Source organism: Phyllopteryx taeniolatus, chromosome 2, assembly GCF_024500385.1.
Source record: "Phyllopteryx taeniolatus isolate TA_2022b chromosome 2, UOR_Ptae_1.2, whole genome shotgun sequence".
Lineage (NCBI taxonomy): Eukaryota > Metazoa > Chordata > Actinopteri > Syngnathiformes > Syngnathidae > Phyllopteryx > Phyllopteryx taeniolatus.
Window position 1 is genome coordinate 10,880,488 of NC_084503.1, and position 144,179 is coordinate 11,024,666.

At 41.8% G+C, this 144,179-nt stretch overlaps 2 protein-coding genes across 14 annotated transcripts in view; both read left to right on the plus strand.

Moving 5' to 3' along the window:
• The window catches only part of LOC133471078 (E3 SUMO-protein ligase PIAS1-like), a 120,329-nt gene extending 111,733 nt beyond the window's left edge, over positions 1-8,596 (plus strand). For both annotated transcript variants that reach the window (XM_061760273.1, XM_061760265.1), the window contains exons 10-13: positions 2,120-2,360; positions 2,996-3,135; positions 3,953-3,993; positions 5,915-8,596. In XM_061760273.1, the coding sequence (XP_061616257.1) occupies positions 2,120-2,360; positions 2,996-3,135; positions 3,953-3,993; positions 5,915-6,262 (770 nt within the window). In that variant the 3' untranslated portion in view covers positions 6,263-8,596. The remainder of the gene's footprint in view (positions 1-2,119; positions 2,361-2,995; positions 3,136-3,952; positions 3,994-5,914) is intronic.
• A 10,569-nt stretch (positions 8,597-19,165) lies between these two features.
• uacab (uveal autoantigen with coiled-coil domains and ankyrin repeats b) lies at positions 19,166-87,563 on the plus strand. Of its 12 annotated transcripts, none has more exons than XM_061760158.1 (19): positions 19,166-19,353; positions 48,080-48,210; positions 54,538-54,626; positions 56,124-56,188; positions 62,433-62,490; positions 62,705-62,775; positions 69,354-69,460; positions 71,491-71,663; positions 74,421-74,458; positions 77,000-77,056; positions 77,216-77,323; positions 78,400-78,432; positions 79,014-79,103; positions 79,284-79,314; positions 79,426-79,475; positions 79,707-82,385; positions 82,569-82,721; positions 83,474-83,539; positions 85,541-87,563. In XM_061760158.1, exons 1-19 carry the CDS (start codon positions 19,306-19,308, stop codon positions 85,610-85,612), a joined length of 4,119 nt encoding a protein of 1,372 aa, XP_061616142.1. In that variant the 5' UTR covers positions 19,166-19,305; the 3' UTR covers positions 85,613-87,563. The 12 variants fall into 12 exon arrangements, with proteins under 12 accessions (XP_061616142.1, XP_061616148.1, XP_061616166.1 ...); XM_061760164.1 differs by having other exon boundaries at positions 77,003-77,056; XM_061760172.1 differs by lacking the exon at positions 19,166-19,353 and adding an exon at positions 46,246-47,801.
• The last annotated feature ends 56,616 nt before the right edge of the window (positions 87,564-144,179 follow it).

Genomic DNA, 144,179 nt, shown 5'->3' on the forward strand with positions numbered 1-144,179 from the left:
AAAAGAAACCTTCAGAAGGGACCGCATATGGGGGGGGGGGAATCCCCCTTCCAGGATAACTCCGCTGCAATGGATGTTGAGTGGGAAACATTCATCACATAGTCTGGTGCTGTGCAATGTTCATTACGATGCCAAGATGCTCTACAATGTTCATAAAGAGAAAAGGTGCCCCACGTAGATGTATAGGTAGGACAAGGGGCAGTAAAACAGGTTTACATGTAGGCCTGTTTTGACTAAATGCCAAAGAGTAGAAATAAGTCTTTAGTTGGGATTTAAAATTTTCTTCTTTGGTAGTTGCCCTAATATTTGCAGGTAGAGCATTCCAGAATACTAGAGCCCAAATCAAAAATGCTACAGAGCCTGCGGACTTCATTCTGGCTCTCTGAGTCACCAAAAGACCGACGTTTTGTAAGTGTAGGTTTTGGGACAGAACAAACAGTCCAACTAATTGAGTGGGATAAGAGGGTGTTAACCCATTGTAATAGTTATGAGTAAGTAACAGGACCTTAAAATCGCATCTCAAGTAGACCGGGAGCCAATGCAAGTTGAATGAAGAATAGAGATAATCGAACTTTCTCGACCTCATCAAAGGTCGGATGAGAGCAAAATTTAACAATGCACACCACGTTTGAAGGACAAATAGCCCTGTACATCCCCCTAAAAACACCATATCAACTGTGATGTTTGGAGGTGGGAACATGATGGTGTGGGGCTAGTTTTCAGCAAATGGTACTGGTAAACTTAACATTATTGAAGGAAGGATGAATGGGCAAATGTACCGAGACGTTCTTGACAAAAATCTGCTCCCATCTACGAGGATGATGGAAATGAATCGAGGGTGGACATTTCAGTAGGATAATGATCCAAAACATACTGCAAAGAAAACTCTCAATTGGTTTCAAAGAAAAAAAAATAAAGCTGCTAGAATGGCCCAGCCAATCACCTGTCTTGAATCCAATCAAAGATCTATGGAAAGAACTGAAACTCAAGGTCCATAAAAGAAGCCCATGGAACCTTCAAGATTTGAAGACTGCTTGTGTGGAGGAATGGGCCAAAATCACACCAGAGCACTGCATGTTACTAGTTCCTCCATACAGGAGGCGTCTTGAAACTGTCTTTGAAAACAAAGGCTTTTGTACAAAGTATTAAATAAATACCAGTTGCCGCGTTCAATACTTTTTCCCTGTGTCATTTCACATTATTACACACAACTTAATTTCTGATCTTATTTGTTCTACTTTCTTTGTATGCATGAATTAATTGGTGAAATGTTCATGTCAATAACACCTTTGGAAATATATTTAATGAGAAAAATAGTGACGTGTTAAATACTTATTTTAGCCGCTTTAAATGGGACTGGCCTACAGTTTGCACTAGCTTGTGCCCCCCATAGGGCTGCATTAGGGTGACACCCCCATCCTACCTAATAGGATGCGCAACATGGGGGGTTGGGGGAGACACCTCATTAAGTGGTAAAAACTCATTTGGTTTTAACCAAGTCTCACAAAGACGTATCATATTAAGATTATGGTCTCTGATAAGATTATTGACTAGAACAGCTTTTGAGGAAAGTGATCTAATATTCATAAGACCGATACTCATTAAAGTGGGGTGATCGGTGGTATTTGCATCCAGGGTATTCATAGTAGTAATATGAATAAGATTGCATTGTCTAGAACCCATATTATATTTCGGGTTGCTTTGGGCACGGCGAGAGATCAATACTGCAGGAATCTGGTAGTTGTTTCTCGACTTTCTCAACTCATCGGTTGAATGAGTGCTTAAATTCATCACACAGTACTACCACAATAGAAAGCGTAACAGTCTGCAATGCATTAGTGGGTAGTGGATCAGAATGTGTAGTATGTCGCGCTGATGTACATACATTGTATAGGATTAGTTGTGTTGTTACAGTCTATCATAGTACTAGTTAGCCTTAATTTACAGACTCCACACCTGTTCTAACAGGCTTGCTAATCACCGGTGTCCCGGCTTGCTCTATTTGAACTGTCATGGAAAGCTCAAACAGTAATCTACAGTATGTTGTGCCATTGTGTTTTGTGTCTTGGTTTTAAAGATAAACAAGTCACAGCATATATCTGTCAATGTCGCTCTCCAGGTCAGTGTCCAACATCTTTGAGCTCAGATGAGCAAAGCTCGTTGTCAGCCAACCACAGCAGCGACAGCAGCAACGGCAAGAAAATGGCCGTGATCGACTTGACATTAGACAGCTCCTCAGAAGACGAAGAACAGGAATCGCCGCCGCCACTGCCGCCACCACCCCTGCCTCCATTGCCTCCTCCCACCAAACGATCCTGTCCGTCCATTTCCCCGACATCGCCGCCAGTCCTCAACAAAGGGTCAGTTGGACATGGAGCGCCGGTTGTGATTTTGTCTGCTGTCATAGCTTAGAAATCATCAATTGTGGACAAGGCTCACATGGGAAGTGAAGTATCGACATATTAAATGATTCATGAGGTTTTCACTTGAGTGCACGAATAGGTTTCTAACATTATGCTTGAACAGCCACACAGTTGGTAACATAAAATGTTGCGTGTGTAACATTTGTTCTTTAAATACCTTGTGACAATTAGGTAGACTGCTTACTAGAGGCTTTCCTGAAGGAATAGACAAGACAAACAGTCATTTAGTCTAATGCAGTAATATATATATATATATATATATATATATATATATATATATATATATATATATATATATATAGAGCCAGTGTTGAATGGGATTTTTCATGTTCCAAGTTTACCTGTGCAGTCAGGATCAGATCTGTAAAAACCTTTTCTGTTAACCATGTCATGCTTCTCGCAAAAATGTGATAGGAATCATAAAGTGGATAAATGTACCCTGTATGTTCTTAAATTACTACGCTTCAATTGTGTTACACTTAAAAACACCTTCATTCCATCCTGATAAATATGACATCAAACATGACTGTCAACATGTGACAATTTGTCCCCTCTTCCCTATCTGCCATCAGGGTGTTGAACCTGCACCACCAGGCCTCCCCGGTGAGTCGTGCGCCCAGCATGACAGCTGTGGACACTAGCTACATGCCCCCTGTCCCCCCACTGATCCAGGACTATAGACCCTACTACCACACCCCCAATGACCTTCCAGGTAATGATCAACACACACAGATTAACACAACAAGAGCAAGTTCAGGTCCAAATGTTAGATGCAGTGGTAAAACCAAGGGTTTCCAAGACCAGTAGGTGTTTGTACCTTAAATTGTTAGTGTAAATCAGGGTACATGACTACCGATTTTCAATATATATATATATTTTTTTTTTTTTTTAAATATGAAAGCCCACATATGACAAAGAAAAAAAAATCCCCGTGTGTGCCTTCTGCTCATATACAGTATTGTGTGATGTACTCAAGCACACCAACCACACACAATGATGTCTTTCATAGTACTAAGACTGACCTGTAAGAGGCAGCATGGCATCAGGACTGCCGGAAAGAAGAGAAAAAAGTAGAAACAATAGAAGAAGCTATGCTAACTGATAGCTTGTCTGGCAACTGCATTGAAGTTGTAAACTCTTTTCCTTATCATATGATTGTGGTCCATGACTTGAGAGAGATGTTATACAAACACTTGTCCAAATCAGTCGCACCTCTATTTGTGTTTGGCAACAGCATGAGTTTCAGGTCACTTCCTAATTAACTATTGTTCCAATTCATGACACAATCAGTCTGTAGCTCGACCGGACTCAGTATTAGTATTTACCACACAAATAATAATTTGCGACTGTAAATACTGGACAGAATTGTCGGCGCCGAACATTTTTTTCTGAAGAGAAAGCACTCTTAACACACACCCCACCACAGGATAATCAGAGACATCTTATAATCAAATCAAATTTGGCCCAATTGTCAGTACGGTGTGTGTGCCCTGCTTTAATCAACTTCTCTCCTTCAACTTAATTTGCAGATTTGAACTTCTTCTCTTTCCTGCAAGGTGACAATCATCAGGTATGCTTCACAGTACACCACAGTTTTACTGATTGATTATTATTATTATTTGTAATTCTTTATGAGATCATGAAGTTAGAGTTATATTGTGAAACTTGTTATTCAAACTTTGAAAACCCACTTCCTCAATATACTCTTAAACCAGTGCTTGGTGCACGCTGGAACGAAAAACAATTGCGACTGACTGACGTTGACATCGCACATGAGACTGCTTATACTGATCCCTTCATCTTCCTTATCAGAGGCAGACTTGTCATCCACCAGGACCTTCTTGGCAATAATGTTCACACAACCGACAATACGGAACTCACTGCAACAAAAACATGCGACACCTGGTGTGCTTATCATCAGGCGACCTTTTGAAGCGCCACCTATATAATTATATAGAACCACAAATAGCGTGGTGGGATTGACAAAGAAATCACAGATTGGCTTCGCAGCTGTAGTTATATTTCCAAAGAATTTCCAAGCGGTGATGACGCCGCCTCTGCAAATTTCCCCTGGATGCATCTGGAGATATTTTAGAGGCAACTGCCAATAAAAGCCCCAGTCATTTACTGCATGACCAGAAGCCTTTTCTGCCACCATTTTGGCAGTAGAAAGACTCCATAACACTTCAGTTTTCAGCCACATGTACATATGATATAATAAACATAGGTACGTTTATTTTTATTTTATTTTTTTTAACACAATATACAGTACATGGTGTGTCAGAAAGGTCCTAGGAGGAAAACAAATCACACAGAGCCAGCTTGGGTGAGTAGGGAGCTTGATCCAGCACGACAATGTTCTTCTTGGCCAGGAACTGTCGGATGCTCAGAGCATTGTGAGCAGGTGCGTTTTCATTGTGACGCAGCAAAACTGTCACCTCTTCTCACACACTGAATGAAGCATACACAAACAGGATCTCTTTGTAGACACGCCGATTGAACTGGTCCACATTCAAGGGGGAAACTTGTCATTTGTAGTTTTGGTTTGAAATACAGTAAACCCTTGTTTATTGCGGGGGTTTCGTTCTAGAAATACCGCAATAAATGGAAGTAGGGACCAAATATTTATTGTATAATTATTCAGAATTATATTGTCATATAATTCCAAATTACACCTCTCTGTGTATACATTAGTACTCGTGACATCAAGCTGTATCTCGCTTGGTGCACACAAACTTAATTTCTGTCGTGACAGATCATGCGATATCATATAACCTTTGACATTTGGTATCGCGGCCAAACTCGTTGCAGAACCATGCATACTGTGTGACACGACTGAATAGTTCAGTTGCGTTGGGTTGCGTCGCTCGGCGTGCAGCTGGCTTTAGGGTTCTGGTTCTATCATACCATTTTTTGGCATGATGACCCCTCCCTCCCCTGTCCTCTGCCGGTCCACATCCATGCCGTCGAGTTTTTAAATTAGGCGTTTTCAAGCATACTGTAAATGATGGGCTTTTCTTTTTTTTTTTTTTTTGCCAGCCGGCCAAACATTGGTTTCTGTCAACACGGTTGCATCTCAATAAATGAGAATATCTTGTTCTTATCCATCATAAGAGAGTGCATTTATTTCTGTAGTTCAATTTTTTTTTTTAAATGCAACCCTTATACAGTACATTTTCCACATATTATTCAGAAGCCTTACTTAATTTGTATATTAAAGATCATCCTAATAGGACAAAAATTTCGTGAGATGAGGAACTTTGGGTTTTTGTTAGCTGTAAACTGCAATCATCAAAATGATCAAAAAATAAAATCATTAAATCTTTTTTAACACTGTATGCAGTATATATAATACAGCATTTGAGTTTGTAATTTTGAATTGAAAAACCTAAAATAGTTTTCTAGACGCAGCTGTAAAGCCTGGTAGCAAAGTATTGCTCGCTATATGGTGTTAAATGTGCGAGGGGATTGACCCAGCATCTTCTCTCCAGCATTACAACATGGTGATGGCAGCGGCGGCGGCCGCCTCGGCCTCAGAGGACCACGAGCTTCTGCTCAACCGCTTCCTGCCCTATAGCACCTCCAGCTCCTCAGCCTCCTCCCAGCTGTTCCTCGACCAATCGGTAGCCAATTCGGCATCTTTACTGACTCTGCCGACCAACGGGGCCAGCAGCTCAGGCAGCAGCAGTAGCAGCAGCCTGGTGTCGTCCAGCAGCCTCCGGGACGCTCACTCCTTGTCCTCACACTCGCATGCCGGGGTGCTGGGTGGCCGGGGCAGCGCAGAAGCAGCGGTGGCAGCTATTTACGGAGGAATTCCTGACGTTATATCGTTGGACTGACTCACAAAGAGCCAGGCTCCATCCAACAATTAATTGAACTGCAGGGTAGAGAACTGACTCACAGACTAGACTAGAATCATTCGACTCCTCGTGGGGTTGGAGTGGAAGAGGCGCGCCAGGAGGACTTGACAGAGGTGTTGGTTCAAAGAGTCGTGAAGGTCAGCTGAGCACATGGGTTTTGACTTTTTCAGTGGCTCACGTTCGGGCTACATGGCACAAAACAGCAAAAACACAAAGGAGGACAGCTCTTTTTTATTGAACACAAGGTGGGGCAGCATGTACAGAGAACAAAATCTATTTTCTTCTTTTACTTTTGTATGTTCAACTGGGATACGTCCAGAGTAGCGAGCTGCTTCAACTGCTGTTTTTGACCACGTTATAGTTTGTGGTTCATATGTAATGTATGGCTCCTGCCCTGTTTAGCGATATCGTGGTTTCAAAGTCATCACTACATCTTTCCCCCTAAAGTCTGCTCCAGTCATTTCTCACTTTTACCCAATATATATTCCTTTACATGTTCAGGTTACACTGATCTTGTGATAGGGAATGTGCAGGTGGAGCGGCCATATCTCAGGGTTCCTACGTTAAGTATGGCAAGTATGGAAAAGTATGGAATTTGATTTCATAGATTTCCAGGTAAAAAGTATGGGAAAATTGAAACTATTGTATGGAAAAATATTCCTGTTTCCAAGACTGTTACAGCAGCTCTATTTTCCAAAACAAAACATTATGACTACCCAAAAAAAATGTCGAGATCGATCTGTGGCTTTTTTAAGGTGCTTGGAAGTGCAGTTACAATATTTGTGTGAGAGCACACAGTGTTATACCATGGTCTTGGTAAATACTCGATTCTGATTGGCTCAGAACAATTCCATTGGTGTACATTATCAGCTGATGTTGTACACCTTGGAACGTCTCGAGTAGTTCCTGTCCAAAAAATCTTCACATTGTTTCAAATGAATGCGCCGTTCAATTATACGAGCAAACCTGGCAACCAGACACAATCGGATTTAATGATAAGTAATGTGAAGTACTCTGAGGACAGATATGAGCAAATGTAAAACAACAATGAGTGATTTAATCATTTAGTTTATTTGGTCATTTTGGTGTTTACTGCACCTTTGATGACTGGAAAGGCTGCTGAGAAATTGAGGGGCAAATGAAGAGACAGAAGCAGTACAGCTGTACTCGCTGTCGGTCTTTTGTTGACTGGCCGGTGGAGTCAAATAGTCGCAGGGTATCATTCAAAACATCAACGGTGAAGTGTTCGGTGCATATTTGCCAATTTTTATGCAAGGGAGCGTCTCAGCATTTGAATGGTCTAGTTTGTTGTTTTTCTTCGCATTGATTTCATCCATTGATTTCAATCTACAGTTAACGTGTTCCCAGCATAAATGTATTCCATATATGTGTAATACTCAAAACTGATTTTTTTCCTCATACCTGTGGTTGTTATTTAAGATGAGCAAACTAGAAAATCTATTTGCTGGAGTACTGAAGAGCGTTTACATTCCTCTCGAACGTTATGGGGTTGGAATGACTCTTCGTAGTCAAGCCATCAGGCGTTGCAAGGGAAAAGAAATTGTTTTCGTAAAACTTTCCATTTTGACCACAAAACGTATGAAATTAGGATTTGGTAGTTTCATTAGTTAGTTTTGTTGGCAAGTGACCATGGTATAAATAAGCAGTAGTTAATATCGTTCAAGGTGTACAATGATCAGGGATCTATGGACTTCGCGGAGGCCACCGTCCTCCGCTGCACGTCGGTTCACGCCTCGACGTCGTCCATTAATCCCTGATCATCGTACACCTTGTCGGGCATTAACCCTAAATTCTGAAGATAAAGACCGGTTGGCGAAGGATCCCCTATTATCCCCCCCTATAATCTTCTGGAAATTATTTGTCGACATAATGGCATGTAAAGAATCAGAATGATGTACACCTATTTACTCCAATGTCACAAATTATTTGAATGTTTTTTTTGCCGAGAAGTCTGGAAATTAGGGTCTAGAAAAAGTATGGAATTTTGGAAATCTCAAATGTGTAGGAACCCTGATATCTACTTCTGGTTTATCATTTGCACTCCTTTTGAAGACTCCGTCCACATACAGCATTAAGACTGTTTTGGGAGCTTTGCATAATTTATATATGTAAATCATGGGATGGAAGAATATTTTCTTTTTTCTTTTGCTTAATGCCAAAAATAACAAGGTACCCTGAGTGCACTCAAAAAGTGAGTCCTCTTGTGTCTTCCTTTGGACACTTAAACCACATTCTTGGAGACATTCTTGTTCAACCCTTCAGAATAAAAGAACAATGCAGTTGAAATTCAAAGCGCAGCCCTTCTGTAGTAGTTGTGCCGAGGCGGTGACCGAGATTCAACGAGTACCTGTTTGTGTAAATGCTTCACTGCATGTTAGGGATGAAGGTTTCTCCTGAGTCAAAAAGGAAGGTCTTAATATGTCCCCCGTTTTTGGGAAACGTTGACGCATTTATGAGGAGTTGACAAAAAGGTTGTTTGACTTCAGGAATAGAGTGGATGCTTGGAGCTTGAACGCTGGTCACCTGGGGATGGGCATTGGACCATGTTACCTTGGACCACATGGAAAATTTTGCGATCAATTGTGTCAAAATTGTGCCCTATATACAATAATTATCTGTCAATTTTACGTGTTCTAAAATACTTTCTACAACTATTTTTAACACTGAATTGCTTTGTAACCAATGGGGGGGGGGGGGGGGGGGGGGAACAGGAAAAAAGTCAATTTGTGACTGAACCTCATTAAAAGTACATGCCCCATGAAACAAAATAAAGAACAGGAACTCAGTCCAGTGACAGCCATTCAAGCAAATGTAGACACAGTAATGCAGAGATACTCATTTCAAGCAAATAAGGGACTAGTTCAGTGTCCAAATAAATTTGGGCCATTTTGCAGGTTTTTGTGCGGACGTACACGTGCTCTTCTTTTTCAGGCCTCAAATTGGTTGAAACTGAATCAACGGTGCCTCAGCTGGCTGCAGCCAAGTAGTGCACTGCATTTGACCTCCAAACGTAGTTAAACACTAAACTCCACATAATCGTCAATTAATCGACAAATTGGTTATTATGCCCATCCCTACGTTCAAACTTGAATTTGTAAATTCCATCCATCCATTTACTGTACCTCTTGCCCCCGTTAGAGCCACGGGTGAGCTGGAGCCCGTTCCAGCATACTTTTGGCGAGAGCCAATCGCCAGCCTGTCGCAGAAATGTGTGACCTCATGACCATATTTCTATTGCATCTTTAGTTGGATGTTCTTCAGAAGTTCCACTGTGCAATGCACATGTTCAACTGATAAGTCTGCAAGCTAGTCCGTGTGTGAAGTTGAAGCGTCCTCACCAGGTGGCCATTGAACTGGAAACATCAGTTTCCCTCATGGATGTACAGTATGATACATTTGTCGGGTGTTAGACACATTGCAGTCTCCGTGTCCCGAACCAGAGCAAAGCCTCACAATCAGCTCACATTTGCCTCGGCTATAGTCAAGCTCACCAATGTTTGACCCTACACGTCTTGAAACTTCTTTCTTAGTCGTCTCCTTTCCAAGATTCCACTCCCAGACGTCTGCAGTCAGTCAAAACATTCCCGAGCGTCACTGTGTCTCTAATCACTGCTGACAACAAGTGCCATTTTTTGGGGGCGTGCACGGTCCTGTAGCCAGGTGACCCGCTATTTAATTCACTCTCGCCCCTCATTGAGCAGTCCAAATGAAGTCTGAGCCATGAGTTAGCATTTTTTGTACTTATGTGAACGGACCAAAACAAGGATGGCCTCTGGCGATGGTCCCAGTTCGCTTCGCTTCAAGTCCATAGAAGAGCTTTCAGAACAAATGATTCACTTTGCCTTCTCTCCATTGTACAGGATGTCCCACTAAGTGTATCGTAACTTTTGGGACACCCTGTATTGACTGAGGTCCCATTAGATCTGAAGAGAGCCAGAATAAGAAGTGGGTCCTTTTTCCAAATGCATTAACCCAAAAAAACAAAACACTTCAAACTGATTTCATCTTCTCACAAGAAACAACCCAGTCTATAAAACATAAATCATTTTTGAGAGTTAGCTCTCTTGTCTTTCCTGTGTTGTGCACTATTGTATTTATTTGGTATTATTTCTATGTATATGTGCGTATCTATTTTTATTTCTGTGGGAGAATGTGTATGTCACAGTCATTCCAGATCTGTTTTGTTACATTATGTATTTAACTTGGTTTGACAGCAGCGTTCTTTCTCACAAAAGGTACAGTTAAGTTATTAACGAAACATACTCATTCAGTTTCTTGAGAGCTTTAATAGAGTAAGAATGCTAGCCAGCCCATGCAAAAGTCATAATGACTGAATGCATGTAGCATCCCTTCCTGTCACTATATCGTTATGAGTCGTCATAATGGATCCGTTCATAATTACATAATGGCAAGTCATTGGAGGATTGATTTGACTTTAACCTGCACAGGTGAACTTATTGGACCTTCTCTAAACACATGGTTAGCGTTTCAGTACATTTTGCACAGCTTGCTGAATGCCAAAATTCACAACAGGCCACAAATGGACCAGTACATTTCCTGGTTCTGAGTCCTTTTTGTCATGCTGTGAACATCATGGGTCCAAGAGGACACCTAACAACGGAGCACCTGTACCTCGCCACTGCCAGGCTTCAAACGGGATGTTCAGTGAGCCAGTGGCCGCTGAGCTTCGACTGTCATTAGCAGGTTGCAACAGAGCGACTGGAAGGCGTTTTACTGTTCAGCTCCTTGTTTGAGAATAGCTAGTTGTGCAAAACATTCTAAAACATTGAATAGTTGGACATATGGGGCTCTATTTTTGGAGACGCAGACGGCACATCTGCGGTAGCGTGCAAAAACTGGCGTATCCAGTTTTAGCCACACTGGCCAAGAGGCGATGCTCCAGTCATGCATGGATCGCTGCGATTACGACCTCTTCCGCACAGAGATTTTGCCATGCGAGACTGTCTGTCATATTGTGCCATATTTAAAGGGAATGAGAGGAGTCGCTTTGATTGGACCTGGTTGAAGTTGGATGTGTTCATACACACAGCGGTGCAGGCCTCCCTCTTTTAAATACACCGGCTTGGTCTCATCTGCGAAATTACCAAAACCTGTTCTAAACCGCCTCTGCGCAGCATGCCGGATTTACACTGGTCATGAAAATCGAGCCCATGGAATTCAAAAATTTCGAGGTCCATTTATGTTCTCCTGTGAAGGTTATAGTGCAATTTAGGTTCATCCTGCAGTTTCACCCGAAAACAGAATTTCCCTAACTTTTGGTCAGTAGTGTTTATTGAACCTTTTTTTTCTACTCTTAAAGCACTGACAAAAAAAAAACAGTGCAATATTTCAAGGAAGTAGCAATCCTGCTGTTGCTCACTCAGTGATTTTGACTTGTGGATTAGAAAGTGTTTTCTAATGATGCCTTTCACATGCAACCCAGGTTGAAGGTGTTCAACATTGAGTTTCCAGTTGGATTATGTTCTGTAGTGACATGGACAGTTGTGTAAACACTCCTAAATATTTGAACCAATTCAATATATTGTAACTTGGATCCTGGCTGTGTATCAGACTACGATATGTGGGTGAAGTATGGGGGTGTTGCAGGCCGTTTTGAATGTGTTTCTGCTCAAGTGCCCTGCGATGGATGGATGGATGGATGGATGGATGGATGGATGGATGGACGGACAGTGCGAGCGGGCCAGAGCCCAACCCAGCCCACCCTGCACTGAAACCGACGGATTAAATGCGGCCACACTCCTCAAAAATGGTCATGATGCGTCCAACTGAAAGGGAAAATTGAATAATGTATATTATGCCTGTATGGAATCCTGAATATTACGATCCAAACGTGTTTGATGTTCGTTTGTATGCTTTTTGTGTCGATTCGGAGCCGCCCGAGGAAAGTAATTTATATTTTATAAAGAAAATGGAAGCTGTATCTAACTATGGACGAAAGGACTGTGGCCAACGAAGAGTGTCATCGAGCCGTTAAGAGTCACCACCTGCACTCACTGCCTTAAAACATGCACAGGTTTGGTTTCGTGGCTCCAACTCCAAAACCACACGAGGCTTTTAAAGAAAAGGACTGTGGAGACTACAGTAGACCCTTGTCAGTTTGTACAAATGTACCAAGTGGAAGAAAATATTTATTACATGCGTTGGAAGAAATTGTTTACTTCTTGAATGTTAACTGTTTATGTAGAAAAGGTTTAGATGTATTAAAAGTGCATTCTCCTAGTTCACTGTGTTTGTGTGCGTTTCCTTATTTCATGTAACGGAGTTCATCTTTGCTGTCAGGGTCCACAAGCATTTGGCCAGTCACTTGTAGACATTCAGCTTATTTTAGGAGGTTTTATCCAATTATGAATTTTACACTTTAATAATTGCAGCCATTTGAGTTCACATACTCAAATGCTATTATAAATACAGCCGCAATTTGTAAAAGTATACTTCCATGCTTTCCACATTATTATTATTATTTGATCTCATTTTAAAATTCTATGATTTAATATTTATAATTCATGGAGTAATAATAAATGACACGATAACATCATTTTGGAAATGTTATTTTAGTCATAGTTTATATTGCGTACGATAAATCAACCGATTATTGAATGAGGTGAAGTTCACGAACCGTCCTTGAAACTGAACTCTGGATGGCAGCAGAGAGTCGTTGGGAGGAACTTCAAACCTCCATTTCAAGACAACGTTAGCCGAATAGCAGAATTGCTCAAATCATGTTTAACTTACTGTCACAATATCGGTTTTTAAAAAATACCAATGTGCTTGCTAAAAATTCTGTGTTTTTCTTAATGTGTGTGTGCTTGCTAAAATGTTTGTTTTCTTTCTTCACGTGTGTGTCGATTGTCAGTCATCCTGGTCATGGTCATGGTAATCTGCAAAGGTTGAGGAGAGGCAACTGGACTCTTCTTTGTTGAATTTTTTTTGCGCTTTTTATTGTTTTCTGGCAACACTCAAAAAAATGACTTGGGCAATTATGCTTAGCAGTTAGGCCTTAGTCAACGTGGAGGGCCATTTGAGCAGTTCCAAATAGCAATCAGTGTTGGCACAAAACCATCAGGCTTCTCCTAGTAAAGCATACACATTTGGGGAAAAGCCTACTAGAACATCTGACTCCCATTTAACTTGTTTGAATGTGACTGACTGCTTTATAAGCGGGTGTGTACACATCTCATCTAAATTGAGTTTGAAGTCAAGCTTATCACTCTCTCTGAGTGAGTACTTTGGCCGCCTCTCCCTGTGAGAGCAGTGATGATGGTGATGTATTTGGTGGAGAGGAGTGGGCCTGCATATGTGATGCTGAGGAGAGGGGAGGGATGACGGCTTTTACCATCAGAGGAGCTCCTGCACGTGTGCGGAGGAGCCCAGCCACGACTGAAGACAACAATAACAGCGTTTGGTCCAACAGCGCCATCTTTATGAACCTGGAGGACATCGACGTCTCTGCAGACGGCAGCCCGGTTCTCCAAGTCCTCCTCTGCTTCTGCCGCGGGTCTCGTGGGCAACCTTCTGGTCTTCTTCCTCCTGCAGGGAGCCAAACCTGAGCGCAAGATGTCCCGGGTGAACTTTTTTGTGGATGGTAGCCTATCGAGCCAGTCTCACAAATCCTCAATCGTCACTGAAAACACTGAAGATGAGGAAATACAAATCTTGTATTGACATGGCTAAGGGATTCTTATTCACAGGCATCACAGGGGGAAATGGCGTTTACTCACAAAGGTAAAGCTTATGTATGGCAAAGACTTGAAAGCAAAGCAATAATAACAGTCCAGATAACAGATATTATTATTATTATTGCAGTTATAATTCTTACTCTTCCGATGTGTCTCTAATCCGTACATCATGGCTGGCCTCGCCACTGTTTTATAAACTTTGCCCTTCTTCCGAGCAGAGACTCTTCTGTCACATAACACACCTGACACCTTCCTCCACCCGTTCCAACCTGCTTGGACCCGTTTCTTCACTTCCTGACCACCCTCACCATTGCCCCAAGTATTTCAAGTCCTCCACCCTTGCTATCTCTTCTCCCTGTAGCCTCACTCAAACTCAAATCGAGACTCTTCACTTGCCTGCGGGTTATTATGAAGATATTGTAAAAATCGGAAACGATGTACTTATTGTAGCCAAAATCGTCGACTCCCATCTCAAGGGGATATTTTTGGGGGGGGGGGGGGGGGCGGGAGTGGATGTTTTTGCCATTATAATATATCTGCCATATTTGGTATGCTGCTTTCGCTCTGGACCTAATTGGACCATTCCCCCCCCCCCCCCCCCCCCCCCCCCCCCCCCCCACCCGGCTAATATAAAAGCAGGTCTGCATCTGTATCATCTATATGTCTACACAGACGTGATTCAGCATCAAGCAGTAGGTGATGCATTTGCACCACTATTAAGAACAGTACCAATAGAGGGGGTACACAGGAACATTGTATTTAAAGCGTTCAATCCCCATTCTTATCTGCCTGTCTGTAGAAGACATATTGAGGATATAGGAATCGAAATCAAGACGGATCAAAACCACCTTGCATTTCAGACCTAGATAAAAAGATGGTGGCGTTGGAGACTCACCCGACGTCTATTGTTTCGTAAATTATCACGAGAGCCGTGGAAACTGGGTAGTAACCCACCTGTTACTGCCCGGTTTCCACGGGTTACTGGTTCAATATGGATGAGGACTGGGTTTCATCTTTGCCAAGTTATTCCGTTTTGTAGCCCCGTTAGTCAGAAAAAAACGTTTGAACATAGCAAGACCGCATCTGCAAACGGCGGCTGAAAATGTCACAGAGTGTGTGATGGACAGAATACACCGCAAAACTGACTCCCATGGTCAAATGGTTTTGGCGCAAAGACCTGTTAAAAGACCAAGCGGGCAACGTCTGTGGCTGAATAAAAAGCAACGACACATCCCTAAAGACAAAATCAGTCGCGAAAAAGGAGATGCTGGAGAAGCGACGCGGACATCTTCTCTTGAAAAGCGTTTGGGAAAAAAAAGGATCTTTTGCATCACAAGTCTCCGGAATGTTCCCTGACAGAGCTGGATCTATTTGCTCCGCCCATGACACAATTCTCAATAGATCAGAGTCAATATGTTGAAATCTTACCTATAGCATCCCTCACCAACGGAGGTCCTATCGAGTTTTTTATTCCCAGGGACGGAACTAAATATTTGGATCTCCCCCCTTAACACAATTTTCCCTGAAGTCTCGACAGGTTGATCTCACAGTCAAGCGTGACCCATCCTTACGGAGCTACGATAGAAACTTTTCTGCAGACTCTCTAAAAGGTCGATGCGCAACCGGCATGTTTTACAAAGAGACAGCCGGACGAATGGACTCACAGGCGATGCTGATGTTAAAGGTCTGGTGCGCACATCTCACTTATTTCAAGGTTCCCACCTATTCCACGTTATACGACCTCTGACATGTTTTAAAATAATGTGGATCTGAGAGTTAAACTCAATGATGGCTTCTGTTTTATGAGCCCTCCAGATCCAAACTATCATCTGAAAATATTGTTTCTCTCTTTGTGAAAAGAGTAACCGTCTCTTTAGCTCTATGTCAAGAGGGGACACAGATCCCACCCAAAGCATTCCAACCACAATTTACCGCCGGCAAATGCTGTTCTCGAGTATCATAACCTTTTTACAGCTACAGGGAGGTCTCTGAAAGATCACTTTCTACAAGGATATGCTCTTTGTGTTTCATTTGAACCCTAATGATGGCACAGGGGGGTCTAGCCCCCGTTTCCAACTGTAGTTTAAGGTTAAAGAGATTCAGAAGTCCCCTGCCCCACGCGAACCACTTTCATCCTATTCTGGATATAAATTCTAAAAGACAGGTTGTTGGTGGATTATTACTGGTTCAGTCCCCCCGCTGGACGGGTTCGCTGTCCTGGGCCCCTCTTGCGGGTGGAGGGGGCCGGGCCCATCCTTCCTCAGTGTGCCGGTTCAGCAACTCTGTACACCAGTTGAGTAACATGCATCTGATATGGTGTTCATTCACGAACTTCAATAGACACGCTATAGGCTTGAATTGCTTGTGCTGGCGAGCGCTAATAACAACACAGGTTGTAAACATATCAACTCACAGGTTCTTACAGGTCTTTAGAAAAAGAATCCCACCGCACCACTCGTCAGTAGCACTGCCTTGCTCATTTCCCGCAGTCTGTCGTGCCCTTTCCTGTCCTCTTTCATCTTGTTCTCTTGGTTAGTTGTTGCATGTCCTCGCCGGGTGTCCTGTGCTTTCATGTGCCAAGATTTGTGTTCTTATGTGCACCGTGGGAAAAAAAAGAAGAAGAGAATGCTGCTGTCATTAAACTCTTGACAGGTCACGTTGTGACAGATTTATGGCTTTGACCTTTGACCTTCAAGGGATTTGGTTCGATCACGTGGCATCATTACTAGGCATGTAACAACAGTCATGATATCGTGATATTGCGAAATTCAAAGTGCCTCGATATTGTCGTGGTCTTGTCTTGATATAAAATAATAAGCCGTTGTGTTTTGAAATGTAGTTTGAGTCCCTCCCCCCCCCCCCACAGGTATCTAGTGAAGAATTCACCAACACGAATGCCAGTGACTATGAAGTGCCAGCCCCAGAGTACGACTGCAAGGCCCAGTGAGCGCTCGCTGGACGCGTTTTCCCGTCTCCCAGACCACCCGCATTATTACCAATACCACCCTCCTGAGTGCACACTTGGATGACATTTTCATTTGGACAAAGGCCTGAAGTGCTTATCACAGTCGAGAGACCAATTTTGAGGGCTCCTTTTAAAGCTAAAAGGTTATCCTTCATTCTGGTTGTCCTTTTTCTGAGCCCAAGAAGAAGGAGAATGATGCTGTTTCTAAAAGCATTTAACGAATGTCACTTTTTGTTGTACAGTTTAGGCTTTTGCATGTGTGTGTTTATCCATCTTATTAATGCTACACGAATGCAATTCATGAGCACTCACTCTTTTTCAAACTTGTGTATTTATAAAAAGAAAACCCATTTCTACAGAATGCCGTTTGATGTCTCGGTGTTGCTCTTTCGAAACTTAAAACTGAATTCATTTTGACATCCAGTCTTGAGCACATGAAGTTACCGCTGTCAGATTCCCTTTTCTGCACACTGCATGGGACAACACAATATAGTCGGTGTGGCTATAATAAGAACAGCAATGTTGGGCTGTTGAGTCTGTGACACAGACAGACCCAACACTATGGCCAGGTTAATGTTACTCTGTATCTCAAGTCCTGTGCCTCTAGCTACGTTCCTATGGTAACACTCTTGCCATGGAGTCACCGACAAACACATTTCACAGCTGGGAGCTTGCGGTTGCACACTCGATCCCAATTCAACTACTGCGTGATGTCAATATGCATACACTGCATGCATTTTACATTGGACATGCTTGTTTTGGTTAAATAGTGTGTCTAGCAACAGACCCATTAGTTACCAGCATAAAATAATCATGGATTTTGTTTACAAAGGCAGCACAATGGACGACCAGTTAACATGGATGGCAAGTCAGGCAATCTGGGTTCTAATCACCATTGGAACATCTCTCGCTCTATTCACAGGTATTTATTATTGCTTGCGTGATCTATTTTGGGACTTGGATCACATGACTTTCACTGATCCGCCGTACTGTACTAGTGCCGTTTAACTCCATTCGGCCAATCAAATTGAGCCAGGGAGTCGCATGACTCCCACACAGCCAAAGTTATGAAAGTGACTTGTTTACATGGAACATGGTAGAAATCTATATTTACCTTAGAGATAGTCTACAGCTCACCCGTGACCCGAGTGAAGATAAGACAGAAAAAGGATGGACGGACAATGAAAAAGAACAGCTAATGTCGGCATTTCAGCTTAGAAGAACTCCACTTTGAACGCAGAGAAACTTTAAAGATGCTGTCTCAACCTGTGTTCGCAAAATGTAATGCTCTGCGGAAAAAAAACCCTGCAGGTCAACCACAACACATGAATGCAAGTTTCATTTTTTGTGTGTTCTAAATGAGCAGGGAAAGGAGGAAATCTAAAATTGATGGACAGCACTGACGATAAAGCTGTAAATTGGCAGAGCTCACGTTGTTGTTTTTTTTTTAAATAATGAAACATGTCAGCATTGCTAATAAATGTGGGTGAATCCAAGTTTAACGAAATTATAATTATGTAACAGCTTGCCTGGTGACCATATTGTGCTCTTTCACGTGTAAAAAAAAAAAAAAAAAAAAAAAAGAAGCTCAAAATCATTTATGATGGCTAAAATTGCCTTAGTTCATGATGTTAAAATTTGTTTTGATTTAAAGTTATATTTTTGGCCAGTATTTGAATTAGCCTATTCACATTTTATATTTTTGTTTATTTGACATTTATGCGGTGTTTAAGAAATAAATCGGAATTTACCCACCAGTTAGTGCTTTAGCAATTTTCACTGAATACTTACTAGTAATTATTTGTAGGATTCCCTTTATTACTATTACATGAGTCATATGATTCTCAAGTAATTTATTTGAGGAAGGTTTTGGGCTGTACTCTACCCAACTCTGCAGGTGACAGGAGTGACACCATAAAAGTAGCAAAGTAACAATTTAAGTCATTACATTCACCTCGTGCTGAGATATCCATATTAAACGTGTTTAAAAACGTTTTCGGGTGGTTTTTTTCAGGTGTTTCGGTTTCAGGTAAGGCTGACTGACGTCACACCGTCACGCTTGTCCCAGGACGTCTTCGACTTCTCCCATTGATACTAAACAAGGAAGTCCCGCCCTTTAGCGCAACCGATTGGGTGAAAAGTAAACTAGACCGCTAATGCTCGCCTGTGATTGGCTGCAGGGGCTGCTATCTAATGTGATCAGGCTTTGCGGTTAGGCGTCAGGTGGAACTCGCCCCGTGGGAGAACGGGATAAAACTTGGTTTGAGTCCACGGGAAGTTGTTGTTTTTGTGTACTGTTGATGTTTTTATCTTAGAAAGAAAGAATTTGACAATTCGACATGAAGAGTCTCAAGTACAGGCTGAAGAAGCACGAAGTTAACATCACTGTAAGTGGATTTTTTTATTTAATTTATTTATTTAGTTATTTTTTTAAAGTTTCTGACGATTGTGGCTCCGTTGTGATAGCTGAATTAGCTTTAGCTGTGTGCTCGTGAATGACATTCCACATTTTGTGTTCAGGGTTAGCACCGCAAGTGTAGTTTGACCTCTCCTCCGCCGTCACGACGTCTTGTTCCCACTGTGGAAACTAGCAAGCCTGTGGGGCACCTGCAGTTCTTTCGAGCCACTTGTTGTGTATAGTTGCCTGCACAAAATATACAAGTAACCTTTTTTGACCAGTGACAGTGCAGTGCTATCTAAATGGGTCCAATCTTGGTTTCGATTCAGCGGGGACATGCTAGCCCGACTTGTATGCGTGTTCTGAAGCTTCCATTCTCACAATGTCCGAACAGATTCAATTCAGTGTTCTGCCAGACAGTACGGTGCGTCTGTCCAAAACTAATAGATCACAAATGATGACAGATGACCTGCATTAGATCTTTTGATGTTTGATGATGATGATGATGATGATGATGACTCAAGCCTAACCTGAATGTTGTTTATAAATGTGGCCATGCGAGATGATTATACAATTATTTGTTGATCTAGTTCATAACCCAAAGACATCAGTGTCTTTCATGTGTCTACGCTCTATACATGCTAGAGCATAAGCTTGCATTTTTTGGGTTGATAGATTGAAAAAAAAAAAAAGTTTGACAAAAGAGTTATTTTATTTATTATTTTAATTAAATGAACTGCCCTACATTGAACCTTCATAAGTCAAAGTCAGTTGCCCCAAAAGTAGTTGGTACAAAACAAAACAAAACCATTATTGGGATGCCATGCAGTTTTTCAGCAAATCTCGTGAGACTTCATGTCACTGCAGCATCTACACAAGGGGTGTCGAACTTGTTTTCATCATGGGCCACATTGTAGTTATGGTCGACCTCAGCAGGTACACCAAAAATCCCGGTTTGGTACATACTTTGCTTTTAAACTGACAGTTCAGTTTACATAAGGATACAGTAAGGGAACAAAATGCAAAACAAGCTGCTTATGTTTTGTGTACACAGGGTCACATTTACTAACATTTAAAATAAAACATCAACAGATTAAATATTTTCTTTTTAGGAAAGTGCAACATCAACAACTTGTCTTCTTTTTAGTATAGAGAGAATGCTGACCAGTCCAACAGTAACAGTTTGCGTTTGTGATTGCTTTGGCTCCACCTGATGAGCCCGGCAGAGGCTATTTGAATGCCACTGCAAGTTGACGTTCTGCCATAAGTGTATTGCGAACAATGACATAGGCTAGCCAGGAGCTGAGCTGCACGGTGTTTGTTTACGGACTAGGTGTGTGGCTAGTGCACAAGGCAGTTACAGTCCCTTATAACAGTGGTTGTCAAACTTTGTACACTAAGTACCACCTAAAACAATACTTGGCTTCTGTTCAGTCTGTATATGCTGCTACCTTTGGGTCAAATTCTCAAGAACTTTAATGTTTACTATCATAGTTATGCAGCAGACTCACAGTTATATCTAGCAGTGTCTTCAGATGACATTTCAATTGAGGCGTTGTGTTAATGTCTGAAACACAGGTGTCAAACTTAAGGCCCGGGAGCCAGATCCAGCCTGCCACATTATTTTATGCGTCCCGCTTAAACGAATCACGTGCCTCAATTTCCATGATTCTTGCTAAAATCTGTGCCAAAATTTCAAATTATCATATGTAATAATTCATGCTACCAACCCCCCCCACCACCCCACGACTTTTTTTTTGTTTTTTTTTATTTATTTTTTTATTGCTGCTGCTCAGTTACTGTAAAAAAAATAAATAAAAAAAAAAAAAAAGGGTGGGGGAGGGATGTGAATATCCCATACTGATTTCACGGTAGCATCTCGGAGATAAACTGGTTTGTGAGCTTTCTATTTCCAGGAAGAGCGCTTCGTGGTGTATTTCAGGCTGATCGGCGAACTTTGAAAGGGAGTTTGAAAGCCAAGCAGAGACGTCTTGGTATATTGTTTTTCTATTGACCCAAAGTTCGGGCTAGTGGGACAATTATTATGCCTTGCTCCATTTCCCCCTTGCCGTTCACAGTACAAGTTCGCCAAAATAGCACTCAGAAATCACTCCGCCAGCCCCGCTCCCATTGGAGAACCTCTAGAATAGAAAAACTTTCTATCTGCTGACACGACTGTGCGTCAGACACCCTCTGCATTGACGCTTAACAATATGATGCCCTCTCCATTCCAGACTTTCTTTTATACTGTTGTGACCGTAATTGGCCTGCTTACCATGAGTGTGACAGCTGTGAGCTAAGTGCATTTGTCTTTGCCTTTTTTTTTATGATGCTACCACAGAAAGATACAAGTGATGGCAACAAGGAAAAATCATAACCATATAACCAGAAATGTAGCTTTCCAGTAACCCCACAAAGCACCCCAATGCTCAGAACAAGAAATAGTTAATTACGATTATAACGTAATTTTTTTTTTTTATCAAGCAGATGCTAACATCAATAGCATCACTCTGCAATCATCTTTCTGTCCTAACCTAATGTGTAAGTCTGTAAATGGTATGCTGTGGTAGGTCCAGTGGTAGGTGTTTTAGTTATAGTTTATTCTACTTATACTTTTGTATGACAGAACAAGAGTGTTGATTAAAACATTGTACAGCTAATAAAACTTTTCTGAAGGTGAAAGTGGCTTACTTTTACTCTCATTTCTATTGGGGGGAAAACGCTATTTATTAGTCAGCTAGTCACGATTTAGTTCATCTTTGGAAGTTTGACTTGACTTAACACTAATATTACTGTAGTCATTAATGAGAAGTTGTATATATATATATTGCAATGTATCCATTCTTATATTCTTCTGCGACGAGCACATGCAATTTTATATGTTCAATAAAGATGTTTTAAAAAAAATCTAACAGTGTTGTAGATGAACAGGATATTATAATTGCTTTGTAAATTTGGATTTTTGTATTCGTATTGTATTACTATCCTACACCGCTCAAGATGGAGAGGTAGTTATCAGCTCCCACCAATTACCATGACAAAAGACACAAAGCCAACTGGTCTGTGTGGGAAGCTTAAAAACGCCTTTCAGAAGTCAAGCACAGTTGTTTTCACACTGGAAGTTGCTTCTCCTTTTCTGCAGAGATTTCTCTGTGAAGGGTTCAAGCAAAATCCCTCTTCCTTTCTTCCTTGTCGCCTTTTTATTCCATTACTTTAAAGTCTGTCGTGCTTGAGGAAGTGTCTGTTGAAGAAACGTGACATTAACAAAGGTCTGAGCAAGCATGTCATTTGATTTGATCTGTATAGGCACACAGCAAAATACATATATTTCAGATAGTAGAGCCATTATAGTTGTTGTAATTATGATAAGGTGAAAACGCAGCAAACGTTCATTATAGGCTGTTGTGGTTTGATGCCAGGCTGTAGCTGAAAACACAGCAAAGATTGATGGTTTCTCTTTTTGATGATAATGATAGGTAGTCTGTTAATTGCGGGCCTTCCTAATGAAGTGACCCTGGAGAAAAAAGCTTTTTCCAAAGGTTGATGCTTCCTTTTATTTTAAGTCCAAATAGGACAGAAATTGAATGCTAAAGAAAATAAATTATTTAAAGAAACCATTCACATTATACGCCTACCTGAGGGAAGGAGCTGGAAGAGCTGGTGACCGCGATGTGGAGGGTCCGAGAGGATTTTGCACGCTCTTGTCTTAGTTCTGGCAGCGTGCAAGTCCTCAAGGGTGGGTAGGGGGGGTACCGACAATCCTTTCAGCAGTTTTGATTGTCCGTTGCAGTCGGAGTTTGTCCTTTTTTGTGGCAGCACCAAACCAGACTAGGATGGATGAACACAGGACTGATTCGATGACTGGTGTGTAGAACTGCCTCAACAGTTCCCGTGGCAGGCCGTGCTTCCTCAGAAGCCACAGGAAGTAAATCTTCTGCTGGGCCTTTTTGAGGATGGAGTTGATGTTGGTCTCCCACTTCAGATCCTGAGAGACTGTAATTCCCAGGAACTTGAAGGTCTCGATCTTGCACATTGTAGCAATATCAGTCCGTTCTGAGAGAAGCTTATCCAAAACAGGAGACTGCAAATAATTTCCAACAGAAGAAACCAGATCAGCTGTTTGAGGAGCTGATCTGGTTTCTCAGACACTTGCTTTCTTAAGTATCGATAAGTTGTATGAATGCAGATTTTAAAATGTTTGTTTTACATATTTTAATGTATATTTTGTTGTGTTGTGTGTTTTGCAGTGATTCTGTGTTGTTTCACTTAAGTTTTGTTTAATAGAAAAAGTTAAAAGCTTAAAATATTTATTAGTTCAATTGTAAATTTCATTTTATTGTAGCACAGAGTAGAGTGAATAAATAAAGGCATGTTTTTATAATGGCAACAATATTGCATGTTTTTTTTTGTTAACAGTATGCGTAATTTTACATTATTTTTTGGTAAGAAATAAGTAACACAAATCTGAGGAGCTGACTCTTTTAGTGAGCCGATCCAAAAGAGCGAGTTCTCTAAAAAGAGCTGGAATTCCCATCACTCCAAACGACCTGGTTAACTTACCAATAGGGGGTGGATTGAAGCTGTCTGCTGGTACGGTAGACGGGATATTCATTGATATGCACTTTCAGATGCTGGTTGCATGTTGACAAAACTCTTTCTTGAGTGACAAACCGCTGGCTCCCTTGATGTAATTAACGTTAAAGTTACGTAAGCCAGGGCTCGAGACTGCGACCACAATGGTCACATATGCAGGACTGTCACGGTAAAAAAATAAAGAAATCCTTAAAACTATAACGATAAACGATAGTTTTTAAAAATGACTCTAAAATCATGAAAAATAAGGCCCGTCCTTATATTTTTGTTGCCTTTAAATCAGTATTGTTGTTATTTTTATATAATTTCCTTTCTTGTTTCTATATTAAATTGATTTTCTTTGCTCTGTGATATGGATCCCCCAGGGTCTGAAATAAAGAATCAATAGCGGCAAGACAAGACTGCTTTCTATGGCACCTTCTATTCCGATTATAATAGGTTTAGAAGTCCAAACCGAATGAAAATGCTCCATAAACGCCTCACTTGGAATAAACAGGCCGAATTTGAATTCAATTTCATTTAGTTTCATAGGAGTGGAATATTCCTTGAGCCAAACCGATCAGAAGTAAATCTTCACCTTTTTGTCATTCGGAATAGAGCCAGGAAAAGCTCTGTCAGCGCATGCTTCGTCTCAACGTAAATGCGCGATGATGTCATCGTTTATGCGCGGCGTAAATATGGCAGGCTCCTGACGGAGCTCGTATGTCACAGAAATTTTTTTTTTCACTACTTTAAAGTCGTTTTTAATCAAGCGTTTTAAAAGAACTACTACTGTGCCAAAGAGATGACGGACCTCCATCTTGATGACATGACGTTCACGACGAAGTGTGCATGTCACACGGCAGTTCCGGTCAAATGTAGTGTACATGTACACTACACATGTCGGAATACATCACGTCACATGTAAACAGTTGACCAGAGATCTTGAATCTGAATTATTTCAATCGGAATTACAAAAAAGTAAAAAAAAAAAAAAAAAAACCCGGCTACCGTGTGGTGGCGCTGCTGAAGACGAGCCCTTCAACTGTCTAGAGCGCTGTCTCATTATCATGAATGGGCACATGTGCGCGTTTTGGCCCCTCGCCACGGCGAAAGCGAGTATTGCATTGCAGCACGGTCGCGAGCTGGAGAAAGTCTGTGCTTGTGGAGCGGCCCCCTCTCCGTCGGGGTGAGGAGGTGCCACCGACAATGGCGCAGATGGTACTGGCTCCACTTATTTCAAGCCTTGCACATTGTGAAAGATTTAAAATCAAGGATAATGCATTATTGCAGAGTTTGTGGATTTTTGCAACTCCACACCGTTCAATTTAAAGGAAGTTGCGAAAATAAGGTGAATTCATTTGACTTTTTTTATTTGTCTGAAGAACACAGTTTTTATTGCCATTTATTGTTGTATGCCTGCATGTTTTTCTGCCTTGTGCGCCCCTGAACACACCCTATCATCGACCTTCTTAAGGTGGTTTTATTTTACAACATGAAGGCTTGGGCTGGGATGTGTTGGCAATACTATGCTAACAGAAAGAATGCATTGCATATGGAGTGGGACCATGTTTTTTGTTGGGAAGCAGCAGCAGCTGAGATTTCGATCTGGTTTTAACTAAAGGCGGGTGACGTTAGGACTGGGGGAAGGTAAAAAATGGCTGCATGCTTTTTTTTGTAATTAAAGGTAGGTTAGTTTTTATAACATACCAATATTGAATGCAAAAGACTTGCAAAATATTGTATAATACATGAAAGGAATTTGTTAGTCAACTTTAAAGAGAAATTATACGGAATCCATCCTGGCTACTCTAGAATTGGATTTAAAAAAAAAAAAAAAAAAGTCGATTTTTTTTTTTGTTAATGAGTTGATTTATTAGTCTGATGCAGACACTTGAATGGTTTCCTCTGTCACTGGTTCTCTTCGTGTACCATGCTAAGAATTTAAAAGTTTGAGTGTCACCAGAGGTGAGCTGAGTAGCCAAAAATTGTACTTAAATAAGTGTTCTGTTACTTTAGAATGTCTAAAGTAAAAAAATTAAAAAGTATTCCTCTAAATAATTACTTGAGTATTCAGTGAAAAAAAATTGCGATTAATTATGATCTGTAATTAATTGATCTCATCCAAAAATACTGAGAAAAGCCCTCAACTTCAGATATTTTCAAAGTTTCAAGTGAGCAAAAGTATTGGAACAGACATGATTAAATTAATTAAAAGTGAATAACATTTAATATTTGGTGGCATAACCCTTACTTGCAATAACTGCATCAAGCCTGCGACCCATTGACTTCACTAGACTGTTGCATTCTTCATTTGAAATGCTTTTTTCAGGCCTTTACTGCAGCTTCTTTCAGTTCTTGCTTTTTCTGGGGGTTTCTCCCTTCAGTCTCCTCTTCAGGAGGTAAAGGGCATTCTCTGTTTGGGGGAGAGGGGGTTGACCTACGTCTGAGTCAGGGAAAATGCTGTCCAAATATCATATTCATCATAGGGGGTCATTGAGCCGTACTTTGTCTGGTCCATCACCTAGGATCTATTTGCCCTGGGTGACCATGCCTGGGGCACAAAGCACGAGACAATTTAGCTCCTAGGATTAGTGTTACACACAAACCCCTCCACCACCATGTGGTGACTGTTGAAGGAGTAGTCCTGGAGCTGTATTTACTAATAAATGTTGTTCATATCATTTTCAGTCTAGTTTATTGACTAGAGACTTAGACAATTGTCAAGTTCCTGAGTTGTCCCTGCAACACGAGGGGTTCAGAGCCTAACAGATTAGTTTCCAATGTCCAAGAAATAACTTTATTCATTTCTATCATATCAACAGAAGATACCAGTATTAGCTGAAGTCAAGGGCTAAATCACTACCGGCTCCTTATAAGTAATCTACCAGCCACAATCTTTGATCAGGGTTTCAAAATTTTATTGATCACAAGAATTTTTCATGCATAATGAAGCAGTTCATTTTTAGCTTTCCACATTTTTTGAAAAACATCAATCAATCAATTTATTTATATAGTACTTTTCCTAAATGCAATGCAACCCAAAGTGCTTTAAATGAATTAAAATCACCCCTGCCCCCTGCCCCCCCACCAATCACTTGTCCTCAGGGACACTGGCACGCGCACACACACAGAGGTGAAAAGAACTTGCATGAAAGATACACGCTCATACATATACTAGTAAAAAAAAAAAAACATACCTAAATGACCTAAGAAACCTGATGCTGGGTATGAAGCATCCAGGTGAAGAAACACTATCTCAAGGAACCCTCTGCACTACCATAGGCCGCGGACATGAACCAACAGCAGTGAGCACCCATTGCAGCGGTGCAGAACGTACCCGCACTCACAGCATCCAGGGACCCCATGAGAAACCACAGCCACGGACCACCGCAGCTCCCTGCGCAGAGGGCTATCTCTTGGGAAACACTAAAAGTAGTAAAATATTATGAAACAGCAGAATCAATGTAAAAGAAATTATCTCAATGAAATGATCTAAAATCCAGGTAGGACTAAAACTATTAGGCTAAAATGACATAAATAACACACCACATAATATACATACATACATGCCTTGAAATAGCATTTCTTTTGCACTGTATAATATTGCAGTTAAATTATATTCATATATAAAATTTCTGTTCACAATGTTGGAAGATGTTTGCCTTTAATGTGAGGGTTGGTTTTATGCCAGACAAGAAAAAAAGTCTTAGTCCTGAAGTCACAAGTGTGTAAAATAATCTTATTAAAGGTCAGTCCATTTAGATACAGTATGTAGCATTGTATGTGGCTTTATTTAATTAATTTTTTAATTTTTTTTTTTGTTTAAACCAAGTATTGACTTGTAACCTAGGTATTCACCAGTGATAGTTAATACGGGTCTTTTCTTACATTTTATGTACATGATAAACACTCCTACAACATGCAGTAATAGGTTTGTTTAAGGATGCGGTAGTTGGCTATAGAATGTGTGGTAGCGTGACAGTCTGTGTTTTCAGGATTATTGTCTGGCTCCACAGGGGGTTACCATGAGGTCATCTCTGGTTTTACTGTGTTCCCATGCTTTGCAGGCGGGGAGCGGAATGTTTTTTTTACAGCAACCATTTAGATGTTTGTTTTCATATTCTAGACATAGGGCTGGACATTGTTAAAAACCTCACAATTCGATTCGATTTAGATTCTTAATTTGCGATTCGATCCATTTAATTGCTCCGATATCGATTCACTAAGAAGTAGAAATTCATAAATAAAATTTATGTTTTGACAATTTGGAAATATTTAGTTTTGATGCCATGTAAACGTATGTCAAGTAAAACATTTTTATTTTGGGAATTGTAAATTTTAGAGGCATCAATAAACCTACCATGTATGTTTTTGGGATGTGGGAGGAAACCGGAGTACCCGGAGAAAACCCACGCAGGCACGGAGAGAACATGCAAACTCCACACAGGCGGGGCCGGGAATTGAAACCCGGTCCTCAGAACTGTGAAGCAGATGCTCTAACCATTCGTTCACCGTGCCACCAACAATACAATCTCTTATTTAAATAAATACATAAATAATTAAATAAAAAGACTCAAATGTCCGTCTGAAATGTCGATGCCTCTGACACCAGAAGATCGATCCTCAAAAGTACATGTCAATACTTTGGTTACTTCAGTTATTTGAGAGACTGTATTTGCAGTATCGTATCACAAAGGAAATTGGTGGTATCGATCATTAGCAGACGCACAGAAGGAGCACATAGCGGCACAATCTCAGCACCAAAAGCCATACAACGCGAATCACATGCAAAGCGCCAGGTGGTGTATCGATTTAGAGGATTTGCTGAATCGATATTGAATAGCGAGTGGGTCTGAGCTTATTGACCCACGTTGGGTGGGCTGCAGCCAATAGCAACACACGCGCACACACACACACACACACACTGTATGTAGAGTATTAGGCATGCTCAGCAGCAGGAACACAGGTTCTGCTGATGTTCAACAAACTGTTGTGACTTGGTTCAGACAAAGCCTCATCAAGCTGTGCTCCGCGCGTTGTTGTGTTTTTCTGTCTCTACGGATTAAACATACAGGACAAATGGTTGTTTTATCTTTCATCTGACATTTGTGACACGCTTGGGCCCTGTCATACTGGTCACGGGCACATCTTTCTGTTCCTACGTGACTGCATTAGAAAGAAAGTGGTGCTATATTATAGACATTTTCTGACTAATTTCTGTTGCACTAATGTTACTAAGGTACATTTTGTTTGTTGGCATTGTATTCCACTCCGTATGTGTACTGCAAACATGCTAAAGAACTGAGGAAAATCAAGGCAATGGGCAAAACAAGGCAACGGTATCCCATGTGCAACATTAAACCTAGTTACATTATATGGCTTTTCAAACAAAATGTTGTGCTCTAACTGTCTCAAAGTTGTAATAAATGGCAAATCAATCATTAACAGGCCATACTACTCATCTTGCTCTCCCATTATTCCTTCAAACAGTTTTAATTTCACACTGAACTTTGTAATCCTTGCAGAGTTCAGTTTTATTGCTGGGATCTTTATTGTACCACATAGCTTCTCCAATAACTTGGCAGTGTGCTTATGCTATTATGTTTTGTAAAGCAGGGTGGAGACTTGTCATACTCAAATGTTATTTGCTAGTCACAGGTCCATCGTTATGAGTTGGGGCAAGTTTGTACATGCTTGTTCTCAACTGATCTTTATCTGGTGTCACAGGAATGTGTTAACAGGAATTAAGGTCTCGCCCTACTTATTGCAAATATCATTCTATGCAGTTTATTTGCATTATTCACCTAGTTCCGTCTATGACCATAGTTATATTTTGAATACGGCTAAACTGTAGGTTTGACTCTTCAAATTTCCGACTGTTGGTGTGCTTAGATTGCCTTTTTTTTAATGCAAAGACTAAAGCTAAAATATGAATTAATTTTAATTAATTATTATTATTGTCTTGAATTGAAATTTAAAAATTATGCTTGTCCTCAGAGGGCCAGCTGTAACTGGGTTAATGAATTTTCTAATAACTCAATTTAATAGAGGATACTATTGGATAAATATTTGAAACATAGAATGAGCCCTAGTTTCTAAGAATCTGTTAAGGATTAAGGATTTTATCCCACTTTTTATGTCGCAAATCAGCCCAAATTTATGTACTTGTCCAGAAATCAGTGTAAATCAATAGAAAAGGTGTGACCGAAATCTCGACTCTTTGGTAGAAAAATGCCTGTATGTTTCTTATTAGTTGTGATGTTTAAACAGGCCATTTTCAGATTTGTAATCGGCGGTGTCCGCTCGAGCCATCTCATTCTTGACTACGTCGAGAACAAGCTCATTTAGATCAAACTTCACAGAAAACAAGAGTAATAATAGTTTATCACGATCCAGAAGAATGGAAATAAAAGTATGCGTTCATCCTAGCTGCGTTTATAAATGCCAAGCCAACTTGTCTCATCTGCAACGAATTTGCAACCGGGATGTGGGCTATGCGGAGTGGACGGGATGTTTGCTGTGAAGTGCACGGGACGTTGGCTGCATGAAGTGGAGGTCCATCATGGCTGCCGGATGTCTGCTGGGCTTTGTATTGCTTGAGGGGAGGAAGCCGACGCAAGGGGCACCTCTCACCATTTGATTACAAAGCGACGCTCAGACAGGCGATTTATGTTCAAATTGACGATTTTTCCTGCAATTCATATAAGTTGTCACAACTATAGATTTTTTTAATTGGGCGATTGACGTAAACCCCTGACAAACAGTTCCAGCCAGCGCAGCCGGCGTCTCGTAAACATTACTTTCGCATTGAACGCCGCATTTCGGTCATGTGGGCAAGTAAGCCAATCAGTGTATACTTGTGACGTCGTCACCTGGGTTATGCGGCCAATCAGGTGCTGAAATACTGTGTGACGTGAGCGCTGTAGCTGGCCCATGGGCCATTAATTGCTGACCACTGGTTTATACCTTTTGAAATTTCACCACATAGCTCATTTTGGTATAATTGTAAACCTCGCCATTCACATTTCTACATTCTAATGTTGTTCAACTAACTCAAGCATAATGTAAAAAATAAAAAAATAACTCTAAACTACAATGTTAAAAAGATTATTCTCGAAATAATATTATGTAGGCGGCACGGTGCACAACTGGTGAGCACATCTGGTTCACAGTGAGGACCATGCCAAAACATGCATGGTAGGTTGATTGAAGACTCTAGTTTGCCCGTGAGTGTGAATGTGAGTGTGAATGGTTGTTTGTTTATATGTGCCCTGCGATTGGTTGCCGACCAGTTCAGGATGTACCCCGCCTCTCCCCCAAAGACAGCTGGGATAGGCTCCAGCACGCCCGAAACCCTAGTGAGGATAAGCGGTACAGAAAATGGATGGATGGATAATATATAGACACTAAAGATTTGAAGAAGCTTATTTGTAATAATGTAATGGGCATTAAACATTTCTGAGCAATTTGTAACTATGAACATGTCCATGTTATAAATTGGCAATCCTTGTAACAATATATCATCAACATAAACACAAGTACTACTTTACCAGCAGACATTAACCTGATTACATGTCCATTCAGGCTCATGTTAGTAAGTGGAAGAGTATCTCTAATAAATATAATAAATGTTTATAATTTGGCAAGGCTTTCACTTACAGTCCTGCTCACCATTAATGGCACTCATGAAGTTTCAGTACTAAATGTGGAATATCTCCTGAGGAAAATGACTCAAGTAAAACATTTTTCTATTGAGAACTATTTTGATATAAAAGAGCAAATGATAAACAACAGATGAAACAAAAAAAGAGCTTTTTGGCAATGCACACAAACACTGTTTCCAGACGATGCAATGAAGCTTTTAAGGGTTTTAAAATTTTATTTTATTTTATTTTTTTAAGGCAAAGATCAACAAACAAAGACCCAAAGCACATATCCAAAAGCACCTCTGAATGGTTGAAAAGGCAAAAAAGTTTTAAAATGGACAGCAAGGAGTCCTGATTTCAAGCGAATTGAAAATATTTGGGAGGAGCTGAAATCTGCCATTGGGGATCTAACGAATATCGCTGATTACCCAAAAAGGACGGAACTCCAAACCTTCATTCAAAGGACAAAATGGCCGTCAGGCAAATCCGGGACACCCCATCCTCCCTTCTCAAGACAAAGAGAAGTAACTCACACACACCCACTGGGTGCAACCACCCAAAAACAGAAGGGCTGGGCTAACATAATTAGCAATAGCTCGATAAATTGGATCTGCAAAGCCACAAATTGGTCTATTAAGACCTCTTTATACTCCCGCACTCGCACAGCCGACAACGCCCGCATTGCATGACGTAACCGGCGCATTGGGCCTCGCGGCCCGGCCCATATGCGTCATTTGACGTGCACCCTGCAAAAATGTTTGCTGCGTGTAGAATGCCGCGGAGATCATCTCTCGTGATTCGTCCGTTTTAGTCACATGCTGTGATGATGTACGCAGCGTTCCCCTGTTCCATATACCACCTACAGCGCCCGCCGCATTGATCGATTTTGCAGCATAAGTAAACGTATCATCTGGTCATCTAGGTCCATTTGTTCTAGCAGACACTGGTCCACGGTCGCCATTGTTGTTGCTTTGATCCTTGTTACGGAAAGGAAAGTAAAAACTAACTGCTACCGAAAATGGCCCAAAAATGCAGTGGAAACTCCACCCTGTGGTGTTCTAGCCAATACCAGCCGTAGCGACACCTCCGACTTGGAGATGAACTGCAGTACATTTTCAAAACTGCGCGCGTGGGTTGCGCTCGAGTATAAAGGCGAAGTGTGTGGGGGATAGCCGCAGTGACATCAGCACGGTCGCCACCCCCGCGCGTATAACAAAGCCTTTAAAGAGATGAATTCTCTTTAAAGGCTTTGTTATACTTTTGAAGGTTCTGTTATCAACTACAACATACAACCCCAGACAAGGGTTTTCCTCAGTTGGTGAACAGTGAAGCAAAAGCACCCGCAAGAGGGTAATCTCAGGACTGACAAATTATTGATGCAAAATATTGAAATCTGATTTTAATACTGATGTCTGTTAAGCATGTTCCCTAGCATTCCTTCTGTTTTTGAACAAATATACAGAAGAATAGTATTAGGGTGGAGATGAAAATAAGTTTTAAATTACACAATAAGTCATGTTTATCCTGCAGTGAGTGACAATTCATGACAAAGTTATTTTCTGTACCTCAAGACTAGGTAAAAAATTATGGGCCAAGCATGGTATACGAGAGTAAGTGTAAAAAGTTAGTCACCCCAAATTCTTTTTTAAAGAAAATTAGCACACAAAGAAACTTCCACGCTCATCAGCAACTGGGGTGGGTCCACTCCTCCCCTTCCTGTTTGTCTCCCGGGAAGTTTAAAAGGAGAAGCTCTTGGCCCGCCTCTTGGAAAGCTTTTGTTCGGGTCTGATTCCTGACCTCTCGGGGTGCTAGGTTACGACCTAGCCAGCTAGCCAGCTCCAGGTTTTTGTTTTTAAACATTTAAAAAAATATATTTATTATATTTTTCCCCGCCGCACTTTGGGTCTGTGCCGCTGGCTGGCGTTGCGTACCGTCGTCGCTGACCGATTCTTGGCCGTAAAGACCAAAGTGTAGCCCTGGTTTTGGCTGTAAGGTAAAACTACCGGCTACCCACAAGGCAAGATTTTCCGCAAAGCAGCCGCTTGCTCCCAAACAGAGCCACAGCAGTGTGAGTGATCTGCCAAGGCAGCCAGACCTCGGCACAATTCGTCCCAGAAATGTTTGGGAAAGCTTAACTTTCTTCTTCCTTTAAGTCTACTCTCAGGGCAAACTTCCTCCTCACTGCACGCAGCATCCTTGGCTGCCTGTTCATATACATGGAAATGAGTCGCCTTTCGGCGGGGGGGTGTCACCGTCGTTGACGTCATAGGCTGTTTTGTACTCATTGAATGCTGGCAGCTAGATCCATCCCACACATCTACCATCCACACACAGATGTAAGTGTGCGTGTTACTCCATGGCGGACTAAAATGTGAGTGGGGGAAAAAAAAAAAAGGGAAAAACACCCGTTTCGAACATTGCACAGGTGAACAAGTTACAACCCCAATTCCAATGAAGTTGGGACATTGTGTTAAACATAAATAAAAACAGAATACAATGATTTGCAAATCATGGTCAACCTATATTTAATTGAATACACTACAAAGACACGATATTTAATATTCAAACTGATAAACGTCATTGTTTTTAGCAAATAATCATTAACTTTGAATTTTATGGCTGTAACACATTCCAAAAAAGCTGGGATAGGTGGCAGAAAAGACTGAGAAAGTTGAGGAATGCTCATCAAACACCTGTTTGGAACATCCCACAGGTGAACAGGCTAATTGGGAACAGGTGGGTGCCATGATTGGGTATAAAAGGAGCTTCCCTAAATTGCTCAGTCATACACAAGCAAAGATGGGGCGAGGTTCACCACATTGTGAACAACTGCGTGAGAAAATAGTCGAACAGTTTAAGGACAATGTTCCTCAATGTACAATTGCAAGTAATTTAGGGATTTCATCATCAACGGTCCACAATATCATCAAAAGGTTCACAGGTTCTTGTGTCCCTATCTACGGTGTGCCCCCTTTTGATGTCATTAGCTTGTGCGTCTATTTCAAAGCCTCCATTCTTCTAAACATGGCTTTAAGCTATGCCAACTTGATAGTGTACCGTATTTTCACGACCATAAGGCGCACTTAAAAGTCTTAAATTTTCTCCAAAATGGACTGAGTGCCTTATAATGCGGCGCGCCTTATGTGTGCGCTGAGTTCCAAATTCTGTAAATGTTGTGTGACTTTGATGAGCGCTCCGCTTGACTGGGAGCATTTCCTGCCGACACGCTGCTTATATAGAGGAAAGGGGAATGGGTGCGTGTGAAAGAGGACTCTAAAGGCACACCCCCAGTAGGTATATAGTGCCGGGTGTGCATTGTGCAAAACAACATCGGTTTGGCTAAGGGCCCCAGAAAATGGCACCTACGAAGAGACACGCTTACGCAGCACAGTTTAAACTGCAAGCTATCAGTTACGCGGAGGAACATGGGAATCGATCAGCCGCGAGAGAATTTAAGATCAACGAATCCATGGTTCTCAGGTGGAGGAAGCAGGAAAACGAGCTTCGCCATGTCAAGAAGACGGTGTAAACAGGGCGTTCAAAGTGAAGTTGTGAGGAGCGTGGGAGCGATGGATGACAGATGGCGAACACAGCTTTACTAAGACTAGGAGGCAGCGCCGGGCGAGTTACGCCACAATTTGCGAATGGATTGTGGATGCTTGGACTAACGTGTCTGCTTGCACTGTAAAAGCCGGCATCATTTCTGAGGAGCCGCACGGCAACGAGACTTACTCCGACGAGTACGAGAGGGAACCTGGCGTGATTGATGGCGCACTTGCCCAGTTGTTCATTTCGGATACAGAAGATGAGGACTTTGATGGTTTTGTGGATGAGGATTGATCATAAAATAACGTGAGTGCATTGTTAAATACTTCAATAAAGTACAACCGATTTCAGTTTTGCTCGCGCTGCATTTTAAAAACATTTTCCCAGCTTTTTTGGAATGTGTTGCAGGCATCAAATTCAAAATGAGCAAATATTTGCAACAAAAAAAGTTCATTTGTTTGAACATTAAATATCTTTGTCTTTGGTGTTTATTCAATTTAATATAGGTTGAAAAGGATTTGCAAACCATTGTATTTGTTTTTCCACAACATCCCAACTTCATTGGAATAGGTGTTTGTACAGTATGGTCTAATAAAGCCTTAAATCCTCCCACCGAAAAAATTTTAATGTATTTCAACGTGATTTATAATATAAAAATATATTTCTTGAAAAAGCTGAAATGCTAACACTGTCAAAGGGCTGTCAAGCTTTCCCCCATTAGACTTTGACATTTCATAACATCGTCATAAAGCTAAAATAGATAGATACAGTATGTCATATTCTACTATGATCATTTTCACCACCTTCGTCATAACCTTGGGAAACCACATCTGTAACATCAGTAGTTTGACAGTGTTAGTTTACATATTAGCCTCCAGCTTTGTGCTTGTGTCCTGGCAGTAGGCTGTTATTAGATGACTGGCTTTCTATTTGTTGCCAGTGATTTAATCAGTCAAGACATTAGAGACCCATTAGTTCAGCTGGGAGAGAAGCAGGAAACCAACGTGGCTTGACGAGTTAGTCTGTACTGAGGGGTTGATAATTAGGCTTTACACGATCAGGATCTTTGGGGCCGATCAGCAAGTTTAAAAATAAATAAATAAATAAAAACATCACCGATCCGATCACAAGATGGAGCAATGTGTCTATTTACATGACTTGTTCATTTATTGTATATACTTGTGTACTGTATACTGTATCCATCCATCCATTTTTGGAACAGCTTATCCTCACAAGGGTTGCGGGCGTGCTGGAGTTGTCCGTTCGTCCCAGCTCAAATTATTCTCTAGCATTTTAGACCAAAGTTAAAACACCAATGACCTCTAGGGGGCATTCAAGGATTGGTCACTGACATAAGTTTAGGTCAAATCAACATTACAACTGACAGAAATAATGGGTGCTAACTTACTGTAATTAATTTATTCCAATTAAATTACTTTAATAAAATACTGTTTATGACATGCTTACTCTAACTTTCTCACTGTCCCAGCTATATGGACGGGTATTGTCCAGAGTTTGTCCGTTTGACCCCACCCCCCCCACGCCGCGTTGCTTGAACGTGGCATGCTTCTCGTGTACATTCTTCAAGTGCTCGATCAAATTTGTTGTGTTGAAGCATTTACATGACGTTCCCCACGACGTACTTCAGTTGTGGACAGACTGCAAATAACTTGCGTGTTGTTTGTCTGAGACACCGCAAAATAGTGACACACTGACGTGTTTTTTCACCGACAAGATTGAAAAAACTTTATTGGCCGTCAGATAGTTACAGTACTGCGCAACAAGACACGTGACAAGGCTAAAAAGAAACTAGCTTTTGGATTCATACGCGACGAAGACACGGAGTTAAATGTCTCGTGCGCAGCCGATCGCTGACATCATTGATCGTATCTGCGACTTATGACATGAAGCCAATCAGCATAAAATGCTAATTATCGGCCGATAACGCAGATCAGATCTGTGTAAATTCTATTGATAATACGAGTTAAGAATGACAGGCTGTACGCTGAAATATTCCCAGGGAACAAGTGTGTGAATAGTTAAAACACCTTGCATGTGTCAGATATTACTAACATGTTACAAGGTCACTGTCTTGTAATAGCAACTACCTATGGTGATGTTACCTTTTAGATGCATGCAAACAAGGCAAGTATAAAGCTTTAATTTTAACATAGAAATGTGAAAAGTTACCATTACTTGTCCCTTCAAAAAAGGTTTAGCAGTATTTAACTATTTTGATGTTAGTTGGGCAGCACAGTGGACGACTGGTGCCTCACAGAACCGGGGTTCAAATCCCGGCCCCGCCTGTGTGGAGTTTGCATGTTCTCCCCGTGCCTGCGTGGGTTTTCTCCGGGCACTCCGGTTTCCTCCCACATCCCAAAAACGTGTGGTAGGTTAATTGACAAATCTAAATTGCCCGTAGGTGTGAATGTGAGTGCGAATGGTTGTTTGTTTGTATGTGCCCTGCGATTGGCTGGCAACCAGTTCAGGGTGTACCCCGCCTCTCGCCCGATGATAGCTGGGATAGGCTCCAGCACGCCCGCGACCCTAGTGAGAAGTTGCTCAGAAAATGGATGGATGGATGATGATAGAACGTGCTTCTCCTTCACAGTTGAAGAGGCAGCATCCATTTTTCATGTTATGCCAAAATGTTTTTAGTCCGAATGGCAATAGCAATCATTAAGAATTCATATTGTGTGCGATAGATAATACAAAATAATAATCGCAATACTTTGATACAAACATCATGGAAACACACAGAAAGTAGTTTCTCAGTATGCTGCCACTGGTCTGATTTTATTTATTTTCGCTTGGTGTTGCAAGGCAGAATTTGAGGTATGAGTACAATGAGTTAGAAGCCCAGTCATGGAACAAATAGTCATGAGTCAAGGTACCACAGTACTGTACAGTGGAATCTCGATACAACAGATTAATAGGGGGAGAGGGTTGTCCGTTTTAGCCGATTGTCCGGTACATTGAAGCGCACTTTTATTAAAAAAAAAAAAATTATAATTTTTTTTTTTTTTTTTTTGTGGCTATATGCACCCATATAACTTATTACACGAAATGTATCTTCCATCCATCCAGCCATCCATCCATTTTCTACCGCTTATCCGAGGTCAGGTCGGAAAGCAGAAGCTTTAGCAGGGACGCCCAGACTTCCCTCTCCCCAGCCACTTCATCCAGCTCTTCCGGGGGGATCCCGAGGCGTTCCCAGGCCAGCCGAAGGATGTAGTCTCTCCAGCATGTCCTGGGTCGTCCCCGGGGTCTCCTCCCGGTGGGATGTGCCCGGAACACCTCACCAGGGAGGCATCCGGGAGGCATCCGAAACAGATGCCCCAGCCACCTCATCTGGCTCCTCTCGATGTGGAGGAGCAGCGGCTCTACTCTGAGATCCTCCCGGATGACAGAGCTTCTCACCCTATCTCTAATGGAGAGCCCAGACACCCTGAGGAGGAAACTCATTTCGGCCGCTTGTATCCGAGATCTTGTTCTTTCAGTCACGACCCACAGCTACCATAGGTGAGGGTAGGAACGTAGATCGACCGGTAAATCGAGAGCTTCGCCTTCTGGCTTAGCTCCTTCTTTACCACAACGGATTGATAATAAGTCCGCATCACTGCAGACGCTGCACCGATCCGCCTGTCGATTTCCCGTTCCATTCTTCCCTCACTTGTGAACAAGACCCCAAGATACTTAAAAAGGGGGGCCACCACCCCAGTCTGCCAATCCAAAGGCACTGTTGCAGTGGCGGGTCAACCAGGACAGCCCTACAACATCCAGAGCCTTGAGGAACTCCGGGCAAACATCATCCACCCTCGGGGCCTTGCCACCGAGAAGCTTTTTAACCACCTCGGTGACCTCCACCCCAGAGATAGGAGAGCCCGCCTCAGAGAACCCAGACTCTGCTCCCTCATGGGAAGGCGTGTCGGTGGAATTGAGGAGGTCTTCGAAGCATTCTCCCCACCGGCTCACAACGTCCCGAGTCGAGGTCAGCAGCGCCCTATCCCCACTATACACAGTGTTGATGGTGCACTGCTTCCCCCTCCTGAGACGCCGGATGGTGGACCAGAATTTCTTCGAAGCCGTCCACAAGTCTTTCTCCATGGCCTCACCGAACTCCTCCAGGCCCGAGTTTTTGCTTCAGCGACCACCAAAGCTGCATTCCGCTTGGCCAGTCGGTACCCATCAGCTGCCTCAGGAGTCCCACAGGCCAAAAAGGCCTTCGGCTTGACAGCATCCCTCACTGTTGGTGTCCACCAACGGGTTCGGGGATTGCCGCCACGACAGTCACTAACCACCTTACAGCCACAGCTCCAGTCGGCCGCCTCAGCAATGGAGGCATGGAACATGGTCCACTCGGAGTCGATGTCCCTCGCCTCCCCCGGAACATGAGCAAAGTTCTGTCGGAGGTGGGAGTTGACCGGGGATTCCGCAAGATGTTACCAGCAGACCCTCACAATACGTTTGGGCCTGCCACGTCGGGCCGGCATCTTCCCCCACCATTAGAGCCAACTCACCACCAGGTGGTGATCAGTTGACAGCTCCGCCCCTCTCTTCACCCGAGTGTCCAAGACATGCGGCCGCAAGTCCGATGACACGACCACAAAGTCGATCATCGAACTGCGACCTAGGGTGTCCTGGTGCCAAGTGCACGTGTGGACACCCTTATGCTTAAACATGGTGTTCGTTATGGACTAGCCGTGATGAGCACAGAAGTCCAACAACAGAACACCGCTCGGGTTCTGATCGGGGGGGCCGTTCCTCCCAATCACGCCCTTCCGGGTCTCACTGTCATTGCCCACGAGAGCATTGAAGTCCCCCAGCAGAACGATGGAGTCCCCAGCGGGAGCGCTCTCCAGCACCCCCTCCAAGGACTCCAAAAAGGGTGGGTACTCTGAACTTCTGTTTGGTGCATAGGCACAAACAACAGTCAGGACCCGTCCCCTCACCCAAAGGCGGAGGGAGTCTACCCTCTCGTACGCCTGTACGTTGGGAAATTTATCTTGTGGCCTAAAAATGTTTTAAGCCTTTTCTTTTTTTAACATTACAAAGTTATTGTAAATAAATATAAAAACAAACTTGAAAATGTTTGAAAAGTGTGTTTATGTGGACATTGTTGACGTGAGTCCCTTTCATGAGCCCCGAAGAATAGGTACTTCCTAATTTTCAACTGCTAGTTGGATATAGTCATATTGGCTATCTATGACCCAGAAACACATATCTGCGTGTCTCTTCTTATTGCGCTACAGTGCCAGTAAACAACCACGGCCAATTCTGGAACTAACAGAATTTGTCAACTGCAGTTTAAGTGACAAATAGAAACTAAGAAACTGGGACACACTGTTTGGTCCCGACGGTCTGTTTTATCCGATATCCGTTATATCGGGGTCCGGTTTATCAAGGTTCCACTGTATATTGTTTTTAATACACCAGTATAACTAAATGGGCATTTAGTAAAGTTCCCAACTTGAACAATCTCAATATAATATGTTTATTCTTAGACCCCGATCTCACTGGCCTGGAGACTAGTTGATGACCTGTTTTCAATAGTCTTCACTCTCCGCAGCTTGTGGAGACGTCTCTGTGACTTCTCCTGTAGTCTCCTGGAGACTAGCCGGGTCGCCAAGGAGTCGTGGTGAAATCCAACGTTCATTCAAGACTCCTACATGTGGTCACTATAGAGAAAAAACTTTTTCATACCTTAATGTCACAAAACTGCAATCAGTTGTCACCAAAATATATGTGGACATCTCTACTAATGGCCAGGTCACCCTGATCACCCATATCACAATGATCGCCCCAGTATTATGGAGGTTAAGTATTTTTCCTCATTTGATGACTGAAAATGCACACCCACACACACCCACACACACACACACACGCACGTATACATGCATACATTATACATATAAATTATGCATTTATTTGTGACCTTCCAGCATGAAACTGATCGGAAGTTGCATGGAAAAAGATAGATTTTTCAGATGATTCAAACACCAGAAAAATAAGTATAGATTACTTCCCAGTTGGAATTAATGTGAATTTCATACCTTAATGCCTAAAAAAATAAAAAGCTTTTATTTAGAGGGTACAGCAAAATCTCTGAGAAGTCTGACGACGGGAAATCAACGACACTAATCAACTGCTGCCACGCACAAAATAAAAGAAAGCATGTGTATTATCACCAGAAAGCTTGGGGTTCTATGCAGCCCCGGATTTATTTCAAATATACCGTAATTTCTCGTGTATAATGCGCATCCCCCCCCCCCAAACAATTGTCAGAAGTCAATAGTGCGTGTAATATATATATATATATATAGGTATAGGGGAACATGGAAAAAAAATTTCACATTCTATAAATGTATGCCGCCATTTAATGGTTATGAAAAGGTGTACACTTTCATTCCAAAATGCCACCGCCACCTAGTGGTTATAAAAAAAGTGTTACCTACACTTTCATTCCAATATGAAATGCAAGATGGCGCCTACCAGTGTGGTCGCCTCGGTAACGCGCTCTCTAGTATTGTCTTTGTTTTTGTGTTTTTCGTCCGTCTTTGGAGACCTTACACGACTCACTTACACAAGGGGAGACCTGCTAACCATCAAGGAGTCTACTCCAGACTTTCTGTCACCAACTTTCGAATATCCGCTCAGTTTTTTCCCAGAGTTACTCACCGGAGCGGCGTCCGCGGTTTTCGGCGCATGGAGACGGAAGCGGCGCCACAGAGGGAAGCGAGCCGGCATTCAGGTGAAACTCCGCAAGAGAGGACACAGATTGGCGTTCCCGTCGATCCACCTCGCGAATGTACGCTCCCTACCCAACAAAATGGACGAGCTTCATCTTCTGTTAAAGACACGTAAAGACTTCGGACGTTCCGCGGCCATGTGCTTCACGGAGACCTGGCTTTGCGACGCTGTACCTGATGCCGGCATTATGCTTCCCGGTTTCCACATTCATCGAGCGGACCGCGACATGGAATCATCGGGGAAAACAAAGGGCGGTGGGATATGCCTCTATATCAACGAAAAAATGGTGTACGGACGTCACGGTGATCAGCACACACTGCAGCCCGCATTTGGAGTCGCTATTCTTAAATTGTAAACCATTCTACTCGCCACGTGAGTTCGCATCATTCATTTTCGCTGGCGTCTATATTCCGCCTCAAGCTAACACGAACGCCGCATTGCTAACGCTCGCCGATCAAGTCAACGAAATTGAAAAAAAACACCCCGACTCACCCCTCATTATTCTTGGGGACTTTAACAAAGCTAAACTCAACCACGAACTCCCTAAATACAAGCAGCACATCGACTGTCCTACCAGGGAAAATAATACTTTAGACCACTGCTACACCACGGTAAAAAACGCATACCGTGCTATACCTCGTGCAGCCTTGGGCTCGTCTGATCACTGCTTAATTCACTTAATACCGACGTACAGGCAAGAACTTAAATGTGCGAAGCCTACAGTGAAAACAGTCAAAAAGTGGACAAATGAAGCCAAGATGGAACTTCAAAGCTGCTTAGACTGCACAGACTGGAGTGTCTTTGAAAATTCAGCTGGCAGCCTGGATGAATATACGGACACTGTTACATCCTATATCAGTTTCTGTGAAGAGGTCTGTGTTCCAACAAAATCATTTCGCACATTCAACAACAATAAGCCGTGGTTCACTGCTAAACTTAAGCAGCTTCGCCAAGCTAAGGAGGACGCATATCAGAGCGGGGACAGGGCCCTGTATAATCGAGCTAGAAACCAGCTGACCAAAGAAATTAACATTGCAAAGAGGATCTATACAGCAAAGTTGGAAAAACAGTTTAGCGCAAACGACTCTAAATCAGTCTGGCATGCATTCCAGTCGCTGACTAATTACAAGCGACGATCCCCCCAAGCTGAGAACAATAGCACACTAGCCAACGACTTGAATACCTTCTACTGCAGATTTGAAAAGGACAGTTTCACACCACACACCAATCCGGCCGCACCCGCGACCACAATCACACCTCTGACCTCTGCGTTAACCATCCATGAACAGGATGTGAGACGCATCTTCAAACAACAAAAGATTAACAAAGCGGCAGGCCCGGACCACGTGTCTCCATCCTGCCTCAAAGTCTGCGCGGACCAGCTCGCGCCAGTCTTCACTCAGATCTTCAACAGATCACTGGAAATGTGCGAAGTTCCATCCTGCTTCAAACGCTCCACCATCATCCCAGTCCCCAAGAAACCTGCAATCTCGGGTCTGAATGACTACAGGCCTGTCGCTTTGACATCTGTGGTCATGAAGTCCTTTGAACGTCTTGTGCTGGACCACCTCAAGAGTGTCACAGGTCCCCTGCTGGACCCCCTGCAGTTTGCCTACCAAGCGAACAGATCTGCGGATGATGCAGTCAACATGGGACTGCACTTCATCCTAGAACACCTCGACAGTGCAGGGACCTACGCGAGGATCCTGTTCGTGGACTTCAGCTCAGCGTTCAACACCATCATCCCTGAACTCCTTTCATCCAAGCTTCTCCAGCTCAGCGTCTCACCTGCCATCTGCCAGTGGATTTACAGCTTTCTGACGGGCAGGACACAGCAGGTCAGGCTGGGGGAGGCCACCTCATCCACACGCAGCATCAGCACTGGGGCGCCCCAAGGTTGTGTCCTCTCTCCGCTGCTCTTCTCTCTCTACACGAACGACTGCACCTCAGCGAACCCGACTGTCAAACTCCTGAAGTTTGCAGATGACACCACTGTCATCGGCCTCATCAAGGACGGTGACGAGTCTGCATATCGACAGGAAGCGGAGCGGCTAGAGCTGTGGTGCGGCCGACACAACCTGGAGCTGAACACGCTCAAGACTGTAGAGATGATCGTGGACTTCAGGAGGCATCCTTCGCCACAGCTGCCCCTCACGCTGTCCACCTGCCTTGTGTCAACCGTCGAGACCTTCAAGTTCCTGGGAATCTCCCAGGACCTGAAGTGGGCGACCAACATCAACTCCGTCCTCAAAAAGGCCCAGCAGAGGATGTACTTCCTGCGGCTTCTGAGAAAGCATGGCCTGCCACCGGAGCTGCTGAGACAGTTCTACACAGCGGTCATCGAATCAGTCCTGTGTTCTTCCATCACAGTCTGGTTTGGTGCTGCTACAAAAAAGGACAAACTCCGACTGCAACGGACAATCAAAACTGCTGAAAGGATTGTCGGTACCCCCCTACCCACCCTTGAGGACTTGCACGCTGCCAGAACTAAGACAAGGGCGTGCAAAATCCTCTCGGACCCTCCCCACCCTGGTCACCAGCTCTTCCAGCTCCTTCCCTCAGGTAGGCGCTACCGATCAATGCAAACTAGAACTAGTAGACATTCCAACAGCTTCTTCCCTCTTGCAATCAACTTCTTGAACAGCTAACTTACAATTCCATTACAACAAGCTGGCAATTTTTTGACTTGAGTTCGTTGTCACATTTCTGTATTATGTATTACTCGTGCACTCACTGTAGTTGTCTCGCCGTGCTGCACTATTTGCATATAGTGGCCACTCATGCCAGAGTAGTATCTGCTCCATTTGCACACTGATTGAGGAGTATCTGTAACATTTGCACAACCATTGTCCCAGATTATCGCACTACTCGTCACTTTAAACCGCATACACTCCTTGAAGTCTCAGTGCCCTTTGCACAATGGTCATTGCACCGGACTATTGCGATATTAGCCATTCGAACTGAGGACTCTGCATCTTTTTGCACAATTGTTGTTTTTTGTTAATGTCTTTATGGCTCCAAAGTGTTCTGTAAATTGACTGTCTGTTGTACTAGAGCGGCTCCAACTACCGGAGACAAATTCCTTGTGTGTTTTGGACATACTTGGCAAATAAAGATGATTCTGATTCTGATTCTGATATGACACGGGTACATATGTACAGCTGTGCTCATATGTTTACATAGCTTGGCAGAATTTAAATATAACTGACCGAACAACAACCATCATCAATTTCTTTATGCTTATGTTTTGTTTAATGATAATGCTTTTCTGAAATGCTTGAAATGCGTTTCGCCTGGTCCTTCTTGTTTTCTTTAAAGAATTGTACCCATCTTACAAATTATGCCTGGGTAATCGAACATATGAGCATAACTGTGTGCTTTCAAATTTACGAAATAAAAGTGTTCAAATAAAGTGCTTAACGTCAGAATAATTATTTGAAAAAAAACTAACAAAATACAGATAATACTTCATATTTTGATCATATGCAAAATCATGGATTGTAAAAATGCATTATACATAGGTAGAAGGGTTTTCCAGAATTTTGAGGACAACTTTGGGGGTGCGCGTTATACATAAAATTACGGTATGTCATTACACGTATGACCTAAAAAGAGAGCGTCATGCAGTCCCTCATGATGTAAACAAAACATTCTTGTTGCTAGGCTAACGCTGAAACAATCCTTCCGATCTTTAAATTGACATATTGTCACCAAATGTTACCCAATTCCCACAATATATAAATCATTGAAAATCAGTTTTGGCTTTTTAGAAAATGTATGTAGCTCAAAGCACAGCTGATCGGTGGGACTTCCGATCGTTTTTGCGCTGGAGGGTCACATTATACAATGTATACTGTATATATGCCTATATCAACGACTTCCAGGTGAATTGGTTGTCACGTTGTCTGGAGACATCTCCCAGACATCTTTCTGGTAAGAGCGCAAGTTTGGTCTCCCGGGTCCCAGAGTCACTGCAACTGATCAGTCTCGGCAGTGTCGACGACGTCTCTGCGAGAGAGAGGTCTTAGTTTTGGCCCATAGTACACCCTGTTATGGTTTCCGAAAATGCCAAAAAAAAAACTTCACTATCTCCTCTGCTTGCCATGATTGCAGTTGGCTCTCCTCATCCTCATTTTGGGGTGGTCGATTTTTCCACAAAAAAATCGGATGTGGTCCTGAGAAATTGCTCTGATGTCACCAGTTTGTGTCCATAGTCCGTAATGAATGGATATCATGTGGTGCAAGATTTCTGAAAATGTGTGTTGTATTTGTCTATATCGCCAGTTCTCCTGGTAGCTCAATGTTTTTTTTGTTTCGTTTTTTTGTTTGCTTGCTAACAGCCCTATTATTATCTAGTACATAAACAGACTGACAAACAAATACACACACAAGCAACCCGTGTTAGATATTTTTGTGATGTGCTTTACAGTGAGGCGTGTGGCTAGGTGCCATTTTGGCACCTTTGTCTCCATGCTAGGGTGAGCAGCTTTCGTAAATTGACACCCACTTCTTCATATGACATGTCATGCGGAGGAGGATCGTGCATGTTTGTGGATTTCAGGGCTCCTCTGTTTACATCACTCCTGAACTGAGGCCAGTAACACGAGTCTACTCTGACCTGAAAATTCTGTCCGTTGAATACTCCCCTTGTCTTTTTCACTCTTATTTTACATGTGACTTTTCATGTAAATCAAGTGAACTCTGAACTCTGTCTGTGGTGGTATTAGTATGTGACTGAGCTGCAGTCTCAGACAACTGGTTTTAAAAAGGCTGACTTATAACCTTGCTACCGTGGAACTCAGATCACAGGGCTTTGTAAAAGCATCTCACTCTTTAGATTGACGGGTCAACAGCAGCCTTTGCCCAACTAATATACTATGAGTATCAATGCCAGGACACCTTTAAATGTGCAAACCCTAATCCCCCTCTGAGATGATTATTTTCAGATGGAAACAAGTAAGGGGTACGGTGGGGGTGGTAATGTAAGCAGTGTCTTTTGGATGGCCTTCCCTCGTGCTGGGAGTGGAGACTACAGCCATTACTCATGGTGCAGTAATGTGAAGAATGTATTCTTGGCTCCTGTCTTCCAATCAGTCACTATAGAAAGGTTTGCAAGTCAAAAAAAGTGGTAGCCAGTCTGCAGGCTGTCTGCACCATTGCTATTTACCAGGGAGGGGGTGATAATTTAAACTGGAGAGCTCACATGTTTACCCCATTGAGCTTGACTGACCTTGCCATTTGTTTTGGGTTTAAGACGCATGAGACCACTGACAGTGAAAAGAAGCTGGGAAAGGGAGAGGCTCTCTTAATAAGCAGCTTACTTCCAGTGTCTGCAGACAGACTGAAAGCAGTCCGGACAAGAGGAGAGAGACTTTCCAAAGGAAAACTGAGTAAGGCAACTCAATGTAAGATTTAGACAAGTGCAGCGGAAGACATTTGGTAGAGTTGAGAAGTAGCCAAGCTGAGTTGACTTTCCACCCCGAGGAGGAGTTGCAGTTGCTGGCCAGGGCAGGTCCCAAGGCTGGCAGGGGCTGGCCCTACTGCTTCTCCACCTCAGTTTCTTTCCTCCTTTTCTACTCTTTCTTATCCTCCCTTAAGGAATCGACTGCTGTGCAGTGTTGAATTTACAGGTAGAGCCTGTAAGGAACCCAGAAATGCTTGAATATTCCTCAAATGAAGAAAACTCCAGAGGGATGAGCCTTTTATAAGAGGACCTCCGTTCCGAACGCTTTTTTAAATTTTTTTTATTTTTTTTGCTGCACTCACTGGTTGAGTGCATTGAGGAGATTTTTATAGTTTTCCCCCTCCATTTTTGTTTTTTAAAACCGTAACACTGGCAACCTTTTCGGTAGCACGGTGCAAGGACCAGCTCCACTCACCCAAGATGAGCCGCTGGCTGAAATGCACCTCCATGCACTTTGTAGGTACTTCTTTCTAAGAACAACTTGTAATTGCTGCTTTAGGTTTTGTTTCATTCCTCTTTAAAATAACGCCGTGATTTAACTATTTGATGGTAAATGGCAAAATTATTCATAGTATGTTTACTTTCGGTTGTTTGTTGGCAACCGAATTCAGCACACAATTCTTCTTTTACATAAAATTCATTACAAGCAAATTCATAGTTCCTAATCTCTGATCATTTCAATCAATAATTCTCCTAGACTATGTATCTGATAGTTTTTTTGTTGTCATTGTCAGAACACTGACTGGAACAAGTACGATGATCGGCTGATGAAGGCAGTGGAACGTGGGGAAGTGGACAAGGCGGTTTCTGTTTTAAGCAAGAAGGGTATCATCCCAACCAAGCTTGATGTGGAGGGACGGTCTGCGTAAGTAAACAGACATACACACTTCCATACTCAAACGAGCTCATACCCAGTCAGTGTGCTGACATACTGAAACAGATGCTTTACAAAAAACTTTCAATGTTCAACATAATCAGACCAAGTTTTTCTAGCTCCCTCTTTAATATGGATTAAAAAAAAAAAAAAAAAAAACTTTTCTCAGCTCCTTACTCAGAAATAGTTCGATACTGTTCTTTATGACCTCAAGGCTTTATTCCCTTTTTGTCCCTCTAAAACTGGCAATAGAATCCTCACGGTTATGGAGGACGTTTCACACCTCAACATTAAACCTTTTTCCAACTCCCTTACTTTTTCACATTACTGTTGAACACTAGTACAGCGTGTTATATATCCAACATGTCCCTTTAAATGGCCAATTGCCTCTGGAGGTCAGTCTAAGGGTTGGTTTAAAGAATGTTTGTGGCCTCTTGAGGCTTGACCACACGGTCCATGCGCTGTTTAGATAGTTCTCACAGGAAATGACTGGCCAAAAATTCTGATTTGAATATGTTGTGGTGTTCACTACATCAAGACAGACAGAAGTTTTGACTCAGATGGAATCTATTATTGGGATCAGTTGCCATTGTGAATGACCATATTTCACATGGTTACATTTTTTTTGTGGAAGCCTCCCAGTTTTCTGCAAAGAAAGCCAGAAGAACTTTAGCTCCATGTTTCATGAAATGGAAGCAATTTCATCACCAATATATTCTGGCAATCACTGGCGTTTTTCAGTTACATTGTGAAAAAGACTTAAATAGTTTATCTCTTTAGAGCCTCTAATCCTACAACAATTTCCAGCCATCTATCTACAATGCTTTTTGGGCACTATTGCACAAAACATTAAAATATTTACAGTAGTATGCTTTTCTCAAATTTCTCATTGTAATGTGCTGGAATTCATTGGGACTAAATGCAGTACCCTGGATGCTGGATTAAGATCTAAGAAAAGAGATCATACTGTTTCTTGGTCTGCCCAAAACAAAAACAAAAAAACCCACAACTGCTACTCAGCAAGTCTACATTTAGCTCAGTATGCCACACACAGACATACATGTCTATGGATTTCTGGCTGCTGCAAAAGCCAGGAAAGAATGTAGAATGGTGACTGGTGGTTATTAATGACTTCTCTATGTGGGAAACTAATTACAAACTGCTAACCCATCAATGAAATTTTCATAGTGCTGGATTAGCATTGTGTCGAAGTAATGAATTTAGGTGTCCAGCTAAATAAATGAAGTTAATGCCTACCATGGCATTAGCTGGCTAATTTGCTACACCTGCTTTAAAAAGTGCAGATGTGATCGCATGCTGACAAGTAGTCAGCTGCTGAAATCATTTTGACAGCACTTGAGATGCTCACTTGTTCAACCTCATATGCCAGTGTAGTCATCGAAGTCAACATTGAATTAAAGACTTGGGGCCATATTCAGCCCGTGTGGTTGAGTCAGAAAAGGCGTGCAGCTGCACGCTTTTCTGGGTGCACGCTTTCTCCCGTCCACTCAAATCTGTCATTTCCGCACCCTCATGCCAGATACGCACTCTGGGTGGAGCAACCCTGAATTGTAGGCGTTCTTTCAAATCTGGCCCTGCGTGCAAACAGACTGCATTCTTTGGTGGACTTAAGCACTTTTCCTCTTACGTATTCCAGAGGCTGTATAAAGTCCAGCGGCCTGTGAAGGTGAAACATCATATTGCATGTTAAGTATGGATTTAGTTAACGGCGCGGCGACGGCCCAGCGAAGGCCCAGCGACGGCTGACCCGTGCTGACAGTTTTGGACAAACCAGGCCGATGACGCTCACCGACATTTGCTGATTGCCCAACAGCCTAATGTGTCCCTACTTTTTAAAGGTAGGGATACATTACACCAACACCTGAACGTAGATGTAATGTGTCCCTACCTATTATGAGCTGATCAAAGAGGCATTGTGAGCCGGCTATTATAGTGTTTTAGCCATGATATTTATTGGTTAAAATAACAGCACCAGCAGACTTTTTTCACCTTTGCGAGAAGCCCTTCCGCTTCAGGCATGCTGCTAGCGTCTTGGAGTTTTTTTTTTTTTTTTTATTATCAAAGAGGTGGGCTCCCACTATTACAACAGCTACAGTCATCGTAATGGCGCAGTGGTCAGTTGGATATTTAATCATTTGTTTTTATTCTTCTGTTCCAAGCCGGTCGTCAAAATATGTCTCTGTTAAAGTAACTCACCTGGTCTGTGGTGCAAGGAATGTTGCACACTGCTGATGTATAGAACGGCAGCCACACCCCTTTTTTTATTGATGGACTTAACATGCATTCAATAAGAACAGTATTCTAATTAAATTACGCATATTGGATTTATGTTTTATTCTGGTTAGAGTATATGCCTCACAGTTCTGAGGACCGGGGTTCAATCCCCATCCCCGCCTGTGTGGAGTTTGCATGTTCTCCCCGTGCCTGCGTGGGTTTTCTCCGGGCACTCCGTTTCCTCCCACATCCCAAAAACATGTGTGGTAGGTTAATTGTAGACACTAAATTGCCCGTAGGTGTGAATGTGAGAGCGAATGGTTGTTTGTTTATGTGTGCCCTGCGATTGGCTGGAAACCAGTTCAGGGTGTACCCCGCCTCCTGCCCGATGATAGCTGGGATAGGCTCCACCACTCCCGCGACCCTTGTGAGGATAAGCGGCTCAGAAAATGGATGGACGCCTGGATGGATTTATTTCCTACAGAACAAAAAAAACAAAACATGGTCTGTTTCAAAGTGTAGTGCGTTAAGGAGTGGTGCACATCCTGATTGGCGACGACACATCTGCTACGTAAGGTATTTTCATATTTAAACTGTGCTATATTTTTCAAATTGATTTCAGTGACATTCATAAGGCCTGCCGCACACTGCGCGATGAGGTCGAACCCAATTGGACTGGACCATCGGATAAAAATATGAGTCGCCGACGTGACCCCCACACATTGAGTGATTGGATATATGGACGCCCTGAATAGTGAGCCTGTATACGCGTTTGATGATGGATAGACAGTATATTGTACTTTAACACATTTGTTCACATTTCACGCGAAAAGTGAAAAGTGTGAGTGTGGATATTTTAAAGAAGTCTTGCTTACTCTTAAAATAATAATGGGACATTCATTTGAACGTACCCAGCGCGGTACGTGCCGTTTGGCACATTTTGGTCACAAGCTTCGCTTTTTCATCCACAGGCACATCATACATTATGAATATAGTTAAGTATTGATGTAGAACACAATATTTGATGCTTTATATATGTTAATTATTTGGCTTGGGGGCGGCGCAGCGTCCGTTTGGTGTCTTGCTTGCGTAACACCTGCAAATGTATTTTCAGTGTGAGTGAAAGCTTGTGTGTATTTTGATTGGCTGTAAGCTGTTACATTGCGACGGTGTCCAAAAGCAGTGGCCGACTGATCGGCCACTCATGAAAACAGTTGCCAAACTACGCACACTTGCGCGACAGTTCAATTGTGTTCGGCCCCGTTGGTAGGTGTGCAGCAGCAGCATTAAGTCTTGGTTTACCAGCCTTCGATTTCATTGAATCACGCCTGTTTGGTGAATGTGCACAAATTACGGTTACGCACTGTTGGTGTGTCACGGGTCTGGATGGGAGAATGCGCGTAGATAAAATTGTGCAAGCCCAGGCGCATCAAAAAAGAACGGGAAAATGTAGCGCTAACTGAATAACGACATAGTTTCCGAGATATACAATGCCTATTTGACCAAATGAAGTCAGCCAAAAGATCTAGAAAATCAGAAACAAAATGCCACAATCAAAGAAATTCAAGAACAGTTGAGAAATAAATTGACATCTATCTGTCAGGAAAGGGTTACAAAGCCAATTCTAGAGCTTTAGTTTTCCAGCGAACCATGGTGAGAGCTATTATCCTCAAATAGAGAAAACATGGAACAGTGGTGAACTTCACAAAGGAACCCAAGACAACATCAAAAGAACTTCAGGCTTCCCTTGCCTCAGTTAAGGTCATTGTTCATGACTTAACAACAAGATAGAGGCTGGGTAAAAATGGTATCAATGGGAGAGTTCCAAGGCAAAAACCATTGCTGACCAAAAAGAAAATAAAGGCTGAGCTTACTTTTGCAAAAAAGGAATGATTCCCGACACTTCTGGAGAATATTCTATGGCCTAACGAGACGAAAGGTGGAAGGTTTGTGTCTCGCTACATCTGGTGTAAATGTAACACAGGATTTCTGAAAAAGAACACAACAGTCTAACGTGGTGGTGGTAGTGTGAAGGTCTCTGGGTGCCCACTCTTTCAGGACCTGGAGGAGTTGCTGTGATGTATTGATCCATGAATTCTGCTCTTTACCATAAAATCCGAAAGGAAAATGTTCGTGACCTCAAGCTGAAGCGCACATGGACTCTGCAACAGGATAACCATCCAAAACACACCAGCAAGTCAACTTCTGAATGGCTTAAAATAAACAAAATGAAGGTTTTGAAGTGGCCTATAGTCAAAGTCCGGACTGTTTCAAAGTATAGTGCGTTGAGTGGTGCGCTTCTGAATGGTTTAAAATAAACAAAATGAAGCTTTTGAAGTGGCCTAGTCAAAGATCGGACTGGAATCCCATTGAAATGCTGTGGCACGACCTTAAAAAGGCTGTTCATGGTAAATGGTAAATTTACACTTATATAGCGCTTTAACTACACCATCACGGTGCCAAAAGCACTTTCCGGATGCTCACACATTCAACCATTTACGCACACATTCATAGACTAAAGTGCGGCTGCTGCGACGCAAGTCACTGTCAGGCCCAGTATGAGCAATTTGGGGTTCAGTGTCTTGCCCAAGGACACTTCAACAGCAGAGATTCGAAATGTCGACCCTTCGGTCACAGGACGCCCGGCTCTACCAACTGAGCCACAGCCACCCCATTCATGCTTGAAATTGTTACTGAATTAAAACAAGTCTGCAGGGAATTTTTTTTTCTTTCTTTTTCTCTTTCCTTTCTCTCTTTCTCTCCAGTTTAATCTGTTTAATTTCTGTACATATATCAATCAATTTCCTTACTGTTACTTTTTAAATAATCTGTTGTGCTGCAGTAACAGCTAACCCCCCCAACCACCCGGAGATAATTTTTGTATTATGTTATTTTAACTTTGACATTTTTTCATATTTATTCATTTAATAATCTTACATCCCTGTTCTTCCACATTGTGTGAATGCTGTAGCATTCTAGGCATGGGGGAGCAACATTTTAGTCGTTTAGGTTACTTAACATGTTGCATATTTCTCCAGTTAGTTCTGCTTTGGTCTCCTCTTAAGAAAAAAAAAAAGAAAATACAAATATTTTGACGTTTCATAAATCAGAGCTTTGCGAGACCCATGTGAAGGTAATATGGAAGTTGAAAAAACAAACATAATAAACATTAGACATTTTCTAAGACAGGTTTCGCTACAGTAGTTACTGTGGTTAACCAGTCTCTGTCCACAATCTAAAAATAGCCACCATATCATATACACTGCCAACCTTAAAGATGCTCAAATAGCAATTGGGATGATGAAATGACACTACTGAATATGCGGTTTTGAATCCCAGAATTATTTTTAACCGTTTTATGGAGCAGGTTTGTTGGGTAGCATCATGCATCAGTTTTCAACTTTTATATATATCTTTATGTTCAGTTATTAACATTCTCGGCAGCACTGTGGTGTCTTAACATTCTTCTGTGGAGTCAAATGACTCAGACCCACCCCGCCCCCCCCCAAAAAATAAAAAAACTAGTTTCTGTTTCTGAGGTGTTTACTCTTTGAGGTGGGGACCCTCCAGTGCTCCCCCAAGAACCAGCCTCTCTGGGCCATCATCACTGCTTTTAATACTCACATGGGTGTTGAGGTGACAGCCATGCTGTCGCCTTGGCAGATACCTTGGGGTTAGTGTATAAACAGATTCATGTGACTTGATGCGTTACGGACTGAGGTCAGTTTACACACAACGAATGTTTTGCAGAGCGGCCAGTGGTCACTTTGCTGCTTTGGGTTAAATCATTTGCAGAGGGTCACTAATCTTTAAGTCTAAATTGGTGAATAAAGACATGGAAGACTTGTGGATTTTCGAGGAAAATGGTCTCATCATTTTGGAATCATTATCACTGTATTCCTCCAGAATAATATTTCGTACCACAAAATGAGAACAACTGAAAACAATAAGGGTTCACAGGCCTGATAATAAAGGACAGAACATTATACACATTGTACTTCACACATTGAAAGTGACAGCTGTCAGGTCATCTTCCTTGTGTCCATGGCTTCATCACAGATCATATCTTCCTGTATTTTCAAGGTTTCATCTGGCTGCGACACGAGGACACTTGGACTGTCTCAATCTCATCCTGTCACACAGTGCTGATGTCACTGCAACTGATGCCACTGGTGAGTCCCTGCTCTATGACACCAATACACTACTTCTGTACGGGGGGGGGGGGGACATTCGGCATTCAAATCTCCGTTAGCAATCGTTCTTCCCCCAACCCCACCGGCGTTGACAATCGGCCAAGCATTTGCTGGCCGTTGCCCAGGGCGCCACACAGATCCAGGACCTCCTCTGGGCTGATGTGTATGTCAGCTTTCCAGAGGGTTAATGTGAGCCTCTTGTTTCTGTACTGCCTTCTTAAAGGATCTTTAATGACTCCAGTGCATCATAAAACCATTTTCCACTCTCAACCTTGTCCAAAGTTATCTACTGTGACAGTTAGCAAAAAAAATAAGCACGCAGCATAGCACTGCAAAGTGTTGCTATATCCTCATAAAGGTTCCTCTTATTAAGGCCTCTATACTCCCGCGGTCGCGCGGCCGACAACGCCCGCATTGCATCACGTGACCGACGAATTGCCCCGCGCAGCACCTCCTGCGTAGCTTCCCGCGCACCCGACAAAAATAGCTGCTGCGCGTAGAACGCCGCGGAGATCATCTCTCGTGATTGGTCCGTTTTAGTCACATGCTGTGATGACGTACCAGCGTGCCCATTGGTTTGACATACCATCTACGTTGCTGCCTTCTCGATCGATTTTGCAGCATAATTAAACGTATCATCTGGTCATCTAGGTTAATTTGTTCTGTCGCGGTCGCCATTGTTGTTGCTTTGTTCCTTGTTATTGAAAGAAAAGTAAAAACTGCTACCGGAAATGGCAAAAAAAAAAAAATGCAGCAGAAACTCCACCCAATGGTGTCCTAGCCAATACCAGCCGTAGCGACACCCCCGACTTGGAGGAGAACTTCAGCAAACTTTCAAAAAAAAGAAGCCTTTATTTTCCTCCATATCATGCAATGTCGAATTGACAAGGGGAACGTCTGCTCTTATTTTCCATCTTAGTTTGTGATTAAACACACTACAGCGGAGCCTCAGGTTCTGAAGTTAATTGGTTCTGTGACCCTGTTTGAAATCCAAAATGTTCTTACTGTAATTAGTATTTTTGATGGAAATAAAATTATTTCCTGACTTTGTTTTACGTCAATCAGAAACAGATTGGTTAGATTTGTGATTTGATGATCGAGGATGTGGAGGAGGAACTTCCGCCTGGAACAGATTTCCTCCTTGGAGCAGACAACTACCTTTCAGCTTCCATCCAAGCGTTATTCATAGAGTCAATTATTGTCTTGCAGCGCGTGTAGAAGCACAACGTTTGTCCATATCAAGACCGTTCGCAAACCAAAAATAATGCGTAATTACAGGTAGGCTTTATAAAAAAAATTGTACATAACCCGAATTGTTTGTAGACGCTCGTCGCTCGTAACCCGAGGTTCCACTGTAGAACTGTGAACCAAAGAAATGACTGCAGCTCTGAAAATATTTTAAGGGTATTTCTACAACAGAACAATTCCTCATGGTGGTTTAACATTATTTTCCTTTTTCTGATTTAACACTTGTAGGTAAAAATGCTCTTCATCTGGCTTCCAGAAATGGACATTCGCTGTGTGTGCAAAAACTCCTTCAGGTAGTGTCAATTTGGTATTCTTCTGTCTTCATTTGTATAATCTGTTGGAAAAATAAGTTTTTGACAGTTCACTCCTTTTCCAATTGACGTTCTCTCACTAGTCACTTAACTGGGTACACCTACACAATCCAAAAAGATCACCACATGTGCCTTAAGATTTTGATTGATACAACCATAGCCCAGAGGTATTGCTAATAATTAACGATACGGATAGGCCTGTCACGATTATTAAATCTTTAAGACGATATACAGTATTTTCCCAAAAACTATCACGATAAACGCTATAATTGTGTTTTTAATGCCTCTGAAATCATGAAAGTAAGGCCCACCCTTATTATTGATTTATTTATTTACCATACATGCAAATTAGTCTCCTTTCGGTGAAATTCGCCGTTTTGAACTAAAAAAATAAGCCATTTACGTGAATCGTACAGATCCGAAGAGTTTTTCCTGGAAGGGGCGTGGGGGTGTTCTGTCGCTGTATCTTACTCCTAGAACGCTGGCAGCTAGATCAATTCCACACATCCACCATCCACGCACAGATGTACAACCCCAATTCCAATGATGTTGGGACGTTGTGTTAAACATAAATAAAAACAGAATACAATTATTTGCAAATCATGTTCAACCTATATTTAATTGAATACACTACAAAGACAAGATATTTAATGTTCTAACTGATAAACTTGATTGTTCTTAGCAAATAATCATTAACTTAGAATTTTATGGCTGCAACACGTTCCAAAAAAGTTGGGACAGGTGGCAAAAAAGACTGAGAAAGTTGAGGAATGCTCATCAAACACCTGTTTGGAACATCCCACAGGTGAACAGGCTAATTGGGAACAGGTGGGTGCCATTATTGGGTATAAAAGGAGCTTCCCTGAATTGCTCAGTCATTCACAAGCAAAGATGGGGCAAGGTTCACCTCTTTGTGAACAAGTGTGTGAGAAATTAGTCAAACAGTTTAAGGACAATGTTCCTCAACGTACAATTGCAAGGAATTTAGGGATTTCATTATGTACGGTCCATAATATCATTAAAAGACTCCCCCGACAAGGTTTATTTATTTTTATTTTTTATTTTTGGTCACCTTTTTGATGCCTTTTGTGTTTGCATATCTGATTGATTGATTGATTTTCAATTTTAAATCATTGGGAATAGAGCCAGGAAAAGCTATCTGTGCATGCTGCGTCTCGATGTAAATGCGCAGTGACGTTTCATTTACGCATGGTGTAAATATGGCGCCTCCCGACGGACCTCGTATGAGACGGAGAACTTGATTTCACTACTAAGTGGTTTTTATCAAGCGTTTTTCAAATAAACATAAAACCAAACCCAACTACTGTGCTGAAGATACGACAGACCTCCATCTTGATAAATGATGTGACGTTTACAACGACGTGTGCATGTTGCACAGCTGCTTTTCGATTAAATGCAGTGTACGTTTATACACCCAAACGGAATAGATCACGTCACATGTAAATAGTTGATCAGAGATCTTCAATCAGAATGATTTCAGTGACAAAAAAGTCTCCATGTATACCCAGTGTGGTTGGTCAGCTGAAAATGACCCCTTCACCTGTCAATCAAATATACTATATGTTTGTTTGCTGTAGTCAACTACTGGCCGAATAACGTGTGCCACTGAGGTTATGCTTAATAAACTGTTAACGTACCCGTGTTTGTGTTACTGGGGACTAACACACACAACAACTCGGAGCGAAGCGCTGATGTTTTAAACGACATCGTCACGGAGCTAGCTGTTTAGCCGCTTAACTTGATGGCTCGCAGGCTAGCTTGTTGGCTTGCGGGCTAGCTTGTTGGCTCACGAGCTAGCAAATACAACAAACAGTTAATTATCCCTTTAGTATCTCTGTTGAATGAATCTATGCAGCGGCCATGGAGCAAGGCTTTGGAGTATTGAACGGAGCCACGACCGGCAGGAGTGTACCATTTCGCCGGCATTGAGCCCATTAGCGTTTATTGACAAAGCTGTCCAACTCTGTCAGTTCACTGTGTTATCCGCACGGCGGTTCACCCCAACAATGACAATTTAACAAGTCCGGAAAAACTATCGTGTCCATTTTGTTTGTCAAACGATAAGTCGATATAGTCATTATCGTGACAGGCCGAGACACGTAAATCATTTACAATGCAGTGCAATTATTCAGCACTGTTAACTCAGCAAGAATAATAAGCATACAGAGAAATTAATACCTTTCAAAAAAGCATCAAAAGAAAGCATTTTTGTTTTGTAATTAAGTTTTTGATTTAGCTTTTGCACTGAATTTAATTTCTCTGTACAGATGTATGGTAGTACATCTAGTGTTTGTTGTGGCTGCTGATGTCTTGTGTGTTGGTTACTGTATATGCATAATATTATGTGTATTATTGACAGTGAGGCCTTCCTGTCAACTCTTATAAATAATTCTTGCCAAAAAAACTCAACTTCCCACTGTTGGTTAATTGTACTGAAGCAATTACAGTGTCATGAAAAAGTATTGGCCACCTTCTAAAGTTCTAATAATTTTGCATAGTTTCCCCACTTTAATGTTTAAGCTCATCAAACAAATGTAAATATCAGACAAGTGTAACCCAAGTGAACTTAAAATGCTATTGTTAAATGGTGAGTTAATTTATTAAGGGAAATACTGTTCAACATTACCGGGCCTTGTGTGAAAAAGAAATGGCCCCTTAAACCTAAGAACTGGTTGGGACAGCCTCAGCACCAACAACTGAAATCAAGCGTTTTCTATGAATGGCAATGAGTCTTTCATTTCTCTGTGGAGATATTGTGGCCCACTCTTCCTTGCAGAATTGTTTGAATTCAGCAAAAATGGAGGGTTTTCGAGCATGAGCAGCCTTTTTAAGGTCCTGCCACTGCATTTCAATCAGATTCAAGTATGGACTTTGACAAAGCCACTCCAAAACCTTCATTTTGTTTATTTATGACATTCAGAAGTTGACTTGCTGTTGTGTTTTGGATTGTTATCCTGCTGCAGAACCCAAGTGCGGTTCAGCTTGAGGTCACAAACTGATGGCTGAACATTCTCCTCCAGGATTTTCCGTTAAAGAACTGAATTCAGGTTCCATCAATCACCGCAAATTGTCCAGGTCCTGAAGGTGAAAAGCAGCCCAAGAACATCACACTACACAGACACACACCTTCCAAAAAACAAAACTTTAATCTCCTCAGTCCATATAATATTCTCCCAAAAGTCTTCATTCAGATGATTTATTTATTTCTTTTTTTTTTTTTTTTTTTTTTTCAAAAGTAAGGCACGCCTTTGTTGTTTTTGGTCAGCAGTGGTTTTCGCCTTGGATCTCTGCCATGGATGCCATTTTTGCCCAGTATCTTCTTTACTGTTGTGTCATGAACACGGACCTTAACTGAGGCAAGGGAGGCCTGCAGTTCTTTAAAAGTTGTCTTAAGTTCCTTTGTGGTCTCCTTGCTGTTCTCTCAGGGTAATCTTTGTAGGCCGGCCACTCCTGGGAAGGTTCACCACTGTTTCTTGATTTTCCATGTGATGATAATGGCTCTCATTGTGGTTCGCTGAAATCCTAAAGCTTTAGAAAATTGCTTTGTAACCCTTTCCAGACTGATATGTCCATCCATCCATTTTCTGAGCCGTTTATCCTCACAAGGGTCACGGGAGTGCTGGAGCCTATCCCAGCTATCTTCGGGCAGGAGGCGGGGTACACCCTGAACTGGTCACCAGCCAATCGCAGGGCACATACAAACAAATAACCAGTCGCACTCACATTCACACCTACACAATTTTGTCTGGAAAGATTCAGTATAAGTGGTTTCTTGATTGAAGCTAATTAGGCTTGGGTGTGTTAAGTGAAAATTAACAAAAAAAATTTATTAGCCGGCGGCACGGTGAGCGACTGGTTAGAGCGTCAGCCCCACAGTTCTGAGGACCCGGGTTCAATCCCCGGCCCCGCCTGTGTGGAGTTTGCATGTTCTCCCCGTGCCTGCGTGGGTTTTCTCCGGGCACTCCGGTTTCCTCCCACATCCCAAAAACATGCGTTAATTGGAGACTCTAAATTGCCCGTAGGTGTGACTGTGAGTGGGAATGGTTGTTTTTTTGTATGTGCCCTGCGATTGGCTGGCAACCAGTTCAGGGTGTACCCCGCCTCCTGCCCGATGATAGCTGGGATAGGCTCCAGCACTCCCGCGAGGTAACTTTGAATAGTTTTTTTCCTTAATAATCACCATTTAAAACAGCATTTTAACTTCACTTGGTTTATATTTGTCTGATATTTACATTAGTTTGATGATCTTAAAGATTACATTGGGGAAACTATGCAAAAATAAGAATTTGAGAAGGGTGCCTAACACTTTTTCACGGCACTGTATGTTGTTACAATGAGGCTACATCATTATTCGGTCATACAAATGTGGCTCCCCACCTCTTAAACCTCTCTTTCTCACATGGTAGTGATTTAACAGAGGTCATGGTCTGTTGATTTCCAAAGTGTTGACAAGCCTTACAGCCCTGCTGTCCATTTTGGGTGCCGTCATCGCTCCAGATATAGCAGCCCGATGCCAGCGATCTCAGTCTCAACCACCACAGTCTAACTTAATCATTGTCGTCTAGGATATACCCCCCCAGATGCTCTCACGGCACCTCCCCCTGCTAACCTAACCTAAACCCCTGCCGCCCCATGGTCATTTGAGCATGATGCTCATTTTTGTCCCTTGTTGCCAGAGAGAAGTGGATTTTTATAGTGCATATGGGATTAGGCCTACTTTTGACCTGATGGCTGTCATAGCAGGTCCTCTTCACCACAGTGGAACATTATGTCTTCTGGTGACTAAAGTTGCTGACTGAAATGTCTTCGGCATAGTATCATGGCCCCTCTTGACCTAACTTTACATTCTAGCTGCCTCACATTTCACTGCCAATCACCCAAAATAGATGCTATTGGCAAATTCTCTGCAGCAACTACAGGGGAGTAGAGCGGCTGTTTGATAATACAGTATATTGCATGGGTAGAATGTGCCATAAATGTTTTAATGCACTACTGCCACCTGCAGATTCTGTTAGGAAATTGTATCATAATTCTGTACATGAATACAAATAGTTCCTGGTGTGTAATGTAATTATTTCATGATATGTAATATCCATCCATCCATTTTCTGTACTGCTTTTCCTCACTAGGGTCACGGGCGTGCTGGACCCTATATTAATATTAATTCATTAATATTTTTGTTTTATGGAATGATTACATTTTCCTTTTTGTAATTTTATGTAGCTGTAAAGCACTGAATTGCGTATTGTTTAAGATCGTTTGAAAATGTAAACGTTTTATTTTTAATAGTTTCCTTCCTTGTTAAATCATTAATGATAATTGTGAAAAATCATTGTGATCAGTGTCTCACATAGATGAAAATCATTCATTATGAATAGTAGCAAAATAAAAGGTATGTTGAGCACAATTGTTATTTCAGAAGAGTGTCTCAAACTGGTTATGAGACAGATTTCATTGCTTATGTAAATGTATTATGTTTCACATGCTATAGAATACAAAATAGATTTGAGTGCATGTGATATTTAAATTCTTTTCATGTCAGGACATATTTTGGGGAAAAAAAAAATAAAATGGTTGCATGACCCTGGTCTGATTTGAGATTGAACTGTAGGATTGTGGGTCAGAAACGGGACCGCATGGAAGCAGGAGATCCTGGTACATGGTCTTAATCTTTTACAGTGTATTAAGGATGTTCACATGGTAAATTTTCTTTTGTTTTATCTATGTAAATTTTTTGGGGATTGTTTTCAATATGCTTTGGGCATACAGCTGATGCTGCATGTTTATATTTATGTACATTGTGTTAGCGTTAGCCTCAATGACTCATACAGACGTTTATACTTAAAGTTTTCACGATGCCTCAGGCAATAAGTTGTTGGAGAGATGTTAGTGTGCTTCCTGTCCATTTCAAATGTGCTTGAGCAAGGCACCAACCCCCACAGCTCAAGAGGTGCAGCCTTGTTTGTGTGCCCCTTCACTCTGACTTCTCTCCTTGCATGCCTTTATGTGTGTGATCTGGTTCTCTGTAGATGTGCAACACAATAGTGTAATTTGAATCATTATTTTACTAAATTCTATTTAGTTAAACACAAACTGTGAAGTTGTACAAGATGCTCATTTATGCGACTTCACCACTGTTTTTAAGTGAAGGATGAAGTACTATCCACAGTATTAGCTCTATTAAGCTTTTGTTTTACTTTTATAGCATAACTGTCCAGTTGGAAACGTGGACCTACAAGGAAGAACAGCTCTACATGATGCTGGTAAGGGTTTGTGTAATTATCTCTTTATACATTGAAAACTGCATTGAGCTCTACTCTAGGTGACAATACAAATCTCAAGACCAACTTAGTATTGTCAATTAATTAGCAATGTTTATCGTAAAGATTGTATTTTTGTTGAGCAGTTTATTTAACTGATACTGTGTGTAGTTGTTAGTGAAGTTGACTGACTGGATGGCTCTTGTTTTCTCCACAGTCATGGCAGGCTGCTCATCCAGTGTGAAACTTCTCTGTGACAGTGGCGCTTCTGTCAATGCCAGTGATTTTGTAAGACTTTCACTTTATTTGACACAATGGCTCAATCCCATTTCTTCCCCTTAGCCCTTTCCCGTCGCTTTACCCCTCCCGGTTAGCCCTTTGTTTGGAAGGTCGAGATGAAGGATTTAAAAAAAAAAAAAAAAAAAAAAAAATGCCCCTAAGAATTGGGACACCACGACCGTTACGTCACCACTTGCTGGCTCTGTCGTAGGCCGGGGTGACTATTGTTTACACTTCAACAATAGTCTTGTGTCAAATTAAATTGAAATTGCTTTTTGATTTAAATTTGTCTATCATTTTATGATGGGTAAATGCATTTTCTAAAGTTGACTGGTGTTTTGAAGTTGTTTATGATAAATGTTTCCTACTAAATGGTTGGGTATATACAGTGGTGCGAAAATGTTTTTGCCCCCTTCCTGATTTTTTTTTTGCCTGTTTGTCACTTGAATGTTTCCCATCATCAAACAAATTTAAATATTAGTCAAAGACAAAAAAAAGTAAATGTGTTTTTTTAAATAAAGGTTTTTGTTAAGGGAGAAAAAAATCTAAACCTACATGGCCCTGTGTAAAATGGTGACTGCCCCCGTTAAAACCGAACTGTGGTTTATCATACCAGAGTTTAATTTCTCTACCTACACCCAGGCCTGATACTGCCACTGTTCTCAATCAAGAAATCACTTAAATAGGAATTTCCCGACAAAGGGAAGTAGGCCAAAAGATCCGCAAAAGCTAGACATCATGCCGAGATCTAAAGAAATTCAGGAACAAATGAAAAGATTTAGGACTCCAGTGAACCACCGTGAGAGCCATTAGCCACAAATGATGAAAACATAAAACAGTGGTGAACCTTTCAGGAATGGCCAGCCGACCAAAATTACCCCAAGAGTACAGTGAGGACTCATCCAAAAGACCCCCCCCCCCCCCCCCCCCCCCCCCCCAACGACATCCAAAGAACTGCAGACTCAACCTCAGTTAAAGTCAGTGTTCATGATGCCACCTTAAGAGACTGGGCAAAAATGGCCTGCATGACAAGAGTTTAAAGACATAACCCACTGCTGAGCAAAAAGAACATTTAGGTTAATCTCAATTTTGCCAGAAGACATCTTGATGATTCCCTGGACTTTAGGGAAAATGCTCTGTGGTCTGACAAGACAAAAGTTGAACATTTTGCAAGGTGTGTGTCCTGTTACTTCTGGCGTAAAAGTAACACTGCATTTCAGATTAAGAATATCATACCAACAGTAAAATATGGTGGCGGTATTGTGTACTGTTTTGCTGCTTCAGGACCTGGAAGACTTGCTGTGATAAATGGAACCATGAATTCAGCTGTCTACCAAAAAAATACTTGAGAATGTCTGGCCATCTGTTTGTGACCTCAAGCTGAGGTGAGATGCTGTGGCATGACCTTAAAAAGGCGGTTCATGCTTGAAAACCCTCCAATGTGGCTGAGTTACAACAATTCTGCAAAGATGAGTGGGCCAAAATTCCTCCACAGCGCTATAAGAGACTCATTGCAAGTTAGCTAAGAATGTCTTGGAGGTGAAAAGAGTATCAGATCGAGTGATGAGGCTGAAACTTGAAATTGAGGGTGTTATGTATAATGTGATTAGTGGCTCAGCCCCACAGGTAGAATGTGACCTAGAGGTGAAAGAGAAATTCTGGAAGGAGCTAGACGAAGTAGTTCTGAGCATCCCAGACAGAGAGAGAGTCGTTATTGGTGTTGGAAACAGGGGTGATGACGAAGTGATGGATAAGTTCAGCATCCAGGAAAGGAACCTCGAGGGACAGATGCTGGTAGACTTTGCAAAAAGGTTGGCTGGAAATGACTGTAGTGAACACTTTCTTCCAGAAGAGGCCGGGACATAGGGTGACCTACAAGAGCGGAGGTAGAAGCACGCAGGTGCATTACATCTTGTGCAGACGATGTAATCTAAAGGAGGTTACTGACTGTAAGGTAGCGGTAGGGGAGACTGTGGCTAGACAGCATAGGCTGGTGGTGTGTAAGATGACTCTGGTGGTGGGGAGGAAGATTAAGAAGCAAAAGGCAGAGCAGTGAACCATGTGGTGGAAGCTGAGAAAGGAAGAGTGTTGTGTGGTTTTTCAAGAAGAGGTGAGAAAGGCTTTCGGTGGACAGGAGGAGCTTCTAGAAGACTGGACAACTACAGCCAAGGTGATCAGAGAGACAGGCAGGAGAGTACTTGGTGTATCTTCTGGTAGGAAAGGGGAGGAGGAAACTTGGTGGTGGAACCTCAAAGTGCAGAAAATCATACAAGGAAGGAGGATAGCTAAGAAGAAGTGGGACACTGAAAGGACTGAGGAGAGGAGACAGTATTACATGGAGGCGTGACGTAGCGCAAAGGTAGAGGTGGCAAAGGCGAAACACAAGGCATATGATGACATGTATGCCAGGTTGGACACTACAGAAACTAAAGAAGGAGAAAAAGATCTATACAGGTTGGCCAGACGTGGAACAGTGGACCAGCGCTACACCCTCGGCAGGGTCCTCGAGGGTGCATGGGAGTTCGCCCACCCAGTCTACATGTTTTGTGGACTTGGAGAAGGCGTTCGACCGTGTCCCTCGGGGAGTCCTGTGGGGGGTGCTTCGGGAGTATGGGGTACTGAAGCTTATGCAGGCTGTTCGTCCCTGTACGAGCGATGTCAGAGTTTTTTCCGCATTGCCGGCAGAAAGTTGGACTCGTTTCCGGTGATGGTTGGACTCCGCCATGGCTGCCCTTTGTCACCGATTCTGTTCATAATTTATTTATTATTATTTATTATACAGAATTTCTAGGCGCAGCCGAGGCCCGGTTTGGTGGCCTCAGTATTGCATCTCTGCTTTTTGCAGATGTGGTTCTGTTGGCTTCATCAAGCCGTGATCTCCAACCCTCACTGGAGCGGTTCGCAGCCGAGTGTGAAGCGGCTGGCATGTGAATCAGCACCTCCAAATCTGAGACCATGGTCCTCAGTCGGAAAAGGGTGGCGTCCCTTCTCCACGTCGGGGATGAGATCCTACGCCAAGTGGAGGCGTTCAAGTATCTCTGTATGGTGTCCGGGATCTCCCTTAGCGATAGGGTAAGAAGCTCTGTCATCCGGGAGGATCTCAGAGTAGAGCCGCTGCTCCTCCACATTGAGAGGAGCTAGATGAGGTGGCTGGGGCATCTGATTTGGATGCCTCCCAGACGCCTCCCTGGTGAGGTGTTCTGGGCACGTCCCACCAGGAGGAAACCCCGGGAACGACCCAGGACACACTGGAGAGAATACGTCTCTCAGCTGGCCTGGGAACTAGAGATCAACTGTGGTACTGCGGAAGTCTGGAGTGGCAGAGAAGTATGTTAGAATAGTACAGGACATGTATGAGGGCAGCAGAACACTGGTGAGGTGTGCTGTAGGTGTGGCAGGGGAATTTAAGGTGGAGGTGGGACTAAATCACGGATCAGCCGTGAGCCCATTCCTGTTTGCAGTAGTGATGGATAGGCTGACAAATGAAGTTAGAGTGGAGTCCCCGTGGACCATGATGTTCGCAGATGGCATTGTGATTTGCAGTAAAAGCAGGGGACAGGTGGAGAAACAGAATGCACTGGAAAGGGGAGGAATGAAGATTAGCCGAAGTAAGACAATATAAGTGCATGAATGAGAGTGGTGGAGGGGGAGGAGTGAAGCTACAGGATGAAGAGATAGCGAGGGTGGAGGACTTTAAATACTTGGGGTCAACAGTCCAGAGCACTTGTGAGTGTGGTAAGGAAGTGAAGAAACGAGTCCAAGCAGGTTGGAAAGGGTGGAGGAAAGTGTCAGGTGTGTTCTGTGACAGAAGAGTATCTGCTTGGATGAAGGGCAAAGTTTATAAGACAGTGGTGAGGCCAGCCATGATGTACGGATTAGAGACGGTGGCGCTGAAGAGGCAACAGGAATCAGAGCTGGAGGTGGCGGAAATGAAGATGTTGAGATTCTCTCTAGGAGTGACCAGGGTGGATAGGATTAGAAATGAGCTCATCAGAGGGACAGGCAAGGTTAGATGTTTTGTAGACAATGTTATAGAGAGCAGATTTTGATGGTTTGGACACGTCCAGAGGATAAAGAGTGAGTAGATTGGTAGAAGGGTGATGAGGATGGAGCTGCCAGGCAAGAGAGCTAGAGGAAGACCAAAGAGAAGGTTGATAGATGTAGGGAGGGAAGACATGATGGGAGCTGGTGTTAGAGATGAGGACGCAAAAGGATGACACGCTCTGGCGACCCCAAACGGGACAAGCCGAAAGGAAAAGAAATAAAAACCTTCATTTAAAAACTCCATTTTGTGTTTACTTGTTGTCGTTGACTAATATTTAAATTTGTTTGATGATGGGAAACATTTAAGTGTGACAATCATGCAAAAAAATAAGAAATCAGGAAGGGGGTTAACACTTTTTCACACCACTGTACATTTTCTCTACTCCAGGAGCACCATTTTATAGAAGGAACACATTTTGACAAATTGACAATTATTGCCTGACATAGACCAATAAAATAACACCATCAACAACCAGGACAGAACACACACGTTAACTTTTGTAAAAATGGTAAGAACTGTATCTCAAATATGCCTGTGAAATAAAAAAAAATCACAATCGGAAATGTATCAAACATACAGTACATAAGAAATACAAATAACAGTATAACATCAAGAACATTAAACGCACAGTTCAGAAAAGGGAAGAATGGATAGATGTTGCATCTTTCTCGCCATTCCCAATTACTGCCAAATGTAAATTCATTCAAGTGCCACAAAATAGGCCAAAAAATGACTTTTGACACACCACAGTAAAGAGTAACGTTAAAAAGCAGGACAATGAATGAATGGATAAAAAAAAAAATCGCAAAGTATGTGAAATCAGGCTTCAAAATGGTCAAGAATTGAGATTCTTTGAGTTTACAGACGCTGTGGGTGTGTTGCTGATCGCTCTAAAAATCCTGCATTCAGTTGTCAATCAAATGTATCTTCTATTGCAGCTCCTATTTACCTGCAAGGCGAGGAGCGATGCACATTGCTTTCGCTTTCATGGGCCGCAGAGAGTATTTCTGCCCCTTTGTTTCCATTGAAATTGAGCGGGCCGTTAATTGACGGAGGGATTTGTGAGGGAGCGTCGCGTTGCGGGGAGAATGAGGGGGGAGGGGATTCCGTGGTGCATGTGTGGAGAGTTGCAGCCTACAGCGGCCACAGCCCTGTGATTGTTTTCCCCCTCCTCTTCCTCGTCCATGACGCTAATGGCTGAAAGCCCTCCGCTATTGCGCGGGATCTTCGCCATGTACTCTAAAGGCCTTTTCACACTGCATTAGGGGGCGTTAGTTAATGCCTGGTGTCACGTCAATGCAGAGGGAGTCTGACGCTCAGCGTCGCGTCATCTGATAGTAATATGTTCTATTCTGGAGAGTTAATGCAGTGACGTAGAAAAGCTCCTCCAATGGGAGTGGGACTGGCGCAGTGGTTTCTGAGTGCTATTTTGGCGGACTTGTACAGTAAACAGCAAGGGGGAAATGGAAGGCATAATAATTGTGGTGTCACACTATCCCAGAATTTGGGCCAACAGAAAAGTAATATAAGCTCCCTGCTCAGCCTAAATACACCTTGAAGCGCTCTTCCTTGAACGAGAGCTCACAAACGAGTCTAACTCAGAGATGCTGCTTTGAAATTATTGTGGGATATTCCCATTCTTTTTTTTGTTTTGTTTTGTTTTTCTTCCGCCCCTCTTTAAAATACGCAAAGTTATGGTTTTCTTTTCCCACAGTGACAAATGCATATTGCCAAGTTATGGGCCACTCAGCAGGGAAAGTCTCCCGACTTCCTTCGAGGCTGTTACGCCACCACTTTCAAATATGGGTTGGCCCCCATTATCGTCATCGTTGCGCTTTGACGCTGGGGCCTTTCACATTGAGTAAGTGCAGTGTGAAAAGGCCTTAACTGCTGTCAGGCTGGCGTGGGGCCACGGCATGGCTGATCCTGTGCGGTTCGCTGTTGCCTTGTGACACAATGCGTGTGGGGCCAGAGGGCGGAGACAGGTTAGCCCAAATAACACATTAGCACTTCAGGGAAGATGTATTTTTTTGAGTTGCGGGCATACTTTGATGGCGTGATGAATGAGGAAGTGGCAATTCCGGCAAATGGCCTCTGCATAGAATAAGGGCGTATTTATATAGTGGGGAACGGAAAGTATATGCCAAAACCTCTTAACGTCACAAAGATAGTTTTTAGCCCCGCTTACAAAATCAGGAAAATTTAGGTGAAGAAGAGTTTTAAGCTATATCTCAACAATTCAGTACTATTCTCTCTCTCGTTCTCTTGTTCTCAGTCTTTGGCTGTTTTCAGCACTTATGTTCAAACATATTTCATGTATTTCGAAACAAAACGAGCATTTACGTTTTGGGGCACTTTAATTGTTTTATGTACCCTATCAGGGGAAGTGACCTGACTGCAAGCATTGAAATATTGTACACTTGGAATAGCATACTCAAATTGATGGGCCTTTGTGCTTTAAATTGAAAGACTATGGTTGCTTTGCATTTATATAACACTTGAGTGCGTGTCTGTGATTGTGTGTCTTGTCTGTATTCTTCAGGATGGCAGGACTCCTCTGGTGCTTGCAACCCAAATGTGTCATCCACGCATCTGCCAGCTGCTTTTAGAGCGAGGGGCTGATATTGCTGTGCGGGACAAACAAAAAAAGTAGGAGTCAGAGTTGCCTGTGTGAATAGACACATTGTGAGAGCCTGAGCTCATAGTGACATTTAAAATAATGCTTGTTAAATATTCTTCATTCTCTGTACTCTTATTTTGTGCCAACAAAGAATCTCTCTTGAAGACAGGAAAAAGGGTCTTGATTGGTTTGTCAGGCAACAATGTATCAACACATATTTAGGTTATTTTTACTGCAGTCTTGGGTACAACAAGGCTGGTGTAATTTTTTTAACTTCTTACTCAAATTTGCTTTGTTTAATTTTATAAATGTTTTGTGTACGTGTGTGTGTGTGTTTGTATGTATGTGTATATATATATACACACACACACACACACAAAGTCCCCTCCAAAAGTATTGGAACGGCAAGGTCCATTCTGTTGTTTTTGTTGTATACTGAAGACATTTGGGTTTCACATCAAATGATGAATATGAGACAAAGGTTCAGAAGTCCAGCTTTTATTTCATGGTACTTACATCTAGATATGTGAAACACCTTTTGTTTGAAGCCACCCACTTTTCAATTGTGCAAAAGTATTGGAAAATATATTATTAAATTAACTTAAAGTGAATAACATTTAATATTTGGTGGCATAACCCTTACTTCCAAGAACTGCATCAAGCCTGCGGCCCATTGACTTCACCAGACTGTTGCATTCTTCATTTGAAATGCTTTGCAGGCCTTCACTGCAGGCTCTTTCATTTCTTGTTTGTTTCTGGGGGGTTCTCCCTTCAGTGTCCTCTTCAGGAGGTAAAATGTATGCTCTATTGGGTTAAGATCCAGTGATTGACTTGGCCAGTCAAAGACATTCCACTTTTTCCCCCTGAATAAGTCATTTCTTGTGTTGGCAGTGAGTTTTGTTCCATGATGAAGCTTCTCCCGATTAGTTTGGATGCATTTTTATGTAAATTGGGAGACGAAATGATTTTGTAGACTTCAGAATTCATTCTGCTGCTACCTTCATGAGTTACATCATCATTAAAGACTAGTGAGCTCATTCCAGGAGCAGCCATGCAAGCCCCAAGCCATGACATTACCTCCACTATTCCTCATAGATGAGCTTGTGTGTTTTGGATCATAGTACATTTGCAAAATCCAATCTGGCCTTCCAATTCTTTTTGCTGATGAGTGGTTTGCATCTTGTGGTATGGCCTGTATATTTCTTCTCTCGAAGTCTTCTTCGAACAGTGGATTGTGATACCTTCACCCCTGCCCTGTGGAGGTTGGCAGTGATGTCACTGACTATTGTCTTTGGGTGTTTCTTCACAGCTCTCACAATATTTCTGTCATCAACTGCAGTTTATACCCTTGGGCGACCTGTTCGATTGCTGTTGCTCAGTACACCAGTAGTTTTTCTTTTTCAGGACATTCCAAATTGTTTTATTGGCTATGCCCAATGTTTGTCCAATCGCTTTGATCAATTGTCCTTCTTCTCTCAGCTTCAAAATTGCTTGATTTTCTCCCATAAATTGCTCTCTGGTCTTTGTGTTTGCTTAACAGCAAATGCAGTTTTCACAGGTGAAACCCAAAGACAAAAACAAGCACTATCGAATGTTTAAGCCTACTTGAAAAGTGGGTGGGTTCAAACTAGGCTTTACACGATCTGTACACGATGGCAACGTGGCGTAAATGTCTTTTGCGGAGCTGACGTAATTGATCGGATCGGCGAATTGTGACATTAAAGCCGATCAGCATAAAATGCTAGTTGTCGGCCAATACCGATCAAGCTGATCAGATCGGTGTTAAGTCTAGTTAAAACAAAAGGTGCTCTGTCCTGAGTTGTTTAACAAAACTAGATGTAAAAACCATGTAATAAAAGCTGGAATTCTGAACTTTTGTCTCATATTCATCTTTTGATCTGAAACCCAAATGTCTTCAGTATGCAACAAAAAGAAATGAATTGACCTTACATTCCCAATACTTTTGGAGGGGACTGTATTTTATGTATGTTGCTTGTTGGTTTAAGTTAGTTGTTGCTCAAGCCCCCCCTTTTTTTGTTGTTTTTTTTGTCCACCTTAGAACAGCACTCCTTCTCGGTTGCGAGTATGGTTGCAAAGATGCAGTGGAGATGTTGTTAAAGAGTGGTGCTGATGTGAAGGACGTTGACAGCTTGGGTCATGATGCTTTCCACTACGCTCGCCTCAGCAAGAACCAGGAGCTTGTTACTTTGGTCAAAGGCTACCTCGAGAAAGGTGAGAACATGGTTCCATCATTTGATGTATGCAGAAGCACAGCTTTGATGTCCATGAAGACATACAGTGGATATAGAAAGTCTACAAACCCCTGTTCAAATACCACGTATGCCAAGTTTTGTGATATAAACATTTTTGACTTAGCTAAATCATTCAAATAAATCCTTTTTTTTTTTTTTTTTGATAAATTGTACTTTTCAGAGTAAATTCAATGCAAACTAGCTACTTTTTTAATTGAGTAATGTTGTTATAACAATCTTCTTAGTTGAAGATTTTAGTCGACCCGCCTCTCTACATTATTAAATGGAATGAAATTCATTAAAACTAGCAGAAGAATCAACTTTTAACTTCCAAAGTATGGCAGCAGCATGACTGCAAGCTCTTCCTTCCTTCTGCGACACATGAACACGCTGCTGATCTATGATGAGGGACTTGAAGGGTTCGGCTGGGCTCTATGTCTGCTTTAAGACAAATAAGAGTGTCCCACCTCGTTTAACAAAACGCGACCAACCAAGCGAGATTGTATGTTTTCTCTTTTAAGCTGTGACAACTCCTGATCCCTCATGGTTTACATCTATAATGCTCAAAGAAAGTGGACTAGTGCAGCCAGTTACAATGTCAACATAACGCCGGGCAGTTCAAACCGGAAGTCGCGCCCATAATTTAAGCAAAGGCTCATGGGGCATAGGAATAAGGTGGATATACCCCTTCGTTTTAGCCCTACCCCTTTACCTTATGAAGAAGTGGGACACCCCTTTGTTCACTTGAACAAGCAAAAGTAAGGGCTCACGGGTGAAACGAGGTCTAAGCTGTAGAATAGGTTTGGCCCTAAATATCTTGTCTTTGTAGTGTATTCAATTGAATATAGATTGAAAAGGATTTCCAAATCATTCTGTTTTTATTTACGTTTTACACAACATCCCAATTTCATTTGAATTGGGGTTTGTTAATGGGAGTCAGTGGTTTGTAAATGCCACCAATAGCATGCTGTCTTTTTTTTTCTTTCCTGTATCTTTCCTGGCTTTTTTTTAAAAACATTTTTTATTTTTGCTATTTAGTGGAAGCCTGAAGGTTTTCGTGCTAGCATTGACTGCTCTTTTGAACTGGTCATAATTCCCACTATCTTGTGTAATGCCCCAGTTCCATTTTTGACAGCTCCACAACATTATACTGCCACCGCCATGCTTCACTGTTGATATGGTGTTATTTTGTTGATAAGCAGTGCTACCGTTTGGAATTATGGACAAAATGTTCAACCTTGGGTTTCATCGGACCATAACAAAATCTCCCAAAATGTGGGAAAATGCTGCTTTGCTTAATCCAGCACAAGGTGTCTCGAACTTGTGCTGTTTGTGAAGAGCCCTGATATTAAAGTGTTTGATTAGTATTTTTGTGTTTATGTACTGGACTTTGTTTCACAGTATGATATACAAATAAAATTGATTTGAGTTGAGTCAGTATAAATATTATTGGTCATCTGTAAAAGAACCTGAAACATCCAGTCTGGAGAGAAGGCACCTTTCAAACCTGAGAATTTTGGAGCAATTTGCTCATAAATTATCGGCGAAAATGTCTAAGTGCGTGTACAGACATGCTAAAAATGTCATGGAGTTCAGGAAATCGATTGAGTGCAGTGATTTCCCCAAAAGGCTTTGCAATAAAATATTAAGCTAAGGGTACCATCAATTTTGTCCAAGCCATTTCCTGAGTTGGATTTTTAAAGATAATTCTGTCTGTTAGACGAGAAGGATGAAATCAATGCGTAGAAATGATTAAAATGTTGAGACACTTCCGGGCACAAAAACTGACTAATACAAACTGAAAACTTCACCGTTGATGTTTTGAATGTTACCCTGCAACAATTTTATCCCACTGTCCAGTCAACAAAGACCAACAGAGAGGACAGCGTTGCCAAACTGAGAGCTTAAATCAACCGTCACATAAATATACCGAATATATGTGTAATAATAAAAACTGATTTTATCGTCATAGTGGATGTTAACATTAACATTGTCAAGCTAGAAAATCTATTTGCTGGAGTACTGAATAGCGTTCACATTCCCTTAGAAAGTTTTGGGATTGAAATAACTCTTCATAGTCAAGCCCTCAGGCGTTGCAACGGAAAATAAATTTTTTCGAAAAACTTTCTATTTTGACTGCAAAACAGATGACTATGAATTGGTAGATTCATTAATTTTTTTTGTTGGCTATTGACCATTGTATAAGCAGGTTAATGCCCTTGAAGGTGTACAATTATCAGTGATGTCACATTATTTGAATTGTTTACCGTCAAGTCTGGAAATTAGGGTCTGGAAAAAGTATGGAATTTTTAAATCTCAAAAGTGTAGCAACCATATTATTACTTTTGTCCATTTTAAGTTATTTCAGTGTTCATTTTAGGTTTTCTTTCATGAACAGAACCAACTATTTTATCCATGTGTATTTTACTAATGCAGATTAAATGTCCATCTCGACGCAACATAAAGTAGACTTGCGCACTAAAACAGTGGTCTGAAGATGAACAACAGACTGTAAAAGGGTAATTGAGTAATCTATATTAAGGTAATCTATATTAATGCAGCATAAAAGACACAATATTTATGTGAGTAAGATTAATTTATTTTTCTGGACACAGTCATGCGATTGTTTGATAATGACCAGACATGTTATAACACTGATATATTTGAATGTTTACCACTTCTATTATTTTTCCTTTTGGCTTAAAAACTAATTCTGAAATATGTGTTTGTCTTATAGAAAAAGAGGCAGCAAAAGTAGAACAGTGGAGGAGACAGGTAATGTGGCATTCAAGGAATTGGCTCAGAAAAATTGAACACATCTCACTCATGTTTCTTTGATACTACAATCCCAATTCCAATGAAGTTGGGATGTTGTGTTAAACAGAAATAAAAACAGAATACAATGATTTGCAAATCGTGTTCAACCTATATTTAATTGAATACACTACAAAGACAAGATATTTAATGTTCAAACTGATAAACTTTATTGTTTTTAGCAAATAATCATTAACTTAGAATGTTATACCTGCAACACATTCCAAAAAAGCTGGGACAGGGTCATGTTTTCCACCTACAAAGCTTCAACTATTAGTGTCCTCAGTTCCCAAACATTTATTGAATGTTGTTAAAAGAAAAGGTGATGTAACACAGTGGTAAACATGACCAGCTTTTTTGGAACGTGTTGCAGCCATAAAAGTCTAAGTTAATAATTATTTGCTAAAAACAATAAAAGTTTATCAGTTTGAACATTAAATATCTTGTCTTTGTAGTGTAATGAATTAAATATAGGTTGAACATGATTTGCAAATCATTGTATTCTGTTTTTATTTAACACAATGTCCAAACTTAATTGGAATTGGGGTTGTACAACTGTATGCCCATGGTTACAAGGTTAAGAGAAAAGCCAGCACAAATCCTCTTAATTCCTACTATGCTAGCTTTCTGTTTGCAGATATTGATAGTACTGACCTATTGGGAGCTGCGCACACCTCACCGCACTGTCTCAATTGTGACTGCACAAACAAGTTGCTACATAGCTGTAAATGAGTCCAATGGTAATCAGCTGGCAAGTCTTACTACAGCTAATCAGTGGAATTTTGCTTAACTGCAGGGTTAGCTGTGGAGAAAAAAACTCGACGTGCTCGGAAAAAACTGACTGCAATTTTGGAATCAGCATGCCAATTTTACTTTTATCATCATAAAAGTAACTCAGATTTTTATTTTTTTTTCAAAATTTTTCCCCGGTCTTCTTCAATCTTGTTGCAAATTTTGTAGCAAATCATAAAAAAATGGTTTCAACAGTCTGCAAGGTGACCAACTGGTTAGCACATCTGCTTCACAGTTCTGAGGACCGGGGTTCAAATCCCGACCCCGCCTGTGTGGAGTTTGCATGTTCTCCCCGTGCCTGCGTGGGTTTTCTCCGGGTACTACGGTTTCCTCCCACATCCCAAAAACATGCATGGTAGGTTGATTGAAGACTCTAAATAGCCCGTAGGTGTGAATGTGAGCGCGGATGGTAGTTTGTTTATATGTGCCCTGCGATTGGCTGGCGACCAGTTCAGGGTGTACCCCGCCTTTTGCCTGCAGTTAGCTGGGATAAGCTCCAGCACGCCCGCGACCCTTGCGAGGATAAGCTGTACAGAAAATGGATGGATTTCAACAGTATTCTGAATCGGTGAGCGTGCACTATTCAGTTAGCCATCGTTTGTAAATGTATACATATAAAAAATACAAGTTGTGGCAATGCATGGAAAAAAAACAAAAATAAAGGTTCCATCAAACCAACCTCTCTTGACTGAAATTTTGCAATATTCAATGTCTTCAAATATTTTTACAGAAGGTATTTATTTTCACAGGACTGTAGTACAAAGGTGGCGCAGCATTTTATATCAGTCTGCTACTGAAACTTGGCATCGTTGTCGTCAATGTCATTTAAGCGTTGTCAGTGCGCCCTCCAGTGGAAAAATAGCATCAACAGTTACTTTTATTGAAAAAGAGCAACGAATTTGTTCTCCATCCTCATGGACCGGATTGGACCTACTGACAGGCCTATTGTGGCCCGCAGGTCGTAATTTGACAACCCTACTATATATCATTACAATGATATTAGGTCTCCCTTCCTTTTAGGAGCCATTACGTCTGCATCAATTACATAAAAATTAGTTTTTGATGAGTGGTGTTGCATAGTTTTTGCACATGCCTTTTTTCTGCAATCACTTCACATTTAAAGGTCCCATATTTTGGCTATTTAGACTTCCATTGAGTTACTCTCTAACATGGACTTAGTATAAAAGTGTCAATTTAATAAAAAAAATAACCACATAGGTTTTGTCATATGAGTGTCCATAAAAGGCTCCTCTGACAGCTACTTCTGTTTGACCCAGTTTAGTTTCCACTTTGTCCATATTTGGCTAAGACTGCCCCTTTTCCTGTGATTTTCCTGCATGTAGAAGACCCACTTGTGAGCGCACAGGTTTGTTATGTTGACAGCGCTGGCTCGGGAACGGAAAGGGAAGGCGGAAATCTTTGTGAGTGACGTAGATAAGCTTGAGAAATTCAAATGACCTGATTTCAAGGCCTCTTGGCAGAAAACCGTCTGGAACTCAGGAATGCGTGGACTATTTTAATTCATATTTCACGTTTACTGCGGCACCAAAGAGACAATAATATATCCCAAATACTAGAAAAAGTTGGTTTTGCAAAATACAGGACCTTTAAATCATCTTGAAGCTGCCTTTTGTAACATTTTGTTCATTTTTGCTGCTGAGTGAAGATTTTTCCAGGAATCTTGCTAACAACATTTTGTCTTGTTCTCAGCAGTCGGTGGAGCGCTCAGACACCATGGAAGCTAACAGAAGGGATCATATTATACATGTAAGAACAATCTCTTCTCATTCATGTTGTTAGATTAAAAGATTGTGCAGCAAATGAATATATCTCATCTTAATCTTGTCATAACATTACGGTAATTTGTCGTGAATCTTTGGGCGACTGATATTTGATTGTTGTCAATGCTTTTTATTTATATTTCAGGACCTGGAGAGGCAGAACGAGTCCCTGCAGGAAAGTCTCAGGAATTACCATTTAGAGCAGAGGGCCCTATTAGAGAAGGTCACCCTGTTACAACAACAGCTCACACAGGTAAATGCTACTCATAACATGTATACATTAGTGTTGTCGGACTGAGGATTTTCAAAACTAAAAACAAACAAATGTAGGTTTTTTTGGGGGGCTAATATATATATATATATATATATAATAAAAAATGTGTGTGTGTGTGTGTATAAAAAAATGACACCGTTTTTTCCTTTCCTTAATAATTAACATCATTTAAAAATGTTTACTTGGGTTATCTTTGTCTGATGTTTACATTTGTTTGAAGATCTTAAAAAAAGTCGGGAAACTGCAAAAATTTTTTGAAGGGTCCAGTCCGTTTTCATGGCAATGTATATATATATGTATTCAACATCCTATACAGTGTATATGTGTGCACGTGTGTGTACACTACTCACGAAAATGTAGGTATATTCGCTTCAGGTCATAACAACAATAAATTATCTGTGTCGTAATATGCTATTGCCACTTCCTTAAGGGACCATCCTGTTTGAAGCCTCGCACTGGTGAGGTGCAGTTGATCGTTTGTTAGGTGTCGTCTTGGTCTCAGAATGTCAAACATGCAAACAGCGTGAGAAATAGGATTGTTTAAATATAAATTCTAATTGAACCAGGATAGTCACTAAATATAAAAAATACAAAAAATTGAAAAATAAAGCAAGATGTGTCAGAAGCCGATAGGCTTAATCAGCATTATGTCATTTACTCTTGTAGTGGCTCGGGTGAATTAAAAAAAAAAAAAAATAAAATAAATTATTTTACATAGTTGTGGCTTATAGCTTTAAATTAATCTGTAAACGTTATATAGTGCATTTTAGGTTCATCCTGAAATTTACCCGGAAGCTGAATATCCGTAACCTTTTTTTGTATGTACTCGTGATATGTTCCACAGATTTGTGTGCATGCATGCTTGCGTGAGATGAAATAAAAGCAGCATTTTGTAGGCTTTTTAATCAGGGGAAAAAACATTTTTGCTGTACATTTTACATCATATCTTAATCTGATAGTAAGATTTGGAAAATATAACTTAAAACTATAATTTAAAACATTTTAATTGATCAGTCCTTCATTTGGCTCTGGCTAATCCTTTTTTCTGTTCACAGGAAAAGAAGACAGTAGAAGACACTCACAAAGAGGTACAGTGTGAAACAAAAATTACCAGTAGGGTATTAAGGATTTTGTTTAACATGTTGAAACATGTCATGCCAGAATGACATTTTAATAAATAAGATGTTTAAAGTCACATCTTAATGGTATCCATAAAAGCAGCGAGAGTAAAAAGGTATGATGTAATCCTACATTTAATGCCCCTCTGCACATTTCCATTTCATTAAGAGCCTATAGTAGTTGTTTGCACCTAAACAAAAATGAAGAATTGTATAAGTTGTATAAACGTCCTGTCTGTTTCATCCATCACTGGCCAATCAGATCAACTGTCAGGCGTAAGACATACGCCTACGTGGACAGTTTCTTGTTCCAAGGCAGATGGGAAAGGACATTCTTCCTATCAAATCCCATCCATTGCTCTTCTTTTATCGTTACATGTCCAGTTCTGATATTCTATCTGGGTTATCCTAGCTGCCGATTCAGCATTTTTAATTGCTACTGAGGATAGCTAAATTAATTAGCATTACCCCATGCAAAAGTCAATGCTAATCTGGAAATGGTCCCTGTTAATGTTATTTGCTCTTTTTTGTTGTTCTTTTCATTGTATCAGAAGGAGCAATTAAAGGTGTTACTTAGTGCCAACGAACGAGAAGCGGCACGAGGCTTGGAAACTGTCAAGGTCCAGCTCAAAAGCACTATGGTCTGTGACTGTATACAGATCATTTGATATCTCCTTATAGGAAACGACTGCAGTGTATTTTGCTCAGATGTTTTATTATTATTATTGTTAGTCTTTTTTATTTATTATTTTTTTTATTTATTATTTATTTTTTTACAGATTGTTCACATATTCAAAATATATTGTTCTTTGTATTTGCAGGGGGACTACTCTGGACAGTCAGTGATCAAAGGTTGACTTATATAATAACCCAGTCAAATAATAAGCTACTATTACAAACAAAACATATCACTAAATTGATATTCACTTGCATTTAATTGTTTTAATAAAACTTGTTTTCCAGGAAAAGAGAACATTTTGGTCAAACAAGCTTATAGCCTGGATTCAGATCAGGTAAGCTAAGTTTATTTAAACAATTGTTCATGTGTATTTAGTGTTGTGGTCACCGATAGCATGTATGTCATCATGGGTGATGAACATGGAGTCTATTTTTGGAAGATGATAAAAGTAATCAATCTGGGGAAAAAAAGAATACATACCTGTTACTATAGTTCCTAAAACCAGTGATTGGTTCGTTTGTTTGTCTTGCTCTCAATCTTGCATGTTTATCCCTGCTTTTGGCAGAAACTCCAGAATCCAGCAATGTCACGTTTACTGTCCAGACCGTTAGAGAAGGGTCTCTCTGGTGAGCATGATGTTCTCCGACATGAGCTTGAGATGCTCAGAAGAAGACAACAAGCAACAGAGGAGGAGAGGGTGCGACTTCATTCGACTTTGAGCCAAAAAAATCGAGAGTGCCAAGAACTGGTTCAGAACAGAGATCTCATCCAGAAACAAGCTGACCAGCAAGTTCAAGAACTCGAGGATGCCTTGGGGGACGTCCAGAAAAGGATGATTGATTCGGAATGCAAGGTTAAACAGCTGCAGGCCCATGTGGTTGCAGTGAAGGAACACTTGGGAGGCCAGGCCACAGAAGAGCTTCGTGCTCAGCTTCAGGATATCAAAGCCAAGTATGAAGGGGCCTCAGCTGAGGTGGGTCGGGTTCGTAATCGCCTTAAACAGAGTGAGAAGGCATTGGAGGAGTACAAGAACAGTGAAAGCCAGCTGGCAGCTGAAGCTGAACGGTTAAACGAAGCCCTCGGAGCTGTGACTGCAGAGAGAGATGAACTTTCCGAAACTGTCCTTGCAATGGAGACTCAGTTGACGAGAGCCCTGTCTAAGCACGGTAACATGGTACCAGCCGAGAAATTTGACAACATGAAAAACCTACTGACCAATGCAGTAGATGAAAAGGAACGGCAGCTTGCTGAGCTAAGAGACGACTATGATCGTGTCCTCGAGGAGGTGGCGGCGCTCCATCAAAAGCTTGATAATCCAACCCAGGGAGGAGCAGGGGCAGTGGCCTCTGAGGAACAACAAAGGATACAGGCTGCCCTGGAAGAGCAGAACATCTCGCTGAAAAGAAAACTGCAAAATGTCACTGCAAAAAGCCAGGCACTTATTCATGAGATGGAGGAGAGTGAGGAAGAGCGAGAGATACTGCAAGAGAAGCTGGAGGAGCTGAATAGCAGGCTTGAGGCTGACTTCATACCAATCAAGGAACACGAGGAAGCTCGAATGAGCATGGCATCAGCTGTGGAGGACCTGGAGGACAAAGTGGTGGAAGCCAATGAACGTTTTGGCAAAGCAGAGGCACAAGTCCAACTGCTTCACACCGATAAGCTGTTGCTTCAGGAGAATATTAACAATCTGCAAGAGGCCAGAGAGAAACGGGAGAGTGAAATAGAAGCCCTGAAGACTCAGAATGCTGACGTGATGAAGAAATTTGAAGCTTTACAGACAAGGTGTGAAGACAGAGACAAGAAGTGTGCGCAACTGACAGCACAGACTCAGACTTTGAAACAGAGCCTAGAGGGAGAATATGTTCCTAGACAACAGTATGAGCAACTGAGGATAGAGTTAACCTCCACTTTAGCGAGTGTCAAGGCTGAGAACTTAAATTTGGAGTCCACTGATAAAGAATGTAAAGAAGAATTAAAGAATGTGAAAGAAGGAAACGCTAAGTTACAGGAAAAGTTGGAAAAGGTACTGTTAGAGATGAAAAACGATTATATGAGCATGAAGGATCACAAATGTATCACAGAAAAGATGGGTGCTGGTGTGGTGTTGGCAGAGAATAGAGCAAACCAACTGTCAGCATTGCACGTGTTGGCCAAGGAGGAAAATGTGAAGTTGACACAAGAATTGGAAGCTCAAAAGAAGGAACTTGACACTATAATGGAGGCTATTCAGTCCAAGTTCATCCCACTGACAGTCAGTGAGGAGAAAGAAAACTCCTATAATAACCAACTAAAGGAGTTGAAGGTTAAACTGTTAGAAATGGAGGATAAGTATAACAAAGAGAAGTCTGAAAGAGAGAATATCAAACTGGGGAAAGAGAAATTGAAAATTGAGATTGAATCTGTTCAACAAAGACTTGACACTGCTCTTGTCGTGGGTGAGACACGCAAGGGGTATGAGGAAGAGTATGAGGCGGTCTCGCTCAAGTTAAGCAGTCTGGAGGAGAAGCACAATGAGCTAAATCTTCAGAAAGCTGAGCTTGAAGACCACAATGCCCTGTGCAATAGTCAAATCCAGAATCTCCAAGATCGTCTAAAATCGGAGTTGACTCGGATTGCGACCTATGACACCGAGCTCAAGGCCCTTCATGACGCCATGCAGCAAGCCCAGGCAGATTGCAAGAAAGCACGGGAGGCTCAGCAGGTGGAGGCCCAGAAGGTTTGTGCTCTGCAGAAAGAAGTTCAGGAGCTCCACAGAGAACATAATTCTCTGCTGCAGCAGCACACCAAGGCCAATGAAGCCCTGGAGGCTGAAGTCACTGAGCTTCGAATGGCGCTCCAAGAAGAGGAAGAGAGCAGCGGCCAGAGGGCCGAAGATGTTTCAACCCTGCAGTCTGAACTTCTTCAAGCCACTCAAGCTCTCGAAGAGCTTCGCTTCAAGGAAGGTCATATAACCCAAATGAAGAAGGAGAAGCAGCAACTCGAGGCTGAAGCTATCAATTTGAGCAGGAAGCTGTTGAGCTTAACAGAAGAATGTAACGCGGTCCAGCAGGAGGTGACTCAGGCAAGGGAGCGTGAAAGCAAGGCCAGGAGGGAGATGGACGCTGTCCATGAGAAGGGACAGGCCATTGAACGAGAAATTAGGGAGCTGAAAGAACGCTACGATGAATCACTCGGCACCATTGGTGATCTGCAGAGGAGGATTCAGATGTCATCTCAGCTGACTGAAGCCAAAGACAAGAAGGTAGTAACTGTTGACTTGATGGTCAATGATGCACACAATAATATCAAGAAGTGTCAGTCAGCGCTACTAAGCCTAGATTTTAAAACAGTCATTAATTGACTCGCATATGTTTTGTCCTTTCTTCTGTTGTGCGGTTGGTGGAGATTAATTAATATATTTTCTTAATGCTTCTGCTTGGCTCAGATCACAGAATTGCTGATGGACGTGGAGCGACTGAAGCAAGCACTGAATGGTTTGTCCCAGCTGGCGTACACAAGCAACGCCCCAAATAAAAGGCAGACGCAGCACATGGACACCCTCCAAGCCCAAATCAAGAACCTACAGCAACAGCTGGCTGTGAGTGGATTCACATCATACACAAGAAATGGTCTTGGAACATATTTGAATGAGCTTTTGCATTGATAGATGTGTAAGGGAAGATCACAGTGACTTGTGTGCATCATCGTTGACTTAGAGTAAAAAAAATAAAATAAAAAAAAAAAAACAACAACAACAACAATGTACATTATCTAATAAATTAGACCACTTGTATCCAAATACTTGGGTGGATGATGCTGCACACCAGGGATGTCAAACTCATTGTAGTTCAGGGACCACATACAGCCTAATTTAATGTCAAAGGGGCCAGACCACTGAAATAATACCATCCTACAATTCATTTTCCCCTTTGAATTTTTGATTGTTTTACAAAAATGTTTTTGCTTCAGTTTGTCACCTACGTGTGTATAAAAACTGATCACAGTGATTGTATTTGTATGAGGTACAAAACTTAAGTCACAGGTATTTTGAACTGCAAATATAGTGATGCATTTTCAAAGGAAATCAATTTATGAAGACCTAGGAATTATTAACATTTCTTTTTCTGTCGGAGGGTAATAATTCTCAAAATTATCGTTCGTCCCCACCACCAAAATGTCATGTATTTTTTTCGGTTTCAAATTCATCCTGCGGGCCGGATTGTACCTCCTCGCGGGCCAGTTTTGACCTGCGAGTCATACATTTGAAAACCCTGCTGTACTCAATAAGGGCCCTTATATACTGAAGCAATAATCTCGTGTTTTCTTTCTGTCTGTCTTCTGTACATTAAGGATGCTGAGAGGCAACACAGGGAGGTGGTTTCCATTTATCGAACTCACCTCCTCAGTGCAGCGCAGGTTAGTTGCCATTATTGATTCATATATGCCTCATTGAACATTTGATATGGTGACCAACCAAACCAAAGTAGAATTATATAAAATGGTTTTAGTCAAAATTGTCTCTTTATTTTTCATCTTTTTGATCGAGTACCTCTTTTAGGTAGACTGAACAAATGTAGAGAAATTTGCTTGGTTTGGTCCAGTGACATTTTTAACACCTGTCCTTAGTGTGTGTGATATGCTTTTGCAGCCAAATATCCATCCATCCATTTTCTATAGCGCTTGACCTCGTTAGGTTTGCGAGTGAACTGGAACCTATCCCAGCTGACTTGGGACAAGCGGGTTCCTTGTCTCGTTGCCAGCCACTCGAAGGGAACACAGAGACACAGACAACCTTTCACGCTCACATTTGCAACTATGGTCAATTTCCATTCGCCAATTAACTTAACATTTATGGTTTTGGATTGTGGCAATAAGCCGGAGTACCCGGAGAAAATCCATGCAAGCGCAAGGAGAACATGCAAATACCACCTTATAACTGTGAGGTAGAACCATTATCTTCCTGTTCTGCCCAGGACAAATATAATTCTTTTCTTAATAGATAGTAGCTGAAAAATGGAGATTAAGATACATTGTGAACTTCAAAAAACACTATGTAGCACAGAGCTCTGCCAATGTTGAACTGTTTAATAAACAAACAAACAAAACAAACAAACTGGCACATTATATTAGGGCTGTCACTCATCTTTTTAGAATCGATTTTTCTGTCGATTATGCCATCGATTAATCGGATACAAATTTAGTTTGCATTCAAATTTATTAAGAAAATGTTTTGTCCAGTTCCTGTTTATTTCCTGACTATTGTTGTTTATTTGGTATTGTTTAATGATGAAACAAAACCAAATAAACAACAATTAGGCAACATCACATGAAGAGGACGTGATGTACTCACCAAGCTTTTTGAAACTGATAGCTACTTCTTGGGTACTGATCAATGCGAACAAATGAGGTTCAACTACATGCAATTACAGGTTATTCTTACTACGGCTGCAAAGGACGATTTTTTTCTTTGTTTTTTTTTTTGTAACAGATAAAACTGGCAATATTTTTTTTTTCATAAATTATGATTCAGTCACTGGTTTGGTCCATAATTTGTTTTCCAAAGTAAAAGTTAATGTTTGTAAATGTCTTATTTTGATTAAACACAAAAGATAATCCGTCTGCTTTGATGGAGGAATACAGAAATCTGATATTTACTGTTGAGGCTGATATCAGAGGATTTGGATAATTTTAAGTTAAACAATAACTCAACAATTTATCAATTATCAAAATAGTTGATGAATTTGATGATCGATTAATTGATTGTGACACATCTACATCATATTTGTCTGGTTGTCAGACAACATTCTATCAGTTTCTACAAGTCAGGTGTAGTTTGTACGGTTCTTTCATTCTGACGTCTCCCCTTGGAATGCTTGCGTGTGTAATCTGTGTGGTGTGCAACACAAATGTTGAGAGAGAGATTGGAATGAGTGTGATCAATAAATAAGTTGTCTATAAAATGACTAAGTTGGCTGCATAACAAGTCTTTTTCTATCACAAACCATAAGGTGTGATGCACAGTGGCTGAAATGACAAAGAACTTTTTTTTTTTATTCTGGCGGAACTCCCTTCCGTCTTGTAGAAAACACATTCCTCCAAGAACAGTGAAAAAATAAAACAGCCATATTTTTTACCTGCTTGTCGACATTTTAGTTAGCGGGCTACTTTCAAATTCATGGGAAATTATATGTAATATGATGGGATTAGGCAGATGGGACCATTTTTCATTTGATGGTACTGTTGAATACACAGGATGGAAAAAGTAACTCCAAGTGGAGAAGGAAACACAATATTCCTTATAAATACACATTACATTCAAACAATGATTCAAATTCACAATTAATGACTACGTAATTTCTAAGAGTACGTTAGTAGTTGGACGGAAAAATCATTCTCAGTGTATGTTTGTCTTTGTAGGGCCACATGGATGAGGATGTCCAAGCTGCCTTGCTCCAGATCATCCGCATGAGACAAGAGTTTGTGTGCTAACACTTTCTCCAGCATAATGTGATGCTGCAGACTCAAATTCACCATTCCCACTCCCCCACGGCACTGTCATGCTTCACACTGCATAATGTCCTCCAGATGATAGTTCTCCAAATGGCCTGTTATTAAATCATCTTTCATGTGTAGTATAGCTGCACATTGGCGCCCAAGTCAGCGTGAATGTTTTGCCTGATTAACTAGCATTTACAGATGTCTCCTACTAATAGTTAACAGGGGTACACACACAGCCATTGTTAGCATTTTAAAGGATTTTTCTTAAAGTGTGACTTGACGCATGACTCGGAAAAAAAATCATCGGCCAGTGTGTACTTACTCCTCATGTTGTGTGTTGTGTACTCAAGATGACCAGTGCAATATAGCAATATAGCAATATAGCACATGGCTCTGCACCAAATCCAGATGTCTGTTGCAGTGCCGAGACTAACCTGTGAGAGGCAGCATGGTGCCACTGGGCATCTAGACTGCCAGAAAATACAGAGAGTAGCAGTAGAAGAAATAGAAGACGCTGAAACACACCCCACGTCGCAGAATAATGGATACATCAGACAATCAGGCCTTTGTGGACTTAAAATTGGAAGAGGGGAAAAAAATCCTTAAGTAGGATTAGGCCTGATTATCTGTATGAGCTACCTTAACATTAAAACAGCACAAGATTAGTTCAAGATGGCCACCATGAAAAGGAACTAAAGTGACATAATTTGATGAAATAAATTTGAGATAGATTCTATCTTTAATTCCGCCAACACGTGATCACTTCTCACATACCTTCTTTGCACTGTGCTCTCAACTGGAATTTGAATGATTCACGGTGGAAAATACAGATGCATATATTCAAATTGCGTTTGTAGGTTGGAGCCTCGTAGCTCAATAGCTGCGTGTGTCTCCTTGACCAGCATTGTTGCTTAGACAAGCCTCCGTGACAAAAAATGTTTTGGAAGTAAGAATGCCAAAGCCTTGTGGGTTTCCATTTTGCACTGAGAAAATACACAATTGGAACAGAGAGGAAAGGGAGACGCCTACCATCACCTGATAGCCATTTCTTGGAAACAAATTGGGTTGGCTGCTTAAGGTTTTTTTCTGACATAATAACAGCAAAGACATCATCCAAAACCTGAAAATGGCTGGGCTACTGGGTTCATTTAGCAATAACAGTGGTTTGTTGTTGTGGGTAAAGCTGTATTTGAGTCGTGGAGCCGAGTGTGTGAGAAAGGAGCTTTCTTGCTGTGTCCTTCAGTTTTTGCGGTGGCTGGTCGTCTCCTTGTTGAAACCTGAGTGCCCCCTAGTGGTAAGACTTGGCAGGCCAAGTTAATAGAACTTGAACTTCAGTGGGGAGGGGTGGGCACACTTGTTGGCTTTGGAAGCTGCTTGTATGAGACACCTTAAAAATTGTCAAGAAAAAAAATCTAAAATGAAAACTATCGCAGCTCCCCCAGGACAACGGGTACGCACCCTCCCTCCCCCCGAAGTGGCTGTGTGCCCCCCCCCCCCCCCTCTGGATTGTCGGGTGTTGTGATTGTTGAGCGAGTCTCTTGTGCCTTTTCACTGACTTTTTCATTGCTTTGTACTACTTTGATGTCTTTACTAAAGTGTGACAGTTGCAACGTTCAGCAGGTCTGGAAGTAGAAAGGCACAACGCGAGTGCTGTATAGGAAGACATTCTATAAGAATGGGGAAAAAAATCCATGAAATGATGCCATTAGTTAACCTCTTAAAAATGTGTTATTTGAAGCACTCCTGTCTTTTCTTGTGCCCTTAATACCCTTAACAAGTTACTCACTCTGTTTTTATACTTTGGCCAAATTTCTTCAGATTTTTAGGCTGAAATTTTACCCCTTCGACCATCAACCAATACTACGTTAAATCTGTTAATACAAATATTTGTGTTTGTGAGTCAGTATGACTAAATCAATAAAAGTGCCTAACATAGAAACTATGCTTTGTTTGGTCTATTATTTTTATTGCCGTTCTAGCTTCTCTGGACACACGAGCTGCTAACCAGGAATCGTACCTGGAGAAAACCCAGACAAGCACGGACAATTTGTAAAAAAAAAAAACAAACAAACAAAAAAAAAACCGACATTGCACTGAGCTGCAACTCAGGGCCATATTTTACACACACACATGCCCCCTGTAGGATGATTTCAAGCAATCCAAGCCACTCAATAGCTTTATATTCAATAAGCCACCTTCGCAAAGTGTTTATAGTTACTTTATATTATTTTTAGCAATTGTTTTTGTACTCTTTCACCACTTGTTAGCCGAGTTTTCATTTGGTGAGAGAAATGATCGTAATACTGATAGGACTCAGCAGGCGGAATGAAACTTCATCTCATTTTGAAATGGCAAATATGGCATACAAGCTGGAACTGAAATTACTTTTTTTTTTTAAATTATTTTTTTCTCTCTCTATCAATAGTTATTGATGTGGAGAAACACTGCGGTTTTCACCTCGTGTCTCGCGCGTGCACACACACACACAGGTCCATGGTAAGAGCTAGTTTCATATGGTTTCACTTTAAATGTAATCAGCCCAGGAATGAGAGTGAGGAGCTCTTTGGCACACAATACCTTTTTCTCTTTGAGCTCGCCCCTTTTATTGATTCGTCTCCTGCATGCTCTGTCTCATCTCAAGGTTTGTTTTTCATCAAAGTGCTCTCATCCAGGGTGCTCACGTGGTTTTCCTCATCTGAGGTCAAAGCTATTTCAACAAATTCCTATCATGTTTGCACAAAAAGTCGGGGTTTGTAAACTATTTCAAACTGTCGAAAACAATCAAGATGGCTTACAGTTGCAACGTCATCAGTGAAGTATCTGTACACTCAACATGCGCAATGTCAATTTCATGCAATACTTGTCCTGGCACAAATTCAAACTCAACCAAGCGACAACCCGTAATGTACTTGTAAGTCAAGACACCACTACTATTCATTTTGAATGGTCTAGTTAGTCCCATATCAACTAGTGGCCACTTGGTTAACCCTCAACCTGGCACAACAACTCGTATACACCACTTGGATCATATGGTAAATTGGCTGAAGAAGCAGGGAGGTGGTCATTGACCTTTCAAGATACACACCCGTGTTAAGAATATAGTCTGTATAATATGCGTCATCTCCTACAGCAGGATGGTGCAGTCGTGGCTACTTGTCTTTTCGCCTTATAGTCACTCCCTGAATATATGTGCTGGTCAATCATTAGCACTTGGCGTCTTTTTGCCTCTCAATAACAATTGGACAAACATCCCAAGTCATTTTAACTCCCACCTTGTCGTGTATCCTTATGTACGGGGAACCACTATATCGCATTAATATACAGACGGGATTGATACAAACATCTTTTATTAAATGACTATTGTTATGGAACAGAAATATAATATATATATTTCGAGTCTCCTGAGACAACTCTCTCCATCGCTCCCTCTGGTCCACGTTTAGTGTGGTACACACCATGTCACCAAACAGCACGGTGATTTACCTGCCACCCTTTAAATCGGCCGACTGAGAGATTACAAGTTTGAAGACACCTGTGATGCTAATTAGAGGACACACCTTGTCCCTATGGTCAAGTTATTTACAATCTTTTCTATGGGTAGCATCATTTTTGTCGAGGCCTTTTTTTAATGAGTTTTGTTTTTTTAAAAGAATTCTCTTGGATGACAATGCAAATGCAATGCATGATTTTCATTGGTTAATTTTCATGAAATTTTTAGTTATGATTACTTTTGTCAGATTGAAATAATTTGTGTGACCACGCTGGGTTTTTCTTTCATGAACAAAGGGGCACCAACAATTTTGTCCACATGTATAGTCGCAGGAAGCCGTGACTTATTGTGCTGTATAAATGGCAACAGGTGGACACGGGTAAATTGTACACTCTGCAATCAAGTGGAAAAGCATTACCGTCAATTGTTTTGCCCGTTCCTATATGTCGCCGGCATAGATAATGAAAAAACATGCAATATTTTTTGGACCAATTAAGTTCAATTGGATGATTTGAAGCAGCACACCTCATGTGCCACAGCACAGTCATTGAGAATCTGCATTAGAAAAAAATGAACTCAAAGGGGGGCAGGAAAACTACAGTCTTACTTTCCTGTTGTTGTTGTTGTTGTTGTTGTTGTTGTTTTTTTCAAATTCAAATTTCCCATCCAAAGGCAATGTTGTCAGTCGCGCGGACAACACGATTAGTGTGTAATTCATGATACATTGGATCGAATCAAGCAAACATTTCCTGCTCATGTCACACACGCCTGGTCACGACTTGCAAGGCAGTGCTCAAGCATAACTGGTGAGTAAAAAAAAAATAAATCAATAAATAAAATAGCATCTGGAAGTCATGCCCAAGTCGGCTGTAAGAAAGGCGAAACCAGAAGGATGAGGAATTTTCTTCCAAAACGGAATTATGAGACAAGTACTTGCATGTTCATACACAATAGTTTTGCAAATGAATCATTACTCCGGATGAACTATAAACTAAAGAAAAAAGAAAACCACGTCTGAGAAGAGCATCCTTCTATCCTAGTGAATTGCGATGGTCAGCTCATTTAAAAGGCCTGTGCCTTATTTGTTTCTCTTGTGTAATTGCAAACTGTTTTTTGTCATTAATAAGTCAATTACTCAGGCAGCACTAGTGGGGGCAAAAGGGACCGGGCCAGGGGCCCCCTTATTTTCATGAGTCCCCCGAGGAAGTAGACCACTCTTGGATTGGGGCTGAGACGAGCGAGGCCCCTTTAATGTTTTTGCAGGGTTCCAAAGCACTTTGTTACTTCAGTAAAGTTCGTTTATGGGATAATAAGGCTCTGCAGCACACATGGTGCTGATTTGAGGTGAATGTCTCCAACATGGTTCCCATTTCCACAATCAACTCCCTTGGCTTCCCTTCATCTCTTTGAAGTTTGACCTCATCTGGGTCCTTTTTACTTTCCCCACTTGCTCACCTTTTCATCTACTGTCATTTATTGTTATTTCCAACACGCTGATGCTGTAACTGGCTGCTCCTGCTTTGACCTGGGATTTGCACACCACACCCGGGGAGGGGGCTTTTCCCAGGGTTCTGCTGGGGTGGCTGGTGGAGGTGAGGAAAATAGAACAATGAAAACTCCCCAAATTGTGAATATCCAAAGGTTTCTTTGGATATTCACGTGTGGAGTTAAACACCATTCAGTAATTTCCCCTTAAAATAACAGCTTCAATATTGTGGATGGAACGCTGCAAACCCAGAATAGCACCTCTGTCTTTGCCATGTTGACCCCCCAGTCACCCAGTTTAGTAGTCTAAAATATTGCTGGACCAGCCAGGACACCTTTCATGTTGTTATGACCGTCCAGCATTGTGTGCAGTGCTTTCTGGCCATTTTGAAGTCATGATGTAGTACTACATCACATGTCGTCGTGTTTGCAACTGAAATGCGCTGGCTTGGCTTTTTTTTGTTTGTTTGTTTTTTGTTTTTTTTTAAACATAGATATTAATTTACAGCACATTCACTTAAGCTTTCCCAACTCTATGGGGAGCCCTGGACTCTAAGAGCCAATTGTAGCCTACGAGTGTACTACAAATTTCAAACATGAAGCAGGCACATCATCAATCTTTTTTTGTTATTCCACACTTATTGGATGTATGTGAACCATGTAATTCTTGAAAATGATTCCATGTCCATTTCAATGCTTCTCTTTCCCCTCCTTAATATTTAGTCAACCACTAAGAGTGTATCTACTGTGCTTGTCTTCATCCCCTCATTTACTGAGTAAGAAACAGACAGGGCCCAGGCGTCACATTTGGCTGGTATCCTCCCCATCACATCATCGCTTGAGTCTCAAAGGGGAAAAAAAGCCTTTCCACTTTTGTGTTGGCCACAATTGGAGACGTTGTTTGTAGTCGGAAAGGGGTTGGAAACATAACTTCCAGCAATCGCCCTGCGGGTTTACATCGGGTTAGGCCGGAGAGTGTTAGTTCCAGCTTGTTGGTGTGGTTGGACAAGGCCTGACATAACCATGAGGAGCTGTGAGTCTTGACAGATTTATTTTATGCTGACATTTGATTGCCAGTGTTGCCGAAGATGGAAAATGTGATGACCACAGAACCATACATAAAGTTTTCATATGCAACTTCTTTTTACACTTCTGTGACAGTTAAAAATATGAAGTTGCACTTCCCTTTTGTCACACTGTGGGTGTTTCTGGACTATTTTGGGGTGGTGCTCAAGCACGCCTAAATTGAATTCCAGCACGCCTAAAATTTAAACAAGCTAGAATGTGCCTACCCATACAGTACTTGATTTAAATGTAATATTTTAACAACAAAAATATTGCACTTACTTGCCTCCCACCTCTCCACGACTGGGTTCAGAACTAGCTCATAGTTCCCCCACTTTAATGCTTAAGATCATCAAACAAATGTAAATATCAGACAAATACAACCCGAGTGAACTTAAAATGCCGTTTTTAAATGTTGATTTCATTTATTAAGGGGAAAAAAACAATTCAGTTACCTGTAAATTCAATCATGAATTAATTGGTGCTAATCATAATTTTGGGTTCATTTTCACTTATCACACCCAAGCTTGATTACCTCAAGTTCTGTTCAATCAAGAAATCACTTAAAACAGAATCTGTCCAGACAAAATTAAGTCAGACAAAAGATCTGAACAAGCTGCAAGAAAATTACACGATCCAAAGAAATTCCAGAAATAAAAGGAATTGACATACTGTATATCAGTCTGGACAGGGTTACAAAGCCATTTTCTAAAGCTTTAGGATTCCAGCAAACCACAATGAGAGCCATTATCCTCGCATGGAAAACCAGGAACAGTGGTGAACCTTCCCGGTCAACCTCCAGCGTCAAATCTCACCACGCAACATCTGCATTTTGCCATTGATGTTGTTGTCTGAGCCATTTGTGCTCTGATGCCGGAATTGTATTTTTAACGAGCAGCCTTTTTACAGTATCGGCTTGGAACCATATTTGGTCATTTAAACCAGTGATTCTCAACTGGTCAGGACCCAGAGGTGGGTCGCTGACAGGTCGTAAAAAATTCAAGTGGTCCTCGGTTGAGGATGGTACCAACATAACTGTACAATTTTTTTGAGGTTACGAACACCACGCAATGAAATAGCATGAGAAGAAACATTCAGTTACTGAATTGTTTACAGGTTTTCATTGAATTCCTTGATATTTATGACCTAATGTGACCTAAATGTTTGTTGTTGTTTTTTTTTCCATTCAAATATGTACTGTAATAATTACAGTACATATTTGAATTCGAAAACATACATGTACAGTGCAATTTTGACTTAACTACTACATTAGCGTAAGTTAGTGATCGTTTTTGACAATGTGCTCTGAAAGAAACGTTGACTATGCAGGCATGTGTAGTTGTGTTTCAAAATATGATATACAGTGCACCTCCGCTATTTATGGTTTATAGCCCTGCAGTGAATACAAATCTGCCATTGATGCCTTCAAGGAGGTTTATTCTGTAATTGCCTATAAATGGTACAAGATGTCGGCAAAGCACTACTTTTGCGTAAGTGGACCTCCTCGACTTCGTGTTGCTTGTTGTTGTGTTATGTGAATTATCTATGTACTGTGGCATACATCATCAGACACACTTATTCCTCAAGTCCGTGTGTGTGTGTGTGTGTGTTTTTGTCAGACTTTCTTTAATGCTTCTCTCTGTTTAACAATTCCAATCAATATCATTTGTGCAAAAGTGATCTTTTGTTTGTTTTTTTGCTTGTAAAGAACACGCACGCACACACACACAGATACAGTTGGAGACAAAGCTCTTATCCCAAACCCTCCCTTGGCACATATCTCATTAAGAAAATGGAAGACGACAGCATTGAACATGATAAGTAAATAGAAATCATTGCAGGGCTTTTCAGGCTCGGTTCTCAGTTCAAATTAAGATGACAAATTGTGCTTTTAACATATGACAAAAAAGGGTTTCAAGTATTTTCAAAGGAGCACTCAGCTCTGGACAAGGTTAATGTGATTTTTTTTTTTTTTTCCCCCCCAGTTTTAGAAAACGAACAGACTCCTTAATACAGTTCACGTGCAGGCTGGGCTGAGTAATTCCATCTCAGCAGAATCAGCCTCCTGGCCAGCAAGGTTGCAAATGCTACAAGATCCTTCTTATACGAAGCAAGACAAAGCGCAGAGGGGAGCACACCAAACTGAGCGTTGAAGGAATTTGGGGCAATATCTGCCTCTGTGACCTCTGTGATAATACAACAAAAATGTCAGTCCCGTATGAACTTAGAGAAGAGCAGAACCAGAACATATGTACAGTATATAGTCAGCTGGAGCCTGTTTGCACCAACCACAAAGGGCAGGGACTGTATTAAATATTTTGGCTAGCCTAACTTTATTGTAATGGGCTCTACAGTGCTGAAAGACTCTCAAGACCATGAGAAAGAAAGAACATTCTCTGGTTTTATGAGACAAAGATTGAACTCTTTGGCGTGAATGCCAGGCGTCATAGGCACCGCTCATCACCTGACCAATAGCATCCTTACAGTGAAGCACGGCGGGGATGTTTTTCAGTGCTAGGAACTGGGAGACGAGTCAGGATGCAGGGAAAGACGAATGCAGCAATGCACAGAGACATCCCGGATGAAAACCTGCTCCAGAGCGCTCAGGACTTCAGACGTGGGCGAAGGTTTACCTTCCAACAGGACAACGACCCAAAGCACACAGCCAAGATAACGAGGGAGTGGCTTCAGGACAACTCTGTGAATTATTTCGTGAGTGGCCCAGCAAGAGCGCAGACTTGAATCTGAGCAAACATCTCCGGAGAGATCTGAAAATGCCTGTGGACCGACGCTTCCCATCCAACCCGATGGAGCTTGAGAGGAATGGGCGGAACTGCCCAAAGATAGGTGTGCCAAGCTTGTGGCATCATATTCAAAAAGACTTGAGAATGCAATTACTGCCAAAGGTGCATTAACAAAGTATTGAGCTAAGGCTGTGAATACCTATGTTCATGTGAAGTATTAGGTTTTTTTTAAATTTTTAATAGATTTGCAAAAAAACTTTTTCATGTTGTCATTTTGGGGTGTTATGTGTAGAATTGTGAGGGAAAAAATGAAGTTACCGTATTTTCACGACCATAAGGCGCACTTAAAAGTCCAAAAATGGATGGGGCGCCTGATAATGCGGCGCGCCTTATGTGTGCACCGAGTTCCAAAATCTGTAAATGTTGTTTTGTGACTTTAATGAGCGCTCCGCTTGACTGACTGGGAGCATTTCCTGCCGACACGCTGCTTCTGTAGAGGAAAGGGGAACGGGTGCGTGTGAAAGAGGACGCTAAAGACACGACCCCCAGTAGGTATATAGCGCCGGTATGTACATTGTGCAAAACAACATCGGTTTGGCTAAGGACCCCCGAAAATGGCACCTACGAAGAGACGCGCTTACAAAGCACAGTTTAAACGGCAAGCTATCAGTTACGCGGAGGAACATGGGAATCGAGCAGCCGCGGGAGAATTCAAGATCTACGAATCCATGGTTCTCAGGTGGAGGATGCAGGAAAACGAGCTTCGCCAAGTCAAGAAGACGAAGCTGAGTTTCCGGGGAAACGAGGCCAGGTGGCCCGAGTTGCAAGACCAACTCGAGCAATGGATTAATGAGCAAAGAACAGCCGGGAGAAGCGTCTCTACAGTCACCATTCGACTTGAGAGCAATAACGCTTGCAGAAAAAATGAAAATCGAACATTTTCAAGGAGATCCGTCTTGGTGCTTTCGTTTTATGAAACGGCGCCATCTATCCATCCGGGCAAGGGAAAGCTGGCCATCTTCCGCTTTGTCTTTTGTCTCCGTTTCTCTCTCCCCTCTAGAAACTTTGTTCTGTTCGACCGATCGACTCTGATTCTCAATAAATATCAATTATAATACTAAGAAACCACAGCGTCCTCTTAAAAACTCCACTGTGACACAATAAAACTGTTCCGGCATAAAAGGGATACAGGTCCTCCATTTTGCTTGACCTAACAGCTGAACAGGACAAAAAAAAAAGAAAAAAGAATCAGAATAGCTGCCACTTCCCTCAACCGTTTTACGACACCAGCCATGATGTTTTAGATCACATCCTTGAATTTACTTTCATGTTGCAGGAATTTTACCGGGAAATGTTCAAGTCGACTTCAAAAAAGTCATAAAATTGGTCAAAATTAAACTACATGGGATTTTCTTTCTGTGATTGTTTATGTCGCATACCAATATATAAATACAGGATGCATCCCTTATTACGAAAATCATCATTATCTGTTTTACCTCACATAGCCACTTGAAAGGAGCAAATGGGTCTTCCAAATGGACAATGACCGGAAGCATACTGCCATACTGGGTACACACACACACACACACATATATATATATATATATATATATATATATATATATAGCATCAGCACATCCACGAACCTAGTGAAGATTAAAGACTCAGAAAATGGATGGTTGGATCGAAATTATATAATATATATGAATTTAGTTGTTTGAGGTTGTTTTCCAACCTATGTATTGTGCAAATAAACTTTAATTTGAAGGGTTAAAAAGGGTTGATTATTTTTATACTGCGGCACGGTGGGCGACTGGTTAGAGTGTCTGCCTCACAGTTCTGAGGACCGGGGTTCAATCCCCGGCCCCGCCTGTGTGGAGTTTGCATGTTTGCCGGCAGTCAATTGCAGGGCACATACAGACAAACAACAATTCACACCAGTGGAAATTTTCCATCTTCAGTGAACCGAACAATATCTGTTTAAAATCCATGCACGCATGAGGTGACCACGCAAACGCCACACAGGAGCTGAGCCGAGATTTGAACCAGAACCTTGTGACTCCACTGCGCTGGCCAAATAATCTACAGTTTCCTAACACAGATTCAAAACGAGAATAAATATTGAGTTATGTTTCTGTCTATTTTTCTGATGATCTGTGAGATAAATCAGACAATCTCTTTACTTTCACGTTTTAAACTTTCGTTTCTTGAGAGCCGCTATTGAATTTCTACTGTAAATACAAGACGATTACTGGACTTTATCCGCTGTGTCAACTCTTTTTCCAGCAGAGGGAAGCATATGCTCGTCTCTTGATTTGGACAAGCGCTCAGCAATCACGAGCGGCCTGGAGCCACATAGTGTTGCGATTCATTCACGTGGAAACCGATCACGGGGATCAATTAAACAGTTGAATTCCTCTATTGAACATTCTCAGTACGATAGCAATAATGTCAGGACTGTAGAGAGTTTTCAGAAGGGAGAGAATAGAAAAGAAGAGTTCTTCCCTCCATCACTGTCGGAGGTTATGGAAAGCCGTTTGAGCATTTATTCTCTAGTCGTGAATCAAGATATCCAGCTCAAGGTGCCTGTACTAGTACGCTCTTTATCCTCACTAGTAAGACAATTCAGCGCACTAGCAGAACGTCAGTATCCCACTAGTCATGTGACATTTCTGCACACTAGTAGGACAACTCTGACCTAAAAGTGGGGCAACTAAATTTTGCACTAGTTGACAGCTGTCCATTACTATATAACAAGTGAAGTGCTCAATGTTAACTAGTAACATTTTATATTAATAGTAGTATTCAATTAGTATCAAACTAGTACACTGTTTTGCCTTACTCGTAACATAGTTGTCCTAGTAGTAGGCCAAAGTTGTCTTAGTTTACAGAAATGTGAAACAGTAGCGGAAATATGTTCCTAGTGAGAAACAGTCGTGCTAGTAGTGTGCTGAATTATCTTGCTAGTGAGGTCAAAGAGCGTACTAGTACATGGAGCTTGGGCTGGATATTGAGAATATCGAATAAATGCTCCAACAGCTTTTCATAAAGATGTTTGAGGATTTACTAGTAAGACTTACTAGTAAGAAGTAAAACGACCATGTCTTACTAGTTTGATTTTTTTTTTCCTCTCGTTACTGCCTTCCACAACTTGACGACATTTCTGCATACTTATAACACAACATCATGTTATTGGTTAGGCAAAACTGTGCACTAGTTGACACCTGTGTGCAACTAGTATTTCTAGGAAAATGCTACTAGTTAACATCTAGCACTTCACTAGTAGTCCTAGCAGCAGAGGTGTGGACTCAAATCGCATGACTTGGACTGTAGTCATGAATTTGATGACTTTAGACTCAACTTGAAAAGAATGAGTCTTTATTTTACTTTATTTCCTTTTTAGATTCACTACTTACCAATCGATCAGCACACATGAAACGACATTCTTGATTCTTCTTCGTGTCCTTTTTTTCTTTGTCTCTTTTTGATGTAATATTTTACGTAGTGCTGCCGAGTGTTCCAACTCAGATACCACAGTTGGATCAAATTGTGGCTTTAATAACAAGATGACAAACTTGTGTTCCTATTTTCTTTTCTTTTGAAATGAATGCCTTGTGTTTTTTTTTAGACTCACAAGAAATGCCAATATTTATATTTGTGTTTGAAATTGCCTCACTAGAAATGTTTGTCGACAAGAAAATGCAGTTTTGAATATTTTTAATATTTAGTTTACAACTATGGTCTGCCCATTGCTCGGCAAAACGTTTCATTTCCATGACGTCATTTTCGGTGCGCCACCAACTGGGCCAGCACGGGAAATTAATCCCTGGTACTCAGAACTGTGAGGCGGATGTTTTCACCAGTCGTCCACTGTGCCGCCTGGTGAAAATATTTTTTAACAAAAAAAAAAAAAAAAGTAGTGGATTTCAGCTTTAAATATCAATATTATATATATATTAAAATATCTATTTATTTTGTTAACAAAATTACTCGAAAGGACTTGTAGGTGTGAATGTGAGTGCGCATAGTGTTTGTTTCTATGTGCCCTGCGATTGGCTGGCAACCAGTTCAGGGTGTACACCGCCTCTCGCCCGAAGATAGCTGGGATAGGCTCCAGCACGCCCGCGACCCTCGTGAGGAGAAGCGGCCCGGAAAATGGATGGATGGATGGATTATGCACACGTTTTAAGATTGAATTCAGTGATTCTTTCGTGTACCACTAGAGGGAGCCAGCATACCGTTGGTGATACTCGTACCACGCTGTGAGAATACTAGTCGTATATTAGTTCGAGAGCACTAGTGCACTGAAATGTCTTATCAGTAAGGACAAAGAGTCTACTTAAGTTGGATAGCGAGGCTATCGAAGAAAGGCTCAGATGGCTCTCCGTAAGTGGGACATGAATCAATCTTCATGACCTCTCTTGCCACAGCATGACGAGGAAGTGGTTCGACAGACTAATAACAACAGTCACTGCTGATAAAGTGACCAACACTTTCCCTTTTGAGTCTGTTAGAGAACCTCAGACCAGCACCGCCGCTGCTCTACTAACTCTCTCTCAGAAACACTTAAACTTGTCTGTCAGGCTGCTTAATGGTGAGACATCCTAAACCTCCTTTTGCTTCTCAGAGGAAAAAACAAAACAAAACCATGACCTCCTTCTGAACATGGCTCTCTCATGAGAATTGTTCTTGTTTTGATTCCAGCCCTGACCATGTGGGGGCCTTGCGGATAGATAAACCACGCTGCCGCTCCGTTGCACTTATGCACTTTCACGCTCATAAACACAGTCAAGGCTCAGTGCAGGCGCACTCATCACTGAACTCCTGCCCCTTTCATCCCTCACTGTTACTCTTCCAAAATCCTACACACACACACACGCGCGCACACATACACACGCACAGCTCTATTTTACAGCTGTTAAGCCAGTCGTTGTAATTAAATAATCTCTTTGCCATTTGTTTCTCCTGCTCAAGGCTAATTGAGTGTTCAAGATCTTAATTAGATTAGTACTTTCTTTTCACCTCTGTTCCCCCCCCCCCAGCGTTTATCTCTCAAATGCTGGGCTCTTCATGTTTGGAGTGCAGCTTTGGTAAGCTGCGAAAGCTGTGATCACGGAACAAGCTCCGCTGATCACCCACTGCTTTCTGGAAGCGTCGGTAATTCATTCACGTCCGCAGAAAGTGACGGGCGCAACACGGCCAAAACTGCTCATAGCTTCAAGAGCGCAGAAGGAAAAGGTCATCAAATAGAACCAAGTATCCGGTCAAACAGTGTCTCAAATAAACAGTAGTGTCTTACCATTTTCCATTTGCATGTTGTAAATAAGTTAACCTTTAAGTTCCCTGTGTTGTATTAAAAATGACCTTATGTTATGAGGTTTTCTACGTTTTAAATTTGATGTCCCAGGGAGCCATTGGCCTTCACACTATTGGCCTTCTGCCTCTGTCCAGCCAGCCCAGGTTTTTGCTTTTCTCTTGATTTCCCCTACCATGAAAGTCTTTCAATGTTCATAAACTCCAATTTAACTTGACACATTCAGTAGTACAATGCAGGTGTGTCAAATGTACGGCCTGCCGGCCAGAACCGGCCCTTCAGGCGGCCCAATCCGGCCCGCGGGGGTTGTTCTGCTTGTCAGGCAAGTTTTAGTTCATTTATCTAGACAGACTCTTATTTTGAAACTCATGCATTTATTTTTGACGCAAGCACGGTAGAACCAGAAGTCTGTGATACTTCGTGCATGCGGCTGAGAGAAACCGAGAGAAAAGTTGGCGCACTCCATGTATTCAGTAATATTTTGTGCGTGTGTGTGTGTGTGTGTGTGTGTTGTCCTGTAGAAGTAACACCTGTATGTATCATATCATCCATCCATCCATCCTTCCATTTTCTATATTGCTTGTGAAGTAATTTCATGTGCAGTTGAAAACGGGTTTGTGAAGTTACTAGGGACATGTCTTATTAAAGCCTGGGTAAAAAAAAAAAAAGGGGTTGGGTTGATAAGCAAGGACCTACACTGGCGTAAAAACTGTGCCACTCACTGTGGCAGCGACCCCTGACAGGGAAAATCAGTCGTTTCTTCGGTTAGATGGAGGCTACAAGCTAATTTGATGCATGCTAATAGTTGAAGAGGGGTTGCTAATTGTGCAGACTAATGCTAACCTCCTATAGATTCATTGTTTGTTTTCAGTTTTTTTATGGCAAGCTCCTTGGGTGAGCAGCTACATTTAAGGTTCTAATTTGCACTTATTGTGAATACGTATGTCCTGAATAGACCTAGCTAATGCATTTTTTAGTTTCACCCTGTCAATCCGCCTGATGTCAAGACTGTACATTTAAGCTACAAACTACAATGAGGACATGTCTTGTATTGTCTATTCACAGAAGGCTATAAGATTTTCTATTTCAGGAGCAAAGTAAGCCGACTTCATATCAAACGTTGTGCTACCATTTCACTGGAAGGAATACATTTCTGTGAAAATGAATACTGCTACTGTTGAACTATTTTGAGAGACTAAATATTGCACATTATCAGTAGCAGGGCTTGAAGTTAACGTTTTACAACATTTTTTGCTTGCCCGTGGCAACATTTTGCTTACCCTGTTCGGTCAAGTGCACTCAAATGTTTGCTATATGTCACGGTTATGTTTTATCACGGTATTCATTTCACTTTGTTTTTCTTACTTGCTGAGTCCATCTGAATATGCATTAGTTGTTTTTGTGCGTTTGCCCACAAGTTTTTGTAATAAAGACATCTTCGCATCATATATAACTGTGCTCTTCTATCCCCGTCCATCCAATGTTTACATTCGTATACAGTGCCTCCAAAACGCTCTTATCGCTGCAGGAATAATCAAGCTATGCTCACAATAACAAAACTGTCCATTGAAAAATTGTCTGTCTATTTTTTTAACGGATTTTTTCAAATTATAAGAAGAAAAAGTGCTGCTATCTGATTTAAAAATTACTGGCTTCTGACAGTGATTTATTTGCTAGAGTCCAAAAATTCATGTCAACTCAGAAAGGCAGGAAGACTCTTAAAGGCAACGCAACTTTAGAAACATCCATCCATTTTCTGTACCGCTTATCCTCAAGCGGGTCACGGGCGTGCTGGAGCCTATCTTTGGGCGAGAGGTGAGGTACACCCTGAACCGGTCGCCAGCCAATCGCAGGGCACATAGAAACAAACAACCATTCGCACTCACATTCACACCAACAGGCAATTTAGAGTCTTCAATCAACCTACCAAGCATGTATAGACACAGACAACCATTCACTCAGTGGTAACTGAACCCACGCTGCCTGCACCCAAGTCAGGCGAAAGTACCACGACACTAGCAGTGGCTTTCGAAACAGCTAAGAATCAGAATCAGAATCAGAATCATCTTTATTTGTCAAGTATGTCCAAAAAAACACCCAAGGAATTTGTCTCCGGTAGTTGGAGCCGCTCTAGTACGACAACAGACAGTCAATTGACAGAGAACACTTTTGTGACATAAAGACATTGACAAGAAAATAAAAAGAAATACACAGTCACTGAGCAATAAAGGGTTCCTAGTTCATGAGACTCCTACATAGTTTATTTATTTTTATATTGTAAAATGACTTATTTTTCCAAGCAGCCTCTCTGATGTGTTTTTATTTGAAAGAGAGGGAAGAATGTAAGAGGATTTCTTTTTGCAGTGATATGGAGTGCACCTATTTTATTATTTCATTTTTGTGATTTGCAACAAGATAATAATTAATAAATGTGAATATTTTCCAAATGTACTAGTAATTATTTTCACCCCAAAAATTCAATTGTGGTTATTTATAAAGGGTCCAACGTTAAGCCTGTTTGAGTGGTGGTAGCCCTGTCAGAACTTGTAGTTGCAATGTATGTTCATGATATAATATGTGAAATTTTAGGGATTATTTCATATTTAGCGTCTTTATACTGTGTTATTTAAGCCCCTTTCAGAAATGATTAGTACATTTGCGTTCATGGCAATGACTCCGTAATAGGCGACACGATGAGCGACCTTGTTAGCACATCTGCCTCACAGTTCTGAGGACCCAAGTTCAAATCCGGCCTCGCCTGTGTGGAGTTTGCATGTACTCCCTGTGCCTGCGTGGGTTTTCTCCGGGTACTCCGGTTGCCTACCACATTCCAAGAACATGCATGGTAGGTTAATTGAAAACTCTAAGTTGCCCATAGGTGTGAATGTGAACGCGACTGTTTAAGTGTGCCCTGTGATTGACCTGTCTTACCTCCGGACTGCTAAGAGACTCAACCCCCGTCAAGCACGTTGGGCCCTGTTCCTTACCCGTTTCGATTTCGTCATCACTTACTGCCCTGGGTTGAAGAATGGCAAACTCAATGCCTTGTCTAGGCCGCATGGCCCATCGGCTGTTCAGCCTGTTGTGGAGACCATTCTATCTGGACGGTCGCCGTTCATGACGCCGTACGGTTAGCAGCTGCCTTTTTTCTGATTCTCTCTGCTTGTGAGTCCGTTTGGCTTAGTACGTCTCGCCATCACATGCTCTTTCGTTGAATTAAAAACCTTTTTGGACCTTTTATCTGGAGTCTATTTTTTGGGATCTGCTCTTACGGCATTTGTTTTGTTGTTCAGGCCAAAGCAATAAAGTATTACTTTGGTGCCATCTTGTGGCATCTTAGTGACAATGAACTACAAGTTTAAGTGAATTGAGGAGCTTTGTTGAGACAAAATAACTGCTTTGCTGCCATCTTGTGGCATCATGGCACCAAGGAAGTATGTTGAAGAGTTTTATTTGGACAAAAGTAGTGCTTTGCCAGCATCTTGTGCCATCTGCCATCAGCTCACTGAATTTTTTCGTATTGTTTCTCTCGACGCATGTAAACACTTGTGTTTCAGAGACAAACAAATCCCAGCCAACTTGTTTTGCAATGTTGTTGAGGCAGCAGATGGATAAGAGCTTTAAATTATTTATGGTGTGGTTGTTAGCAGAGATACTCCGTGTCCTAATAAACTCTGCAATGTTTGATCTTCCTGTATCTTTGTGCTGAAAATAGAGTCAGAGCTGGATTCCACCTTTTATTTTGTGTTTGTTTGTTCTTCTGTGACTTGTATTCACCTTATTGTCTTATTGGAAAGTTAGGGTAACAAAAAAAACCTTTAGTAATTAAAGATATAGAACTTGGTGACTTTTTCATAACATGAATTTAATCAGGACAACATTCATTTTATCTCCGTAATTATTTGTATAATTTAAGCAATATCATTTTTTTTTGTCATTAAGTGTTGTCATTATTGTGTGGTTGCGTCACAATTTAAAATATTAACAAAATTAGATGCTATGACCTGAGTCACCCCAACACGACTTTCATTCATCTTTAAAGTTAAAACTGAGTGTTTTATTGTTTTAACAGCGGTAAACTTGTTTTTATATTTGTCATGACAGTTAAGAATGTTAAAACGCTTCAAACATTACCTACACACAGTTAAAAAAGGTGTGAGAATAAGGACAGTATTTTATACGAACTTGCGTGCAAGGAGACAGTTCAAATACAACCTGATGGCTGCTTCTAAGTAGCATCTACCTATTTTTCCTTTGGTGAGGTCATATATCTGCACATGAACAAGCAATTATCATCGGCCTCATGCAACTGCCGACCCCCCCCACCCACAGACATCTTGCTTTGTTTCACAGCAAAGTGATAATAGAATATCAGAGAGGAACAAGGTATACTTTCACCCCCCAGAAATATGGTTGTAATCAACATAGTATAAACTGTATTATGTTCAAAGTCATATTTTTCCAGAAATTCACATACATTGATGACTTCAATGCAAAGGAACTAAAACAGGGGTGTGCAAACTATAGACCGGGGGCCATTTGCAGCCCCCCATCCATGTTTAAGAGGCATGTGGCATATACAAAAAGATAACATGGGTTTTGAAAAAATGTGTCCATGTTAACCCCAATATTTGAACTCAACAGCCGTCAATGGCAGTGAATGAGTTAATAAGAAAAAAATTATAGCTAATTTTGAGATATAATTGCTAATAACAAGCAACATTTATGTGTTACACAAGGGTTTGCATAAATTCAGAACCAAAGAGCAATACCTTTTTTTCTTGTATTAAGATTGCGCTTCTCAATTTAAGAAATTAGAGAATTGCACCATTTAAAGTTGAAATTCAGTTATTTTTTGCACCACACAAACAACTAAATGGGAATGGGTCTGTTGAATCAGAACTACGTGATTTATAAATGGATACCATGAAAAGACAATAAACTTATTTCAGAAAAAGGTGGTCAAATACAGACGTGGGTAGAGTAGCCAAATATTGTACTCAAGTAATCGTCCTTTTACTTCAGAATAATATGACTCGAGTCAAAGTCACATGTAGTTCTCCAAATATTTACTTGAGTAAGAAAGTACAAAAAACTACTCAAGAGTAACTGGTGAGTAACTTCTGATTATTATTATTTTTTTTAATCAGAGCATGAACATCAAATAAAGCAAATATGAATAAAATATGGGAGTCCACACGCACCTCCCACCACTTCAATTCTGAAGTGCCTAAATTCCAACAACGCGGGCATTGGGCCCTACTGAAACATTATTTGCTTTATTTACTTAAATGACTTGATGAAGAAGTTGTTTACTGACCAGACTTATTGATAGTGTGTGTGTGTGTGTGTGTGTGTGCACGTGCGTGTGTGTGAGAGAGAGGAGAGAGACAGAGAGAGAGTGTGAGAGAGAGAGCGAGAGATTACAGCATGGCACGTATCCCCGAGATGCATTTTTTTTTTTACAGTGATTTATGACCATAAAATAGGGCTAATGTTGCCATATGCAATGCCAAAACAATAATAGAAACATCTGCAACTTAACGTAAGGTGTTTTCTCAAGTTAGAAGTGATCTGAAATATCCAAGTTTGGGCAGGCACAAGACTACGCTGCATCATGAAGCTGTTGTTGTTTCCGAATCTGTAAAGTAAACACTAGCGCGGCGGTTTTTCACCCCAAATGAGTTACTTTGATTGGCCTGCGAAGGCTTTGTGCGCGATCATGTGACTTCCTTGTGCCGTCTGATTGGTGAAATGGAGTCAAATGACACTAGTGATTACTTTGGATTGGCGCAACTGCGCCCTATGCGGAAGTCGAGTTTGAAGTCTAAAAATAGATTGCGCGCCCAATAATGGACAAATAAGAGTAGCGAGCGGCGTGTCATTGTAACGGAGTAAAAATATCGATTCTTCTTAACATAAGTACTCAAGTAAAAGTAAAACGTATTGGTGCATTCATTTAACCTACTCTGACAAGTACAATTTACCCGAAATGTTACTTGAGTGAATCTAACAGAGTAAATGTAACCCGTTACTACACACCTTTGATCAAATATTCGCCATCCGGTATATAGTGTCATTTTCAACTTGTTCTTCTGAATTCATGTTATTGTTTTTAGCAGGCATCTGCACAGACATTTTTGGAGGCAGGTATTCAAGCCCAAAAAGGGCACCCATCGGCAAAATTATTCATACAATTCGGGAGGAAAAAAAAGAGTAGCGTATGTATGATATAATTATTTCTGTTAACATCATCAACACAGTCAGGCTTTTTTTTTTTTGCAGTGGAGGTTTCTTAGCCAACATTATATGGAAGTCAATGGGACTTCTACACACCAATGTCAATGCGCATGCATCAGAATTACGTCACGATGACGTTTCGTGAACACTCCCATTACAATTTTACCTCATTACATTGTCATGGGTGTGTGTTCCGGTTGTTGTTTTCCCCCTGTCTCGTACACACCTGCTCCTGAGAGCATCTTCCCCACCTGTGCCTCGTTCACCCTAATTACCCCTTGCATTTATCCTCGTGTCTCATTCTTTTTAGTCGCCAGTTCGTTGTACCTTGTCGTCGCGTTCCAGCATTCCTTGTTTCCACGTCACAGACTCACAGTAAGACGAGACCCTGTTCCGATTACCGACCTCGCCTTTTTGCCTCACGTTTTTGGATACTGTTGCCTGCGTACCGACCTCTGCAGCCACAAACTCATACTTTCACAATCATGTGCATATATTCGTTACACTAGCGTCATTTGAGCTATCATTTCGGTAGGCAAAGACATGAAACAATTCTCAGGTTCATTTTCACGGACGCCTCCAACTTCGAGTCCGCCTTGTTCAGTATTCAACATAGTGAATGGTCTCTACAGCTCTTAAACATGTCAATTCCCTATTTGGCTCCACATTTCTGCTTCCTGTTCGTAATGTTACGTGATGTGCCGAGTCTTCGATCCAATATGATGTAAACACTGCTTAAAAAATTGTCAGTTTATTACAGATTGTTCTGCTTGTTTTGCTTCTGAGTATGGAGAACTACTCAGGGCAAGGGCAGAACTATGTCAGTGGAATACAGAGCTGCAGACCATCCCATAATCATGAAAAATCCAAAACTATTGGCCTTATCACCTTTAACAAAAAGGTGTGATGTAGACATTGCTTAAAAATAACTACATTATATAATAATCCCTTGACGGTCTGATTTTAGCATTTTTAATGAAGTCAAAAAAATGTTGCATCCTTCGATTTTTATTTTTTTATTTGTATTGTTTTGGTACGTGACAATACGAGGAAAAGGTTTTGACACCCCTGAACTAAAATCACTGTATATGAGCTATTTCCATAAGACTGTGACATTACACAATTTACTTCTGAAATGATTTATGTTCGTTAGTCACAGCGGATAGTCTAAAGTGGGTAAATTGTTCCACGTGACGCCAACAAGGACAATCAAACCTCTCACACTGTATGAAAACCGATGTTAGTTTTACAAGATTTAATATCACCGTGGTCCAGAATTCCAAAGCAGCAGGTTGTTGCCGGCTGCAAGCACATTTATCAGCAGAAACCACACGCTCAGTGGAGCGGGTTATTATTGTTGCCCACCACACCACCTGCTGATAAACTCTTTGCAGCCTCTCTACATTTCCGCATCTTTATGGGAAATAAGCAAGAAATAAAAATTATAGTCAATGAAAAAAACAAAAAAAATCACCATATTTGCAGTGTGAAGTCTTGTCAACACACAGGCCAATTTTAATATCTACTGCAAATGGTAGTCTACTTCCAACATTATGCAGTATACTGTAGTCCTTTGTTTTTCGTACACTTTCCTACTGAATATTCACGCACCACTTGCATCCTTCACTCTCAATATATAAACTATAAATCGCAACCAGTTCATTCAGAAAAGCTCTGCGCTAACACGAGCGTTGACAGCCCTTCCTGAACAGGAATTTCTTTTCACAATATTGTCTCGGCCGGCATGGTGGATGCCGGGTTACCAGATCTTCCACACAGTTCTGGGGACCGAGGTTCAAATCCCGGCCCCGCCTGTGTGGAGTTTGCATGTTCTCCCCGTCCGGGCACTCCGGTTTCCTCCCACATCCCAAAAACATGCGTGGAGACTCTAAATTGCCCATAGGTGTGAGTGTGAATGGTTGTCTATTTATATGTGCCCTGCGATTGGCTGGTTACCGGTTCAGGGTGTACCCCGCTTCCCACCCCAAGATAGCTGGGATAGGCTCCAGCAGCCCGCGACCCTAGTGAGGATAATCAGTAAAGAGAATGGATGGAATATGCAGAATAATTCCCTCCCTTTGTGAGCCCTCACAGTGGCTTGATCACGATAGAAAAATGCAGGAGTGACCCTCCACCATTAAGTCATGCGGCAATGCAAAACAATTGCATTGCATGTAAATACAAAAACACAACACATAACGGTCTAAACTAGGGGTGTCAAACTGATTTTTATTGCAGGCCACATTGTAGTTACCCTTTCTCTCAGAGGGCCATTAAACTATATAAATGTTTCATCGCCTCCTCATATTATTACATCGACACGACACGTTGATGGATAACTAGTTTTGAAATCAGAATTCAAGGAAAATAATTTGTTCAGCTATTGTTCAAGTTACTGTAAAGTGGGGTTTGGTAAGCAAAACGTGCTTGAAATTTTGGTGAAGATTTTGCAGCGGATTTGCTTTCACGGGCTGGATTTGACCGTGGCCTTGAGTTTGACAAGTGATCAAAACACAATAACATGTGCAACTATTTACTGCCTTACAGTTCTGAGGTTTGAGGTTTGAATTTTCCGCGGTTATAAGAATATTCAATATTTTTGTAGCAATGTACCGAGAGTAGAGCTTCTTGCAATTTGAGGGGGTAAAAGTTTACAAAACCTATGCTGAAATACTTGTTGGAGCACCTCTTAGATGTATTTAATTCTCTGTTTTTACCTCCTCAAGTCGACATGCACATAATGGATCCCAATGAGTCTCGTGAGGTGCGCTTTCTGCCTTTTCTCCCTCATTCGATCAATTTTAAGGTATATTTTCTGAAGAAACAGGGAATAAATAAGATACTATTGAATAATCTTTCCTTTATAATGATTTCTCTCATTTCTTACCACCTTGTCTCTACGCTCAGGTTATGTGAACTCTAATGGAGCACAGACACTCTGCCAGAGATAATATGTTGCTGTGGTGCTCCAGACAGAAAATGTAACTCCAGAGGAGCACAGGCACCCCTAAATATTCAAGGGCGGAAAGGTTTCTAGAGTTTATGGTGGGCTGCAGAAGTGGTCCTGAAAGGGGGGTTGGATATTGCAGATGTGGGGGTGGGGGTATCTCCTCAGATATCATTGGCTCATGTGGAGTGCATTAAGAGTAGCAGATGCATTACATACGTTCAGTGAGAATGTAATCAAGTTGGATACCATTTGGAGGCTTTTTTATTGGGGCTCCTCCGGAATGTCTCCGGGTAACATATGTAGTCGACACCCATTCCTGTGCATGTATGTATGAGTCATCATGCTGAATGTGCCCCCTTTGTTTTACTGACATATTAGCCTATACTGTACAACACATTGATAGTCTTCAACAAAGCAACAGTACTTGTAATTGCTGTGCCACTGTAAAGATGTGAACTGGTGCTAAGGCTAATACTTGCGCCTGCATATAATGATGTACATGTAGTCCGCCCAACATTTGCAGTGAGTAACTACAAAAATGGACAACGGTAGTACAGTCAAACCATGAGACGTTTTGGTAAGACTTCCAAAGCCGAAGAACGACAGGAGTTTGATTTGAACCAATTAGCGATCCATTTATATAGCATGACATTTACTTGTCATATTTAAAGGTGATCTCTGTCGCTGAGAGTCACTTATACATCTGCTTGTATGATCTTTTAAAAAAAAAAAAAAAAAAAAAAATTTACTAAATTTTCCTGATTACTAAAACAAGGAAGTTGTCATCATCTAATGTTACGAACGAACCAAGTAATCCAAGCGTTTTTGTGGCATATTCAAGCAAAATGTTCGTCTATTTGGTTTTATGCATGTGAGCTGTTTTTGTTTGTGTTGCATATGTGCAAGCAAACAATTATTACACTGTTGGTGGGTGCTTATAGAGGGAGAATATGAATTTCCATAATAATACTGAAAAGAGAATATCTGTGTGTGTGTGCATTCACTCACTGTTCATCATCACCCCAACCAGAAAGGGGCCCATCTCGCAAACCCTCCTTATAATTGATCATTAAATTACAATTCGAGACTTATCTGTCTCTCTTGTATTAACCTCGGTGAGTCAACACAATGTTGCTGTGTTGGGATATTCATGAGCACATCCTGAGGCTTTGTGTCTGCATGTCAGAGGATTCGTGAGTGTCAGCTGTCATCTACCTAAGAATGTTGAGTTTATTTCTTGTGACCATGGACCGCATGGTGATATTTGTCAGTATTATGAACTTCTTTTCCACTGAAATTTACGTATAAAACTAAGTGAATTGATCTGGTGTGCATTTGCATTACAAACTCAGCATTGCTATGAGATCTCTCCAAGATGACATGACGGTACTTGAGAGCTCAAAAATGTTTTTCCAAAACAAAGTATTACAAAGTTGCCCACGAACAGAAGAAAAGCCTAGTACTGAACGCTGAAGATGGTCTGCCGCTCCTTTTGCTTGTCACAGAGGTCACACAAAGCAGGCTCTTGTTCTTCGCCTTTGATCCAGCTTCCTCATACACATTTTGCAACCTTTTGAAAACGTTCAGCGGTAGTTCCCCTTCCAAAGCAAGAAATTCAATCACAGCTCTTTGCTTCTGATGGGCATCCAACTGTGATGTCATTTATAAAATGGTTGCTCGGAAGGGGAAAGGCTTCAACAAAACTAAAAAAATAAACCTTCATACAAGTATTTAAACTACAAAGGATGAACATTACAGAAAAATGTCAATTATTAGTAGGTTCAATTAAATTGGATTATTCACTTTTTGACTGTGCCTAGTACATGGTGGTTGTCTCTGACCACATATTTTCCTTTTTTTTTTTTAAATTGCACTACATTGTGCAAACTCATTAAGAAATATTAACCCAATGACCATTGAACTGCTGCTATGTGAGCGATCATGTCTAAAAAACAGCTGTTTAAAAACTCAACTCAAGCTAAAATGTTTCTTGTGCTCAAACTTTGACTTTTATTTAAACATAGATTCAGCAGGAGAGCAGGCTGGAAACCTGTAGGTCATCTTTAGAAATAAGTACAGAGCCATTAAAAAGAAGAGGGAAATGACAGTTTTGAGTCTGTACGTGATCGCCTTGACAGAATTATGTATCAATTCAAACAAGTCTGTAGTCACGACCATTACGGAGCGGGCAAAGGTCAGGAGGTCTTCCAATAATAGTTTCTACAGGGTTTTGAATAACAATGAGCATGGGGCCAATTATAAAATCACCGTGAGACACCGCAGATGTGTAGAGCACCGATAGAAGGTGACAAGGGACCCTCGGGACGAACAATGGGAAGGAGGGACTCAGCTTGAGAAAGATATGAGCGAGGCCGTTTCATCACTTTTGCTTCCTTTCCTCAGCAGCACGTTATTAATAACATAAATCAGCAGTGGCATCAATTTTAATAGAGGGCTGTGGAAAAACAGTCAAGGTCTCTGTAGATAGCTCTCCCTCATTTGAAATCCCATTTGCATAAAAGATTCACACAACATCACAGATTTGAAATGATTTTTTTTTTTTTTTTAAATTGTTTCTTCCTTTATTAGTAATGAAATCCTTTTTACATTGTGGGATTTATGCAGCAGCGCTTTGGAATATAAATCACTGTCTTCGAAGAACAAGTGTCTTCCCAGCTTTTCTTCCAATTTGCGGGTTGAGTGTGTGTGCTCATGCATGCATGTGCATCAGCTACACTACCTGCCACGGTAAAAGCACCAGCGTGTGTGCATGTTTGCCAAGACGCTCTAATGTGCCATGATGTTTTGTTTTTGGGTGACATGACTTCAGTAGACAAGGCTGAGCGGCCACCTGGAGGCTGTCCTCCTCTGAGAAACAAAGGAACAACTGCTCCCATATTAGCACTTTGCCAAGTGGGTGGAGAAGCCTTGTCAGGTGGAACATACTCGTATTGTAAGATTCCCCTGCACCAACAGTTTGTTCACAACTGACATGCTTTTACTTAATCAGTAGAGTAGCTTAGAGATTTTGGTAGATTTTGTATTAAAAGGACTATGTTGGCGGCACGGTGGACGACTGGTTAGAGCGTCTGCCTCACAGTTCTGAGGTCCGGGCTTCAATCCCTGGCTCCGCCTGTGCGGAGTTTGCATGTTCTCCCTCTGCCTGCGTGGGTTTTCTACGGGCACTCCGGTTTGAGTCTAATAGGGTGTCCTCCATCACACCTCCAACTCATAGAGTCGGAGGTGTGATGGTGGTCGGTGGTGCAGCTAGGTGGGAGTCTGGTGTGAGAGTGTCCTTTTCAAATCTGCAGTAGAAGGTATTCAAGTCGTCAGCCAGTCCTTTGTTGTTCTCAGCTTAGGGGGATGGACTCTAAATCAGTCTGGCATGGATTACATGCCAGACTGAGAGTTAGCGGTAAACTGTTTTTCTAGCCTTACTGCATAATTTCTCTTTGCAATGTTAATTACTTTAGTCAGCTGGTTTCTAGCGCAATTATACAGGGCTCTATCCCCACTTCGGTAGGCGTCCTCGTTAGCATGGCGAAGTGGCTTAAGTTTGGCAGTGAACCACGGCTTGTTGTTATTGAACGTGCAAAATGACTTTTTGGGTACACACAACTCTTCACAGAAACTGATATAGGATGTAACAGTGTCCGTATATTCATCCAGGCTGCCAGTTGAAGTTTCAAAGAGACTCCAGCCTGTGCAGTCTTTGCTTCATTAGTCCTCTTCTTCACCGTTTTCACGTAGGCTTCACACATTTAAGTTTTTGCCTGTATGTTGGTATTAAGTGAATTAAGCAGTGATCAGACAAGCCCAGAGCAGCACGGGGGATAGCACGGTATGCGTTATTTATCGCAGTATAGCCGTGGTCTAGAATGTTGCTTTCCTGGTAGGACAGTCGATGTGCTGATTGTATGTAGGGAGTTTGTGGTTAGTTTAGCTTAGTTAAAGTCCCCAAGAATAATGAGGGGTGAATCTGGGTGCTTTTTTTCAATTTCGTTTACTTGTTCAGCGAGCGTTAGCAGTGCGGCATTCATGTTAACTTGAGGAGGAATGTAAACACCCACGAGTATGAAAGATGCGAACTCACGCAGCGAGTAGAGTGAGTAGTTCAAAAACAGCGAATCCAAGTCCGGGCTGCAGTGTCTGCTGAGGTCTATGACGTCGGTACACCTATCTCGTTGATATAGAAGCATATCCCACCGCCTTTTGTTTTCCCCGATAACCGCCCAGTGTAGTACTGCCCCCGCAACCCAACCTCGGATAAGTGGAAGAAAATGGATAGATGGATGGAATTTTTGGATGCTATTAATTTACTTAATCATATTTCTCATGTAGTACTGACCAGTCAGGTCAAAGACATGTATCGCAAGTTCGATTTCCGGTTCTATGGTCATCATCACACTTTTCCGCTTTTCTGGTAACCTTTCAGGCTCTATAATCATTGTGATATGTAGGATAATATATACAGTATATGACAAATTAATGGCGGCACGGTGAGCGACTGGTTAGTGCGTCTGCCTCACGGTTCTGAGGACCGGGGTTCCATCCCCGGCCCCGCCTGTGTGGAGTTTGCATGTTCTCCTCCGTGCCTGCGTGGGTTTTCTCCGGGCACTCTGGTTTTCCTCCCACATCCCAGTGAGGAGAAGCGGCTCAGAAAATGGATGGATGGATGGATGGATGAAAAATTAATGTATCAAAGTTAAAGTTATTTATTAGTCTTTAGCTTGCATTTATTTACAGTGCATCGAAAATTGTACATATGCAGCGGATAACAAGTGACAGCCTCCTTTGTCTAGTTTAGTTTAGTTTGTCACTCAATGAGGCAATCAATGCAGTTTTAATTGTTTGCTCTTAGCCTTTGCGCTGCCTTAATAGAGCTGCATTTGCCTGTTTGCAGGAGGAGGCCATTGTGCTGAATAATGCATGGCCCATCGCATAGCTTTGCTGTATGAATTATGGACACATCGGGCTGAGACACGAATTTGCTCTGACTAGCTGCAGGTGAGAATAGCGAATGAGCCGGGACAAAAAAAAAAAGTCTAATTCCAAGCTGACTGGCTCAGCTTTATTGGATTTGATGCACGAGAGGAGGCTGAGATGTCTTGGCCACTTCCATGTAACGCGTTAAACATCTATGAAACCTAAAGGTGTCATGTCTATGTTTTGGCTTAGATTGGTTTGGTTTCGTGGTTTCCCTTTGTCCCGTGTTTTTCATGTCTTGTGTGTTCACTTAGTTATCGTGTCCACGTCTCCTCGTCAACCTTCTACCTTGTGTTAACCGATCAGCTCCCTCCAGCCACTCGTGTCTCGTCCAAGCTGTCCTCGTCTCGTCAATTTGTGTGCATTTAGTTCTCTGGTTTCTTTCAGTCCTTGTCGGTTCATTGTCTGTGTCACGTCGTAGTCGCCGGTAGTTTTCACTAGTCATGTCTTGTTTCCAGTTTTAGGTTTATTTAAATGTTTCTTTGTTACTTTAATTAGCAGTTTTTGGATTTTGTTTAGTTAGCTTTTTCCATGATGCCTGTTTGCCTTTTTTTTTGGAATTAAATATTTTTAAGATTTCTGCCTTGCCTCACTGCTTCCCTACACTTGTGTCCTCCACGTTTTGCGTTGCCTTCAAAAAAACCCCTACGTGACAAAAGGGAGGTCACACCAGTGTTGCCACAATTACCTTGAAAAAGTAACTTAGTTGCTTTACTGATTACTTGAGCTTAAAAGTAACTGAGTGACTTTACTGATAACTTGATTTCCAAAGTAACTAAGTTCGGAAAAAAAGTAACTTTTTACTTACTTTCAGCAGCTGTCAAGTGGCAGGAATACCACTTATCCACAGTACAAAAAAAAAAGCATTAGCTAAACTGTACCCATTACTTGGTAATGTACACCACACAAGTTACAGAAAGATGTCATCAACGAACAAATAACTTCAATATTAGTGTAGTTGAAGCCACATTAAATGAGCAACTTATTGCAGACCTGGTATACCAAATAGCCACCTAAATATAAACAAGCACACCATTCTCAGTACAATTCTTTAAAGACTCTTAACTGATCGATCGATCACAGACTGTAGCAACCTTGCCGATTGTGTGGGGGTCCATGAAGGCAACTCTACGTGTGTGTGTGTGTGTGTGTGCGCCCATACGAATCTTAGTATTGTCCTTAGAGAAATTCAAAGTAGTGACCGTCTTTCCATCTTGAATAGGCCAATCCTTCGTCCCCGTCCAATGTGTTTGCGCCGCTGGCTGCTTGGGTACACGTGAGTTGACGATGTGCGGAAAACGTGCAACACGTCACGTGATGTCATTGCCCCAGACGGCTCCGTTGATAAATATTTCGCCTTTTTTCGATATTGTAGTTAGTCGTTGTGTGCATTTTAGTTATGGATAGTTAAGAATATAGTGTGTTTCAGAGCGAACCTTACCATTTCGAGACAGAGGGCGTTAGTCATTTCACTGAGCCATAATTTGAAAGTGGCAGCCTTATTCTTCTTCCGGAATAACAGCATATGTTTTTTCAGCTGTAATCACACCATAAGAAATAAGTTGCTTTTGTGCTCTCGTTAAATTAGATATGGATTCTGAAAGACTAAAACTGGGAGGATGATCGATATTTTCAATCAAACGAGTCATACAAATAGCAGCAATTTGTTTTTGTTCTTCAACATCTGCCTGCCCCTGACAAAGACAACCCCGATGCACAAGTTGCATCTGCAAACTTACATAAAAATAGACAAGAGCTTGTCAAGTTGTTTCCTTTCTTCTTCTTCCTGTCTGCTGTTTGAAACACCATTTAGGAATCCGATGGTGTCTGATATGCGGGAGATAGGTGCTTTGTGTTGAAGGCTGTGACATTGGGGTGCGCTTTAGGGCAAAGAGGACTGAAGCAGAGCGTCACTTTGAAGATGTGCAGAGAACACATCTATCAGGAGAGAAGCTTGGGCATCTCACCCCCTCGGGAGAATGTGCGCGTTGTCAAAGGAGAGCTGGAAAAAAACAGCCTTCTGACAACTTATTATCATATTCATAGAAAAAAAACCAGTAACAGCACAACTAAACACACCTGTACAGAAGCTCCTGCGGCTTTTAAGGACATATTGGCCAGTTTTCAGTACATCCTCAACTATGCAAATCACACCGTGTTTGTCTTGCCTGCAAAAAGCAACTGTATTATTATTAACAGCATAAAAGAAAAGTCTGACTGGGGGTTATTTTACCTCTCCCAGTGGGGAGTGTGCAAATTAACAAAAGAGAAAATTGAATGCAACATTCTCTGCTTCTTTATATTTTCCATCTCCTTCCCCCACATGAGCAAATTAATTAGCTCGGAATATGTCATAATGATATTTATACTTTTCTGTGTCATTGTCTAATTGTGCTTTCTTAAGAAATGTGTTTAGGGTGTTTGAGAAGGCAACTTGCTTGTAAGGGTAAATTACGAAGAAAATGTTGGATTGTATTATACTGTATATTCTCTGTATTCCTCACATCATTAGGCCGACTTCCGTTATGATTATGCCCAAGCAGCCTGGTTCTATCTCCAGCTGCTGTGTCTCTTGAGGTATAGATTCCGCACCGAGCTCTTGGTCAATTAGTATGTGCATGTAATTCAAAGGCTGAGCAACGACCAGAGGGAATTAAAAAGTAGTATTTTTTTAATTTGATTTATTTATATTTTTTTAATCCTGGGTGTTTTTGGTGCTGGTGTAAATTTGGATGTTTTGGAGAATAATAAGCAAGACTCCACCTGCACCAAGGCCGATATGTGGAAGATTCCTCCTGGCTTACCGTCTAATGACATTGTCTATTAAAATATACTATTGCCAAGGTGTTTGTAAACCTGCTTAAACTCTAAACTTCCTAATTTAGACTGTTTCTGAGGAATAGCCCAAAGCTGTGGGCATGAAAAAGATGATACATATGATAATTGATATGGTGATAGATCCAAAGTTCTTAATGCATTTGATACAAACTTAATTTAAAATTGTGGTCCTATGCACACCATGCTCTCCCAGCATTAAAGTGTGCTGGTAATGTACGAATTGGTAACACTGCTTTAACGATCAACATTCTTTCTGTGCAATCATGGAGGGGAGTTCCGTAAGGTGCAGTTATAAAATCGGCGACGCCTTTTTCACGCCCACAGCTTTGGACTGTCGGCAGTTCCTCAGAAACAGGGCCGCGTTTCTCTCTCTTGAACCCAGCCAATCTGTCAGTTCATCCTGGCAAGAGTAGCGACACGACCTGGAGAAATACATTGTATTTACTGTTATAATGATTCCAGCATGAAATACAGGGATATCATGTAAGTGTATTTTTTCCTTAAAGAACCGTGTGACTAAAAATAAAGTAAAAATAAAACACGAAAGTGTTTGTTTGGGTGTTGTTTAGTACAAAAAAAGGTATACATTTCTTTGAGATACCTGATTTTTGCTGGTAAATGGTATTTTAGTGTTTTAAACTGAATCACTCTGTATAATGATGTTAATGCAGACTTGTTTGACTTCTTTATCGATCTATCAAACTTACAGAGAAATCCTGTCTCTGTACTGTTAAAGTTAATGATGAGTATTGGCTTGTAAGTTTGTAAGGCTTCTAAGTATATAAAAACAGCTCGTGATCCACAGCATACCTCATCGCTACTGTGTTTTATCTTTACAATTTTATCGCTAGTAACACATAATCATGAATTAACAATAGATCGATTTTAGTACATATGTTTAGTTGGGAAGCCTTTACCCACTCAAATGATGGACGTTCTGACACGTCTGTATTCACAGGGGATATGTCTGACCACGTCCACGGACCTCTCTTCCCCTCCATTATCGTGGGTACCTCTAACCCTGAGATCCCGTCCCCTTCAGATGCTGACATGCTAAGAAGAGCTTTGTTTTCTGCCTTCATCAATACTAATGAATAATTGAATAGTTTTAATGTTGGTAAATAGTCTTAACTCTTGTTTAATCGTCAACTCTTGTTTAATCGTCAATCATCGTTTAGTCCCATAGAGGGATGTCAAACTCAGACCACTTAATAAATACAGCCCCCTCGGAGGGCCGTTATGACTGTGGAACCATATAATTGTTAAATTGACTTACAACCCAGCGGCACGGTGAACGACTGGTTAGAGTGTCTGCCTCACAGTTCTGAGGACCGGGGTTCAATCCCCGGCCCCGCCTGTGTGGAGTTTGCATGTTCTCCGCGTGCCTGCGTGGGTTTTCTCCGGGCACTCCGGTTTCCTCCCACATCCCAAAAACATGCGTGGTAGGTTAATTGACAACTCTAAATTGCCCGTAGGTGTGAATGTGTGTGCGAATGGTTGTTTGTTTGTATGTGCCCTGCGATTGGCTGGGAACCAGTTCAGGGTGCACCTCGCCTCCTGCCCGATGATAGCTGGGATAGGCTCCGGCACTCCCGCGACCCTTGTGAGGAGAAGCGGCTCAGAAAATGGATGGATGGATGGATGGACTTACAACCCTAATTCCAATGAAGTTGGGGCGTTGTGTTAAACATAAATAATAACAGAATACGATGATTTGCAAATCATGTTCAACCTTTATTTAATTGAATACACTACAAAGACAATATATTTAATGTTCAAACTGATAAACTTGATTGTTTTTAGCAAATAATCATTAACTTAGAATTTTATGCCTGCAACACGTTCCAAAAAAGCTGGGACAAGGTCATGTTTACCACTGTGTTACATCACCTTTTCTTTTAACAACATTCAATAAACCTTTGAAAACAAACTAATAAAACTAATTGTTGAAGAGTTGTAGGTGGAATTCTTTCCCATTCTTGCTTGATGTACAGCTTCAGCTGTTCAACAGTACAGGGTCTCCGTTGTCGTATTTTACGCTTCATAATGCACCACACATTTTCAATGGGAGACAAGTCTGGACTGCAGGCAGGCCAGTGTGCTTTGCCATTGTCTTGCTGAAATAAGCAGGGGCGTCCATGAAAAAGACGTTGTTTGGATGGCAGCATATGTTTCTCCAAAACCTGTATGTACCTTTCAGCATTAATGGTGAACATGCAGTGATTTCTCCAGATTCTCTAAACCTTTTGATGATATTATGGACCGTAGATGATGAAATCCCTAAATTCCTTGCAATTGTACGCTGAGCAACATTGTCCTTAAACTGTTCGACTATTTTCTCACGCACTTGTTCACAAAGAGGTGAACCTCACCCCATCTTTGCTTGTGAATGACTGAGCAATTCAGGCAAGCTCCTTTTATACCCAATCATAGCACCCACCTGTTCCCAATTAGCCTGTTCACCTGTGGGATGTTCCAAACAGGTGTTTGATGAGCATTCCTTAACTTTCGCAGTCTTTTTTGCCACCTATCCCAGCTTTTTTGGAACGTGTTGCAGCCATAAAATTCCAAGTTAATGATTATTTGCTAAAAACAATAAAGTTTATCAGTTTGAACATTAAATATCTTTGTGTTAAATATCTTATTTGTAGTGTATTCAATTAAATATAGCTTGAACATGATTTGCAAATCATTGTATTCTGTTTTTATTTACGTTTAACACAACGTCCCAACTTCATTGGAATAATTTTACCACATACAGTCAACAAAACAAAAATGCTGGATAGCTAGTCTTGAAAACAAAAGTCTGGGACTGTAGTCTGTTCAACTATAGCAATAGCATAATAATTTATTACATATCTGGAAATGTTGGTCCAAATTTTACCAGGAATCATGGCTGTTGCCTTGACTTCCCCTGTTCAGGGATGACTGCTCATAACCTTACTCTTGTCACATTTTATTGTTGTACAAGAATGCATTAATTATACCCCGTGACACATGTCCCTGTCTGATCTCGCGAAGGAATTAATAGTTTCTGCTGAAAGCTGATAGAGTCCTCCCACTGATCCTTATGTCAACCTCACCTGTGTTTCCTGACCAGTCATGTCACAACATGTTCCTGTGTGACCCCTACCACCCTCCCCTCTGCCTGAAAGTATGTTCTAGGGGCCGACGTCTCTTCGCCCCTACCCCTGATGTTTTTATTGCTTTACAAGAGAATATTATACTGTGTTTCTGATTATATTGTTTTTACAACCATTTAAAGTAATGGTTTTATTTTATTTCTAGAGGAAGTAATGTATATTTGGTTTAATTGTGTAACTAGGCTGGGTGTGAACATGGGTGTTTTACAGCAGGGAGAATAACATGTAAATCAGATAAGGGTGTGGGGGTGTGATGCAGGAAAGGTCCCAGAAGGGTGCATGTGGAGGCCACAAGGAACATCTGTTGGAGACGACAATGGCTGTGGGGGATTGCTGTAAACGTTATGAGAAGCAAGAATGTGGAGACGGAGTCTGGAGCCAGCGGCAAATTATTCTGCATAGCAACGATGATGTCAATGAACCATGGACCAATCAGATGACGATTCCATACTTCCTCTTTGAAACATTGCATAAGTCTGGGGCAGGAACAGATAGCTTTGTTCTGTCTGCGCTGACTCTGCTGAGGCTAGCGTAGCTGCTGACCCAGAGCTCTGTAAAATGTATAGAGTCCTCTGTCAGGAATAAATTGGTTGGCTTTTAACACGTCATTATAATTGTAGTTCTTTGATGAAAACAAACACGCATGGGACCTCTAGAGTTAATAGGTGATTTTAAAACATAGGTTCCTTTAAATGGTGACCCCCGTACGTGATCCTGGAAGGACATTAGATAAAAGGACAGAGTAGTGGACAGGGATTCATTTGGACTGCAATCTCCCCGGTGCATCGACAGAAAAAGGAGCACAGAAAGTTTGATTAAATCACAAATTATGCACATTGGAAATTGTGATATTTGGGAGACTTCTGGTACAGTTGTTTCATTGTCAATAGTTACTAGGACGTTGTGATGTTATTGTTGTGTTAATCGGAAGTCAGGGTAACAAAGCGCCTGAATGGTCAGGATAATAGATGTCCTGACAGACCAGGGCAACAGATGACCTGGGGAAAAGTAGGTTAACGAGGAGCCTACTAGTCCTGTCGTAGACTGACTTGAAATCGGACGTGGTTTCATACTGTGACGTTTCGGTAGACTTTGGGGATTTTGGGACCCCCACAAACCGATTTAGAATAAGATGAGTGTGCCACCAAAACCCTGGGGTGTGAATTGGACAGTCGAGTGTAGAGGTAATGAATGCGATATGTATCAGAGTGATTACCAGAAGTCATTGGAGGATTTGTGGATTGAAATAGGTCTGTTGTTGGCTGGCATTGAAAGAAACAAGCAGAATTTAGAAGTGTGTGGGCAAAGTGGAAAAAGGAAAAGCTGGACACTGCAAGGTGGATGGAGAAAATATATTTGAATAAGAAAATAGATGAGAATGAAAAAAAGTGTGCGGTGTCCACTGCCATGGCAGATGTTCGGCGAGAAAGAGCGACAAATTGACCCACTAAATCCAATTACGGACCTTCCCAAAAGCGACCGCCCCGTAACGTCCCTTTATCCGGCTTTGGAGCCGGTTGAGGGAGCCGCTCAAATGACAGACCAAGACACCGGGGAAGTAAAACTCCCATCAATCCTGGACGAACCCCCATTCAACAAGGTGGGTTAATATACCAAGAATTGTCTTTAAAAGATTTTGAGTTTTTACAGAAACGGCTGCCCGGACTGGCTGCTGGTGGTGAAATTTGGATCCAGGCGCTGAAAAAGTTGATGGACAGCATGAGCCACCTCCAGTGGGACCCGGAGGGACCCCACCCCATAGAGGAGGCTACAGAGCTCCACGCGGCAGAGGTGCACGCAGTCCAGCACCCTGGCAACAGCATCCGCAGCAGGGTCCACAGCAACAACAGCCATCTAGCCAGTTCTACTGCAATGAGGACTGGTCTGAATACCCAGAGCCAGGGGATGGAGGAAAGGCAGAACCTCTTATCCCCGCTAAGGCTGACAAGACGGACATCCACATGCTAGTGGACACAGGTACCACATATTCGTCTGTATGTTTACCACTTCCTGCATCCAAACACTCAGGGAAGACGACCACCTTAATGAGCTTTGCAGGGGTGCCCATGAGTGCTAATTTCGACACCATCAAAGACTGACATTGCTGGACAGACACATGAACATCAGTTTGGGGGGGCTCCAGTGGGGGCTCCAGTGAACCTGATGGGCAGAGATCTGCTTATCAAAACCAGGGCTACCATCCTTGGCAGCCCGGACAGACTGACGATACGGTTCCCAGATGGGACCGTGGTGAACTGTGAGTGGGAAATTGTCCGCCGGATGGAACATGGTGCAACATGAACTTCCGGAAGTGACTGCTGACATTTATTGGGCCAGACTTCAACCAGAAACAAAGGCAGGATGCAGAGTCTACTCGGCCTTCATGCGGTGGAAGCCCTGGATCGAATCTCTTGCCTCCTACTGCCCTCCGATCGATCCCCTCCATCTCACACTGTACTATGATAAAAATGTCGATTTGGTTTATATAGAAGCCTTTGAGTCAATACAGGAGAAAAACTGGATGCTCAGTAGTACAGGTATTTACATAGGGAAGCAAGGTGCCTCCACCTTGACGCAAGACCAGAGTGAGTGGTTTATGATGAGTTCGACATCTTTTCCATACATTTCACTTGCAGTTGCACTAGGTCATGAAGCCCGAGAACTGGGACCCATGGTAAGGAAATGCCATTTGGCAAATGATTGGCAACAAGGTCAAATACCCAATGTGTTGTACTCTCCTAGTACTGAATGTTTTTGTATTCAGGGTGTCGCGGTGGACGAGGGGGTGTTCGAGCATGTGACATTGGCACGATTCCATGGCAGAGAGGTCTCAGACCATGAGCACGCCGTAAAGCTGTTGAACTCGCTGCCGGACTCACTGTGGTCCGAGGGGCCTGCCGATGGGGGACTATGTACATCCGTGACTCCGGTAATGTTCGAGGTAGACCCGACTGCTACCGTAGTATCCCTGTAAACAAGAGGCCGCTGAATACATCACGGAGACCCAAATTCTGACTTCCAAACGCTTTGGTCCACAAATGATTTTGTGAAACCCTGCGCTCAAGCTGCAGAACTGCTGGCCATGTGCAGGGCACTGGAGTTATCTGAAGGTCAGCGTGTTACTATTTATTAATGGTGCGGCTGATGCCGCGGCTAAAAAAAGTAGCAGGCTATCAAATGTGCGCTTCGGGCTGCACGCAGAGTTTGAATGAATGGCGTGCAAGTTGCTATCTGAGATGGTGTGTATGGTATCTGCATGATGTGGAAAATAATAAGTGGACGACTGTATTTTATTGTGTTATGAGTGAATCGCAAGTTGTATATGTGACATGAGTGTGCGTGGAGAGACAGCAGTCGCCGCTAGCTGGCTAAATGTTTTTGATGGATGAACTGAATGTGGTGTAAGTGGGAATGGACATCCACTCCTGGGTCCAGGTCAATGTTATTGTCTGAGAAGTCTCGCTTGTCATGTCGTGTTTTTTGTGTTAAATGTTTATGTTTTGTGTTTACTGTTTGTGTCATGTTAATTAAAGGCAGAAATGGAGCACCGATGGAGCCGGCTAACTGAAGTGTTTGTGGGGATGTGATCATGTGTAAGAATAAGTTTCACCCATATTAAAGATGTTGGGAGCCTGAGTTCGAATTAAGTACTCTTGTGCCATGACCCTTTATTAGGATTTCAAACCTTTAGTTACCGTGGACAGTGTGACTGACAAGAGGACGTGGAGACCATGAGCGCGCTCGCTCCGTTGAACGACGCCTTTGTATCCTCTCCTTTTAAGTTTTTGGATATTTGCTGTATTTAGTTTGGGCTTTATTGAGTATTATAGCGAACTAGGCTGCATGTTTAGAGGGTGTTGATCTCTGATTAACAGAGATCAAAAGGGGGATTAATGTATATATGGTTTTATTGTGTAACTAGTCTGGGTGTGAACATGGGTGTTTTATTGCAGTGAGGATAAAATGTAAATCAGATAAGGGTGTGGGGGTGTGATGCAGGAAAGCTCCCAGAAGGGTGCATGTGGAGGCCACAAAGAACATCTGTTGGAGACGACAATGGCTGTAAACTGTATGAGAAGCAAGAATGTGGAGACGGAGTCTGAAGCTACCGGCAAATGGCCATCATTCTGCATAGCAACGATGATGTCAATGGACCATGGACCAATCAGACGACGATTCAATACTTCCTCTTTGAAACATTGTATAAGTCTGGGGCAGGAACAGATAGCTTTGTTCAGTTTGCGCTGTCTCTGCTGAGGCTAGGATAAGCGTAGCTGCTGACCCAGAGCTCTGTAAAATGTATAGACTCCTCTGTCAGGAATAAATTGGTTGGCTTTTAACACGTCGTTATAATTGTAGTTCTTTCACAAAAACGAACACGCATGGAACCTCGAGAGTTAATAGGTGATTTTAAAACATAGGTTCCTTTAAAAGCCGTAATAATACCACATGACCTTGTGTAAACCTGTTTGACCGCTGACCCTTGCCCTAATTATACCATGTGACACAGCATGTCCCTGTCTGACCTCGCATGATCCTTTGAAGGGCCAGATTTTATACGAACTGGCACTTTTATAACCATTTGAAGTATCAGTTTTATAGCAATTGCTACTTTTATTGTTTTACAACCATTTAAAGTACATGTTTCATTGTTTTATAACAATTTGAAGTGTCGGTTGACCATGCATGACCCTTTGAAGTACCGGTTTTATTGTTTTATGGCCGCTAGAGGAAGCCATAATCACGTCACGTGATCAAAACATACCCCCTAAATGTCAAAGCTATAAACCTGTCAAAACAAGGCCATAAATCATATAATGTCAGGGTCATAAATCACTCATGAAGTCCCTTTTATTCTTTTTTTTCATTCATTCATAAAGTAAGGCAAATCCAGGCTTTACAGATTCCATTCTCATATATTCAGTCTTTGGAGATTAACACTGCACAGTCTTAAATGATCTCACTCCCGGTATTTGTTTTTTTTTCTTTTTTCATCTGCACCCCCTCACCTCCAAATACATTCCTTCTCTTAATTTCCCCCTGGTTACAGACATAGCTTCAACTCTTCTTTTTTGGCTTCCATCTCAATTAAGAAGGTGACAACTTTTATGAATACATCACAATGATCATGACCAGTCCACAGACGCAAGAAGGTGAGATGATGGCTTATGGAACAGACAGAGATGCAGAAAATGAGAATAGGAAGGGAAAAGAGTGCAGATGAAAAGGGTGCTGCTGCACTGTTGAATTTTAATGAGTACCACGGGGAATTTCTTTCTCACATTTTCCCATCTTCCTCTTTTGACATTTTTTCCTCCCGGAAATGTATCTGTGTCTGCTACATGGCATTTTTTTTTTTAAAGCTTGCATAGCCCTGTGACTTTTCACAACATGGAACTAATAGTGAAGCTCCATTTGGGTTATCTGCCAGTACATCAGCAAAAAACACCCACACTATCCTCCTTGAAACTAGCACATAACTTTCTCACCATGATTGATCTGTGAATTATTTATTCTTTTCATTAGAATCGCCCAGAAATCATCACAGACAACCAAACTGCCTGTGTTGTTGTCTCTCTTCCCGTTCTGAGCCTTACTAGCCAGCCTGTGGCTTTTTCACACTGCATATACTTCATCTCTATCTCTCGAGAGGACTTAATTATGATTTGCTCTGACAACAAAGTACACAGATAAAAGATAATTACCTGGCTTGACTCCTCCATTGATATGAAAATAAGATTTAAATTATTCAGTTGTTTTAAAGGCTAGTTGAAGGTTATTACTGGCAGACAGAAGTAGGAAGCCATGGTTGGGACAAAAAAATAAAACAAAAAAACACATCCTAGTTGCAAGATGTGGCCGCAAAGTAAGGTGGCTTTCTGACATGCTCATTTGCAGTCCAGGCAGCAGAGACATCTTGTGAAAAAAAACAACACAAAAGCCTCTCAGGGGATCTCGAACATGGTAGTGGAAGTCAATTATTAAGCAGCAAATTAAGGGAGGCCTCTCCACACAAAATTCACTTGTAAATAATACCCATTCCTTGGCGACACACAAATCCTCCGTCATCTCCTGTCCAGCCCGGCACAGCATTTCCTGCTTCATGCAGAGCAGCCAGTGTACTTTAATAATAAAGCGTGTCTTCCTGTGGAGGATGGAACTGGGCGGGAGTGTAGGGTTTGAATCAGGGTCAGTCCTATTGGGACACTGCCTGGTTTGAATTACCTGCTCTGCAGTTGCCAGTGCACTATCCCCGAGGATACGCTCCCTGATCACAGCAGGGGATTGGGGGATCAACAACAGAGGGGAGAGGTTATCAAGCCCTTTTTATGCTTCACTCACATTACCTCAACACCAGCTTGTATGTCTGAGAGGTTTTGTTATGCCTGCAGACAGGATTGAAATATATTCACAATGTTGGTGTAGACACTCTGTGGACAAAACAATCCCACTATCATCCACAGCTTTGACTGTTTACGCACACACCTTCCTTCTCTGTGCCGCCATATTGTCTGAGCTGGATCCTTAGCTTGCTTTGAAAAATAATAAATGGAACAATTATTTAGCAGTTTAATGCTTTATGCTACTTTCAACCACAAATTCCTTTTTTAGGTACCGTACTGCTACTATTTAACACGAAAGTCGTTCCCTTGATGGTGGGACACACTACATCAACATGGTGGACATGCTCTGTGAAAAGAAAAGAAAAGGATTCTTGGTCTATTGGTCATAATTTCACTGTATTCTTACAGCGGTAAGAGTTTGGATTTGGACAGTAGAGAATTAGTGATTATTATTATTATTATTATTATTATTATTATTACGTGTTCCCTCGCTATATCACATTTCACTTATTGCGTGTTCAGTTCATCACAGATTTATTTTTCCCATATTCAAATCAAGCATAATTCACCATATTACGGGATTTTGAGTATATGCTGTATGCTTTTTGTGGTACATACAGTGTGTTGACTACTGATTTATGAATAAAGAAAAGGCTAGTCTGCCTACATCCCTCTGGTGAGGCCAACTGTATCAATCCTAAGTGATTGCCTCACACTCTTTAACCAAGCTTAACTATTTATCATTGACTACAAGGTGTTAATCTTCATGTGACATGTAGCAGACTGGGCTTAACTGTGTTGTGTCTTAATGCTAATTTAGTCGCCGTTGGAAAAGCTAAACCTGAGGGTAAACTAAGCCACAGGACAAATAAGTTGTCAGTACCATCTCAGTGCACCAGCAGATCTCATTCTCATCTGTTTCCAGTGAGTGGTCATCCACCCTCGGGTTTGATTCTTCTCTAATAAGGTCAGTGCACATCTGTCTCCGTAACAGCTTTTGTATGTCTAAAGCCTGGTACACACACACCCACACACACACGCACACACGTACACACACACACGCACAAAGATAATTGGTATGATTTTGAGCTCGATCCTCGCCTTCCAACCAAAATCAGCAAAGGCCTCATTATCTGATTATTATTTTGACAGATTATCCTGTAGTGTGAGGAGAGTTCAGTGTTAAATATTTTCCCACTTGATCTGCTCAGAAAACGGTCAAAATGACAATAGTAAATGTTAAACAAATAATTACCATAACAAAAAATTCTGTTGTGTGGGGTCAGCACCAAGGCTGACATACAGCAGACATCTGTTTGTATGATGCATCCTCCAAGTCTTTTATCACAGCAGATATACCGTTCTTTCTGCATTTACTGCATTTCTCCATAGTTAGACTTAGTAGAAATTTTTTATATACTGTAGGTAACATTCTTCAGTATTAAAAAAAATGCATTTGTAGAAATGCAGTCCTTCGCCCTTCTGCAGTTGAGTAAACAAAGACTCACCACATAGCCACCGTTTTTTAAATAAGGTAAACTATTATTTTTTTCTTTTAGCTTAAATATGACATCTAAAAATATAGTTGTATAGAAACAGTTCTATAAAAGTCCCTGGAGTGCCTGCTCATCCATAAATTGTGAAATCACACAAGGAAAAAAACAGTGGGACTCCATGGAAAATTCTGAAAAAACAAGATGGTGCGTACATGGGTGGATGCCTCGGTAACGCACTGTAGTGTCTAGTGGTTGAAATGAAAATGTGTTATGGGTGTGTGTTATGGTTGTTGTTTTCCCTCTGTCTCATACACACCTGCTCAAGTTCAACCCACACAAAACTAGGCGTACGAAAAGGGAACTAGAACATCGTGTGTTGGACTAAAGTTGAAAATGTGAGCGTTAAATGCGTCCAGTGCGGACGGGAGATAGAGAGGACAAAGTTGAGATAACTTCCCCGAAATTATAAGGCACTAATATTGTACAGTCTGGCAAACACTTGCAGTGTCTACTGACGAACATAGATCAGCTGGTCTCTGGGAGTGCTCTCTCTGGACGCGTCTCAGGAGGCGAGGAGGCAGCTTTGGTCGAATGAGAAAAATGATGCAGAAAAATTAAACAAAAACAAAAGAGGCGGGAGAGGAAAAATTGTTGTTTGTCAGGCCTCGTTGGGAGAGTATAACTGTCTCTCTTCCTGCCTTTTCAGGGACTCGCTTGCAATTTCAGAGCGATCACGCTTGGCTGGAAGCGTACCTGGTACCTTAGGAGCAGCTGCTCTGATCGCCTAGCGATGGCCCATGGATAGGCTGGGAAGCCGAGTCTCCATCCCCAAGGCCCGCGGTTACCGAGCCGCGTGCCCGAACAAAGGAAGGAGAGGGATGACCGAGGCCAGCCTGTGGCTGGCGAGGTTAGCCAGCCAGGACACCAAGAGAGAAAAAACACACGAGAGCAAGAAGGCAGGAGTCAGGAGTTAATAGAGGACTGAGGACCAGACAAGACCACATCCATCAGCTTGAGTCTAGTTGACAATTTTGACCCGAAAAATGGGTTTAAAAACATTAATTAATATAAAATACCCCCAACCTTGTACTCTCTTTACTCATAGGTCAAGCATATTGGATGACTATTTATACTTTAGTCTTGGCAAATCAACTGCTTATGGTTCAAATCACATTTCATGCTGTTTGGAGTCAAATCAAGGCAAACAGTTCTCAAAATCTCACGGCTGCACTTGTAAAGTGGACACACTGACACAGACATCAAGGCATACATTTGGAATAATTAGGCAGAGTTGGTAAAATATAAAAACAGAAATTTTCCTTTGGTTAAACATCAAATGCGAGTTCACGGTTCGGCTGTGCAGTTCCTCTCAACGCCAGCGAGTGTCACCTTGTGTGCACGTTTGGTCTCCCGGAGAGAGGCACCCATTTGGCCTGCTGTGAGTTCAAACGAAGAAAGGACTCTTTGATGACTGTAATCCAATATTTCGAGGGGACGTGCTAATTAATTTCGGGTTGATGTCTTCTAGTGATTGTCTCACAGCACGGCAGCTTTGAAGAAGGCAGTTTATCAAGCCGTGTGGAGTCACTCCGTCACTTCAGGTTGGGGGGAGCATGTCAGCTACAGCGCGCTCTAGTATTGTCCTTGTTTTTGTCTTTTTTGTTCGTCTTTGGCAAGACTATTACTTACACGAGGGAAGACTTGTTAACATTGGGGAGTACCCTCCAGACCTTTTTCTGCCAACTTTCACAAATCAACAAAGTATTTTTCTTGGCGCTACTTACCAGCAGAGCAGCTGGGCTCTATGGTCCGTGAAGAAGGCGAAGACGGTGCCACAGAGGGAAGTGTGCCCTTCACCACATAGCCACCGTTTTTTAAATAAGGTAAACTATTATTTTTTTCTTTTAGCTTAAATATGACATCTAAAAATGTAGTTGTATAGAAACAGTTCTATAAAAGTTAAGCTTCTACAGCAAAGATTTTGACCACCACTTCTGTTGATTTACCTCACAAATCTATGCTCTCTACCCAACACAATGGATGAGCATCATCTCCTCACAAAGACCTGAAAATACTTTGCATGTTCTGCTGCCCTTGTCTTCATGGAATGCATCCCAAACGGTGCCGTACTGCGGCTTTTAACTACACAAAGCAGACCGCGACATGGAGCTCTCGGTGAAAACAAAAGGTGCCGGGATATGCTTCTACATCAACGTAAATTGGTGTGCTGATGTCAATGAGCTCAACACGCACTGCAGCTCGGATTTTGAGTCCAATTATTTATTTATTTATTTATTTTTGTTAACTGTAAGTCATTCTACTCGCTGTGAGAGTTTGCTTCATTTATACTCGAAGGTCTTTACACCCTCCCACAGGCTAACACAAACGCCGCACTGCAAATGTTGGCTGATCAAGTGAACAAACTTGATAAAAAGCAACCCGATTTAGTCCTCATTATTCTTGGGGACTTTAACAAAGCAAAACTCAACCCCGAATTCCCTAAATACAGTCAGCACATTGATTGTCCCACCAGGGAAAACCACATTCTAGACCACTGCTACACCACGCTGAAAGACTCGTATTGTGCTATTCCTTGTGCAGCTTTGGGCTCGTCTGATCACTGTTTAATCAACTTAATAAATGTCATGTCAGCGGCACGGTGGTCGACTGGTTAGAGCGTCAGCCTCACAGTTCTGAGGACTAGGGTTCAATCCCCGGCCCCGCCTGTGTGGAGTTTGCATGTTCTCCCCGTGCCTGCATGGATTTTCTCCGAGCACTCCGGTTTACTCCCACATCCCCAAAACATGCATGAATTGGTGACTCTAAATTGCCCGTAGGTGTGAATGTGAGTGTGAATGGTTGTTTGTTTGTATGTGCCCTGCGATTGGCTGCCAAACAGTTCAGGGTGTACCCCGCCTCCTGCCCGATGATAGCTGGGATAGGCTCCAGCACGCCCGCGACCCTAGTGAGGAGAAGCGGTACAGAAAATGGATGGATGGATGGATGGAATGTCATGTCATGAAACTTCAACTGGCAGCTTGGATGAATGTACGGACAATATTACATGCTACATCAGCTTCTGTGAAGGCGTTTGTGTACCAACAAAGACCTTTCACCGGTTTAATAACAAAAAGCTGTGGTTCACCGCCAAAATTTGCCAACTTTGCCAGGCTAAAGAGGACGTCTATCATGGACAGAGCGCTATACAATCTGGCCAGAAACCAGCTGACAAAAGAAATCAACACCGTAAAGAGAAATTATGCAGAAAAGCCGGAAAACCAGTTTGCTGCGAATGTCAGTTTGACAAGGATTACTATCGCTACCCAGCTACAAACGACCAACCCCCAAGTGAAGAACAATAAAGGACTGGCTGACGACTTAAATACGTTCTACTGCAGATTTGAAAAGGACACTTTCACACCCCACAAACACACAGCCACACCATCGACGACCACAATCACTCCTCTGACTCCCCGTTCTGCATTGGCCATTCACAAACACGATGTGAAACGTGTCTTTAAACAACAAAAGATCAAAAAAGCGGCAGGCCCGGACAGTGTGTCCCCCTCCTGCTTGAAGGTCCGCGTGGACCAGCTCTCTTCAGTTTTCACACAGATTGTCAATAGATCTTTGCAACTGTGACAAGTCCCATCCTACCTCAAACGCTCCACCATCATCCCAGTCCCCAAGAAAGCTGCAATTTCAGGACTGAATGACTGTAGATCTGTCGCCTTGACATTTGTGGTCATGAAGTCCTTTGAATGCCTCGTGCTGGACCACCTCAAGAGCATCACAGGACCCCTGCTGGACCCCCTGAAGTTTGCTTACCGAGCAAATAGGTCTGTGGATGACATTTTGCAACCTTTTGAAAATGTTTAGTGGTGGTTCCCCTTTCAAAGCAAGAAATTCAATCACAGCTTTCTTCTGACCGGCATCCAACAATGATATTATTTCTAAAATGGCTGACAGGAAGAGGACAGGCTTAAACAAAACTTGTTTTTAAAATAAACCTTTAAACAAGTATTTAAACCACAAACGATGGGGGGATTTTAGTAGATTAAATTAAATTGGGATCATTACTTTTTGACCTTCCCTTGACATCATGTTATATCGTTGCACTCCACAAAACACTCACACACAAAATGGGTAAAGCAATATATTTTGACACAATAATACAATGCTTTGCCAAAATTTCAAAGCGGTTAATCGGAGTGTTCCACAAAATTCATCATAGAAAACAAATGGGAAAAAAATGTGATGAAAACATTTTAAAAACCTGAATTCCACCATGCTCTATGGAACAAGCCTGCCATAAACAGCAATAAATCATTTTTCTGGATGTCATCAGATGAAATGTGTTCAAAATATTGCTCAAAATCTGTGCGGGAGCATGTATGTGTGCATATGTGCGTGCATGAGCGTGCATGGCGGGTGCAGTGAGGCCAGCCCAGTCTGAGATCTGAGGAAGCCTGCGGGAATGTTCCCTGTCTTTGAAGAGTCTGCTGTGTGCGCTCAACAAATATCAGGTCCAGAATGAAGGGAATGTGGCTTCAGCCCAGTCCTGTTTTATTAAGAGATCCCCTTCTCTTTTTCATCCTGATGCCTCTGTCGTTGTTGGGAATGAAGAGGGTGCATCCATACTGACGAGAAGAGTTGGGCTGAAAGCTAAAGCTCAGAGAGCTCTTTCCCTTCAGTCACAACACACAGCGTAGGATGACTGAATGCACGATGTGTAGTTGGTAGCTGGAATGCTTTATAACCCGCCTATACGATAGCTCACAAAAGGAAGTACACCACTCACATTTTCCAAAATATTTTACTATTATTCTTTTCATGGGACAATATTGAAGAAATGACACTTTGCTGCAATTTGAAGTAGTCAGTGTACAGCTTGTACAACTGCACTTTTTACAGAAAGTAAAGCAAGCCTACACCACTGACTCTGTCAACACATAACGATAATCAAGCCTAATTTGAGTTTTTTTTCTCTCTCTTCCAGTCAGAGTCAGCAAATGCCTGATTGTCAGAAGTCTCTACAAGATTATCCTGAGCAACTATCGCTATCTCTGCGGTGTTGGGTGTGTAGAGTGATTTTTTCTTTCTGATCTGCTCCGGAAATGGTCAGGGCTAACAATCATGAATGTTAAACCAATTCAGTATGGACATTTTGAATAGGTTTAACATCCATCCATCCATCCATCCCTTTTCTGCACCGCCTATCATCGCGGTCGCGGGCAGGGTGGAGCCTATCCCAGCCATCTTCGGGCGAGAGGCGGGGTACACCCTGAACTGGTCGCCAGCCAATCGCAGGGTTTAACATCCTTGATCGGAAATCCTTATGTGTGTGGTCAACATTGAGTTTGAGCGAGTCACTGACCCGTGATTGTGCCGTAAAACGGAACCATAGCCAATTAGGAAGCGAACTGAAGCTCCTGCTGTTGCCGGACACAAATAAAGGAGGAACTGGTGGTGTTGAGTGATTGTTTAACAGTGGTCACCAACCTTTGTGAAACTGAAAGCTACTTCTTGGTACTGATTAATGCGAAGGCCTACCAGTTTGATACACACTTCTGAAATAACATATTTGCTCAAATTACCTTTATATTCTTTGTTATTATTAATATTTATTCATATTCATTATTATTGAACACATTGATCATGTTAATGATTTCTCATGAATATTTATTAACAATGATTTAGGAATCAGATAAATATCAATACTCTACACTTTATTTCTTTAAATCTAGGAAATCACAATGTCACATTCTCATCGCCACGAACATTTGTTTACGAATCATGAAATATGTTGCACCATGTTTGTACAAATGTATAATGAATGATGTAACATAAAAAGACCTGCTTTCTGATTTTTAAATTGTATCACTTTTTGAACTTTTAATCAAATTGGAAGCATTTTTAACAATTTTTAATATTTTAATTAATTTTGCCATGGCACTGCCATGTTTTCACTGAGAACACCTGTCTGTTTCTTTGTTTGTTAGTGGGAAGCCTGACATTGCATGCTGTGCACCAGTGTTGTTTATGAGTTTTCTACAGCTGAGTCAAAAGTCTGCATAAGCATTGTCTTTTAGCACCATCTGCACAGAAGGAAAATGCAGCACCTTTTTCTTCTCTGTAAAATCACAGAGAAAATGTTCATCTGAGCTTAATATGCATTTAGAGCACTGATCATATGAGCAACAGTCTTACCTTTATCTTGCAGTTCACAGTTCAAATGGCTCAGTTTCACTGCCAGATCCTACTCCAGCTGAGTACCCAAGTACCCAAACATAGCCGACACACTTCTTTTTTTTTTTTTTTTTTGTCCTGTTCGGCTGTTAGGTCAAGCAGAAAGAAAGATCTGTGTCCCTTTTATGCTGGAAAAGTTTTAATGTATCACAATGGACTTTTTAAGCTGCCACTGTGGTTTCTTTGTAATCTGATGGATATTTATTGAGAATTACAGTCATTCAGTCGAACAGAACAAAGTTTTTAAAGGGGAGTGACAGAAAAAAAACAAAGGAGAGTGAAACAGTAACCAAATAATATAGGAAAAGAAAACAACAAAAGACAAAGCAGTAGCTGTAAACAAGGTGAGGAAAGTAAAGCAATATATACCTAGTACAATGGCACATTGGATTTGAGTGTTGCACATGAAATTTGTTCTCTCCATTTTACCCATCACAGTGAACACACACACACTTGTTAGTGCAACACACTGGAGCAGGGGGCAGCTGAAGCGTCCGGGGAGCAGTTCAGGGTATCAGTGTCTTGCTCAAGGACACCACAGCTGTGAGTTCAGGGAATGTTGCCAGACGGTCCGGCTTGAACCTAGGTCCCCCACGGTGGCAGGTGATGATATTAACCATTGGTCCAGAGCTACACCCTGTGAGGGAAGGGCAGGACAATGTAGGACAGGACTGGATAGGACAGGGACGGGAAGCATGCAGGACAGGGGTTGTGGACCCGGCTGTATAACTGAAGTGTGGTGGGAGTGGCTATGTAAATTATAAACATCGGTAGGACCAGAGTGTAAGGGAGGGGGATACCCAAGAAATCTGCATAGTTATAAGTTATTTGTCGCAATTAATGAGGGCAGGGGTGGGCAAACCTCTTGGCTCAGGGGCCACATTGACTTGTAAAATTTGACAGGTGGGCCAAGCCAGGACCAGATGCTTACTTATAAAAAATAAAAAACAAAAAAAGGTATTGCAGTGTTAATACTTAGATTTACTTTTAATGAGAACATTTTACCTTTTTTTCCCCCAGTGCATAGTGTCAGTTTTGTGGCAATTCTCAGAACACATCTGAGGTTTTCATCACTCAGCACCGTAGGATGCTTTGTTGGTGTTCATCACACTAAAAGTCTGTTCACACACACTTGTAGAGCCAAACAGCACCAGCATCCTCTGTGCCATCTTCCGGATTTTCGGAAATTTGTCTGCATTTAATGAAACATAAAACTTATCTAGTTTGAGTTGAGCTTCACTTTTACAACAATATTACATTGGAGATCAATGAGTTCCATCTGCAGCTCCCGTGGTGTTGTTTCAGGGTCTTGTGTGAGGGGACATGACACAAAAACAGAAAACCGATGGCAGAATTCTCCATCCAGGTCGGCTAGTGATTTCCTGTATTTCTTCACATGCCGAGGAGCCTCTTTTAGCGTTGCCAGTGTGGAGAAATTAACAAATGACTTGTTTGACATTTGCTTTTGAGAATAAAGCTAGCTTGAAGGCTAGTTTTGAAGGCTCTGATGTTTGTGTACATTTCATGCACAAACTGGTCTTCCCTTGTAGCTTCACGTTCAGCTCATTCATATGTGTCAGTATGTCCACAGCCAAAGCTAAATCACAAAGCCAATCTGTGTCACTCAGCTCAGGAAAATCGTTTTCTCCAGTAACGCCCAAAAAGAGATCCTGCTTGAGCTCCCACACTCGATGGCACACTTTCCCAGTGGACATTTGAGTGGTAAAGCAAGTCCTTCGAGAAACTTAATAAACTGATGATTCTGGAATGTCCTCGCACGAATAAAGTTAAGGACCTTTATAATTGGCTTTACTACATGGTCTAGTTGCACTACAAATTTACACAGTGCTTCCTGGTGGATTTTATGCAGTGTAGGAAAAATACCTCCTGCACGCGTTTGTTTGCTTTTTTTTAGCAGCCCGCTGTTTTTTCGAGTCTGATTTGGCGATCCATCTCTCCATCCTTTCTCAACACTGCTTATCCAGTTCAGGGTCGCGGGGCGCTGGAGCTTATCCCAGCTAACTTCGGGAGAAAGGCGGACTACACCCTGAACTGGTCGCCAGTCAGTCGCAGGGCACATATAGACGCGGACAACCATTCACACTCACATCCAAACCATCACTGAGTGGGAACTGAACCAACACTCCCTGCACCAAAGTTAGGCGATACCAAGGAATAAAATGTAAATTGGTGACATAGTGGGCGACTGGTTAGCACATCTGCCTCACAGTTCTGGGGACCGGGGTTCAAATCCCAGCCCCGCCTGTGTGGCGTTTGCATGTTTTCCCCGTGGCTGCGTGGGTTTTCTCCGGGTACTCTGGTTTTCTCCCACGTCCCAAAAACATGCAGGGTAGGTTGACTGAGGACTCTAAATTGCCCATAGGTGTGAATGTGTGCGGGAATGGTTGTTTGTTTATATCTGCCCTGCGATTGGCATGCGACCAGTTCGGGGTATACCCCGCCTCTCGCCCGAAGATAGCTGGGATAGGCTCTAGCATGCCCACGACACTTGTGAGGATAAAGCGGTACAGACAATGGATGGATGGACAATGTAAATGACTCTGCCTTTTTGGTTTAGCTTGTTAGCTAAGTCTTCATTAATTAGCTCAACACTGCGAGTCACTATCCTGTGTGATAAGCTGATGTTTCCAAATTTGTTCTTGCTCTCAGGACACAAGATATTTGCTGTCTCTACCATGCATTCTTTCATAAACTCTCCTTGGGAAAGAGGCTTGCTGGTCTTTGCTTGTTTGAATGCCAGCAAAAAACTAGCCTTGGTGACCGAATCTTGGATGGCAGTTAGCCAACAGTTTCTGCGTTGATTGGTTGTTAGCATAATCAGCATGCTTGGTAGAAGTGACGGCTGATGTTATATTCCTCTAAAAGCGCAATGGTTTCTTAACAAATTAGACATACAGCCTATGAACGGACTTCAGTGAAAAAAAATTTCGTTGTCTATTCTATATTAAACACCTGGCACTCACTGTTGAGTTTTCTTTTCTTTGGCCTACTCATGGTTGAAGAAGGGTTCAGAGCAGTAGCAGAGTAAAAACAGAACACCCAAAGTCAAGTCAATGCATCACTGTACCTACTGCCCTACCTGGTGGAACCACTGGGCATTACAGCACAACCTGGTGGAACCACTGGGCATTACAGGATAAGGTCAAATGAATGTAGTCATGATTTTGATATGATCTGGGCGATTCTGTACCAATCTTTGGCGGGCCGGATTGAAATGATCAAAGGGCTGGATGTGGCCCGTGGGCCATAGTTTGCCCACCCCAGCACTAGGCCCACAATGTAGAAAGTCCACGCTCAGCTCGAAGGCAAGACGGTGTCCCCTGTTTGGTGGATAAGAGGGCAGATAGGGGCGCCCGACAAGGGAATGATAAGGGGGGCAACCCCGAGAACAGCCACGGGGCACGAGGGGTACGGCACCAGGAGCACCACCAGCCGAGTGAGAACCCGCCCCCCTGTTACTATGACTCCCAGGTCCCCGACTGGCCCTACCCAGTGTATAAGTGGTGCATTAAAATCTGGATTGGCCCATGAGAATGGTTCGTGGGGGAGAGGGGGTGGCTGTCAGGGCTGCCAGGCATAGTAACGTTTTCATTTTTATTGTGGCTATTCTTCCAAGTAGTGATATAGGCAAGTTCTTCCAGCATATTAAGTCACCTGAGATTTATTCCAGAAGTGGTGTGTAATTTAGATTGGTTAGCTCTGTGAAGTTTTGAAATATTAATACCTCAATACTTAATGTTTCCTATAGGAATGGGGTAATCTGGGATTTGATTTTCAGGATTCCATGAGTTTGCTGTTAATGGAAGTATTCTTGATTTTGTCCAGTTGATCTGATAATTGTGAAAATATTTTGATGAGATTAAAGACTGCTTGAAGAGATTACATGGGTTTCTGTAAATAAAGATGAATATTGACTAATTTTGACAAATTGACAAACTAATTGATAAATTGATTTTGTGTTCTGCCACTGGCACCTTTAAAATAAGCACTGACGTATCGCGGTAGCAAGTGGTTCGATGAATATTGCAAATAGACCTGGTGAAAGTGGACAATGTTGTCTGGTTCCTCATTGTAGAGTAAAACTTTGTGACGTGAACCCGTTCGTGGTGAATGTCGCTTTTGGCCAGTTGTATAATGCTGCTATCCAATTTATAAATGAGTCTCCAAAGCCAAACTTGTGAAGTACTGCAAATAGGAAACACCAGTTAACTTTATCGAAAGACTTCTCTGCATCAAGTGACATGAGGATTGCCTTTAGATTTTTACGCTCTTACATGCTTATTAAATTTAATAGATGTCTGACATTATTTGTGGAACTTCTGCCTTTAATGAAACCTGTATTATCTTTTTTTTTTTTTTTTTTAACCTGTTCTGTTGAGCTGCATGGCCTTGCAGAATGCCTTGCAGATCTGTATGTGGATTATCATATAGTCCATCCATCCATCCATCCATCCATCCATCCATCCATCCATTTTCTGAGCCGCTTCTCCTCACAATGGTCGTGGGAGCACTGTAGCCTATCCCAGCTATCATCGGGCAGGAGGCGGGGTACACCAGCCAATCGCAGGGCATATACAAACAAACAACCATTCGCACACACATTCACACCTACGGGCAATTTAGAGTCGTCAATAAACCTACCATGCATGTTTTTGGGATGTGGGAGGAAACCGGAGTGAACTGTCCTCAGTCCTCAGAACTGTGAGGCAGACGCTCTAACCAGTCGGTCACCGTGCCGCCTATCATATAGTCAAAAAGTGGATTATCGACGGGACCTTTTCAAATCTTGCTGCAAGGGCTTTTGAGATAATCTTAATAACTACATTAATCAGTGATAAAGGCAGATAATTAGCCAAGAGAGTGGTGTCTTTGCCTGATTTTATTATTAATTTGATTGCAGCTGTGTTCATATGACTAATAATTTGACCTTTATCTTTTATCTCATTGAAAAATTGAGGTGCTAGGATTGGCCAGAAGTGTTTAATAAATTCAACCAAAATGCCGTCCGGGCAAGGCGCTCTTTCTGATTGCATATTTTTTAATGCATTATGTAATTCTGTGATGGTTAAAGCAGCATGAGGGAAAAAAATAAATAAATAAATAAATAAATAAACCCTCTCCATGAGCCGTCACCTTATGAAGCATGAAGACTGTCGGTGGAATTGAGGAGGTCTTCGAAGTCTTCTCCCCACCGACTCACAACGTCCCGAGTCGAGGTCAGCAGTGCACCATCAACACTGTGTGTAGTGGTGATGGTGCACTGCTTCCCCCTCCTGAGACGCCGGATGGTGGACCAGAATTTCCTCGAAGCCATCCGGAAGTCATTCTCCATGGCCTCACCGAACTCCCACGCCCGAGTGTTTGCCTCAGTGACCACCGAAGCTGCATTCCGCTTGGCCAGCCGGTACCTATCAGGTGCCTCAGGAGTCCCACAGGCCAAAAAGGCCCAATAGGACTCCTTCACCTTTACGGCATCCCTCACCGTTGGTGTCCACCAACGGGTTTGGGGATTGTCGCCACGACAGACACTGACCACCTTATGGCCACAGCTCCAGTCGGCCGCCTCGGCAATAGCGGCACGGAACATGGTCCACTTGGACTCAATGAGAGGACCGAGGAGAGGCGAAAGGAATACATTGCGATGTGACGTAAGGCAAAGGTAGAGGTGGCAAAGGCCAAACAAGAGGCATATGATGACATGTATGCCAGGTTGGACACTAAAGAAGGAGAAAACGATATATACAGGTTGGCCAGACAGAGGGATAGAGATGGGAAGGATGTGCAGCAGGTTAGGGTGATTAAGGATAGAGATGCAAATGTGTTGACTTGTGCCATTAGTGTGCTGGATAGATGGAAAGAATACTTTGTGGAATTGATGAATGATGGAAATGAGAGAGAAAGAAGAGTAGAAGAGTCAAGTGTGGTGGACCAGGAAGAGGAAATTATTAGAAAGGCAGAAGTTAGAAAGGCACTAAGGAGGATGAAAAATGGAAAGGGAGTGGGACCTGATGACATACCTTTGGAGGTATGGAAGCATCTGGGTTTTGGAGTTATTTACCAGCTTGTTCAACAGAATTCTAGTGGGTGAGAAAATGCCTGAGGAATGGAGGAAAAGTGTGCTCGTTGCCATTTTTTAGAACAAGGGTGATGTGGAGAGCTGTGGGAACTACAGAGGCCAAGTACATTGTGTCTTTGTAGATCTAGATCTGTGACAGAGGAATTGCAGGTGGAGGTGGAACAACATCAGGGATAAGCCCTGAGCCCCTTCCTGTTAGCAGTGGTGATGGATAGTCTGATAGATGAGGTTAGACTGTAATACCCATTGACCATGATGTTCGGCGATGACATTGTGATCTGCAGTGAAAGCAGGGAGCAGTTGGAGGAACAGTTAGAAGGGTGAAGGCATGCACTGGAAAGGAGAGGAATGAAGATTAAGTGGAGTAAAACAGAATATATGTGCATGAATGAGAGGGGTGGCAGGGGAAGAGTGAGCCTACAGGGATAAGAGATAGCGGGGGTGGTTTACTTTAAATACTTGGGGTCAACAGTCCAGAGCAATGGTGAGTGTGGTAAGGAAGTGAAGAAACGGATCCAAGCAGGTTGGAAATGGTGGAGAAAGTGTCAGGTGTGTTATGTGAGAGAAAGGTCTCTGCTAGGATGAAGGGCAAAATTTATAAGACAGTGGTGAGGCCAGCCATGATGTACAGGTTAGAGACAGTGGCACTGAAGAGACAACAGGAAGCAGAGCTGGAGGTGGCGGAAATGAAGATGTTGAGGTTCTCTCTAGGAGTAACCAGGTTGGATAGGATTAGAGATAAACTCATCAGAGGGACAGCCTCTGATGTTAGATGTTTTTGAGACAGAGAGAGCAGATGGTTTGGACAGCTCCAGAGGAGAGCTAGTGAGTATACTGGTAGAAGGATGATGAGGATGGATTTGCCAAGCAAGAGAGCTAGAGGAAGACCAAAGAGAAGGTTGATGGATGTAGTGAGGGAAGACATGAAGGCAGTTGGTGTTTGTGAGGAGGATGCATGAGATAGGCTTACATGGAAAGGACGACACGCTGTGGAGACCCCTAACGGGACAAGCCGAAAGGAAAAAAGATGTTGATAGATGTTATTTAAAGAGGGTGATAAGGATGATATATTTTAAGTACAGCAAAGCCAGGGTACATAAATGGTAGCAAACAAACATAAAACATAAAAAACAAACAACAATAGTGCTGAGAGGATAATTTGTTGTCGTGACGACGTCCGATTGCCGGTTGTCATGGCAACTCCAAGAACTAATAAACTGTTGCATTCTTGCCCTGTGAACCTCAACCAGTCAAATTGTTTTGCCAAAACACAGGAAACCTGGTTTGTATCATCTGGAGCCATAAAACTTCCTCATGACTTGCACAGCATGAGGGGGGGGGAGTGTTTCGAGACACTGCCTGCGGACATTAAAATGATGTTGAAGAGCTCCCTCGTTTGTGATAAACAGAACAAACCTTCAGGAATGCTCTAAATGTATGCCATGATGCCTGTGTGATTGTGTTTTTACAGGTTGCCTTACGAATTTGCTACTTCTGAATGTGCCATCATGTCTGATATTAAACTGTAAAAACTGATTGTGCCAAGAAGAATAGTTTAGGGCCTGTGTGAGAGCTATCACAATCTGTTATTATGTTTCTGTCCTAAGCATGGGAGAGTACAAAGTTGGGAGGAGTTTAGATTGATACGTGATTTTAAAACCCATTTTTATGAGCCAAATTGTAGACTAAATTCAAGCTGCCGGGTGTGGTCTTCTCCAGTTCCCCCGTCTCTTAGACACCTCCCCTGGGTATTTAACCCTTTGACTTCCGCCTTCTCGCTCTTGATTTCTTGGCTCTCTGTTCTTCTTGGCTGACATCCCTTCAGCTACGGGTCGGCTTTGGCCAACCTCTCCCCCCTCCCCTTTTCTTCTTCTTTTGTTGCCACCACGTGTGTGAGCAAAGCCGGACCACGACGGCGGCCGCGCCGCCCAATCAAAGAAACCGGATATGCGGCGTCGATCATTTTTTTGGCACCCTTGATCTGTTGGCGGAGCTCCAGGAAACAACCCCAACGGGACAACAGCTTTCTTTTTGCAATCTTTTTGTTTTAATTTTTGTTTATCTTCTTCTTCTTCTTCTTCAACTAAACCTTCTTGCTTTCCTCCTGAGATGCTCATAGACAGACCACTCCCAGGGCCAACTGATCTACGGTCGTGAGTAGAGCATGGCAATCATTGCCAGAATGTACAAAATTAGTGCCTACTAATTTTGGGGTAAAATACCAGCTTCACATAAGTTCCAACTGTGTACTAGCTCAACACGCTGTAACCTATTCACACTTATTTTTAGTCCAGCAACACACGATGTCCTATTTTCCTTTTCGTATGCTTATTTTCTTTCTCTTACCATCGTTGTTATTTTCTTTTTGAAGAAACAAACAAAAAAACAAGGAGATGAGTAGTAGTTACCAGATAAGCTAGCAGTTAGCCTCGCTTCTTATATTTCTTCTTCTACTACTTTTCTTTCTTCTTTGTATTTTCCAGCAGTCTGGATGCCCTGTGGCACCATGCTGCCTGACACAGGTTGGTCTTGGGACTAGAACAGACAACTGGTTTGGGGGAGGAGACTTGCTATTGTTCGGTTGACATATCGTAATGTGTGTGGTGTGCTGTGTTGGTCATCTTGAGTACACCACAAACAATCAGAGCTGTAAGAACATATATCATACGCAGATTTAGTCCTCGTCATGTGTGGGATCGCTCACTTTTAACAAATTGTCAAGATGTTAAAAATCAGTATTTTTGTAACTCTCAAGGCATTGATCCAATGTATATGCTGTTGTTTGAATGCCAACGTTTTTTTCAATTGTTACTCACTCATATAAAAGAAATGGCCATAATTTACTTAATCTGAAAATTAAATAAGCACTCATTACATGTTTTCACAGTACTACATTAGAATGTAAATGATGGTGTAAGGTGATCATCATGATGCAATGACATGATACTTTGACCTCTACGGAATAGGCATGAAACGTAATCACTCCATTTGATCATATTACCCCCTGAAGAAGGGGCCATGTATGGTCAATGAAATCCGATATTAAGGTTAAATGTTGTTTGTTCACAGGGTCCCATTGTTTCCTGTCACTCATCCCTCCATCGGTTTCTTCATCTCATCATTATTTATTGTTTACTCATGACACAGCATCTTACCAGCCCAGACATCAATAGTGAGTGTTTTTTTTCTTTTAATAGTAGCCACAATTTTTTCCTCGTTGGAAGCAATATAGCCTCACTGCTGCCATTGATTTTTGTGGATTGTGCTCTGCTAAGCACTCTTTCAAGCCCCAGCTGCTATATTAAGCAGTCGTTTCCCACAATAGATGGTACACTTTCTATGCCTTCCGTTGCAATTTGGTTGGCTCTAATGGGCACGTCATTACTCACATGCCACATTGATTGCACAGTAGTGGATTTTAAAAGGAGCAGTTGAATGTGGTTGCCAACAAAAGAGCCATTTTCATCTGGATTGGTTCAGCCTGATAGTTCCAGCTTCTTCTCCCACTGAACAATCCTGCTCTGATGGAGGCCTGAGGATTTTGCAGAGTGAAACTCAATATTGCACTTCTAAATCTTAAACTCCTATTGGAACCAACAGACAGTGGTGTTCCAGGATTGATGTCTCTGGCCAAATATTTATTTGCATGCCTTTCGTTCTAATGTGATGTGACTACATTTCATTTTGCAGGCTAAAGTACTGTATGTCTCTTGAAATCACCGCTGCCGTGGGAGTGCAAGTGCAAATGATTCTAGAGGCTGGGCAGCTTTTCCCATCAGTTGTGGTGCACCGGATTCCCGCTACGTTGTCTGCGATCAGCTTCCCATGTCAGTAAGGGTCAATAAATGAGTGCATGCATTAGGCAGACCACAGAACATGGGGAGAATAACATGCCCTGTGAGCAGAACTACTTGAATATATAAGGACTCTGTGTTGCTTCTGATTGTGAGGTCTACTACAGGTGAATTGGTCCAGGCAGTAATCATGTTACTTACTGATGTCATCTAATTGGCTGCACAAGATGACAAAATGTTTCAGTTAGGTGTTTTTTTTCTCTGCAGAATTAAAAAAAATAAAATAAAATGAATTGATCCGTCATCATAAGGTATTTATAAAG

Excerpts from the sequence above, each read along its gene's own strand:
- uacab (XM_061760158.1), top strand. The coding sequence starts at position 19,306 with ATGAAGAGTCTCAAGTACAGGCTGAAGAAGCACGAAGTTAACATCACT. Across the intron at positions 71,664-74,420 it reads CAAAGGCTACCTCGAGAAAG|AAAAAGAGGCAGCAAAAGTA; the intron begins GTGAGAACATGG and ends TTTGTCTTATAG. Across the intron at positions 74,459-76,999 it reads TAGAACAGTGGAGGAGACAG|CAGTCGGTGGAGCGCTCAGA; the intron begins GTAATGTGGCAT and ends TCTTGTTCTCAG.